Source organism: Sorex araneus, chromosome 11 (genome assembly GCF_027595985.1).
Source record: "Sorex araneus isolate mSorAra2 chromosome 11, mSorAra2.pri, whole genome shotgun sequence".
Taxonomy (NCBI): domain Eukaryota; kingdom Metazoa; phylum Chordata; class Mammalia; order Eulipotyphla; family Soricidae; genus Sorex; species Sorex araneus.
In genome coordinates, this window is record NC_073312.1 from 5,565,944 (window position 1) to 5,692,306 (window position 126,363).

The 126,363-nt window shown below is 57.4% G+C and overlaps 6 protein-coding genes across 9 annotated transcripts; 3 read left to right on the forward strand and 3 right to left on the reverse strand.

Annotated features, from left to right (window-relative positions):
- Nucleotides 1-8,259: 8,259 nt before the first annotated feature.
- On the reverse strand, nt 8,260-50,694 carry ACADSB (acyl-CoA dehydrogenase short/branched chain). Its single transcript, XM_055119109.1, has 11 exons — nt 50,566-50,694; nt 25,916-26,078; nt 23,677-23,777; nt 22,031-22,237; nt 21,279-21,449; nt 19,292-19,417; nt 17,576-17,668; nt 14,200-14,289; nt 11,372-11,509; nt 9,681-9,780; nt 8,260-9,482 (listed from the first exon to the last, which is right to left on the reverse strand). The coding sequence occupies exons 1-11, from the start codon at nt 50,605-50,607 to the stop codon at nt 9,412-9,414; spliced, it is 1,302 nt and encodes a 433-aa protein (XP_054975084.1). The 5' UTR covers nt 50,608-50,694; the 3' UTR covers nt 8,260-9,411.
- A 151-nt stretch (nt 50,695-50,845) lies between these two features.
- Nucleotides 50,846-69,177, forward strand: IKZF5 (IKAROS family zinc finger 5). Its single transcript, XM_055118815.1, has 4 exons — nt 50,846-50,963; nt 58,220-58,414; nt 61,105-61,287; nt 65,088-69,177. The coding sequence occupies exons 2-4, from the start codon at nt 58,282-58,284 to the stop codon at nt 66,029-66,031; spliced, it is 1,260 nt and encodes a 419-aa protein (XP_054974790.1). The 5' UTR covers nt 50,846-50,963; nt 58,220-58,281; the 3' UTR covers nt 66,032-69,177.
- Nucleotides 61,294-82,396, reverse strand: PSTK (phosphoseryl-tRNA kinase). 4 transcript variants are annotated; one of them, XM_055118818.1, is made up of 6 exons: nt 82,116-82,396; nt 78,874-79,165; nt 77,329-77,527; nt 75,445-75,520; nt 74,509-74,602; nt 61,294-62,618 (listed from the first exon to the last, which is right to left on the reverse strand). In XM_055118818.1, exons 1-6 carry the CDS (start codon nt 82,329-82,331, stop codon nt 62,590-62,592), a joined length of 906 nt encoding a protein of 301 aa, XP_054974793.1. In that variant the 5' UTR covers nt 82,332-82,396; the 3' UTR covers nt 61,294-62,589. The 4 variants fall into 4 exon arrangements, with proteins under 4 accessions (XP_054974793.1, XP_054974792.1, XP_054974791.1 ...); XM_055118817.1 differs by lacking the exon at nt 61,294-62,618 and adding an exon at nt 69,439-69,703 and having other exon boundaries at nt 78,910-79,165; XM_055118816.1 differs by lacking the exon at nt 61,294-62,618 and adding an exon at nt 69,439-69,700.
- A 3,680-nt stretch (nt 82,397-86,076) lies between these two features.
- LOC129399427 (ATPase PAAT-like) lies at nt 86,077-95,293 on the forward strand. Its single transcript, XM_055119498.1, has 6 exons — nt 86,077-86,369; nt 86,494-86,688; nt 89,133-89,202; nt 91,500-91,706; nt 92,603-92,997; nt 93,878-95,293. Exons 1-6 carry the CDS (start codon nt 86,206-86,208, stop codon nt 94,113-94,115), a joined length of 1,269 nt encoding a protein of 422 aa, XP_054975473.1. The 5' UTR covers nt 86,077-86,205; the 3' UTR covers nt 94,116-95,293.
- Nucleotides 95,294-98,378: 3,085 nt separating this feature from the next.
- On the forward strand, nt 98,379-99,426 carry LOC129399441 (protein FAM24A-like). Its single transcript, XM_055119649.1, has 2 exons — nt 98,379-98,560; nt 98,974-99,426. Exons 1-2 carry the CDS (start codon nt 98,451-98,453, stop codon nt 99,119-99,121), a joined length of 258 nt encoding a protein of 85 aa, XP_054975624.1. The 5' UTR covers nt 98,379-98,450; the 3' UTR covers nt 99,122-99,426.
- Nucleotides 99,427-102,188: 2,762 nt separating this feature from the next.
- On the reverse strand, nt 102,189-112,795 carry LOC101554876 (ATPase PAAT). The gene is made up of 6 exons (XM_055119600.1): nt 112,516-112,795; nt 112,205-112,399; nt 109,045-109,117; nt 105,279-105,485; nt 104,331-104,740; nt 102,189-103,456 (listed from the first exon to the last, which is right to left on the reverse strand). Exons 1-6 carry the CDS (start codon nt 112,677-112,679, stop codon nt 103,219-103,221), a joined length of 1,287 nt encoding a protein of 428 aa, XP_054975575.1. The 5' UTR covers nt 112,680-112,795; the 3' UTR covers nt 102,189-103,218.
- Between the last annotated feature and the right edge of the window lie 13,568 nt (nt 112,796-126,363).

Genomic DNA, 126,363 nt, shown 5'->3' on the forward strand with positions numbered 1-126,363 from the left:
ACTGTTTGACCGCGTAAGGCCCAGAAGTCTGACTTGTTTCTCCAGGCCACAGAGAGGGTGCGCCTAGAACTGAAATTTGAACCCGGGCTGTGGGGTTCTCGCCCTCCGGCCCGTCACCCCGCTGTGTAGCTGGCTTCTCCCCTCTGCCCTTGAACAGCCCCCCAGTGGGCTGCGACGGTGTCGGGCAGAGCTGAGGCTTTATGAGGTTTCTTTTTCCTTTTTTCTTTTTAGCTCTTGCCTCATAGTTTGAGAAACAAAGATAGTTTGCCGGGTGCAAGAGCAAATTTGAATAAAAACTCGGGGTCTCCTAGACCCTCTCCGAGTTTGCCTTTCGAATCAGCTGTGGATTCCGCGTGGAAAGTCGAGAAAGTGCCCGTCTCTTACGGAGCCGGGCGGGAAGTATTTTCCCCACGATGCCTCGAATCACGAAACTAATAAAATAATGGGGTCGGACAGGCTGGGCGAAGGCTTCCCCACCAGCGAGCTCTTTGATAGCCGCTGAAAAGTGACTTTTTGGGGGGCTCATTATCCCGCAAGATCTCGTGCGGCTGATTTGCATTTGAAAGAGGAAGTTCATAAAAGCCTTTTCTGATTTTCTAACGCTGAGTTCAAATCAGGGACCATTATCACCCTATAGAAAGACCCGAATGGCATATGGATCGTTCCGGAGAAGGGGGTGAGCGCCTTTTAAGAGAATTGTTTTAGTTTTCGCAGGAAATTAATCAGAGGGACGGGCTTTGTGAAGCGGGGAGCACATCTAATCTGTCCTTTGTGTGAATTTGCCTTGCTCCAATTCTTAGCAATTGCAGACAACATGCTCTTTTGTTCGGGAGACACTTGTTACATGCATAATTAGAGACTGCAGTAGCTGTGTTTAAAGAAAAACTGTTTTCCAATGTAACGTGTGATCTTGATAATAGTATTTTCATCAAAGGTAGCAATTACATTCATTAAGCTGGGCCCGGCGTGGCTGCAAGGAAATTAAGTGGAAAGTGAATAAAAAGCTCCCCTCCCCCACCCCGCGTTATCTCCTCCGCTTTAGAAGTTGAAATGCACCGTGGTGGGCCCTCACTGGGAAATACACAGTGAATGTGAAAAAAATAAAGTCCTTCTTAACCTTTCTGGATAATGACCCTGCAGACAGCCCAGGGAGGCAGCCGCAGACGCACTTTTCAAATTAAAGGGTTTTATTCTACCTTAATTTCCTATGCAAGTTTTAAATGAGCTCCACATATGATACGGCTCCTTAAAGGCTGCGGGGCTCTGAGGATTAACTCACTGTTCTTTTCACCCATAAATTAATAGTTTTGTATTTAAAAAAAAAAAAACCCACAACAAGGCATAAATCAAGGAGTTTGGGAGAGAAGGCCATGTGCCTAGTTTTCATTCCCCCCTTAACTCTGCAGCCCGTGGTCCTGGCGTGAATTCTGAGGCTGCTCTCACGGGCCCTGCTCGGGGAGGGGGATACTCACAGAGAAGGGTCTCGAATCTCACTGGGTTTCCGTGAGAAGTTCATCGAGCAGAAAGACCGTCAGTGCGCGTGCCTGTGTGCGTGTGCGCGCGGGAGTGACTGTGTGTGTGTGTCTGCGGACGCTCACGGTCCTTGCCATCATGGGGTGTGTGTCCATGTGACTGTGTGTGGAATTGTGTGTGTTTGTGTTCACTCACAGATAGGACGTGGTGGGCATATGTGACCGTGGCTGGAAGTGGATATGTGTGATTGTGAGTATACGAGTATGTGTGGCTGTGAACATGTGATCACGTGTACATGAATGTGTGATGTGTGTATGTATGCGAACATGTATGATTCTGTGGGTGTACGTGATGGTCAGTGTGTACGATCGTCAGGGGTTATGTGTACGTGAATGTGCGTGAGTAATGTGCATACGCATGACTCCGTGGTGTTTGTGATTTCGGATGTGTATGCTTGTGTGAGTGTGTGCTTGTGTATATGTGCGTGAGTGCATGTGACGACAGCCATGTGTGCAGTGATACTGAATGTGTGTATGTGGTCGTATGTGGTATGTGTGGTTGTGTGCAATTCTGTGCGGCTGTGTGATTCTGTACACGAATGTGTGTACGTGTGCGTGTATGAGTGCGCGTTGCCTCTGGGCCGATGCTCTCTGCCTCCCCTTCAGCCTCCCACCAACCCTCCAACGAGAAACTCTGCTCGGAAAACGGCCTTGCCCTGCGTCCCGGCTTTGAGGATTTCCGTGTGTTCGGCAGGAGGGTTCGACATTCCTGGGCAAGAGTGGACGGAGGCACCCGGCCCGGCCTGACCTGAGAAGCCAGAGAGAAAATGAACCCTGTCTGCGAAATCAATGGGCCTGTTTCTTGTGACTGGACACGCCAGGCGCGGGCTGGACTCATTATCTCTCATTGATCGACCTAAATGTCATGCAGAGCGTCTTGGACTGGGCGCCAGGGCTGGGTGGGGGCTGGGTGGGCTGCCCGGCCAGATGGGACCGGTGGGGGGGAGCACGTCTCGCCATGCGGGCGGCATTCCCCTTGCTGGGGGCATCACGCCATCAGGGAGAGGAGGAGGCAATGAGGGGGACTCGGCGTTTGACTCACTTGCTCCCCGCAGGCCGGCTGCGCCAGACCAGACGAGAGCACTGGTTCGGGAGCCCAGACGAGAGCACTGGCTCGGGAGCCCAGACGAGAGCACTGTCTTGGGGGCCCAGATGAGAGCACTGTCTTGGGAGCCCAGATGAGAGCACTGGCTCAGGAGCTGCAGCCCCCGTGTCCCAGTTGGCAGTGGACGCTCATGGTCCTTGCGACCAGCTGGTTCTGTGCCGGCCACGTGCGGGGGTCACTCTCGGAGCCCGGCGGCTCCCGGCGAGCCTCAGAGGTGGCACGGGCTCGGCCCCGGATGCAGTGGGCCGGGCCGGGGCTCGGGCAGTGGCGCACAGCCTGGGACGGTCGAGCCCCCGCCCAGCGCCCCAGCCTGGTGGCCCCTAGCAGCAAACCATCAGGTCGGCCCCGACCAACGGTCGGCACGAGTGGCCCCCGGCTCCCCCTCTAGCCCTGCTGTGTGCAGCCCCTGAAACCAAATAGAAAATGGGATCTTAGACCGGTCAAGTGGGTCACCAGTGAGGAAGTGGGGTGCAGACCCCAGCCCATATCCCCGGCCATCGCCTGCGTGAACACGGAGCGTGTCCTTGGCTGTGCGGTCAGACCCCCGCGACACTTGGGGTGCAGCGAATTCCCCAGAGCCACAAGCAGAGTCACAGCCATGACGAGTTTTGGGGGTTTCTCTCACTCCCGTGCTGAAGCAGCTTGTTTGCAGGGGGGCCTCCTTTAAAGAGACCCCCGGGACGGAGCACAGCAGAGAGAGGACAGAGCCAGGCCCCAGATCCCAGAGAGAGAGAGAGAGAGGGAGGGAGGGAGGGGACAGAGCCAGCCCCCAGATCCCAGCCCGCGGAGGTCCCAGGGGGCCCAACGCCAAGCCACAAAGGGCACCTCTTCATCCCCTGGCCAGGAACCCAGCGGGTCTCGGGTGGACAGCACCTGGAACCGTCCCTGGTGACCCCAGAGCCTGCAGGGGCTGGGCCGGGCGTGACGGTGCTTCTGGGGCTCGCTCAGTTCCGAAGGCGAGCCTCGAAGTCCGTCATGGCATAGCTGCCCCTGTGACTCTGCAGCCTGCAGTGATGTGTGCCCTGTCCTCTGTGTGTGTGTGTGTGTGTGTGTGTGTGTGTGTGTGTGTTCACAGGAGTGTTTATATCTTTATGTATGTATCTGTGTTTATGTATATGTCTGTGTAAATGCGCCTCTGTGGAGTGATAGCACAGCGGGTAGGGCGTTTCCCTTGCACGTGGCTAACCCGGGTTCGGTTCCTCCGCCCCTCTCGGAGAGCCCGGCAAGCTACCGAGAGGATCCCGCCCGTATGGCAGAGCCTGGCAAGCTACCCGTGGCGTATTCAATATGCCAAAAACTAGTAACAAGTCTCACAATGGAGACGTTACTGGTGCCCGCTCGAGGAAATGAACGAACAACAGGACGACAGTGCTACAGCGTATGTGTCTTTATGTGTGTATTCATGCATGTATCTTTACATATCTTTATGTATATGTGTCTTTGATCTATATGCATGTCTTCATGTATATCGGTGTCACTGTGTCTATGTATCTTTGTGTGTCTATCTTTTTTTTTTTTTTTTGCTTTTTGGGTCACACCCAGCGATGCTCAGGGGTTACTCCTGGCTCTGCACTCAGGAATTACTCCTGGCGATGCTCAGGGGACCATATGGGATGCCGGGGATCGAACCCGGGTCAGCCGTGTGCAAGGCAAACACCCCACCCGCTGTGCTATCACTCCGGCCCCTGTGTGTCTATCTTTAAGTGTGTGTGTCTGTGTGTTTCTGTGTGTTTGTGTGTGTGTGTGTGTGTGTGTGTGTGTGGTGGAGGGTGTGATCCATGTGATCCATGTGATCCATGGTCTCCTGTGACCTCTGGCTTTCTGTCTCTGGGATGGGGAGGTGGGACCCCGGAGTTCCTGCCTGGGGTGATGTGAGGGCTATCCGCCCATCCGTCCGGGGACCGGGCTGCCTCTTCTCCCCCTCCTGGCCGTGCTGAGTCCTCGGCTTCAGCCCTCTGGGACGTCAGCCCTCTGGGAGCCGAGTGTGAACGCGCCTTCTCTCCCTCCCGGAGCGGCCTCCTTCCCCGGGCGCCCTCCCCGCCGTGGGGTCTGCAGCCTGGGGTGGTCCCAGTTGCAGTAGCTGCTGTTTTCCTCGCCAGCTGCAGGAAGTCCCTGGGCACCCTCAAGTCATATCGTGAGATATTTGTCAATATTTTCTTCAGAGTATTTACTGGATTCGGGTCTTTGGTCCTTGGGCCACACGCAGCGCTGGGTGGGCGTGACGGCAGGTGAGACTCCTGGTGCCAATGGGGGTGGGGCCGTATTTGGCACCGGGGGCTGAACTCGACCACAGGCAAGAGAAGAGCCTTCGCCCCTCAGTCACCTCTCTGGCCTCTCCTTTTTTTTTTTCTTTTTGGGTCACACCCAGCAATGCTCAGGGGTCACTCCTGGCACTGCACTCAGGAATCACTCCTGGCGGTGCTAGGGGGACCATATGGGATGCCGGGGATCGAACCCGGGTCGGCCGTGTGCAAGGCAAACACCCTCCCCGCTGTGCTATGGCTCTGGGCCCCTGGCCTCTCCTTTTTGAATTAATTTTTGTGTATGGTGGGGGGAAGCGGTCTGGCCCTAGCGGGGCCAAACACGCCTCTGAGGTTGATTTGCCAGGAAAGGGTGAGGTGGTGGCAGCACTTTTCCTGGAAGGCTCCAGAGATGAACAAATCTTGAGGACTTGAAGGACCGTGCCCGGGGACCTCGGCAGAACCTGCCCGAGACACGCTCATTCTTGCCGAACTCCCTGCCTCAGTCTTCGTGCCTGTAAAGTGGGCTCACACAAGAGTCGATGGCACAGGAATGTCGGAAGCTAAGCCCGTAGTGTGGCTCCACTGTACAGTTAAGATGTGAGGTCCAGCAACACACATAAAACATAAAGAACAGTCTAGAACAGTGGCTGACGGGGTCAGAGGGGAGACAGCGGCGCTCGCCGGCAGTGCTCACGGGAGGTACTGGGTAGTGACCTACTCTCAAGTGTTGTGAAGGGGTCCACGGCCAGGAGCAGGAAAGGGGCAGCTGAGACACGCACACACTGCACCGAGGATCAGACCACTGTGGGCTCTTGCTGGCACACTCTCTTACACGCATGCACGCATGTTCACACATGTACGTGCACACACATGCACACATATGTGCACATGCACACGGATGCACATGCGTGCACACACATTGCTGCACGACAGGAGAGAAAGACCGCGATCTAGATTCTGAAGCCACGTAGAGGAAGGCGAGGCCTAGGCTGGAATCTCTCTGGCGGCGTCAGGCTTTCACGGGGTCAAAAGCGTGACACGGGCTCGGGACGCAGGCTTGGGTGGTCTAGCGGTGAGCACGCGTGTAACAGCCAGCAGGGAGCCAGCGTGGGGGACGGAGCCTCTCCCAGGAGGGATTGTTCATTTGCCTCTGGGGTTTCCTGCGGGGGTGGGGTGTGATACTGGTTTGGGGGCCACACCCAAGGGTGTGCTCCAGGCTGACTCCTGGCTCTGTACTCGGGGATCACTCCTGGAGGGGCTTGGGGACCCTGTGCGGCGCTGAGGGTGGCCGGGGTCCGCTGCGGGCATTTGTTCCTGCATTCAATAGTCCTATACGGCTAAAAAGTATCCGCTGTACTATTTCCTGGGCCCTGGTGTGCTTCTGTTTTTATTTTTATTATTTTTATTTTATTGCTTTTTGGGTCACACCAGACGATGCACAGGGGTTACTCCTGGTTCTACACTCAGGAATTACTCCTGGCGGTGCTCAGGGGACCCTATGGGATGCTGGGAATCGAACCCGGGTCAACTGCGTGCAAGGCAAACGCCCTCCCCGCTGTGCTATCGCTCCAGCCCCTGTGCTTCTGTTTCTAAAGGGGCCGCTCAGTGAGACTTTCATTCGTGCTTGGATGTTAAACAGGGTCTCCATGCCAGGGCTGACCCCCTGTCAACAAATCAAATGGGCTGAGAGGGCAACGGGCGGCCCGGGAAACGAGAGAGCTGGGTGTCGCGCCAGCCGGAGGGTCCCGGGTCGCCCTCAGCTCCTCGCCGTGTCCCGCCAACACTCTCGCTCTATCTGGGCGGCAAAGGTCTCAGGCAACTCGATGCTTTATTTACTCGTTCTCCAGAGGACACGGACTCTGTAGCGCAGAGCACAGGGTCTGAAGCATCCATTCAAACCAGACTCGCGCTTCTCAACGGAGCCAGAAACACAACCAGCGAGTTTACTAGAATCTGCCGGGATCATAAAAGCGAATCGGCACGCACGGCAGTCTTGGGACCCCACACGCCGGCGGAGAGCCCAGACGGCAGGCCATGGGTGCGGGCAGGGAACACGGATCAACCCCAGGACGCGTCTGGAATAACTCTCGATCCGTTAAGCCTAAACTAAATCAGCAGGAAAGTTGACAAATAACAGGAGCTGAACGGGAACGTGATCAGATGATCAGAGCAAAGACCCTCGGCCCCGTCTCCTAGGCCGTAATTCCTTCACGTCCAGAACGAGGAGGTGGGGCGAGGTGGTCCTCGGAGCGTTAACTTTCCTCGATCCCGAACTCTCGGGCACATCTGCGGCCCTCATGGCAAGTGGGGCTTCACCACCACAGACAGTGATCACGGCGTCGGCCGGCACTGGCCCGGCCCCATCCTCCGGGGAACAACTATGGACAATCAAGAGGAGACTTTGGGAGGTGACCAGCTCATCAGCCCTGAGGAACAGAGGAGGGGGAGGAGGAGAGGGAGGGGGAAGGAGAAGGGGAGAAAAATTACAGTGGAAAAACTGCAGGGCAGACCTACAACATCTTTGGCACGTGGGGCGAGAACCGTCGTGACTCCGCATGACAGTAATGTGCTGAGGTACTTATTAACCACACACGGTTACACGCCAACTGCCCTTTGGGGATTGGCACTAACAATGGACCAAAGTAGAACTCGGTCCGGACCAAACACCATCCAAGGGCGCTGCAATGTCACCGGGTGTGAGGGCGGTGTGGTTCTCAGTTTTTGGGGGACTCCACTGGCGAGGGCCTTTCTCTTGACCCCCCTTCTCCATTCCAGTGAAATCCAAGATAACTGCTTCTACGGAAACCGAGAGAAGCTGGCCGGGCCCCTTTCGGGAAGCCCCAGCCCCTCGGTTTTTCTGATTCAGAAAGGTGGGAAATGTTTGGGCTTCCAGCATCTCCCTGTGTGAAGTCAGACAGACGTCCTGGTCCACGTGATCCAAGCCTGTTCCTTCCCGAAAATTCTATGGAATTCCTGTCTCAGTGATATTTATTCCATCCCAGATGTTTAACTATGCTTCGGATCCCAGAAACAAATCCAATGATGGTACAGAGCAAAAATCATTTTTTTAAAAAATCCGCTTTCGAGGGGTTGGAGCAATAGCACAGCGGGGAGGGCGTTTGCCTTGCATGCGGCCAACCCGGGTTCGATTCCCAGCATCCCATATGGTCCCCTGAGCACCGCCAGGAGTAATTCCTGAGTGCATGAGCCAGGAGTGACCCCTGTGCGATACTTTCTCTTCCACATGAGCGATGGCTGTGAGCGAGTGTGTGAGCCTTGAAACAGCTTCCACGTCTCGAACCCAGGCTGGCTGCTGAGAAAAATAAACACTGGGAGAATCCAAGAGTGATTCCTGATTTAGATTGTAGGACAACAGGCATGGATTTGCTTCTTGAACTGCAAAGTTGTTTTTATTTACTTCTTTAATGCATTTTGGGGCACCAGAGATGGAAGCAGGAACGTGTCTTGCCCAGGGAGCCTCACCCCTACCCTTGGCTGACACGCGTGAAGTGTGGCCAGGGTCACCCTGGGCGCTGCCCTCCACGCCCCACGGCCCCCTCACACAAATCTCAGTTTCTGTGTGCCCGAGGGTCACTCCCTAGGGTGCCGCCGGCAAGGCCTGCGCTCCGGGCCCACAGCGCCACCTGGGGCCGTTTCTAAGCTCCGGAGTCACGACGAAGCTCCCCGCCGAAGGGTGAGGACCAGGACTCGGCTCCAACAGAGAGTTCGGGCCGCTGGGAGGCAGAGCGTGGCTGCACAGAAAATACTGGAAAACACTTTGCTTACTACAGCGAATCCTTCCACCCTGCTACGCGGAAACTAAGGCAGAGTCTCGTCCGTAAGTGGCCGCTGAGGGAGTCCCGGGGTCCACCTTTAAGGCCGATTACGCGACACTCTCCGTCCGTCTCCTGGCGGACACTCTCGTACAGCCGCGTGGCTCCTTTCCTGCCCGTCCTCAGGTACCTAGCACTTGCGTCTCTCTACATATTTTCTTATCCTCTCCTACTTCGTTTAGGAACTTCGGAGCAATCTGTTCTCTGGAATGGCCGCTCCAATAAGGAAAAGGAAAGAAAAAAAACCCCAAATATCTCAGTGAGTGACCCTTCAGTGTCTCCACTTGCCCAAATGCTGATCATTTATTGATTTTTTTTTTTAAATGTTTTTGGTTTGGGGGCCACATCCAGCAGTGCTCAGGGATTACTCCTGGCGGTGCTCGGGGGACCATATGGATCCTGGGAATCGAACCCGGGTCGGCTGCGTGCAAGGCAAGTGCCCCACGCGCTGACCGATGGCTCCAGCCCTGCCTCTCGGGCCCGAGGCTGGCCGGGACGCCGGCCTGAGGAGCCTCCGCAGAAGCAAAGCGGCTTCCTCCCCACTCCCCAAACACGACTGAAGCGAAACGGGCAGGAAAGGAGAAACGCAGAGATCTCGAGCCCAGAAACCACCGTGGGCGGCTTCACTAAAATACTGAGTGTGGGGGGGTCTTCCCCCCCCCACGGTAAGGCACAGGGGTTGGCGGCGTCCGAGGGGGTCAGTATTCTGCGTCGATGCGCCTGGCGATCGTGTTGAGCTGAATGTTCGAAGCCCCCTCGTAGATTGTCCCTGAAAGGAAAGCAACAGTCAGGAGTGGGCTGGGGGGAGGGAGAGACAGAGACAGAGACAGAGACAGAGACAGAGAGACAGAGACGGAGAGAGAGATCCTCCCCACCCTGCCGAGACCGAAGCTGCCTGTGCCCCGGCACAGAGACGCCCACGAGCCGGGCCCGAGGACACCCGCAGACAGAGCCAGGCGCCACCTACCGATCTTGGCGTCGCGGAAGAACTTCTCCACGGGGAAGTCCTTGGTGTAGCCCACGCCGCCCATCCACTCGATGCACTTGCTCGTGGTGAGCCCGGCGATCTGCAAGGCAGGCGCCACGCTGAGGGGCAGCGGCCACCGAGGCGCCCCCGCCGCCGGCTCCCGGACGGACCAACACATGGACGGACAGCCAGACAGACAGATGGACGGATGGTGGATGATGGATGGATGGACGAGCGGATGAACCAGTGGGTGGATGGACGGAAGGATGGATGGACGGACAGATGGGCAGGTGTATGGATGGGTGGACGGATGGATAACGGAATGGATGGACAGACATATGGGTGGATGGACAGATGGATGGATGGACGGAGAGATGGACAGAGGAAAGGATAAACGAGTGGATGGATGGACAAATGGAGGACGGCCATAGTGGCTCTCGGAGCCAGTGCTGCGTGTCCCCTTGCCCTGGAAGGCCCCGGGGGGCGCGCGGGCGCCTGGATCTGGAGGCGCATGAGGCTCTGGAGCACGTGACCGGGGTGGGCATCATCCCTGGCACGTGGCCGGCCCAGCAGCTCCCTCACCCCGCCCTCCCAGGCAGCAGGCGCGGGACGGGGCAGGGTGGGGGGACTGTCCACGGCGCTGCTCCCTCTCTCGGGGCTGCCCGGCGGACGGATGCCGAGCCCTCACTGGCCGGGTGACAGGCTGAGGGTGCACGTGAGGAAATTAGGGCTCATCGGAGACACGGGGTCGAGTGCCCCCAGCAACGTCCACGGCTTGAGAGGCCGGGCCAGGCCAGCTGGGAGATCTCGGCAGGTGGCACGGAGGGGTGGCAGAACCGACCCCACCCCTGCACCAGGCCCCAGAAGCTGTCAAGTGGCTCCCGCCAGCCAGGGCGGGGGTGGAGCTGAGACGGGGCTTATCTGAGCCCGGGGGTGGGGGGGCACCCAGGCATCCCTGCAGGCATCTGGGGGGGCCCTGGGAAGCTGCCGCCGGCAAGGCCCGGCTCCTCCAGGCACCCCGGGGCCCCGCCACGGCCTTGACACTCGGGGGACCGGTGCCTGCTGCTCTAGGCCGCTGCGTTGCTGCGGATTTGTTAGCAGCCGTCAGGAAAGAACGAATACCGGTCTCTGCAGCGTGAGGACCCAGGCCCGCAGGGCCTCGCTGCCCAGGCAGGGGCGCGTCCGTGGGGAAGGCTGCAGGGGAGGGTCGGGAGAGCAGCACGGGCTGAGGAACAACGCGGCTCCAAGCAGAGGGTGCAGCCGACGGGAGCGACAGGAGGCACCAGGGACAGAGCAGGCAGGACCCTGCAGAAGGGATCCCAGGGCCCACCCAGAGGACGGGGGGGGGGGGCGACCAGGTCTGGGGGGGGGACCGGGGAAGGGCTCAGCCCTGCGATCTGCTCAAGCTCCCGCCTGGGAAGCCTGTGTCTGCAGGGGCTTTTTGCCTCCTACGACGTTCACTCTGCCCCAGCCGGAACCGTGACTTGGACCCTCAGAGGCACCTAGGGGCGCTAGGGGCTCTCCGCCCAACCGGAAGTGGAGACGCGTCTCCGCCCAGACACCCCCACCCCCCCCCACCCCGATTTTTCTCGGGCCGGAACTGGACCGCGCATGTGATTCGCCCGGCAGCAGACAGACGCCCCGCCGCCTCCCTCCGGTGCGCGGACACCCGCCCGGACACGGCCGCTCACCTCCGAGGCGTAGTACTTGGCCATGGACGCCTCCTTCACGAAGGGCCTCCCGGCCTCCAGCAGCCGCGCCGCGTTGTACGTGAGCAGGCGGGTGGCCTCCAGCTGGGTGGCCACGTGGGCCACTTGGTGTTGGAGCCCCTGAAACATTCAGTCCCGCTCAGAGAACGATTTTTGCTTTTTGGGTCACACCCGGCGATGCTCAGGGGTTACTCCTGGCTCTGCACTCAGGAATTACTCCAGGCGGTGCTCAGGGGACCCTATGGGATGCTGGGAATCTAACCCGGGTTGGCCGTATGCAAGGCAAACGCCCTCCCCGCTGTGCTGTCGCTCCAGCCCCGAGAACGACAATGTTTGAAACATGGAATCACCGTGAGAGACGCAGCTATAGAGTGGCTTGAGGTCGGGTTCCAGCCACACAGTGCTCCAACACTGTCCCGCCACCAATGTCCCCAGTGTCTCTCCCGCCACCCCCGCCCAGCCTGCCTCTATGGCAGGCATTTTCCGTCTCTCTGTTCCATCCCTCCCTGCCTCCCTCCCTCCGTCCCTTTAGGCACTGTGGGTGCGAGGAGGGTCCTGCGAGGTCACCATGTTTGTCCTGTCTCCTGCCAACACTCAGTGCTTGCGCACGGTGATCATTTCCAACCACCAGTGTCGCACTGGTCCCTTCTGTCACGCTCCCCGCCAGGAGCCTGTCTCCTGTCCTCCATTTTTACCATCCCTGGGCGTTAGTCTCCTACTACGTATCTTTATGGCCCACCAGTGGGCGCGGTCATTCTGTGTCTGTCCCTCGCCCTCGCCTCGCTCAGCGTGACACGCTCCGTGGAGAAGGGTCAGTCCTTCCTGCCACGCTTACTCTTCAGGTCCTGCCTGGTGCGGGAGCCTTGAGGGACACAGGAGGCACCCCTGGGGCTGGAGCCATAGCACAGCGGGGAGGGCGTTGGCCTTGCACGCCAAGGCTGACCCGGGTTCGATTCCCAGCATCCCATAGGGTCCTCAGAGCAGGGCCAGGGGTAATTCCTGAGTGCAGAGCCAGGAGTGACCCCTGAGCATTGCTGGGTGTGACCCAAAAAAGCAAAAAAAAAAAAAAAAAAAAAAAAAGAAGGCACCCCCATGGAAATTCAGTCATTTTGTAAAGTTACTTACACATTTGCCCTCTAAAATGAAATGGCAGCACTCGTGTTCTTAGAAAAACTTCAAGATTTATGCAATTTAGTTTAGGTTTTTGGTTTTGGTTTTTTTTTTTGTTTTTGGGTCACACCCGGCGATGCACAGGGGTTACTCCTGGCTCATGCACTCAGGACTCAGGAATCACTCCTGGCGGTACTCGGGGGACCATAGGGGATGCTGGGATTCGAACCCAGGTCGGCCACGTGCAAGGCAAACGCCCTACCCGCTGTGCTATTGCTCCAGCCCGTTTTTTTTTTTTTGCTTTTTAGGTCACACCCAGCAATGCTCAGGGGTTACTCCTGGCTCTTCACTGAGATATTATTCCTGGCATTGCTTGGGGGATCATATGGGATGCCGGGAATCGAACCCTTGTTGGCCGAGTGCAAGGCAAATGCCCTACCCGCTGTGTCATCACTCCAGCCCACAATTTAGTTTTTTAATTATGCTTTGGCCACACCAGGCTGTGCTCCTGGCTCTGCTCAGGTGGGCCATATGCAGGGCCAAGGATCGAACCATGGTGTACAAGGTAAGCACCTCGATCCCTTTGAATCTCACCATAATGATTCTAATCATGATCAAGATCCAGGAAATGAGCGGTCACCAACTTTTTTGTTTTTGGGTCACACCCAGTGATGCTCAGGTCAGGGGTTACTCCTGGCTCATGCACTCAGGAATCACTCCTGGCGGTGCTCGGGGGACCATATGGGAATCGAACCTGGGTTGGCCGTGTGCAAGGCAAACACCCCACCCGCTGTGCTATCACTCCAGCCCCAGCGATCACCAATTTTTTAAAACCCAACTCTCCCTGTGAGCACCGGGTCAGTGGGTGGACGAGGCTGTGGCCTCAGGTGGTCATCTGCGCCACAGACTGAGGCTGGCCCACAGGAGGGAAGGGCTGAAACCCCGGGGCTTCCCCCCGGGCTGACGGCTGGCCCTCGGATCGTGCACAGCCAGATGCTGGCCCAGAGTCTGCAAGTCCACCTCTCTGGTCTAGGGAGAGACGCACTGACCGCAGGGAACGGCGGAAGCCAGGGCGTGAGGAAAGGACTCCCAGCCCTCGGCAAGGCTTCATGTCACCACACTCCTGCCGCAAATAACATTAACTAGAAGCCAACGATCAGGTAACAGAGTGACAATGTCGCTTCAAAGGCGGAGCTGGGCGGGCCGGAGCAAGTGACGGGTGCAGAGAGTAGGGCGCTTGCCTTCCATGTGGCCGACCCACGTCTGGGCCCCGGGCACCCACAAGGGACACCTGAGCACCGGGAGAAGTGATCCCTGAATACAGAACCAGGACTGAGCCCTGAGCACCACCAGGTGTGGCCCCCAAAGGAAACAAAACAACAACAATGTAAACTCTTTGAGGGGGGGTCCCCGGAAATGGGGAGCTTGAATGGCACCAACCCAGTGCCATGTCCATCGGATAGCCCTGGAAGCCCCCAGCACCACCGGGGTGGCCCTGGTGACCCCGGCCCAGCAGGGGCCCAGAAGAACCACATCCCAGCGCCCGCACTGCACCGCCAGCTGTCAATCACCAGAGGGCTCCTGCCCGCCCCCTGAGCACCCTGGATGGTCCCCGGATAAACCCAGTCCCGGGGGCTGTGGACTCCCTCGAACAGGCCACGAGGGCCTGGGACGGTAGCAAGATGCCAATCATCACGTACCTGAAAATCAAACAGCCTTTTGCCGAACTGTATCCTCTCCTTGATATACGGGATTGTGTAGTCGAAACAGCCTTGTGCCAGTCCCAGCATCTGTTTTTAAGAAAACGGAAAGACCAGAAATTCTTATTTTTGTTTCGGGAGGATGCTTTGGATCAGCCCTGTTACTAAGGTCCTTTCACAGGCCAACGGATTGGTCTGGGTGGGGACAGCAGCCGAGAGTCAAGGACCCCCCCTCCCTCTCCTCAGCTTCTGGAAACGGGAGGCTGTGAGGAAGTGAGTGTCAGCATGCAGGGACATCCCTGAGGACTGGGCACAGCCGGCGGCTTCTCCAGAAAGTTCCCCTTGAGTCTCCGATTCTCTGGGTATAAAGCGAGTCGCAGAAATTTCCCTGGAGGGGCCGGAGCAATGGCACAACAGGGAGTGTGCTTGCCTTGCACGTGGCCGGCCCGGGTTTGACCCCCAGCATCCCATACGGCTCCCCGAGCACTGCCAGGAGTGATTCCTGAGTGCAGAGCCGGGAGTCAGCCCTGGGCATTGCCAGGTGAGGTTCCCCATCCCACACAGAAGGGAAATTTCACTGGAACTGGCTCCAAGACCACGGGGCGCTCACCCGCATCCTCCCAGAAGCCAGGGGCGGAGGGCAATGCTTCTCTTTCTGGGGGCCACACCTGGCGGTGCTCAGAGGTTGTTCCTGGCTCTGCACTCAGGAGTCACTCCAGGCAGTGACCGGGTGGTCCGATGCCGGGGCTCGAACCCAGATTGGGCGTGTGCAAGGCGAGGCCCCTCCCTGCGGTACTATCACCGGGGCCCAGAAGTCAATTCTGAACCTTCCTCCCCCCTGTGCAGCTGCTTCTGATCTGGGTCAATAAGCATTTGGCTGGACAGGGCACCGGGACACCAAGAGTGGCACTTAGCAGCCCAGAGCATCAGCTCACCTGTGGGGAAACTGAGGCACCAGCCTTTGAGGGGTGAGGGGAGCGGTCTGGAACACACCTGGTGGTGCTCAGGGCTCACTCCTGGCAGTGCTTGGGGGATACCTTGGGATGCCAGGGATCGAACTCTGGGCCAGCTGCGTGCCAGGCAACTGCCTTCTACACTGTACCATTGCTCCTGCCCCAAGCATCAGCTTTCTGACATTTTGTCTTTCTGGGTCCTGGCGATGCTCAGGGGTCACTCCTGGCTCTGCCCTCAGGAATGACTCCTGGTGGTGTGTAGGGGACCATATGGGGTGCCGGGGATCGAACCTGGGTCGGCGGTGTGCAAGGCAAACGCCCTCCCCGCTGTACTCCCCGCTGGACGATTGCTCCGGCCCCACATCAGCCTTTATAAAAGTCCTGAGGTGACTTCACACACGGCTGAAGCCGAGAGCACTGGAAAGAGCCACTTCATCTTTGGCCCAAAGAACAAACAGCCACGAAGACCAGCCTCACGTCCATCGAGAACTTTCCGCTCAGAAACAGTCTCTAAAGTCCAACCTGGGGCTGGAGAGACAGCACAGCGGATAGGGCGTTTGCCTTGCACGCGGCCGACCTGGGTTCAAATCCCAGCATCCCATATGGTCCCCTGAGCACCGCCAGGGGTGGTTCCTGAGTGCAGAGCCAGGAGTGACCCCTGTGCATCGCCAGGTGTGACCCAAAAAGCAAAAAAAAAATAAAAAATAAAAAAAAATAAAGTCCAACCTGACGTAGCCATTAAATCACTATCTCATTATGCCCAACTGTGTAGGTTTTAGGGAAAGGGGAAAGAAATCAATAGTCAAACATTTGGCGGGCGGGGGGGGGAGGTCCTGCTAACATCGATATTTCATTAGCGTTCATTCACATCTTCCTAGGGCCTTCATTTTTGGGCTTTCGTGAGAACAGAACATCCAGCTAGAGAGTCCAAGGGCAAGAGCCTCCCCCGGCCCAAACATCAGGTCCCGCAGGTGGCAGCCGGCTGTCGGGGGCTCCGAGCTGACACAGCCTCACTGTCCTCGAAAGCTCAGGTCTTTGCTCTTTGTGGCTCTGGGAAGTGCTCAGGGCTGATTCCTGGGTCTGTGCTCAGGGACTGCTCCTGGCGGGGCTCGGGGGACCCTATGCGATGCTGGGAACTGAACCCAGGATGTCTGCGTGCAGGGCAGGAGTCCTCCCCGCTGCACTGCCACGCCTTAGGCTGACAATATTCTACCCAGACTGCCTTGAAGGTCTTCCCGGGAAACACGGAGCCGGAAGCTCGCGAGGGCAGGAGTTTGGCTGGTGGATGCTTCCAGAAGCAGCTGGAGATGCTTTTTTTCCTAAAACGGGTCTAATCCAGAATGAAGAACTCCCTTACCTTAACTTTTAACTAGCTTACAAGATTGCCCGGGCAGCTGGGACCAAAGATCAGACTGTTTTAATGCAGAAATCAGCAGAATTTGAGTCTGGAACGAGCGTTTCCAGCCCGAGTGGAAGATGCTGAATCCCAGGAAAGCTCCAGAAAGACCAGAGGAGGGCAGGGTCTCCAGAGCCACGCAGGCTAGCTGTGTGGGAAACAGACTCTGACAACTGCACTTCTGCAAACTAACTGCACCGTGGGAGAGCGAAACCAGAGCTGGCTCTGTGCCTCTGTCCGGTCTAGCTGCGATACCAGGTAACGTCTTCGAAACCCACAGGCGATGCGTTTTTTTGGCTTTTGGTTACACACTAATAAAAATAAATAAATATGATCTACGGAGATGGGTTTGTAACGAAACCAACAGCTTCGTTCATTTTGCTCCTCGAGAAAACAAGTTCCAGCACTTGACAGAAAAATCTAAGGGGCATTAGAAAGGTCACGCCTGACAGGAAGCGGGAGAGCTTTCCCCTGTGCCCAGTGCACTGTGGTCAGTGCGTCCAAGAGCCCGCCAGGAGTCATCCCTGAGCACAGAGCCAGAAACAAGCCCTGGGCACCACGGGGTGTGGCCCCCAAACCCAACCACACCCCCAATAAAAGCATGGCCAGGGACCAAGGAGGCAGTGCAGGGGTTGGGGTGCACGCGTGCTGACGCTGGCTCTAACCCCCCAAGCCCACTGCTGGGCTCCCAAGGACCCCTCCCAAGCACCAGGTGTGATTCCTGAGCACAGAGCTGGGAGTAACCTCTGAGCACTGCAGAGAGCGACTCTCCCCCGAGGATGAGTTTTTGAAATCCTAAACGCCATATTTCACTTGCAGTGGCAGTGAAGGTCCCGGAGAGAACCGTGATTCTCTCAACGCCCACGACTGTGACCGTTCGGCCTTGTGGGGGTTCCAGAAAAGGACGGACCCCCTCGCCCTTCCCCCGTCCCTGCACAGGAGCGAAGGGCGCCCCCGCGTGGGCACGGCCGGCAGGACAGGCGGGTTCCTCCTGCTCGGGCCCGGGCACACGGACTCGCTCACTGACCTGGGCGGCGATTCCGATCCGGCCCTCGTTGAGACTGCCGATGGCGTACTTGTAGCCGTGTCCCACCTGCCCCACCACGTTCGCCTGGGGGACCTGGGGGGAAAGATGTGTGGTCATCCCTCTGCTGCCGGAACCGTGCTCACGATGCGTTTGTAACGGACACCCCCCCACACACATACAAACACACGCGTGTGCTACAGAGCGGAGGAGATTGCAAACGACACGCTGTGTGCACGCGCCCGTGTGTGCGTGCGTGCGTGTGGGAACATGTGTGTGCTTGAGCAAGTGTGTGTGTGTAAGTATGGGTGTACATAAGTAAGGGTGTGCAAGTGAGTATGCGTGCATGTGTGTGCAAGTGATTGCATGTGCAAGTGTGCACATGTGTGTGAGCGTGCACGAGTGTGAGTGCCTACGCGAGAGTCTGGGTGAGTGTGTACGCATGGAAGCACACGCTACACGTGTTTAGTGTGTTAACCACGTGGAGTGTGCATGCGTGTGTATGAGAATCTGTAAGCGGGCAAGCATGCAAGTGAGTGTTCAAGCGTCTGTGAGTGTGCACGCAGACGCGTCTGCGTGCACACCTGGTGTGCGAGTGCAGGCCTGTGCCTGTGTCTCTCCAGGGTGTCTCCTCGAAGTTCTCCGAGACGCAGGGGTGGAGGCCCCACCGCTCACCGCCGAGCCCCGAGGGGCCCAGCAGGACAAGCCTCTCGTCCACGCTCAGCGGCCTCACACACTCCCCTCGCACCTGCCTGGCCCGCGTGGGGCACATCAGGACGCACAGATGCCCCGGGGCTCTAGGGGGAAGCAAGGGTACGAAACGTTTCCTCTCTCCGGTGGCACTCTTAGCCGACAGAAATCAACAGGGGTATGTGTGTGTGTGTGTGTGTGTGTGTGTGTGTGTGCGCATGTGTGTATATGCAAGTGTGTGCGCGCATGCATATATATGTGTGTGTGCACGTGCTTGTGTGTGTGCATGCACATATATGTGTGTGTGCACTTGTTTGTGTGTATGCATGCATATGTGTGCACGTGTGCTTGTGGGCACAATACACCAGGGTGGAGGGGGGAGCTGAAACAAATTAAAATGTTTATTCGTAGGGCTGGAGTGATAGCCCAGCGGGGAGGGCGTTTGCCTTGCATGTCGATTCCCAGCACCCCATATGGTCCCCTGAGCACCTCCAGGGGTGATTCCTGAGTGCAGAGCCAGGAGTAACCCCTGAGCATCGCCGGGTGTGACCCAAAAAGAAAAAAAAAAAGTTTGTCAGGACGTGGCCGCTGGCCGGGAACAATGAGTGCCGCAAACTGAGCTTCTGACCAGCCGTTGGTTGAGGCAGTGAGCAGGGGCTGCACCACGCCCCCCCCCCCTGCACACACTGTCACCTGGGCTGGGGGCTGGGGGTGGGGGAAGCACAAGCCCCCACTGGCCCAGCAGCGCGGCCCTGCGTTTCTCCTCTCACTGGGCAGCAGCGCCCCCTTGTGGCCCTCGGGTGCCAGAAGGGTTAATGCACAGAAAGGTGACGAGACACACCCTGGCCGTACTTCCTGCCTTCGACCGGAGGCAGCTGCTGGGCAGGACGTGTTCTTGGCCGCGCCGTGTGGCAGGGGCACGTCAGTGTGCCCACGGAAGTACCCGGGACACTGCCCAGAGCTGGGCACTCTCGACTCCTCTGCCTGCCAAGCTCCCCCGCGCTCTTGCCGGGACAGCCGGGCACCCACCTTGACGTTCTCGAATGTCAGCGGGCAGGTGGAAGACGCCCGGATGCCCATCTTGTTCTCCGGCTTCCCAATGTGGAGGCCCTCCGAGTCCCGGTCCACCAGGAAGCAGGTGATGCCCTTGTAGCCCTGGAAGGGAGAGGGGAGACGGCGTCACTCCCCGCACGCCGAGGAGGGAAGACAACAGCAGCGATGGCTTGGAGTCTGCAGTGATCAATGCCGAGGGCCTGGGACTGGGACACGCGCTGGGACAAAAATAACTAGGGGGTGATGGGGGGGTGGAGCGATACAGCACAGCGGGAAGGGCATCTGCTTTGCACGAGGCTGACCTGGGTTCGATTCCCAGCATCCCATAGGGTCCCCCGAGCACTGCCAGGAGGGATTCCTGAGTACAGAGCCAGGAGTGACCCCTGAGCATCGCCAGGTGTGACCCAAAAAGAAACAACAACAACAACAACTGTGAGCTGGGTTTAAAAAATTAAACAGGGGCTGGAGCGATAGGACAGCAGGGAGGGCGTCTGCCTTGCACCCGGACTCGAGCCCCAGCATCTCGCAGGGTCCCCCGAGCACTGCCAGCAGTCATCCCTGAGAGCAGAGCCAGGAGTGACCCCTGAGCATCGCTGGGTGTGGCACCCCCCCCATAAAAAACCCAAACTAAAGTTTAATTCAATGAAAGTACGCTTTAGATGAAAGACAAAACATAGGCTGTGTTTATAGTTTGCTGTTTTCCAGCTGGATCAAATATTCTGAAAGAGGCAGAATGTCCTGAGCCCGCGCCAGGCTGTCTTCACCGGGGCCCCTCGGGGGGGGGGGGGGCGGGTTGAGTCTCCCTCCCTGCCCCAAGCAGAGCCCGGGCAGCCAAAAACCTCCAGAACCCAACCGCCACCACGCTCAAGGCCACCCTCCACACGCTCCGATGAGCCTCACCCAAGTGGAAAAGAGCAGAAAGACCCAGGTATGAGGAAACCCACGACTGAGATCTCCAAGCCTGCTTGGATCGGGACTGGGCCCCTCCCCCCAGCTCCCCAGTTTTCCAGCAACTTGGCAGTCACGCCACTAGCTGCCCCTGGCACCATGTAATCTTATCAAGAGAGACTCAGAGATTATAAACTAAAGAGAACAGAATGCCCTGGACCTCTTGCACTTCCTCTCATTTACTCAACAAAAGCAGCATATTTCCCTTTTACTGTGGTGGGAAGGTGCTCCGTGGTGGGACTGGTGTTTGGATATTATCTGTAATGAAGTACTGTGAACTACTTTTTTTTTTTTTTTTTTTGCTTTTTGGGTCACACCCAGCGATGCTCAGGGGTTACTCCTGGCTTTGCACTCAGGAACTACTCCTGGCGGTGCTTGGGGGACCATATGGGATGCCGGGGATCGAACCCGGGTCGGCCGCATGCAAGGCAAACGCCCTACCCGCTGTGCTATCGCTCCGGCCCCCTGTGAACTACTTTTATGAAAATGAAATATATATATAAATATTCTGAAATAAAATAAATGTAGTAGGGGGTGGGCCAGAGACAGTACTGGGGTGAGGAGCTCGCCTTGAAGGCAGTCAGATCCAGCTACTGCACAGGGACCCACTCACGCCTGAGAACAGAACCAGCCAGGCACAGCCCCTGAGAGTTCTTGGGTATAATCAGCTCCACCCCCAACCCCCTGAAAAAGAGGAAAAAAAACTAAACGCATTAGAGAGGTATACTTCAATTCCTCCTGATGAAACAGAAACTTGAAACTCTCTAAAATAAGAGAGCAGCTTTTTACATCTATTAAAAAGTAATAAATGCCCTCCCTGTAATTAATAACTATGTCAACAATATTTTATTTCAGGAGATTAGGAAAGGATGGAATGATGTCCGTGGTCGAGTGCGGAGGGGCATTAAGAATTTAAGGCTGTGTCCTAAAAAAAGGGAACCGGAAGATGAGAGGAGAGAAGGAGAGACGGTGTAGGCGTGGGGCAGCCCCCCATCTCCCGGCCAGGCCGACTTACGGAGCTGGGGTCCACGTTGGCCATGACCAGGAAGAGCCCCGCGTACTCCGCGTTGGAGATCCACATTTTGGACCCGTTGATCACGTAGTGATCCCCTTTCTTCTCAGCGCGGGTCTTCAGGGCAAACGAGTCACTTCCTGCTCCAGCCTCGGAAAGGCAGAAACTGCCCACCTGCGGAGCAAAGCGTCCAGGCCCGGCTCAGACACGCGCCACGGCAGAGAAAACGTTTCCCCACCGGGTGGCAGGGGTTTGCATTTATTTACTCACTAATTTCGCCTTGATTTTGGGGTGGGGAGGGGAGGGCACACCCAGCAGTGCTCGGGGCTTGCTTCTGACTGTGCTCAGCGATCAGCCCTGGTGGTCTTGGGGTCCATCGGTGGTGCCCGGGCTGGACCCCAGGGCAGCCGTGTGCCGGGCTAGTGCCCGAGCTGCTGCACTGCCCCCTGGCTCGCAGGGGTGTTTAAAAGCCTGTCCCCGAGCAAAGGCGCCAAGGTCTCCTGACAGGATTCACGGTCCAACATGGACACAAGTCTTTGTCCGGAACTAATGTAGCATGGAAGCCCCTGGGCCGGGCTGCGCTGGCCAAACTGGCCCTAAGGGCAGCAGGAAGAGGCCCAAACCCGCCCCAGAGCCACGGGGACGCAGAACTGGGAGAGACAGATGACCTGGTGGTCTGCGTGGTCCCCAGGGGAACACAGGGGAGCGAGGAACCCCCCCCAGGGTCGCCCCACCCGTGCCGGCAGCCCTCTCACCATCTCCGTGGCCAGCTTGGGCAGGTAGGTGGCCTTCTGCTGCTCGGTGCCCAGCTTCCGGAGCATCGTGTTGATGATGGTGTTCTGGATGTCGCAGAGCACGGCCACGGAGGCGTCCACTTTGGCCAGCTCCTCGATCACCAGGATGGAGGAGAAGAAGGAGGCGCCCGTCCCCCCGTACTTCGTGTCGATCTCGATGCCCATCAGCTGGGGGCGAAACACGGGAACACTCAGGAAGGTTCCCCCCCCACCTCGAGGGGAAAGCATCCTTCCCCAAGACACCGGGATGGGGGACCGCACCCAGGGTGCTCAGGAGCGACCCCTGGTGGTGCTCCGGGGCTACACTCGGTGTTGGGTCAGCTCCAGAGAAGGGAAGCGCCTTATTCTCCTATACTCCAACCCTCTGGGGATTTGTTTCTGTTTCTTAAAAACAAATATGAGTTACAAAGGGGCATCCGTTCACGTCTACTTAAGCTCCCATGGGGCCATGATCCAGAGACACACAAACAAGTCTCGAACCCAGATGGAGAAGCCAGCGAGAAGCTCCAGGTACGAGTGGCGGTGACGGCAGATCCCAAGCCCCACGGGACAGGGGAGGAGTGGGCCCTTCTCCTTCCCCCAACCCAAATGGGACTCCAAGATGACGCCACATCTGGCCACCGTCTACTTAAGCTCCTGCACGGCCACGATCCAGAGACACACAAACGAATCTCGGACCCGAGCAGCTTGCTGCAGCGATTTCTCCAGACCCTAATTATTAAAATTTTAGAATTCCTAGAGCATGTGGCCGCTCTTGCGGCCGCACGACATTATACTGTATCCATAACAAGCAATCCCAAACACACTGTCTAGCGTTCCCTTTTCAGCAGGTGTGAGTGGTGGTGGGACTGGGCTCGAAATATCGAAGGTAATTAGAGTAGAGAAAGAGAGATTTGTGAGAATTGTCTGCCGCACAGGCAGGGGAGGTGCGGAATGCGGGGGGAGACACTGGAGATTTTGGTGGTGGAAACCGTGCACTGGTGAAGGGATGGATGTTGGACGACTGTATGATCAAAGCTCAAACATGAAAGTTTTGTTACTGTACCTCACGGTGAATCAAAAAAAAAAAAATTATGGCACAGGCTGAGACCCAGTGACCAGGGCGGAGTTCTCCATCCGGGGACTTGGGCACGGGGCAGTCCTGGAGGCAGGGGGCGGGGCTGCCCCGAGCCCGGCAGGACGCAGAGCAGTGCTCCAGCCCCAACCCCAGGAGCAAGTGAGGACCAGAATGTCGCCAAAGGCCACCTCGGGGACCAAACAGTCCTAGCTGAGAGTGGCCGGTCTGCGGGAACCAGCCCCGGGCCAGGGGGATGCCTGGCAAAGCCCATAGGAGCCTTGGGTTTAAGCCTGGCCACCACATGGCCCCCCGGCCCTGTGAGAACTGAGCCCCGAGCACCTCCCTGCAAGGGGAAAAGCCAATCACTTCCTCTGGCTTCTAATCTTTCAGGATTTCTAATTTAGAATGTTAATTTGTTTGAATAAAATCTTTAGTGAGCAGGTCAATCTGAAATGCAGAGTTCGTTACACAATCGGACCCAGAGCAAAAATCAATGAGTGACGCGCATTTCAACGCAGGAGTATATTCATGCGAGTGAACAATCACATACCCCTTGTTGAAATAATCCTTCGATGACCGATTTGTCCATTTTTGAGTTTTCATCCATTGTCGAAACCAAAGGAGCGATTTGTTCCTGGGCAAACTTTTTCACTGTAGGAGAAAGAAATGGGGATTAAATCTGGATTTTTATTTAAGTTTCTGGGTCACCTATACCAGGCGGGGCTCAGGAGTTACTCTCCTGGCTCTGCCCTCGGCACTCAGTCCTGGACCACATGGGATGCCAGGGACTGACCCAGGTGGACGGCACGCCAGGCAAGCACCCTGCCTTCAGGACTGTCGCTCCGGCCCAACGCCTGGATTCTTTCAACGTGATATGAGTTACTTGTTTTTCTTTTCTTTTTTAAATCTATTTGGGTGGGGGCTCCCAAGCAGGGCTCAGGAGGTCTGGGGACCCCATTAGAGATTGTCAGCTGGACTGGCGGTTCAGCCATGCAGGGCCCTCTGGGGTCATACCCGACAATGTTCAGGAGATGGCATGGTGCCAGGAACTAAAGCTGCATCGGGCACAGCGTGCACACTAACCACTGCACGCATACTACCTGGTGCATGCACGTACACTAACCACTGAACTACCTGGTGAATGTATGTACACTAACCACTGTACTACCTGGTGCATGCATGTACACTAACCACTGTACTACCTGGTGAATGCACGTACACTAACCACTGTACTACCTGGTGAATGCACGTACACTAACCACTGTACTACCTGGTGCATGCACGTACACTAACCACTGTACTACCTGGTGAATGCACGCACACTAACCACTGTACTACCTGGTGAATGCACATACACTAACCACTGTACTACCTGGTGAATGCACGTACACTAACCACTGAACTACCTGGTGAATGCACATACACTAACCACTGAACTACCTGGTGAATGCATGTACACTAACCACTGAACTACCTGGTGAATGCATGTACACTAACCACTGTACTACCTGGTGCATGCACATACACTAACTACTGTGCTATCTGGTCCATGCATGTATACTAACCACTGTACTATCTGGTGCATGCATGCGCCCTAACCACTATACTACCTTGCACATGCATATGCCCTAACCATCGTACTGTCTCCCAGCCCTGATTATTTATAATTCAAAAAAAAAAAATCTAATGAGGGTGAAGCGACAGTCAAGGGTTAAGGTGCTTGTGCTGCACGTTGCTGCCAACCCCAGCTCAATCCCCGGCACCCAGGTGTCCTCCAAGCTCTGACCCCCGAGCACAGAGCCAGGAGTAAGCGCTGAGCAGGGACAGCTGTGACCCCCGCCCCTCCAAGACAATGTTTTTAAACAGAAGTAAAACGATCCTGGGGCTGGAGCGATATAGAGCACAGTGGGGAGGGCATTTGCCTTGCACGCAGCCGACCCGGGTTCGATTCCCAGCATCCCATATGGTCCCCCGAACACCGCCAGGGGTGATTCCTGAGTGCAGAGCCAGGAGTGACCCCTGAGCATCGCTGGGTGTGACCCATAAAGCAAAAAAAATAATAATAATTGGGGCCGGAGTGATAGCACAGCGGGTAGGGCGTTTGCCTTGCACACAGCCGACCCGGGTTCGATCCCCGGCATCCCATATGGTCCCCTGAGCACCGCCAGGAGTAATTCCTGAGTGCAAAGCCAGGAGTAACCCCTGAACATTGCTGGGTGTGACCCAAAAAGCAAAAAATAATAATAATAATAAAATAATAATAATAATAAATAAATAATTCCTGAGTGCAGAGCCAGGAGTGACCCCTGAGCATCGCTGGGTGTGACCCAAAAAGCAAATAAATAAATAAATAGATCCTGCAGCCACAAACCTGGGTGGACCCCCACCCCCCAACCCCCGCCCACCGGCCGTCCTCGGGCCCCGCCTATAGGCCATCCTCAGCCCCGCCCACCGGCCATCCTCGGGCCCCACCCACTGGCCATCCTTGGGCCCCGCCCACAGGCCGTCCCCCGGGCCCCGCCCACCGGCCATCCTCAGGCCCCGCCCACCGACAATCCTCGGGCCCCGCCCACAGGCCGTCCCCGGGCCCCGCCCACAGGCCATCCTCGGGCCCCGCCCACCGGCCATCCACAGGCCCCGCCCACAGGCCGTCCCCCGGGCCCCACCCACCGGCCATCCTCAGGCCCCGCCCACCGACAATCCTCGGGCCCCGCCCACAGGCCATCCTCGGGCCCCGCCCACCGGCCATCCACAGGCCCCGCCCACAGGCCGTCCCCGGCCCCGCCCACCTGTGCTCTTCATCAGCAGCTCCTCGTCCGTGAAGGTCTGCAGGGGTCCCGTGAGGAGGCCATTGCTGGCGGGGACGTTGAGCAGCGCCTCGGACTGGGAAGACTTGGGGGCTCGCGGAGGAGCCCCCCAGGACGACGGGCACGTCAGGAAGTTCCTGCAGAGCTGCGGGGCAGACGCCAGGGAGCGCTCAGGGGGGGGGGCCCAGACGCGCCCCTCCCGCCTCGCCGCCCTGCGCCCCCCGGGCTCACGGTCCCCCCGGCCGCGGCGCCAAGCCCCCTCGCTCCCGTCCCCACCTGCCCTCGCAGTGAGGGGTTCTACATACAGTCCCAGGTAATTAACTGCAGGGAACGGAACCCCCGAGAACGGAACCAGCCCCACGTCGTCCTGCACATCCCCCTTTCTCCGCGCAGGCGCGGCTGGGCAGGGCACACGGACCGCTGGGGGCCTGGGGTGTGTGGGGGGGCAGTCTCAGGATGCTTGGGGCACAGTCGGCTGCCCCCAGGTGTGTCCCTTGCCGGGGGAGTGTCCAGGGCCAGCTCCGCTTTTTCAGCTTCCCCAGTGAAGGACTGGCGGTGCGACACGTGCACTTACAGGCTGGAGTCCTAGCAGGATGCTCCCCTGGGGGGTCCTGGCGATGTGACTCAGCCAGGAGCTGCCGGGGCCCTCAGGGCCTCGGCTTCCTTCCCCGGGAACCGGGGACAAGATCTGGGAGCCCCGGGAAGGTGAGTGGGACCCGCAGACGGAGGGCTCAGAGCAGCATCGGCGACCTCTGGGTGTCTGTGTTGCAAGCTGTGATGCCCAAAAGGAGAGAGAGAGTAGGGGGGATATTGTCTGCCATGGAGGCAGGGGGAGGGCGGGAAAGGGAGGTATACCCAGGATATTGGTGGTGGGGAATGTGCACTGGTGGAGGGATGGGTGTTCGATCACTGTGAGATTGTAACCCAAACATGAAAGCTTGTAACTATCTCACGGCGATTCAATAAAATTTAAAAAATTTTATTTTTTAAAAAATTTTTTAAAATTCATTTTATTGAATCACTACGTGGAAAGTTACAAAGTTCTCAGGCTTATGTCTCAGTTAGACAATGCTCAAACACCCGTCCCTTCACCAGTGCCCATATTCCACCACCAATTAAAAAGAAAAAACAAAAAAAACCCAGAATACATCTCACCTCTCACCCCCCAACCCCCCCCCCCGCCGCGTAACTGATAAATTTCACTTCCTTTTCTCTTTACCTTGATTACATTCCATATTTCAACACAAAACTCACTATTGTTGTTGGAGTTTCAACACAGACTCACTATTTTTGTTGGAATTTATCCCCCAAGAATACAGCCCTATTGACAAGGAAATATTTGATAATTAGTTTTCCACTGATGAGAATGAAGAGATAAAAAGTCGCGTGGCCGACAATTTCTGTATTTTAGTAATTAAGTCCAGGGAGATTTAAGTTGGAAACTGAATCATTTCCCTTCCTGGAGCAGCATGGAGCAAAAGCTTAGTTCACAGTCTGGATACATGGTTGCAAGCACTCGCTGGAACCCCAAGTTATATAGCTGCCTCTGGCTCCTGCTCATTCCGCAGCCATGCGGCTGTGCAAAGGCATGGCCACCCGGGTTGAATCTCGGCCAGAGCCCGAGCTCCGGCCCCAGCCCGAGACTGCCCAGGCGTCCCGCTGAAAATTTAAAATTTTTTTAAAAAAAAGAACAGCATCGGCCAAATGTGACCCCCACAGATACTTGGTCACCCCAAAGACCGCGCACGTGACCTCCCAGTGCAAGGCGGGCTGCAGGGAGCCGCGGGGCCCGCGGGGCTGGTGACTGACACGCTCCGCTGCAGGTCCCACAGCTGAGTGCCCTGGCGGTTGCCTGCAGTAGGCGACCCCACCGGGACACGACACGGACGGCAGGGCAGACTCGGGGCGTGGTGCTCAGTGTCCGCTCTCCGAGCCTCTCCGGCTGCTGCCGCCTCCCCACGGGATGCGCTCGGGTGTTGCTGAGGAAAGCGGCTGTGCGTGAGACGGACCCCGTGGCTTTTCCTGGACACTCAGAACAGGGGACTGGGACAGTCCTGCTACACGAGGAGCCTGGGGAGTGCTGCGGCGTCTTACGGGGCCCAGGATGTCGGGGCTGAGACCCCGGGGCCCCGCCGTGCTGGGTCCCAGCTCCAGCAGCACATAGAACGGACAAAGCCGGCCACGGAGCCCACGGCACAGCGTCGGAGCCACGCACGGGCGCAAACACAAGCAAGGGCTTCCCTGGAGTAGAGTCTCTGCAAAACAACTGGGCGGCGGGACAGGAATGTCCTAAAACTGGGCTGGAGCAATATATTGTACAGCGGGGAGGGCGTTTGTCTTGCACACGGCCGACCCGGGTTCGATTCCCAGCATCCCCTGTGCTCTCCTGAGCACCGCCAGGGAGGGGGCTAGCCTTGCAGGCGGTCACCTGTACGATAACATGGGGTTTGTCCTTTCAGACTTGCGCAGGGAAATTAGTTTACCTTAAAGCAATGTCCTTCTGTACGGACACAGGAAGAGTTAACATTACACTTTGTAACTTGGGAATTGATTGACTCCGGATAATATTTATTCCTGGGCATCTGCTTTCTCATCTCAGTTGCCCTTAGTTCCTAGCACCCCAAAATCAGGGTACCTATGAGAGACGGAATGGACCCAGGGCAAGCTGTGAGCTACCCTGGCATCGAAATGGGCCAAGCCACAGCGCCACAATACTCAACTATAAGTTGAGAGCACGGTCAGACAAATGCTGTCATGATCCAGAAATAACGATGAGACTAGGACCCTGCTGGGGTTAGGAAGACTAACCTGGCCTGAGGACTGTGGTCTGGAATATATAGTGAATGTCCTCAGGAAGAACCAAACTTTAAGTCTGATATATCTCTTACTGTGCTCATACAGAATGACACTGCTAGAAATATTAGAAGTAAATTTACTATAACTATTTAAGTAGATTCTCTCGGTAGCTTGCCAGGTTCTCTGAAACCAGTAACAATGCTGGGTCTCATCCCCCTGACCCTGAGAGCCTCCAATGTGGCACCGCTGGGAAGGACGAGTAAAGAGAGGCTTCTAAAATCTCAGGGCTAGGACGAATGGAGACGTTACTGAGACCGCTCAAGAAATTCGACGACCAATGGGATGATGATGATGATGATGATTTAAGTGGATTACTAGCTGAGGAAGGGGAGGGGATTGTGTTTCCATCCCCCCCTCCAGCAGTGCCTCGACAGTTGAAGACAGCCAGAACCCAGCCACGGCCATGCTCAGGGCCACTTTCCACACGTTAGAACGAGCCTCACGCATGGGGGAACCAGCGGAGGAACCCAGGTGTGCAAGAGCTGGGGCCGAGATCTCCAAGGCTACTTGGATCAAGACTGGGCCTCTTCCAACTAGATCCCTCATTTTCCAGTAGCTAGGCAGTCACACCCAGAGACTGCCCCCAGTGCCATGTAATCCCATCAACAGACAACATCCAGAGACTATAAAACCAAGTTCCCAGAAGTCTGCGGCCGCATTGTGACTGTGCGACATCTAATAGCCTAGTTCTCTGTCTTGGAGAACCTGACAAGCTACCCAGAGTCTATTGCCCACTCAGGAGAGACTGGCAAGCTCCCCGTGGAGTATTCATATCCCAAATGCTGTAACAGATATATACACACCTCTCGGAGAGCCCGGCAAGCTACCAAGAGTATCCCGCCTGCATGGCAGAGCCTGGCAAGCTACCCGTGGTATATTCACTATGCCAAAAACAGTAACGATAGGTCTCATTCCCCTGACCCTGAAAGAGCCTCCAATCGTTGGGAAAGACGGTTAAGAAGAGGTTGCCAAGGGGCCGGAGTGATAGCACAGCGGGTAGGGCATTTGCCTTGCATGCGGCTGACCCAGGTTCGATCCCCGGCATCCCATATGGTCCCCCAAGCACCGCCAGGAGTAATTCCTGAGTGCAAAGCCAGGAGTAACCCCTGAGCATCGCTGGGTGTGACCCAAAAAGCAAAAAAAAAAAAAAAAAAGAGGTTGCTAAAACCTCAGGGCTGAGTGTAATAGAGACTTACTGGTGCCCGCTCCAGTAAATCGAGGAACAACGGGATGACAGTGATACAGTGATACTAGCTGAGGAAAGAAGAAAGTGACACACCCTGGATGGGATTCCGCCCTTAAGCGGATCTCCTAGTAATCTGGAGTGATCTCCTTAGATGAGATTGTTAATCTCCTGGAGGGTGGTCTTACCCCTCTTTGTTAATTTGTTAATGTCCAACCCACCTTTGTGCCAATCACCTCTGTGACTGCTGTATACACGAAGACTGTAAGAGAAGTAGGGGAGAAGACACAGAAGCAGAGCACAGAGCAGAAGAGAACCAGGGAGTCATCGGGGCCAGAAGCAGGGGAAAGAAAGAGCACAAAGCAAGTGAGAGTCAGTCAGGGTCAGAGTCAGAAGTGAGAGCGAGTGGGGATCCGGAGAGAGAAGCAGAAGGGCTCCGGAGAGAGGTCAGTAGAGGAGAGGTTGGAAGAGACCAGAGGAGAGACTCCAGAGACAGAGACAGAGATCGAGAGACAGACAGAAGAGGGCACAGCAGCACACAGAAGCAGCCATCCTGATCCAGTCCATACACAGCGGCTCAAGAGCACTGAACACGAGAGAGAGAGAGAGAGAGAGAGAGAGAGAGAGAGAGAGAGAGAGAGAGAGAGAGAGAGAGGGAGGAGAGAGAAGGGGGAGAGAGTGAGAGGGGGGAGAGTGAGAGGGGGGAGGGAGAGAGAGAGGGGAGAGATGGGGGGAGAGAGAGGGGGAGAGAGAGAGGGGAGAGGAAGGGAGGGAGGGAGGGAGGGAGGGAGGGAGAGAGAGAGAGAGCACTGCCCCGAGAGCCCATGAGCACATCACATCACCCTTCTGCATGCATGCACGCTTGTATTTTTTACAGTCACCCTGGCGTCGATCCCCGGCATCCCAGAGGGTCCCCTGAGCCCGCCAGGAGTGATCCCGAGTGCTGAACCGGGAGTCGGCCGCGAGCGGGGCCTCGACTTCCCACACACTGACCGGCAGCCAGCGGGGGAAGTTTGGAAGTTTCACCTGGGCCTCGGCTCCCACATGGGTGGGGAGGGGGAGAGCCGTCCCCAGGGGGCCGTGCCAGGGCAGGGCCCCCACCCCGAGGGGCTGGAGGGCCTGCAGGCCCGTTTCCCACTGGGATTCGGGTGCCCGCCATCTGGCTGCCCTCCGGGCCGTGCCAAGAGCCTGGCGCGGTTCCATCCCGAGGCCCGAGCACAGGCCTTGTCTGACGTCCCCCCTGGCAGACTCTCCCAGCCTCGGCCCTACGCCATAGACGAGGCGCCGCTCTGCTGGAGCTGTCGCCTGCAGAAATACACCCTGAGAAAACAGCGGGCTGAGTCCGTGAGCACTTCAAGCACGGGGGAGCTGGGGAGACAGCCACGGGACGGCGCTTGCCTAGCATGCAGTGAACCCGGGTTCTATCCCTAGGGTTCCCTAGGGTTCCCCAGGCACTGCCAGGTGTGGCCCAACCACTCCCGCCCTCATCTTCCCCCAACCCCCCAAAAGAGTACAGGGCGTGTGTGGTTCTATCACCAAAGGTCTTCCTAACAGGACTGTGAAGGGTGTTTACTCGACTGCCACTTTGGACTCGGGCCTCCTGCGGTTCCTATTCGTTCAGCCAGCTGTTCTGCTTCACTGCTCGGGTTTGCAGACCACATCTGGTGGGGCTGTGCGTTCTTCACAATCTGGAATTCACCTCTGCCATGAACTGCCGAGGAGAGGGCTTCGTGGTCTCGGTGTTTTCAAGGGCTCGAGGACCCCCGCTCGGTATGTTGCGGTTCTTTCCTTCTCCTCTGTAGTCCGGAGAGGCTCTGCACCCGTCGTGGCGCTTACTGAGCCTGGCCCAACAGCGGTGGCTCGGGGTGCAGTGCTCCATTTCACAGGCCCGGCCTCCCGGCTCTGTCATCTCTGCTCGTACTTTCGCTGGCGTGTTCCTTGACCCTGTGCTCACGCCTCCTGTGTTTTGCTGGCGGTGCTTTCCCTGGTTTCTTGAGCTCCGTGTGCAACCTTAACGGTTCCGCTCTAAATTCCTTAGCAGGGAGAGGTTGTACAGCTCATGATTATCCGCTGGGTCCCCTGGGCCGGCCCCGTCACTCGCTCAGCCTGGTGGGTTTCTGCCTTGATTTACCCTCGTGACCGCTCCCATGTAGGGTTGTTCCCCGCGTGTTTCTGTGTGGCTGGGCGCCTACGTTAGCGTGTGCTGTGAGATGAACTGGGGAGTACCCGGGAGACTGACACACAGAGTGACCTCCGAGGCCCACCCGTGTCGGCCCTGAGGTCCTGGAGCCTCGGTCCTGTCACCCCTGCACTCACTAAGTGGTGGTGCTCAGGGGACCATATGGGATGCTGGGAATTGAACCCGGGTAGGCTGCATGCCAGGCAAACGCCTTACTCGCTGGACTATCGCTCCAGCCCCCTTTTGCCATTTTTTTTAAATAAAAAATTTTAGAATTTTAAACAAAGAATTTTGGGGGGGAGGGGGGCTGGAGCAATAGCACAGCGGGTAGGGTGTTTGCCTTGCACACGGCCGACCCGGGTTCGATTCCCAGCATCCCATAGGGTCCCCTGAGCACCGCCAGGAGTAATTCCTGAGTGCAGAGCCAGGAGTAACCCCTGAGCATCGCTGGGTGAGACCCAAAAAGAAAAAAAAAAAGAATTTTTTAATTGAATCACCGTGAGACAGGGCCTCACAAGGTTGTTCATGATTGGGTTTCAGTCGTACGACGGTCCAACACCGTCCCCCACCAATGTCATTTCCCGGCACCAGTGTCCCCAGTTTCCCTTCCGCCCACACCCAACTCTCTCTCCCCCCAGCCTGTCTCTAAGGCAGGCACCTCTCCCTCCCTCCCCCACCCCCTGGGATTACCATATAGATGTATATATTATATAGTATACAAATACATAAACATATACATACACACACATATATATGTATGTGTGTATATATATATATATATCTCCCTTTACCTACTTTCAACACTCAGTTCTTGTCCAGAGTGATCATTTCCAACAGTTGCTGCATACGGGGACCTCCGCTATCCTGTTGCCTGCCCCCCACCCCGCACACACTGTGGTAGCTTCCAGCCTTTCACCTGTCCTCCTGGCCTGTCTTCTCTGGCCTTGGATATTAGTCTCATAGCATTATTTTTTAATATTCCACAAATGAACGCAGTCCTTCTCTATCTGCCCTCTCCTTCTGACTCAGCATGATACCGAGCATGTCCATCCATGTATAGGCAAGTTTCAGGACTTTATTTTTCCCATCCGTTGTGTAATGTTCCACTGTGTAGATGAAAGCTCAATGTCTAGTTTGAGGAATGTCCATATTGTTTCCGACTAGCCGGCAATGAATGAGAGTCCCTTTCTCTCCACATTCGATCCACACCAGCATGGATTGTTCTTGTTCTTTTGGATGAGGGCCAGTCATGTGGCATGAGATGGTATCTCAGGATCATTTTGATTTGCGTCTCCCAGATGACTCATGATGCAGCGCATTTTTTCATGTGCCTTTGGGCCATTCAAACTTCTTCTTTGAGGACGTTCCTGTTCATTTCTTTTACCTATTTTTTGATGGGGTTGGATGGATTTTTTTCTTTTTTGGGGGGGTCATATAAAAGTTTTATTTTAATTTTTCTTAGAAGTTCCCATACTATTTTTGTATATAAGCTGAAGCATATGATATTTTACTAACAGAGATAGTATCTTCACTCCTATTCAGATAAGAACATGGTTATTTATGATGTCAATTATTTCTATTCTTTACATTAAAATATTATTTTAATATTTATGTTTTCACGTTTTTCAGAAATTTAAAAAAATATATTTTTTTATTGAATCACCATGTGAAAAGTTACAAAGCTTTCAGGCTTAAGTCTCAGTCATACAATGACCAAATGTGTAAAAACACAAAAAAGAAGAGGGCCCAGCGGGGCTCTTCTCTCTCCCGCTGCCGGTGTTCAGTAGTCTCCAGCCGCTTCCCCCACCCCGGGGAGGTTGATGGCAATGATGAGGCATGCGAAGGAAGGAACGGAGCCAAGCTGGTTGGTCTCAATCGCAGTTTATTCCAATCTCCTCTCTATACACTCCCGTCTCTCTTGTTGCTTCCTCCCCATTCTCGATCTCTCTCTGGATCTTCTAATATTCCCCTTTCTGTCCTGCTCGCTCTCACTTCTTTCACCTTGTGCTCTGCTTATGTGTGTGCCACTGTGCTCTCTGTGTCTGTCCCTCTGTCTCTCTGCGCCTGTCTCTCTGCCTCTGCTTCTGTGTCTTCTTCCTCTGTCTTCTTCCTCTGCTTCTCTGTCTCTTCTATCTCTCTGTCTTCTTCATCTATCTCCCTCTTTTCTGTCTCCTTCTTCCTGTCTCCCTTGTCTTCTTTCTCCACCCCCCACCCGTCTCTTCTATCTCCCCTCAGTGCCCCACAGTCTTAGTTTATATAGCAAATTACATAGGGTGGTGACACAAAGGTGGGTTTAACATCAACAAATCAACAAAGAAGGGTAAGACCATTTCTTGAGGAGATTAACAAAATCTCATCTAAGGAAATCTCATCTAAGGAGATCCGCTCAAGGGTGGGGGTCCAAACAAGGGTGTGTCAGGGTGTGAGGTAGTAACCTACTTAAATAGTTATAGTAAATCTACTTCTAATATTTCTAGCAGTGTCATTCTGTATGAGCACAGTAAGGGATATAAAGTTTGGTTTTTCCTGAGGGCATCTCCAGACCACAGTCCTCAGGCCAGGTTAATCTTCCTAACCCCAGCAGGATCCTAATCTCATCGTTACTTTTGGGTCATGACAGCACTGTCCATGATCATGCTCTCAACTTGTAGTTGAGTATTGTGGCACTTTGGCCTGGCCTATTTCGATGCCAGGGTAGCACATAACTCACTGCTTGCCCTGGATCCGTCCTGTCCCTGCTTTTGGGGTGTTAGGAACTTGAAAGCAGATACCCAGGAGTAAATATTATTGGAGTCAATCAACTCCCAAGTTACAAGCACAATATTGTCTTCCTGTGTCCATACAAAAAGGACATTGCTCTAAGGTAAACTATGTTCCCTAAGGCAAGGCTAAAAGGACAAACCCCATGTTCTCCTACAACCAAATTTACCCATCCCTTCACCAGTGCACATGTTCCACCACCAAGAACCCCAGTATACCTCCCATCCCACCGCTGCCCCCCCCCCGCCACCGCCTGTGTGGCTGATGATTTTCACTTTACTTTGATTACATTCAATATTTCAACAGAAATCTCACTATTATTATTTGGAATTTCCCCCCAACAATCAGACCTGCTGAAAGGCATCATTTGACAATTTGTTGTTCCATTGCTGAGAATGGAGAGCATATGGGGTTTTGGATTTCTGATATTTTAGTAATTAAGTCCAGAGAAATTTCTGCCAGAAGTTGCATCATTGCAAGCTCGTACCTCTGTTTAGTGGGCCTTATAAGATGGCGGTCACCAAGCTGCCGGGAAAGGAAAGGCCGAGAGAGAAAAACCTTCCCCGTCCCGGGGTGGCATGGGGCTGTAGCATAGTTCACAGTCTAGGGGCATTTCTGCAAGAAGCCGCTGGGTGCTGAAAGTTGTTAGCTGGCCTCCGGGATCATGGGCGTTCAGGAACGGAGGGGCCGGAGGGGCCGTTCGTGTGCGGCCACTCGGGGTCACATCTCTGGATGGATGTTTTCTTGTGAAGTTCTCCACTGTCTTTCACATCTTTGATATTACCCCCTTATATGATGGGTATTGGGTGAATAATTTTTCCCATGCCATGCCTTTGTATCTTGGTCACTGTTTCTTTTGAGGTGTAGAAACTTCGTAGTTTCATGTGGTCCCGTTTGTTAATTTTTGCTTCCACTTGCTTGGTCAGTGGTGTTTCATCTTTGAAGATGCCTTGAGCTTCAATGTCATGGAGGGCTGGTTTTGCCTAACTTTTCTTCCACGTACGTTTTGGATTCAGGTCTGCTACTGAGGTCTTTAATCCACTTCGATCTGACTTTTGTGCATGGTGTTAGACAGAGGCCAGAGTTCATTTCTTTACATGTAGCCGCCCAGTTTCCCCAGCAACAAATGTTAAAGAGGTTTTCCTTGCTCCACTTCATATTTTTGCTCCCTTGTCACTTGTCATCCCGTTGATCTTCGATTTGCTCGAGCGGGAGCCAGTAACGTCTCCATCCGTCCCTGTCGCGTGCCAGCGCAGCCCAATGATATCTGCTTGCTCCAGGAACAGGAAGAGCCTCAAATCGTTCATTCAGGGATTTGACGAAGAAATCTGACCATCTCTTTGGTGGATGGCCACGAGGTCTTCTGACATCCCGTGGAATCCAGTCGGTAACAGCTCTAGTCCAGCGGTCGTCTCTGAATCGCATTACATGACCGGCCCATCTGATTTTTGACGCCTTGGCAAACAAGACAGCGTCCCTGATTCTTGACCGTCGACGGAGGTCAGAACTCCGGATTCCTTCTCTCACTTGAGTGAGACGTGACGCTCCTAGCATCACTCTTTCGATTCCTCTTTTTGTTTCCTTACCAAAGACTAAGTGATCACATATTTGAGGTTCTGTGCCAGGATATTCAACTCTATTCCACTTGTCTGTGAGTCTGCCATGCTGTTTTAACTACTACTGCTTTGTAGTACAGTTTGAAGTTGGGGAAGGTGACGCCTCCCATCTTCTTTTTTCCCAAGGATTGCTTTAGCTATTCGTGGGGGGGGGGGGGGGTTGTTGTTTCATATAAATTTCCCGAGTGCTTGATCAATTTCTTTGAGAAACTGTCACGGGTAGGTATCCTTACAGGGACCACATTGAATGGGTATAAAGCTTTGGGAAGTATTGCCATTTTGAATGTGGTTCTCCCAAGCCCTGAGCAGGGGAGGTGTTCCCATTTCTTTCCAACTCTCACTCAGATCTCTTTCTAACATCATGCACAAAAAATCAAATCAAAGTCAATCAAAGACCTCGATATGCAAGCTGGGTCCCTAGGTTACACAGAGGAAAATCTAGGCAGAATTCTCCACGGCATGAATCCCACAGGCGACTCTAAGGATGAAGTGCCACTGACCCAGCAAGTAGAAGCCGAGACCAACAGACCGGCCTGCATGAAACTACTACATTCCCTTCACCTCAAGGGAAACGGTGGTCAGGATACAAAGACAGCCCACAGACAGGGGGAAATGATTTGCCACTCCCCCGCCCCCCGTCTGACTTGGATATTGGTTAATACCCAAGATAGTAATGAACAGACTGTTAAAAAAAAACACAAACCCTAGGCTAGAGCCATAGCACAGCGGGTAGGGCGTTTGCCTTACACGCAGCTGCCGACCCGGGTTCGAATCCCAGCATCGCATAGGGTCCCCCAAGCACCGCCTGGAGTAATTCCTGAGTACATGAGCCAGGAGTAAACCCCTAGTGCATCACTGGGTGTGACCCAAAAGCAAAAAATAAATTTTTTTTAAAACTTTAAAAATAAAATTAAAAAGCAACCCGGAGGTTTCAGGATCTTTCCCGACCTTCCTGCCGCTCCCCCCCTGGCCCGCCCTCCTGCGGCCCGTGTTTGTCTTCCCTGCCTGGCACCACTCACCTTTTCCCTCCACTGGTTTTACTTCTTCTTGGTGTTTGCTTTCCGTTTACTGGGGGTGGGGGGAAGGAGTGTTGTTTTGGGCCACACACTCAGGGCGGCTGGTTTGGAATAAAATCCACATTCCAGGTGGGTCTCAAGTTAGCCTCTAGCCGGGCCCCTCTCCTCCGTCTGGAGAGACACCCCCAGACATCTGCCTGGGGCTGGGAGGCAGGTGGGCAACACCCGGCTTGAGCACAGAGTCGTGAGCAGGCCCTGAGCACTGCCAGGGGTGATGAGAAAACAAATAAATGGGGGCTGGAGCGATAGCACAGCAGGGAGGGGGTTTGCCCTGCACGAGGTTAACATGGGTTTGATCCCCAGCATCCCATACGATCCCCTGAGCACTGCCAGGGGTAATTGCTGAGTGCAGAGCCAGGAGTAGCCCCTGTGCATCACTGGGTGTGACCCAAAAAATAAAATAAATAAATATTGTTTTGATCTGCACCTCCCTGATGATTAGTGATGTAGAGTATTTTCTCATGTGCCTCTCAGCCATTCGGATTTCTTCTTTGGGAAAGTTTCTGTTCATTTCATCACCCCATTTTTTGATCGGGTTGGCAGTTTTCTTGTGGAGCTCAACCAGTGCATTGTATATCCTTGATATCAACCCTTTATCGGATGGGTACTGCGTAAATCTCCTTTCCCATTCTTTGTACTTTGGTCACTGTTTCTTTTGAGGTGCAGAAGCTTCTCAGTTTAAGATAGCCCCATTTATTTATCTCTGTTTTCACTTGCTTGGCCAGTGGCGTGTCAGCTTTGAAGATACCATTGGCTTCAATGTTGTGGAGGGTTTTGCCCACCTTGTCTTCAGTGTACCTTATTGAGGTTTTTAATCCATTTTGTCTCCTTTTTTTTTTTTTCTTTTTGGGTCACACCTGCGATGCACAGGGATTAGTCCTGGCTCTGCACTCAGGAATTACTCCTGGCTCAGGGGACCATATGGGATGCTGGGATTTGAACCTGGGTTGGCCGCGTGCAAGGCTGTGCTATCGCTCCAGCCCCTTTTAATCCATTTTGATGTGATTTTTGTACATGGTGACAGGTGGAGATCTAAGCCCATTTTTTTGCATGTAGCTGTCCAGTTTTGCCAGCAGAGTTTGTTAAAAATGCTATCCTTGTTTCACTTCATATTTCTTGCTCCCTTATCAAAGATCAGATGATCATATATTTGGGGGGGGGGTGTCAGAATATTCAACCCTGTTCCATTGGTCTGTGGCTCTGCCTCTGTTCCAGTAAACAACAATGAGATAGCATCTCACACCACATAGACTGGCCCACATCCAAAAAAAACAAAAGCAACCGGTGTTTGCGCAGATGTGGGGAGAAAGGGACTCTCCTTCACTGCTGGTGGGAATGCCGACTGGTTCGGCCCTTCTGGAAAACAATATGGACGATTCTCAAAAAATTAGAAATTGAGCTCCCATTTGACCCAGCAATACTACTTCTGGGAATATATCCTGGAGAGGCAAAAAAGTATAGTAATGACATCTGCATTTGTATGTTCATTGCAGCACTGTTTACAATAGCCAAAATCTGGGAAAAAAAACAGAGTGCCCAAAAACAGATGACTGGTTAAGAAACTTTGGTACATTTACACAATGGAATACTATGCAGCTGTTAGAAAAGATGAAGTCATGAAATTTGCATGTAAGTGGATCAACATGGAAAGTATCATGTTGAGTGAAATGAGTCAGAAAGAAAGAGACAGACATAGAAATATTGCACTCATCTGTGGAATATAAAGTAGCAGAATGGGACACTAACACCCAGGAGTAGAGGAGATAAGGACCAGGAGGTCTGCCCCACAGCTTGGAAACTGGCCTCACATACTAGGGGAAAAGAGACAGAGAAGGGAACACCTAGTAGAGGATGTTGGGAGGACCCACTCGGGTTGAAAGCTGCGTGCCGAAAGTAGACTATAGACCGAACATGATGGCCACTCAATACCTCTATTGCAAACTACAACATCCAGCAGGAAAGAGAACAGAAGGGAATGCCCTGCCGCAGAGGCAGGGCGGGGTGGTGGGGGATGGGGTGGTGGTGGTGGGAGGGATACTGGGAGCATTGGTGGAGGAGAATGGGCACTGGCGGAGGGATGTAAACCAAATACAAACATGAAAGTTCATAAGTTTGCAATGGTCCCTCAAGGTGATTCACTAACAAATATTTTAAATAAATAAATGGCTCTCTTCTTTTAAAAATGTTTTATTAGTGAATCACTGTGATGTATAGTTACAAACGTATGAACTTTTTTTTTTATTAGTTTATTTTTAGAGAGTCATCGTGAGGGTACAGTTACAGATCCATACATCTTTGTGCTCATGCTTCCCCCATACAAAGTTCGATAACCCATCCCTTCACCAGTGCCCATTCTCCACCACCCGTAAACCCAACATCCCTCCCCCCCTCCCCAGTCCCGTCTCCCCCCACCCCACCCTGCCACTATGGCAGGGAATTCCCTTTTGTTCTCTCTCTCTGATTAGGTGTTGTGGTTTACAATAAAGGTGTTGAGTGGCCATTGTGTTCAGTCTCTAGTCTGTATTCGGCCCGCATCACCCTTCCCCCACATGACCTCCAACCACATTTTACTTGGTGGTCCCTTCCCTGAGTTACCCAGAATGAGAGACCAGCCTCCAAGCCATGGAAACAATCTCCTGGTACTTATTTCTACGGTTCTTGGGAAACATATGAACTTTTGTGTTTGCATTTCAGTCACACAGTGGCCGTTTCCCCGTCCCTCCACCAGTGCCCATTCTCCTACCGGTGACCCCAGTGTCCCTCCCCCCACCCCTACCCATCCCCCACCACCCCACTCGGGCTCTCTTGACCTCGAGCTCGCTGGGAGGGCCCTGGAGGCCTGCCCCCCACCCTTCCCCCCGCGCCAAGCGAGCCCACACGTCAGGGAGAGGCTCCGACTCACGTCAAGGACAGCCGCGTGTCCTGACAGGCCACCTGCGGGGAGAGTGTCCCAGGACACCTGTAGCATCGGAGCATCTGCCCCCACCCCCAGACCCGCCGCCCGGCCAGACCTCCGGCTCCCCGGCGGGACCTGCCAGCCCGTGGGGAGCTGGGCAGAGCCGCTACCAGCGGGGTTGGGCTGCGAAGACTGAGGGGGGGCGCAGCTCCCCACGGGCGAGGGAGCGGGAGCTAGCCACGGTGCCCACAGCCAAGGGGGTCCCGGGGTCACCGCCTCTCCCATCACACACACAACTCGCCGGTTCGACCTAGTTCAGGCCATTCTGGCGCGGAGGGTGTCACGCCAAGTCCCCGAGGGTGACCGACTCCCTTGGGTGCCATTCCACTTAGGCAACAGTGTTCTCAACACGGGGCCGACACGGCCAGGGCGGTGGGAGGCGGGGCCCTGGCAGTGCCCGCGGCCGGGGGAGGGAGCGCAGGCGCCGTCCTGGGCATACGGCTGAGTTCACACAGGCGTCTCCGTGTCGCGACCGTGGGGTGCCAGGCCTTGGGCTGGGCCCAGCCGCGTGCCAGGCCGGGCCTCACCCCCCCCCCCCCGGCTCTCTCTCTCTCTGGACCCTGAAGGGCTTGGTTTCCGGTTGGTTCGTCTGGGGCCCAGCACCCAGGCTCGCATGCAGCCAACTGGGCGCCCCCCCCCGCCCTTCCCTCCGTGGTCTCCGGCAGCGCGGGCCAGCTCCAGGAGAAAGACTGAAAGCCAGGGGTCTCGGTGCCCCCAAAGGGACTCCTTCAGCTTTTCCCACGAGCACGCCAGACCCTTCCCAGCCGGGCACGCAGCCCTGCGAAGGGCCGCTAGCAGCACCTCGGAGGCATCGCACAGTTGACTTCAAGTTCATTTTTGGTCACTGTGTGTCCAAAGGTTGCTTCTGTTCCCACATGGTTCGCATTCAGTTATACAACGCGGAGACTTGCGAAGCAAGGGTCAGCGGCCAGAGAGGTAGCACCGTGGGGAGGGCACTTGCCTTGCACAAAGTCAAATCACTTTCAACACCCGGCGAGGCATGAACCCCACTAGGAGTGATCCCTAAGCACGGCCGGGTGTGCGCCCCCTGCCGCCCCCCCCAAAAAAAAAGTGAGGGTGTAGAACATGGAACCAACCAGCGCTATTGCCACATCAAGTAGTGGGAGGAGGGGACGGTCCGCCATGCCAAGGTGTTAAAATAAACACTGGCTTAAATGCTAACGTGCTTAACAATGTTGGATGCTGTATGTGGCTTCTGGTTAATTGACCCAATCCAAAAATGAGAGGCTGGAGCGATAGGACAGCATGGGGGAAGTTTACCTTGCATGGGTTCAAAGACCGATGACTGGTCTCCCATAAGACCCCTGAGCACGGCCAGGAGGTGGGGGAGAGAGCGAGAGAGAGAGCGAGAGAGAGAGCAAGAGAGAGAGAGAGAGAGAGAGAGGGAGAGAGAGAGGGGGAGAGAGGGAGGAGAGAGAGAGGAAAGAGAGGGGAGAGGAGAGAGAAGAGAGGGAAGAGAGGGGAGAGAGAGGAGAGGGGAGAGAGAGGAGAGGGGAGAGAGAGAGGAGAGGGGAGAGAGAGAGGAGAGGAGAGAGAGAGGGGAGAGAGAGAGGGGGGAGAGGAGAGAGAGGGGAGAGAGGAGAGGGAGAGAGGAGAGAGGGGGAGAGAGGTGAGAGGGGGGAGAGAGAGAGGAGAGAGAGAGGGAGAGGGAGAGAGAGGGGGAGAGAGAGAGGAGAGAGAGAGAGGGAGAGAGCGGAATGCCAAGCTTTCCTTGGCCGCTGAGGAGCACTGTGCCCGGCCATCAGCTGAGGGTCTGGGCAGTATCATACTGGAGTTCGCAGCCCGGCTGTGGCCCGAGCGAGTTGGCTGCCGGCTCCATCCCGGCCACATTCCCCCCTGTTGTCTTTGGCTCTGCGGCAGGGGAAGGCGGGGTGCGGGCCAAGGCAGCAGATGTTCCCGAGAGCAGGAACAGCCCCGAGGAGGTGTCTGTGGCCGTCCTGCCCGGCGGAGCGGTGCCTAGTCTCCAACACGACCCACTGTGCAGTGCTCACTTCTCAGACTCCCCGCAGGCCGAGGGTGCAGCTGCTTCCACGCCAAGCTCTGTGTCCTGGCGCCAGGCCGGCCCCCAGCTGCAGATTCTCACTTTGGTACTGTCCATCCCACTTGAAACTGGAAGTGGACCCTGATCTGCTCTCAGACCCCCGGGCCGAGGCTGCCAGAACCCTGCCCCGAGGATTTGCCCAGAAGGAAAACATAAACTTTGAAAAACGTTTTTGGATTTTGGGGTCACACTCGGCAGTGCTCAGGGCTCACTCCGGGCTCCTGCTCAGGAGTTGCTCCTGGGGGAGCAGCCCGGGGGCCGGGGAGCCAGGCCGGGCAGCCACGTACCAGGCAGCAGGTTTGACCTGCACTTCGCTCTCCAGCTCGAGACACGCCCGTCTCTGTGAACGCTCTTAGCGACGCTCCAACAGATCCCGACGGAGCTCCTAGAAAAACTAAACACGCTCCGGCTGAGGCCTAAGCAAACCCGGAGAGGGTGCCAGGGCTCTGGCATAAAGGGGACATGTCCCCTTCCAGGTGACCTTGGCCATGTCAGCAAGTGCTGGGAAGGACCAGCGTGCAAAAACGAAACCAGACACCTCGCCCTCTGCTCAAAGGCATCTGGAAGGACGGGACTGTGGGTAAAGTCACTCTCCAAGAAATGCAGCGGTGGGGGCAGAGCGTGGGCGAGAGCAGCGGTGCGGCCCCCTGGACGCCCCCCCTGTGCTTCAGCAGGGCCGATCGCTCAGCACAGAGCCAGGAGCGAGCCCCGAGCCCGGCCAGGTGTGGCTCAAAAGCAAACCAGAGGGAACCCAAACAGCAATTCAATCAACTAACGCGTGCCCTGAGATTCAGCGTCTTCCCAGGCGGGGGATAAGGTTCTCTCGAACTCGCTCCCTCCAGGGAAAGCGAGGCGGCTGCAGAAGGGGCCCGGGAAAGGGGCCGTATCCAGACGGCCCCGTCCCCGCGGGTCGGCCAAGCCGCAGCCTGTCCTCTGGAACCGCCACAGCGGGCCCGGCTGCATTCCGGCGCCTGCCTAAGCCGCCCGTTACTTCCCCCGACCCAGCTCCTGGCGAGCCCTGAGGTTCGCTTCCTTCTTCCGCTCCAGTTCTGAGTCAAGGTGATCGGCTCCCCCTCACCCTGACCCTCTGCAGAGCGACAGACGCCCAGCAGGGGCCGCGAGGGGCCTGCAGGCTCAGAACTCCCCCGGGGGCCCATGGCCACCCGAGCCTTGACTCTGAGCACGGGGTCTCCGGCTCTGCTCTTCCTGCGCGTTTCCAGGGGCGGCCCAAGCTCCTCACCCGACACCCGGTGTCCCGACAGTTCCTGGCACCCTTTCCCTCCAGTTCCTCCGCACCTACCTTTCCCCTCCATCACCCATCTCTGCTCATGACTCAACCACGCCATTTAGAAACCGGCACCGTGGGGCTGGGGAGACGGCACAGCGGGTGGCACGGCGGGTGGCACGGCAGGTGGCGGCGGGTCAGGCGCTGGCCTCGTACACGCCCAGCCCAGATTTGAAGCTCAGCCTCCTGCAGGGTCCCTGAGCACCGCCAGGAGTAATTCCTGAGTGCAAAGCCGGGAGTGGCCTCTGAGCATCCCTGGGTGTGACCCAAAAGCCAAAATGAAAACAAAACAAACAAAATTGAAAGAAACTGGCAGCGCTTTAATCCCCCATTTCCAGATGGCCAGGCCTGCTCGAGTCCTCCTTTCTCAATCTCCCTTCCAGAGGAGCTGCCAGCTTAGGGGCTTCTGGTTTTGTTTGCTTGTTTGTTTTGTTTTTTTTTTTTTTGAGCAGCTACCGAGAGTATCCTGCCCGCTCGGCAGAGCCTGGCAAGTACCCTTGGAGTATTCGATATGCCAAAAACAGTAACAAGGGGCTGGAGAGATAGCACAGTGGGTAGGGCATTTGCCTTGCATGTGACCAACCAGGGTTCGATCTCCAGCATCCCATATGGTCCCCCAAGCACCACCAGGAGTGATTCCTGAGTGCAGAGCCAGGAGTAATCGCCAGGTGTGACCCAAAAAGGAAAAAAACAACAACAACAAAACAAAACCAAAAACCAGTAACAAGTCTCACAATGGAGACGTTACTGGTGCCCGCTCGAGCAAATCGATGAGCAACGGGATGACAGTGACAGTGTTTTTTGGGTCACACCTGGCAATGCCCAGGGGTTACTCCTGGCTCTGCACTCAGGAATTACTCCTGGCAGTGCTCGGGAGGCCATATGGGATGCTGGGAATTGAACCAGGGTCAGCTGTGTGCAAGGCAAACGCCCTCCCCGCTGTGCTATCGCTCCAGCCCCGCTTAGGGGTTTCTTACAGCCCAGTGGACCTGAAGCAGCCGGAGTCAGGGGTCTTCAGCCACTGACCCATGAGCCAGTGCCCGTGCATGGGTACAGAACGGCTGACAGCCAGGGGTCTACCGCCTGGCCCGCGCTGCTGGCCTGGGAGGCAGGCCACGTGCTGGGTGCAGGCTGTGAAAAGGTGGAAGGCTCCTGACCTCAGTGCTCAGGAGCCCCTCTGCCAGCCTCCTGCCACTGGATCCTGCCAAGGCCTCTGCCAGTTAGCGCCTCGGGGTCCCTAGCCCGGAGTGTGGCAATGCAGGCTGAGAGAAATTTCCAAGAACAGCCGCCCTGCCTTCCCCGGCACACACCTGCGGGACGGAGCTGGCAGGGCACGGGGTGCAACTCAGCCCTCGGAGGCCTGTGGCAATCTCGGAGACACTCGGGGCTGACCCACAGGCCTGGGGACAGTGGGCGGCGGCGCCCAAGTTGGGAAATGCTGGCCGGCACTCGGGGGAAGGGGCCCGAGTGCAACACGGCCCGTCCGGCCCGGGCGCCTGGGAGGACTCGGGGTCCGGTGGCCGCAGAGCTGATCTCCGTGGGAGAGGAGCAACGTTGCCAGCGTGGCACCGATGAGCAGGCGGCACGGAGCCATCCCGAGTGCTGGCAAACCCCGGGCACGTGTGCGGGACGCGGACGGCCCTGTCGGGGCGCGCTCTGTGCGGGAACGGGTTTAGGAAGTCTCCGCAAGTCGGCGTAGGGAGCTGCGGCCTGAACCCCACCCAGCTGCCCGCAAGCCTCTCCCCTGGGCCCCTCTGGCGCGTGCCAACGCCAAACAGCCAGTACTCACACCTCCACAGCCCTGCAACACGCCCCCTCCCACGCCGCGTCACCTGAACGGTCTGTTCTCAAGCTGCTCGGCTGAAGCCCGCCTCCGACAGGCGGAGCACTGTCACACTGAGAACCACTATTTTCTTTTTCATCATGAACAACTTTATAAAAGTTTTACAATAATAAAAATGAAGAATATAAAGTGGACATGTTCAGTGAGATGACAGCCAATTTTCAAATCTGTTAGCGATACACACAGTGCTGAAATATGGAGACCCACTATTTTCTTTTTTTTTTGGGGGGGGGCGTTCTAAGGCGTTCTTATTCCGCCACAAATAAAATGTGGCGGAAAAAGTCCTCGTGATAAAAGAAAGTCTATCTATTTGTTATTGCATCACAACCTGGTGGTTCTGCTTACTTCGAGCTCAGGATCATTTTTTTTTTTTGGTTTTTGGGTCACACCCGGCGATGCACAGGAGTTACTCCTGGCTCTTCACTCAGGAATTACCCCTGGCGGTGCTCAGGGGACCATATGGGATGCTGGGATTAGAACCCGGGTCGGCCGCGTGCAAGGCAAACGCCCTACCCGCTGTGCTATCGCTCCAGCCCCTCAGGATCATTTTTGATGGGGGTCGGGGAGCCATCACGTGGTGCTGGGAACCGAACCCAGGTTGGCTGCGCCCTACCCACTAGACTACCGCTCCAGTTCCCAAGGTAAGTACATCGGAACCAGAAAGAAAGTTCTGTTGATACTTTGCGGGAGTTCTAAGGGGTTCCTCCTGGCCCCGCACGCAGGAATTACTCTTGGCAGTGCGTGGGGGACCCCATGGGATGCTGGGGATTAAACCGGGTTGCCGATGTGCAAGGCAAATGCCCTCCCCACTGTCCCATTGCATTCCCCCCACCCCCAGGCAGATCCACTAATTTCTTTTTTTTTTTTTAATGTAGGAGTACTGCTATTTATTCAGCCACTGATTTCACTGGCTTGGTACGCAGTGCCTCTTTGGCTCTGCTCTGGGGACGGAATCCAGGACCTTGTACACAGACTCCAGGTGTGTGTACACTTAACCCTCCCCACACCTTTCTTTCGGGGGGGGGGGTACACCGGCAGTGGTCAGGAGCCTGCTCCTGCGGTCGCTCCTGGAGGAACTCGGGGGACCCTACGGCCGCGCTGGCAACGGGCCGGCTGCAAGCAAAGCAAGCACCTGGCCGGCCCTCTGCCTCGCTCTCACCCTCCGATGCCTTTCTGAGCCCATACGGAACAGCCCCCCACTTCCAACAGCGTGATTCCCCCGAAGGGCCCCTTCTCGGTCCCTACAGCTGGCTGCCATTCTCCGAGGAGGGCACAGACAGCCCCTGTGCCCCCCGAGAGCTGCCCGTGGCGTGCTCTGCCTGGGCTCGGAGCCACTCTGTGCCGAGAAGCCATGGCCGTTCACACCTCCCCTCTCACTTCACGCCGTCCTGCTGGGGGGCGGGGGGAGCGGAAGGGAAGCAGCTGGCCCACGGGCCCAGCGGGGCTGCTCGGGGGTCAGATGTGGGGGTCAGATGCAGATGACCCGACTCCGAGTTTCATCACGTGCGAAAGATCTTCCTGGCGACTCTCCCCACACCAGGCGCTGGCTCTGCGCCCCAGCAGTGCCAGGGGCTTTGCCAACGGCAAAACACGTTTCACACCTGCTCCGCCAGAGGCAGGATTTCGAGAATACGGAAGCCTGGCAGGAACGGCTGTCTCAGGAGCTTGCCCGGTGGTGCTCAGGGCTTCCTCCTGGCTCTGCCCTCGGGGATCACTCCCGGGGGGCTCAGGAGGACTCTCGGGGGTGCCGGGATCCAACCCGGTCAGCTCAAGTACCTGACCCGCCGTATAAACTCTCTGCCCCCCCCCACCCAGTCAGGAATACTTTACGGGGCCGGCACGGAGGACTGGGGTGTATGACTGGCAGGCCAGAGCCCAGGGTTCGAGCCCCAGCAGTGCAGGGTTCCCCAAACGCACTTCCCACCCCCAGGACAGCCAACTGCAGTCACTCCCTCTGTCACCTACAAAAGGGACTTAAAAAAAAACCCTCAGCTGCCTGATAGGATCTGAGCTGGCAAAACAGGCAACTCTCGGGCCAGGCAGGGCACATGCCGCGATAGGCCCTGGTCTGCCCAGGCACCGCCTGGGCCCCGCTGTCAGGGGGCGGGGGAGCAGCCCTCCGGTGCGGCCCCTAAATCAACGCAGACGAACTCCCCAGGAACCCGAGGGAGTGTCCGCTTCTAAGCCGCAAAGAGAGCACGAGCACCCACCCACGCCCAGGGTACAGAGGAGCCCTCCAGCGGCCGCCCCGACCCTCCCGGCGAGCGCCAATGGGAGAGGGGTCCTGGGGCGGGTGGGAGACGCTGCAGGAGGGTCCCCGGGTGCTGTGCACGGTACCTCCTGGCTCCCCATTCGTCTTCCACCAGGGCTCAGGTGCCCAGCAGGCCACTTAGGTCATAGCGCCGGACGGTCCAAAGGGCCAACCCCAGCGTTCCTTCCAAAACAGCCCCGGGGGCCTGAGCCACGGGACAGCAAGGACAGGGCTGGCCTTGCACACAGCTGACCTGGGTTCGATCCCCGGCATCCCAGGCGGTCCCTGAGCACCACAGTATCGCTGGAGGTGGCTACAGAGAAAAAACCAAAACAAACCCCAGTCCCTTGCTGGTCCCCTTACTATACCTGGAGAACCCGAACCTGGTTCCAACTGCCCACCGGGTCCTCCCTCCCCTCTGACCACAAGCACAGACTGCCCAGCTCCCTGACAGCACGAGGCCCGCTGGCTCCGATTCTAGGCCCTTCTCTAAAATGCAGTCTTTATTTTTTTTTGCTTTTTGGGTCACACCTGGCGATGCACAGGGGTTACTCCTGGCTCTGCACTCAGGAATTATCCCTGGCGGTGCTCAGGGGACCATATGGGATGCTGGGAATCGAACCCGGGTTGGCCGCGTGCAAGGCAAACGCCCTCCCCGCTGTGCTATCGCTCCAGCCCCCTTTATTTTTTTCTTAAGGTCTTTTTTTTTTTTGGAGGTGGGGGGGTGCAGGTCACCCCTGGTTCTGCCCTCAGGGATTACTTCTGGTAGTGCTCGGAACATAGGGTGTGCTGGGGAACGAACCCAGGTCTGGCACGTGTGAGGCAAGCGCCTTAGCCACTGAACCGTGTCTCCTGCCTGCCAGAGACTAGCAGTGCCCCGGGGATAGGACAGCGGATAGGGTGTTTGCCTTGCACACGGCAAATTTAGTCAAACCTCAAAATACACATATCCTAAATTACAACGTGGAAACCAGAATAACAAAGAAAATAAAACTCGGCAAGGAACATAACAACGAAGCAAGAAGCAATCGTTCCTGCGTAGACTGAGGCAGCGGCCGGGAAGAAACGACAAGGAGCAGGTGCCAACGTGCAGCGCACACCTTCCTGCCCGGGATCGACGCTTTCTCTTCCAGGAGCGCGTGGGGGGCTTGGCCTGGGGAGAGGGGCAGTGCAGCCCAGTCTATAAGCTGGTCAGTGTACAATGGTCAAGTCACCCTCTCCAGGGTTAGCAAAATATCCGTTTAAAAATGTTCAGAATCTGGGCTGGAGCGACAGTACAGTGGGGAGGGCGTTTGCCTCGCAGGTGGCTGACCCAGGTTCGATCCCCGGCACCCCATACGGTCTTCCAAGCACCACCAGGAATAATTCTTGAGTGCAAAACCAGGAGTAACCCCTGAGCATCGCTGGGTGTGACCCAAAAAGGAAAATATTATTAATAAAAATAAACAAAACTAGCAGTGCCTGGCGGCTGACTGCGCTTCCCCCAGGGAGCTGTGTGAATTCACTGAACTGTCCCCACCGCCTGTTCCTCCCACCTTACAGCTCGGGGAACCATGGCCCAAAGATGACCCAAAGCCTTTCGGTGACTTTCCCAAGGTCAAACCGTGGGAAAGGGCCACCGGGGCTGTGTTCAAATCCAAATTCTTCAACAACTCCCCATTAACTACTGATACAAAAGTGCCTGAAAAATCGAGGAGTGACGGTAATCAAACCATCAAATCTATCCCATAAGCCAAATCCAAACCAAGCCGGTCTCCGCCACCCCCAGGGAGCGGAGCGTGGGAAGCAGCGGCCAGGCCAGCCACTCTCCAGCTGAGAAACTCTGAACAACTTTTCTGTAATTTTTCTTTGACTCACCCTGGGGACAGGAAACTTAAAACAGGAGATCCTCCCGGGCAGGGGTGCTGGGGAGATCCCGGCCCCGGAAACTTTAAAGCGAGGTTTCTAGCGAGGTTCCGAGAAGCTCCTGATTTGATCCTGCCCTGCCACTCGGGTGGTCAGTGAAGGGCGGCACATTGAGGGGACAGTGGCCTGGGCAGCCCGGGGAGGCGTCCGTCCGCGCTGCAGTCTTCAGCCAAGGCCCAGTAAGCACGATTAAACAATTAGCCGGAGTGTGCACCTGCGACCGCAAGAATGCATGCCCTGCACCGGACAAAAGGCGCAGAGGCTCCCCGCTAATTGCCTTAATGGCCCAAACCCGTCAAAGTCCTCCCTGCGGGCATCCCTGGGAGGGCGCCGGGCCCGCGCGCGCGGGGCGCGGGCGGGAGGCGGCGCGCGGCTCCCGGGGCGCCCGTCGGGGGGCTGTCGGCAGCCGCGGTCAGGCGGGGCAGCGGCCGCCTGCACGGCCGGGCCAGCTGGGCCCGAGGTCGAGGACGCGGGGGTGTGGGGGGGAGGAACGGCCGCCCGACGCCGGCGCACGTCCCGGGGGCTGCAGCGGGGCCGGGACGCGCCGCCGGCCGTGACAGCTCTGCAGAACGCTCCCAAGCCCCCCGCCGCGCCGGCGGCCACCCCCCCACCGGGGCAGCCCCCCGCCCCGCAGAGCCGGGCCCCCGCGCAGTCACTCACCGGCGCGCCGCCGCGCAACAGCCGGACCGCCGCCCCCACCATCCCGCCGCTTCCAGGCCCGCGGCCGCGATGCTCCGGGAACGCGCCGCGCGCGCGCCCTTAGGCAGCCGGCCAGTGCCGCGGGGCGGGGCCAGCCTGTGACCCCGCCCCACCCGCCCCGCCCCGCCCCGCCCCCGCGCGGCCTCCCCGTCCCGACGGAAGCCCCGGAGAGACAAAAGGGCCTCCCTTTCGCCGCCTCCGCCCGCTCTCGCGAGACTTGAGCGAGGCAGTGGGGCGGGAAGGGAGCCCGAGACACAACAAACATGGCGGCGGCGGTGACGGAGACGGCGGCGGCGGCGGCGGCGGCGGCCGGGGAGGTGCAGCAGGCGCTGGGGGCTCGTCCGTGCGGCGGTCAGGCGGTGAGTCGGGGCCGCGGGCGCGGGGGCGCGGCGGGCAGGCGGCCGGGCCCGCCCGGGACTCGGCGCCGCGGACGGTCGGGCGTGGCCGGCGGGCGCGGGGTGGCGGCGCCGGCGGGGCCCGCGGGGCCGGGGAGACGCCGCCGCGGCCCGGCCCGGAGCCGGCGGGAGCGGGCGCGGCGCCCGGTGTCTGCGCGGCGCCGTTTCCCCGCGCGCCCGCGGGCCGGACGCCGGTGGGGGCGCTTGGGCGGGGGCGGGTGCCAGGCTGGGGGGCGCTTGGGCGGGGGCGGAGGTCAGGTTGGGGGGCGCTTGGGCGGGCGCAGTGACCAAGTTGGGGGACACTTGGGCGGCGGCAGTGACCAAGTTGGGGGCGCTTGGGCGGGGGCGGAGGTCAGGTTGGGCAGGCTCAGTGACCAAGTTGGGGGACACTTGGGCGGGGGCAGTGACCAAGTTGGGGGACACGGGCGGGGGCAGTGACCAGGTTGCGGGGGCGCTTGGGCGGGGGCGGAGGTCAGGTTGAGCGCTTGGGCGGGAGCAGCGACCAGGTTGGGGGACACTTGGGCGGGGGCAGTGACCAGGTTGGGGGGCGCTTGGGCGGGGGCGGGGGCGGAGGTCAGGTTGGGGGGCGTTGGGGCGGGGTGGACGCTATGCTTGGGGCGCTTGGGCGGGGCAGTGACCTGGTTGGGGGGCGCTTGGCCGGGGACCCTCCAGGCCGCACCTTGTCCGCGCCCACTCGGAGTTGGACCCGCCCCACCGCCGCGCGTGGCCCTTTTCGTGGCCCCTTCAAGCTCCTTCCTGATCCCGAAGGGCAGCGGCCAGGGGGGAAGCCGGGCGCGAACTGTCGGGTGCGGGCGGTTCAGTCCCGGACGCGGGTCATTAAAACAGCGTGTTTGAAACTTTGTTTCTCTGTGTGGTTTCCGCGGCCCCTTGGCCTGCTCGGGTTTGGGCGTCCGCCGTGCGGAGCACAGCCAAGGACCAGCGTGTTCTTGGGGGTTCCGTACGGCCCAGTGAGATGTTTGCTACCTTTTTGGCCCCCTTGAAAATCCAAAATGTTTCCCCGAGAACCCGAAGTACTTTGTGCTTGGGGTTGTCTGTGGCCAGGGTAAAGAGAATTGCACGCAAGGAAGTGTTTCGGTTGGTTTTTGTCTCGGGCTGGGTTTGTTTTAGTTGACGCCCCTCCTCAATCCTGTCGCTCGCTACGTTGGTACAGTGGTGTGTGCCGTCTGGCCCGAGAGAAGCGTTCTGGGAGCAGGTGAAACTAATTAAGTTGAAGTGGGTACAACCGTGTTGCCAAAAATGAATTCATAAGGAATCCACTGTGACCAAAACGGTGGGCCCGCTCGCTCCGTTGTCATTTTGGAGCAGCGTTTGTTCAGTCCGACCTGTGCCTGCCAGCCTGGGTGCCCTTTCTGGGGGCTCGGCACATCCTGCCATTCTGGGTGCCCTCTCTGGGGACCCAGCACATCCTGCCAGCCCGGGTGCCCTCTCTGGGGGCTTGGCACGTCCTGCCAGCCTGGGTGCCCTTTTTGGGGACTCAGCACATCCTGCCAGCCTGGTGCCCTCTCTGGGGACTCAGCACATCCTGCCAGCCTGGGTGCCCTCTCTGGGGGCTCAGCACATCCTGCCAGCCTGGGTGCCCTCTCTGGGGGCTTGGCACGTCCTGCCAGCCTGGGTGCCCTCCCTGGTGCGGGCACTGGTATCTGATCAGCTCCCCCACCTGCAGATGCTAATGAAATTTCCTGTCCGGGCAGTTCTGATTTGTGGTGTGCTTTCCTTTGCAGACCTCTGTATGGCTTTTCAGTTTTAGTTGAAATTTCCTCCATGGCCTTTTGGAGCCCCTGGGTGTGTCTGCAGAGTCCATTCCGAGTACTCTCCGTTTCATCCATGCTGGAGCGGCGAGGATCGGGAGGAAGTAATCTGGGGTGAACAGGTCAGCCGTGGTGACGCCTGGCAGGGTGCTTGCTGCTGGGATTTGGGTTTTGTCACTCACCAAAGCCTTGTTGTGCCCGTTTGCCTTAAAATTTTGTTGCCGTTGGTGGTTGTGTGGTCAGAAGAAAGATGCAGTAACACGCGTGGAAGGCCTGTGCTCCCTGCATACCGGGCTGCGTTCCTCACACAGTGTGTTCTGTGGTGCAGGAAACACCAACTGCCCGTGGTTATTGGGCTGTAGAGGCAAACCTGTCTGTTAGATGCAGCCCCCTCTATGTAGGGCCCTACCCCCAAATGTGAGTGAGTTGCTAGGTGTGTCACCTTCTCACGAGTGACCCTTCTCAGTGAAGGCACGTGAGGGGCCAGAGCAGGCGTACAGCGGGGAGGGTGCTTGCTCTGCACGCGGCTGACCCCCGTTTCGTCTCTTATGAGCCCCCAGTCCCCACCAGGAGTGATTCGTGAGCACAGAGCCAGAAGGAAGCCCTGAGTGCTGTTGGGTGTGACCCAATAAATAAATAAAATAATTGAGGTGACTTGCCAGTTCCTCGCGTGGACCTATGCCTGCCCCCCCCCCCCCCCCCCCCGCAAATGCCATGCTAGACCCACCCTAACCTGAATCAGGGCCGTCGCTGGGCTCAAAAAATGGGAACAAGTGTTTTCTGTTGGTTAATATTCAGGCTGGGAATACACCAAGCCCAGTATACCACCAGTACCCATCACTGTCACTGTCATCCTGTTGCTCATCGATTTGCGCGGGCGGGCACCAGTAACGTCTCCATTGTGAGACTTGTTACTGTTTTCGGCATATCAATATGCCACGGGTAGCTTACCAGGCTCTGCCCTGTGGGCGAGATAATCTTGGTAGCTTGCCAGGCTCTCCCGAGAGGGACGGAGGAATCGAACCCGGGTTGACAGCATAGCATGCAAGGCAAACGCCCTACCTGCTGTGCTATTGCTCCGATTCTTACATCCCAAAACTGAGAAGCTGAAAAGTTTATGAGTTTGGTAGTCCGTAGCTAAAAAAATATTAGAAAACAAATATGTTTCTGACGCCACATTGAAATCACACATAGGTACTATATTGGCTATATGTGCCAATGTATTGAACCCCTGACTACTAGTAGGAAAAAATGCTTTGAATGAAAATATAAAGTTTGATAATTTTCTGAAGTTAATTTTTATAAACCATCTCCAGATATCAGTTGTAGCACTGTCACTGTAGGACTGTCGTCCCGTTGTTCATCGATTTGCTCGAGCGGGCACCAGTAACGTCTCCATTGTGAGACTTGTTGTTACTATTTTTGGCCTATTCAATACACCACGGGGAGCTTGCCAGGCTCTGCCGTGCAGGTGGGATACTCTCAGTAGCTTGCCGGACTCTCCGAGAGGGATGGAGGAACCAAACCCGGGTCGGCTGCATGCAAGGCAAACGCCCTACCCGCTGTGCTATTGCTCCAGTCCAGATATCAGTTAATATTTGGAATTTGTAGGATAAACCTTTAACCCTGAGACTGATGATGATGATGATGATGATTTAAAAAAAGAAAGGTGGGGCTGGAGTGATAGCACAGCGGGTAGGGTGTTTGCCTTGCATGTGGCTGACCCAGGTTCAATCCCCAGCAGCCTACATGGTCCCCCCTGAGCACTGCCAGGAATAACCCCTGTGCCTCGCCGGGTGTGACCCAAAAAGCAAAAAGCAAAAAAAAAAAAAAGGTAACGGTTTGGATATAAAGCTTTAAAAAATATGAGGAAGTCTTCCATACTCTTGAAATCTTATTCTCTGTTTATTTTGCCTAGAAATACTGACTGAGAGAGCTGGGTTTGAATCCTGCAGAGCACTGGGCTTTCACCCTTACACTCTTCCTTCTTTGACCCAAGAAGCAGGTCCCGCTCAGAAGGGCCCGTCATACCCAGACGCGTGTGCTGGGGGTAAAGAGCCTTAGCGCACGGCCGTGACGCAGGGCTGGAATGACATCTCATGTTATTCAGTGATTTGTTTGTTGGCTTTTTGAGTTACACCTGGCGATACTCTGCACTCAGGAATTCCTCCTGGCAGTGCTTGGGGAAACGTGGGATGCCGGGGATCGAACCTGGGTAGGCCACATGCAAGGCAAATGCCCTCCCCGTTGTACTCCAGCCCGGACACCTCATTTTAAAATCATCTCCAGACTCTTGAGCGTGTAAATCATATCAGTGTATTTCATGTTCTAAGAATACTTTCCCTTGTGTTTACAGTATTCCTCTTTTTTCACTGACACCTTTTGTTTTTGGTGTTTGTGTGTGGTTTTTTTTTTCCAGTCCATCATGCATTAAAATTGAAAGTCACACAATTTATGGCAGGAACACAGTGAAATTTATAATGTGACAAACCAAGACTGTCAAAATATGCCAGCCAGCCTCTGTAATTAGGTTCATCTGTGTTCTTAAAATTTGAGATGTGTGTATTAAAAATACCGTGTTTTTTTTTTTTTTTTACTTGCTAGCAAGCTCGGACTTTTTTCTTCTGCTTTGTCACATGTACTGAAGCCGTGTTATGCTTTCTAATCAAGGTTTGTAAGATTTTTCTTGCTCATCGAAGCCTGCCAAAGTAGATTTGAGATATTTTTCATTGTAAATGTCAGTTTTTATATAAACTAGTTGGCAAGAAGTGATGCTGCGTTACAGTGTAAATACCCTCCCTCTCTCCCTTCCTGTGCTCAGGGGTTGCTCCTGGCTCTGCACTCGGGAGTCACTCCTGGCGGTGCTTGAGGACCGTGGGCTGGATCCGGGTCGGCCTTGTGCGAGGCGGGCTCCTCTCCACCCCGAGTGTTGATTTCCTGCAGCTCTTTAGACTACAGCCTGCAGAGTCTTAGCTTTCTCGCGGCTTAAAGAAATCCCCCACATCTCTGTCCTTTGTCCCTCTGCTGGCGGCCTCCACCGGTGCCGAGACGCCTTGATGAGCCCGAAGCCGGCGCCGCCAGCCTCCCGGCAGTGTGCAGTTTCTCTCCCGTGCTGTAGGTTTCTGCGGATGCGCTGCCCTGGCTCAGATCGCCGATTTCTGCACTTCCTGTTGCAGTTGGTAGTTGCGTACCTATTGCTTTTCTTTCTCTTTCCCTCTGGTGTAGTCTGCCCTTTCACTCTGGGCTGGGGGATTTCTTGATTACCAGGGGACTCCCCAGCAGTGCTCGGCTGACGGGAGAGGGGCCCAGAGTTCCCTGCTGAGGCCGGAAGCCCGCAGAGTCGCCTGTCTCTGGCTTCTGCACACGCAGGCCACGGCCCCTTAGCGCTCCCTGCGGCCCCTTCATTGGTTTGTCTTGTTTGCTTTGGGACTGCACCCTGCCCTGCCTGGTGCTCCCCCGTGGTGCTCCCCTCCAGCGTGCAGAGCATGTGCTCAGCCCGGTGGGCGCTCTGGCCCCTCGACTGTTTATGAACGGGGCATTTTTCTGTATTTTCTCATTCTGCAGCTTACTCCTTGCCTCTGTTTGTTCTTTTCTTTCTTTCTTTTTCTTTTTCTTTTTTTGGCTCTATATTTGGGTTGTGTGCTCCCTGTTTGAGGGTTCTGTGCCATTTGACTTGGGGGCCATAACAGGCAGTGTCCCAGGCTGCTCCCAGATCAGTGCTCGGGGCCCTGTGCAATCCCGTGATTGACCCTGGATCTCTATATGGAACACGTGTGTCCCGGCCCTCCGAGCCGCCTCCCTGGCCACCCCTGTGTTATGGATGGTGCTTTTTCTTCTCTGTGGAGTGGGGCAGACTCCTGTTGGCCGTGACAGGCCTCAGGGCCGGGCCCTACAGCTCACGCGTTCTCTTGCAGAGCATGTCCCTGGCAAGACCTAATCTTTTTTTGGGAGAGGGGGGCGGCACACCCAGCAGTGCTCAGGTTACTCCCGGCGGGGCTTGGGGGACCATATGGGATGCCAGGGTCGGTCGTGTGCAAGGCAAGAGTGCGTCCACCTCTCTGCTCCACCCACCTTGGCCGCCCTGGGGAAGGCCAGGTGGGGTCAAGAGGGTACAGCCTGCTCCCGGCATCTGTGCCGCGTGGCCCACCAGCCCCTGAGGTCCGCTTGTTCTGCTCGGCACAGAAGCTGGTCCCCTCCACGTGAGTCCCGGTGGCAGTGGGGCCAGGTCGAGTGGGACGTTGCTCTTTGCAGGGAAGAAAAGTCGGTCAGTCTTGACCTTGGCACGGGCCTCCCAGGAGTGACTCCTTCCTCTGCAGAAAAGAATTGCAGGAGGCGGACCGGAGCGGGGAGGGCATTTGCCTTGCACGTGGCCAGCCTGGGTTTGATCCCTGACATCTCATCTGGTCCCCGAGCACCACCAGGAGTAATTCCAGTGTGCATCGCTGGGTGTGACCCAGAAGCCAAGGGGGGGAAAAAAGTAAAAGGAAAAAGAAAAATTTCAGGAGGTGGCAAAGAGCGAAGTGAAATGACTGGTTTATTCAGAGAGATTCACGTAGGGCCGGAGCAGGAGTAGAGCAGATAGGGTTTTGCCTAGTACGCAGCCAACCCTGGTTGGAATGGCACCAAATAACCAAGAGCGATCCTCAGTGCAGAGCCAGGAATAGGCCTGAGCGTGGCCCAGAAACGGAACAAAAACTTAGAGGGGAGCGAAAGGGGAAGGTAACGTGTCTGGGAGAGAACAGGGCTTCCCCAGAGGGAGCAAGCCGCTCTCCGTGCGGAGTTCCCCGTCCTTAGGGTTGGCCTGGGTTGCAGGAAAGGCCTTAGAGTCGTCCTCTCTCCGTTCTCCCGCCCTTCTCCTGTGGTGTTCCTCACACCTTAGGGGCCTCGGACCCCTGTGCTTTCTGCTGGGCCGTCCTGGCCACTCGAAGCCAGAGCCCAAAGCACAGGCCGCGTGTGCTGGCCAGACTTCGGGCGCTTGCTGTGTGCGGATGTAGCGGCCGGGTGAGAGGCAGCGCGGGAGTGTGTCGCCTGGGAGATCTCTGAGGTCTCCGTCCTCCGTGACGACGCCTGCCGACGGGCCTGTGCTCATGTGCGGGCGTTCCCGCTCCTCCTTGTGATCGCCCCCCAGTGACTGCGGCGGACTGCGGCTGCCTGGTGGCGGATGCAGAGGGCCCGGGCGCGCGTGCAAAGGCCAAGGCCCTTGCTAGCCTCTGGCGGGGGCCGCTGCGGCCCTGGTTGAACCCCCCGGCCCCGCTGTCCCAACAACAGAAAGGGAAAGATGTAAGGAATCGTCACGCCAGGTAGTAGCCGGATTCGTTTCCCGCCGTCTTGCGTGCCTGCAGCCCCGCCGTCGGGGGGCCTGGGGGCGCCAGGCGCTTTTTTCTTTTTCTTCTTTTTTTTTTTTTTTATAACGCATCCTTGTTCTCTCTAAACTCTGGGCAATTATTTCAGGCTTTGCCCCCCTAGGTGTCAGGACTGTGCGCTTTCGAGAAGAGAGGGGGAAAGACGCAAAGATGGGTGAGAAGAAGCCGGAGCCGCTGGACTTCGTGAAGGACTTCCAGGAGTACCTGACGCAGCAGACCCACCACGTGAACATGATTTCCGGGTCGGTCAGCGGGGACAAGGACGCCGAGGCCCTTCAGGGAGGTACGTGCACCTGCTGGCCGCTCGGGCGCCGGGCACCGGGAGCGTCCCCCGGCCCCTCTGCTGGGAAGATGTAGGATAATTCGTTTTCTCGTCTTTAACAAAGGGGCGAAAGAGGGGGCTGGAGCGATAGCACAGCGGGGAGGGCGTTTGCCTTGCACGCGGCCAACCCGGGTTCAAATCCCAGCATCCCATATGGTCCCCTGAACACCGCCAGGGGTAATTCCTGAGTGCAGAGCCAGGAGTAACCCCTGTGCATCACCAGGTGTGACCCAAAAAAAAAAGGGGGGGGTGGCGAAAGAGAAGCTCGTCCAAGCCTTCCCGTGGCCAGCGCTGCCCGGTGTCTCGGGGCCGGCTGCGGCTGTGTCCGGGGCGCGTCTCGGCAGCGCAGGGGCTCGGTCCCCTCGGTGCCTTTCCTGCGCCCCAGGCCCACTCGCCGGAACAGGCACCGGACCCCGGAGGAGGGAGGAGCCGGGTTCCTGACAATTCCCGAGCTCCTTCCGCCGCTAGGAAATCGGGATTGGCCCTGAAGCAAAGCTAGGGATTTGTTTCCTCTCCTGAAGGCACCCACTGCCGTCCCCCGTCTGAGCGGAGCCCCTGGAACCGAGGAAACAGCACCCCACTTGCAGCTCCCGCGTGGTGTTGGTGCCCGTTCCTTCCCCGACCCTATGGGCAGCCCCCCACTCTGCGGTCTGCATTCGAGGGTGGTTTGGGAAGTCGAAAAATGACAGAGGGAGCCGGAGTGCTAGCTCAGCGGGGAGGGCGTTGGCCGTACATGCGGCTGACCAGGGTTCGATCCTAGGCGCCACCAAGTCCTTCCGGAGTGATCCCTGAGCACTGTAAGCCTGAGAAACCACTGGGTGTGTCCCCCACACACTAAGAAAAAAAAAATGATGTAGAGAATCACATAAACTTGAAGCTTTAGTTTCTGTGGAAGGGTTTATAGGCTGGATGTTGGCCTATTTTCTGCAGCTCTTTTTTTTGTAAATTTTTTTATTTTATAAAGTAGTTCACAATATTTGATTACATTTAATATTCAGACACCAATCCCACCACCGTGACACCTTCCCACCACCATATTTCGGGCGTTTCCGTCCCCAACCCCAACCCCTGCCCCAAAGCAGAACTGAAGTAATACGGTATTTCCCTCCAGGGTGGCTTGCCTCCCACCTTGAGCCCCGTCAGATGTGGTGCGGTGCTCTTGGACTGTGGGCGGGGTGTGTCCTGCGAAGTGTCCAGGGAAAGGGTCACTCGTGGGTGAGGCTCGGCCCGAGCATGTATGTGGACAGCGGCCGTGAGCAGGGCGGCGGTTGGGTCTGGGGGTTTTCGGCTGCCGGGGCTGGTCCACAGCTTTTTTCATGCTGCAGCAGAGTTGGGTGGTTGTGGTAGAGACCGTGTGTCCTCACAGCAGTGGACACTCTTGCTGACCCCTGGCCTAAGGCCTTGGATCCCAGGGCCCAGAGCTCTGAGTCTTTCTGAACTCCAGGCCGCACCCCAGAGTGATGGCTCAAGGCCTGTGTTCTAGGCAGCGCCACAGCGGCTCATTGGCTCCCTGAATTTTGAGTCATTTTGGTCTTGGGGCACAGTGAGGCTGGGAGGGACCCTGAGCCGTGTCTCCTGTGGGGTGGTGAGCTTGCCCCAGCCAGAAAAGTTGCTCCTCCTGGAGGAAGCCGTGACCAGAGGTTTGGGTGGTTCCTGCCTACAGTGCTCACGCCCGGGGACTTCGGAGGAGTAAAAACCTCCCCTGGTCTCTCTTTTTTTTTTTTTTTTGCTTTTTGGGTCACACCCAGCGATGCACAGAGGTTACTCCTGGCTCTGCACTCAGGAATTACCCCTGGCAGTGCTCGGGGACCATATGGGATGCTGGGATTCGAACCCGGGTTGGCCGCGTGCAAGGCAAACGCCCTCCCCACTGTGCTATCGCTCCAGCCCCTCCCCTGGTCTCTTCTGTGCAGTTTCTGGGATGAGAATCTCGAGACCAGGGGGTGGAGCCCACCTTAACTCCTCGTGTGCTGGCCTCAGTAGTCTCTCCGTGCAGAACAGGGATGGGCGTGAAATAGCTGATTGACTTCACTGGCAAGCCTGCTGTAACTCGGACATCCCCAGGTGTCAGAAACAGAAGGATTTCCCTTTGGGGTGACACAGCAGGGAGGGCGCTTGCCTTGCACAAGGCTGACCAGGGTTCAACCCCTGGCATCCCAGAGGGTTCCCCGAGCCCCATCAGGAATGATCCCTGAGTGCAGAGCCAGGAGTAAGCCCTGAGCACTGCCAGGTGTGGCCCAAAAGCCAAAAACAAGAAAAAAATGTTCCCTTTGTGTGTTGAGCTAGAGTCTTCGGCCCCTAAGCAGAGTGCAGCATTGAGCGGATACGCAGGCTGGTGGGAGTGTTGGCAGAGCTGAGACTGAAGGCACACGGGGGGCTTGGGGAGGTCAGCCACACTGCCAGGTGAGTGCCTGCAGAAGTCACATCGCCGTCCCCTCCCCTGTCACATACGGGTGCCTACTGACTCCCTTCTCCGCCAGCATGCTGAGGACGAAGATCTATATGTGGGGGCTGGAGATTTTGAGAAAATTAGCAGCGGTCCAGAAAGTCTGTTCCTTTGTGAATTTCGCTTGGGTGTGAAGTGAGACGTATTGGGTCACTCCTGCATGTCCTTTTTAATTTTTTAAATTGTTGTTCTGCTTTGTTCGTAGCTGGAGCAGATGGTGACCAAAACGGCCTTGATCACCCATCTGTTGAAGTGTCCCTGGACGAAAACTCAGGAATGTTAGTAGACGGGTTTGAAAGGACTTTCGATGGGAAGCTCAAGTGTCGCTACTGCAACTATGCCAGCAAGGGGACGGCCCGGCTCATCGAACACATCCGGATCCACACAGGTGGGGGAGGGCAGGGCGGGGGGTGGGGGTGGGGGCGCGGGCTGCTCAGGAGAACCGCCCAGCGCTGAGCCAAGGCGCCGAGGCGTTTGCACGGGGCCCGTGCCTCCGGGAAGCCGGGCTGTGTGGGAGACCGGGGAGGGAGGCGGGTGATTCATCTCGCTTCTCGCTCAGCCCGGGAAGGGGGCTGGAGACCGACCCTCAGCCCGCCCTTCTAAGCGGCACCTGGCCGGCCGGGCTTCCTGGCAAGGCCTCCCTGTGCCCGCAGGCGCTGGTAGACCATCTGACACACCCCGGTACCCAGTGCCCATTTGGTCACGGCTGTCAATCTCTTACTCCGCGTTTTTCTCACATTATTTGGGTTATTTTCTTTTTTGTTTGTTTGGGGCACATCCAACAGTGCTCAGGGGTTATTCCTGGCTACGTGTTCAGGAATCACTCCTGGCAGGGCCCAGGGGACCATATGGGACACCGGGGACTGGCTGCATGCAAGCCAAACGCTCTGTCACTCCGGCTCGAATTTGTCGGCTGTCTTCAACAAGCAATTGGCCCAAATCGTGCCTCTCAGCGACTAAAAAGTCACTGACAAGAGGCAGGTGTCTCCTTATCTACCTCTCCCTGCTTGTTTGCCCTCAAGCGTCTGCAGCTGATAAACTAGCCAAAACTTGTGAGCGTGACAAGACATCCTGATTCCCCATCAGGTGTTGTTCACAAAGCACGGTGCAACCAACAAGAAACGGTCCCATGGAGGCTCTCCACAGTTCCCCCGTTTTGTTTTAGAACAACAAGTCTGTGTAGCGACCTCGGCCCCCTTGGCCTTACCTGTCATTGGGAGCCCTCTCGCTTGTAGGTCCCTGTCTTAGGTTGGTCCAAGGGTCAGGTGGGGTATAGTGCACCCTTTCAAACTCCTCAACTACAGGAGGTCCCCTGCAGTTAAGGGCTCTCAGCTGCATAATACCTTTTGCTACGTCCAGCTAGACCTGATTGTTCTGAGCGAGATTATTGTTTCCAAGTTGCTAGTTGTTCTTGCTGCATTTTATATAGACACCAGGCAAAAACCAAAGCAGCGAGAAGCAATAAGGATAGTACTACTCCCACCCCCACCCACTCTTTGATAAAATAGAGGGGACTTCTACTCTGGTCTTATTATTAAGGTGGGTACGGAAGGGATTAAAGCAGGCCATGGTGTAGCAATGGCCCAAAAAGCTGCTTCTTCAGCTCGTATCATCACAGGAACCAGGCTGAACAGGAGCACCAGTTTCCACCTCTTGGTCTACTGGAGGCGCGGTCTTCCGTGTCAGGCGTTCAGGAATCCACACTGGTTCTGCCCTGCCCTGTGGAAAAACACAAACAGAACCCCTGGCCCAGGTTAACACGGGGTCTGGGCCGCGCCATTCACCAGAAAGGATATCCTTCCATTTAACATATCCTTGGCACACAGGGATCTTTGAAGAATGCCTGTCTGCAGAGGAGGTGCCCTTATCAATGATCAAAAAATTTAGAGTAAAAAGTGCAATAGAGATTCTTTCTCAAGGGGGCCGTCCCAGGCCAACTCCCCCTTTTTGTTTTATTAAGCATGCTTTAAGGGTGGGATTATAGGGGGCTATAAGAGTATCTGGAAGTTTCCCAAAGTATTCCAAGCAGTCCTGAATACCAATCATAGCCAAACGGGCTACGGCTGCAGGGTATAACTCCACGGCTTTTGCCCGAGAGACCCTAGGATGAATCCACAGAAGGGGTCCCTCCTGCCATAGGACTGCAGTAGGCTGCCCATATGTTGGAAGCACACAAAGTAAAATGGGAAACTCAGGCTGCACGCGTGTATTGCCAGCAGCAGTAAGAGCTTGCTCAATTTTGTAAATTCCATTAGGAAAGTGCGCCAGTCCAAGTATTGTCCAGGCGTCAACACCGCTCTAGCCACCTGTTGCCAATCATTTGGGGTCATACAATATCTGAATAAGCCTTCTACTTGGGTTATAGTAAATGCCGCGTTGGCTCCATACATCTTTACAGATTCTGCCAAGGACTTAATTATTTTAAAATCTAGGGGCTCGTGATATCACTGTTGATTATTACCTTCAAAAACTGGGTAAGTTAACTGCAGCTCTCGCCTAACCTCTGCCCAGAGCCCGGGTTTTGCGAAGGAAAGCCCGCCTCCCGCTTTGTTAAGATAAGGGGGCGGATCATCCTCAGAGCCCTTTAGCGGCAAGTATCGGTCACTATCACGTGTCGCAGCTTCCTCCTCAATAGGGGGGTCAGAATCCCCATTAGCCCGTTCCTGCTGAAATTGACGTAGCGAGGGATAAAGAGACGGACGGGTCATGGATGGTTCTCGGGGCCTTCCTCTCTTTTTGGGGGCGCGTCCCTCCATCAGCGGGGTTCCCCTAGAGGCCTCGCTTTCCACGTCCGAACCCTCCTCTGGCTCAGAGGCTACAATGCCATGACGGCTGCCTCTGTCCGACAGTTCCTTCTTTGTCTCTTCTAACGCTACTTGTCCTGGTTGTACGGCCTTATCGCACTTCTGATCCTTAAAGTAAGCATAGAAAGCAAAAGCAAAAAAAAAAAAAAAAAAGGAAAGACAGATAAAAATCCAACCCACAAACAAAACATACACATCCATGGATATTATGGTCCTGACTCACCACAGGAACTTCATCGTCACGACTTCTCGTGAACCTTAGTCCTGAATAAATCGCAGCAAGTTCTGAATCCACCGGGGCGGGGGGGGGGGGATACTGGAGGTCGGGTTCCCCGTACGGGCCACCAGCTGTCGCTCGCCGCTTCAACCAGCGAAGAAACACGCAACTCGGAGATCCTTCTGGCTGCGATTTATTCAGGAACTTTCTCATGCATTAGAGAAGAAACGGGAACGAGGATGAGGAAAGGGGGACGCATGAGGGGGAACCGACTAGCTAGGTGACTTCCCTCCTTATCTACCTCTCCCTGCTTGTTTGCCCTCAAGCGTCTGCAGCTGATAAACTAGCCAAAACTTGTGAGCGTGACAAGACATCCTGATTCCCCATCAGGTGTTGTTCACAAAGCACGGTGCAACCAACAAGAAGCAGGTGTTCACGAAGCAGGTTCCATGGAGGCTCTCCCCAGGCAGGCACATACCTTTAAATCTGCAGGCACTTGTGCCCGTGCCACTGAAAGGTTTTGCTTAAGATCTTCAGACCTGTGGATTGTGGTCCGGGGACCAACCCAGAGCATCACTCCTGCAGGCAGGCCTGCCCTCAGCCCCGGCCCGGCCCAAGGGCTGCTGAGGACTGGTGTTTGCTGCTCTCCTCGGGAAGGGCATGTGTGTGCGAGACTGCACAGGAATATGCGTAAACATGGGACTCGGGCATATGTGTGTGTGTGTATATATATATATATATATATATATATATATATATATATATATATTTAATTCTTTATTAGAGAATCACTGTGCTGAACAGTTACAAACTTAGGAACTTTTATGTTTGCATTTCACTCATACAGTGATCGTTTACCCATCCCTCATCGGGGGCATATTTTTGACAGTCGTTATTAGTTAGGCGGTATTATTGTCACTCGTGCTATTCTTTCCCCTAGTGCCCGTTGAAGCCAGGACAGTTTTTCTATTTAAGAGACTGTGTCTCTAGCTGTTGCTGCTAAGCCCTTTGGCTCTGTGCCTTTGCGAGCTTCTGTACAGATGTTACTACTTCGGCACAAAGGCAAATCCCTGAAAAGTTTTATTTTATCGACCTCAGTGTCTAATGAACGTGCAGTTTTTTAAATGAGCTACTCTTATACTGTACTTTGATTTTCTTTCGACATAGGAGAGAAGCCTCATAGATGCCACTTGTGTCCGTTTGCATCTGCTTACGAGCGTCACCTGGAAGCCCACATGCGTTCCCATACCGGAGAAAAGCCGTACAAATGTGAATTATGTTCCTTCCGCTGCAGTGACCGGAGCAACCTGTCCCATCACCGGAGGCGCAAGCATAAAATGGTACCAGTCAAAGGTGCTCGGTCTTCTCTCAGCAGTAAGAAAATGTGGGGGGTCTTGCAGAAGAAGACAGGCAACCTGGGCTATAGTCGGCGCGCGCTGATCAACCTGAGCCCGCCGTCCATGGTGGTGCAGAAGCCCGACTACCTTAGCGATTTCACCCACGAGATCCCCAGCATCCAGACTGAGTCCTATGAGAGTCTGGCCAAACCTTCAGCCGCCGGCGGTCTCCCCAGAGACCCCCAGGAGCTCCTGGTTGACAACCCCTTAAATCAGCTCTCCACGCTAGCGGGACAGCTGTCCAGCTTGCCTCCTGAGAACCCCGACCCCGCGTCCCCCGGTGTGGTGCCGTGCCCTGATGAGAAGCCTTTCTTGATGCAGCAGCCGTCCGCCCAGGCCGTGGTCTCGGCCGTGTCCGCCGGCATCCCGCAGAGCGCCTCGCCCACCAGCCCCGACCCGCGGCCGGCGCACGGCCAGAGGAACTACAGCCCCGTGGCGGGCCCCAGCAGCGAGCCCAGTGCCCACACGAGCACGCCGAGCCTGGGGAACAGCCAGCCCAGCACCCCCGCGCCCCCGCTGGCCCTGCAGGACCCGCAGCTGCTCCACCACTGCCAGCACTGTGACATGTACTTCGCAGACAATATCCTTTACACGATTCACATGGGCTGTCACGGGTATGAGAACCCTTTCCAGTGCAACATATGTGGCTGCAAGTGCAAGAACAAGTACGATTTTGCCTGTCATTTTGCAAGAGGGCAGCATAACCAACACTGACGGAATACAATCACCCTTCTGTTTTATTTGGTTTTGCTGTTTTGTGTTCTGTGGGGTGTTTTGTTTTGTTTTGTTTTTTCTCTTGGGGAAGGGGGACGGGTGGGGGCCTATTATCCCTAATAAGGTGTCTGCTAATTTAAAGTATATTTATAGAATATAAATTTGACCTTGCAGGCAAGATTTTTTTTTCCTGGTTTTTGCTTTCTTTTATTTTATTTTATTTTATTTTATTCATTTTTAATCACCAGATTAAAAATCTGGTCAGGGTCATTTAAATATTTGGATAGTTGGACACATTGGTGCCTGCTTTTTCATTCGGATGTTGGAGATTTGGAGTACGATCGGCATCTCGGCAGGTGTTTACCTGAACTTGCCATACTTGTGGTCCACAAACTCAAGACTTAACTGTATTGTGATGTGTGTATTGCAGCTAAATGTTATTCTTATTTAAAATGGTAGAATAAATTATTTTCTCCTACAAAATCTGTTACAGCTTATTTCAGTGTTTAGAGGAGGAATTGCCTTTAAAATAGCTCTTAATTAAAATACTATTTAACTCACATAGCTCAATCATTGTTGAATCAGTAACTTCATTTCAATTGGTAATAGAAAAGCTATTTCCATGTAAGAATTCTTTTTAAAATAAAGTTGTAAAAATAAGAGAAAGTTCTAAAATATGAAATTAAGACTTCAAATTAATAGGTATTTCAAATTACCTGTCATCCAGTTTCTCTGTTAAACAACATGCCAAGTTGCCGTTGAATTCTTGTCATTACACTCCCAGTTTATTTCACAAAGACACAGGTAACACATCAGAGTGAAAGAAATGCCAGCGGGTTAGTTAAGAAGATGCCTTTTCCCCCTTTAATTTGAACATTGCCTTTCAGCCCTTCGTTCTGTCATTCGTGTCAGTCGGGGTTACTTGTTATTCCTATTACTTTGTTGACCAAAGAGTTCGAGTGGAATCTTCCATCTCACTCCTAGGAGACAGAGTCCTCGGAACAAATTGCTGAGATTTCCTTCCCCGCCTTCTCTCCAGTCACTGACCATGATTTTCAAGAAAAGGTGGGTATAGCAGCACGTGGGGAAATGTGACTGTCACGTAGTCCTGAAGCAAGGACACGTGGCCCAGCAGATTCTGTTCTCTGTGGGCGGCTGAGGTCTTTTCTGCAAATACAAGTTGTGATCCTGAATTGCCGTTTCCCGAGTCTTTCCTGCACAGCGACAGGCTCTGCGGAGACAGTGATTGACTTGTCGCCTTAGTAGGGAAGGATGCAGAAGTGGGATGGCAGCTGTAGAGTACATTTAAACAGACTTAATTTGTTTACCAAAATAAGACTTGCTGAATAAATCTAGAGTCATTAATTTTGAATAGGAGCCTATTGTTTTTCTACTGTGTAATAACTAGCTTACTCTGAAGACAGCTCGGTCAAATAATAAAACATATTGTTACTAACTTGTTTTCTGTGTACTTTGAAAATTTTTATTTTTAACTTGGTGCAGATCTTCAAAGTATTACTAATTGGCTTCTTTGAAGAGGGACTCCTGGGCCAGAGAAGTAGTCGAGGGGTTAAGGCACTTGACTTGCATGCGCTGAGCCTGGTCCAAGCGTGGGCACGGTCAGGGATGGGCCCTAGGCACCCCAGGTGTGGCCCGAACCACCCACCCCCCTAAAAGAGGATATACTCCCGTGAAGTGCTTACTAACCAAAAGGAATCCCTTCTCATAAGTCAAGCAAACTAGAGATTGTGTGTCTCCACAAAACCCCCGTGCCGGGTCAGGCATCTCTGCCCCTTCTGGGTACCAGAAAGCATTCCCCGCAGTGCTCGAGCAGAGCTGTCCATCCCGGGGCTGTGGATTCCAGACTCCACGGTCCTGTGGCTTACACCCTCTCAGCTCAACAAGTCTCAGCACAGCCGTTTCAAAATGTCTAATGCGGCCCGAGTATTGATTTAGTGCCGTGCCAGAAAGGAACAGGTTAACATTGTCTGGAAGCTTTATGGTTGTTTTTTTCTTCACTTGTATTTTATTTTTCAAATAAAAGCAATACTCTAAAATAGAAAGTGAACTTGAATAATGAGAATGAGCTTTCTTGTTAAACCCAGTTTATTAACTGTATACTTTGGGCCAAATAGTGACAAATATATTTTTTCTGACAACTAAGTATAGATTTTCTGAAGATGTGTTTTTATTTAAACATAGAAAAGATTTCTTTTTCATAATTACAAGAATGTGTGATTCTAGTGTTCCTACTTTGAAGAGCACAGTGGGTATTCCAAAGGTGTCAATGTTTGAAAGCTACAATTAATTCTAAATGCACTAAAATTGTTGAAGCAAATCTACTTTAGGAACGTTTTTAGTATTGTAATTTAAAAAATTACATTCAGAATTTTATTTAAGTATCTGTGAGTTCTATATTTGGAAAGATGTTAATATCTTCCATTAAGTATTGAAAATGTTTCATTTTATTTTTAATCAAGTATTTTGTAGAAATGAGTTGTTGGGGAAAGTTTAACATGCACTATTTATAGTACTTTGCTGTTAACAGGCAATGTTCTAAAACTAAATTATTTTTGTTCAGTGAACATAAGTTTAGATTTTTAAAGTTGGTAGATAATTTATCTCCACTAATATTTTTTTAAGAAACTGTGAAGAGATTAATAGGAAATAATTTTATTTCAGATTTTACTAATGTACTATGTGTAGCTAAAGCTTCTTGAAACTCAAGTAAAAGCTAGACTTGGAGAAAATTCCACTGGAGATTTTCCAGTGCTATTTCATTTTAGAAATAAGTGTTTGCCATTTGTATGTGGAATTAACAAAAGGAACATTACTAAAATATGTTGAGATAAATCTCACTTTGAATGATACAAAAATATTTATCAAATGGATATACTGTAACTAAAATCCTCCCTTTTCAGTAGTCTTAGAAGGTATGTGATTTCTAGAGCTTGTTTTTGTTAACTACTTTGATGTTAAAGAAAATTTTGTATGCAAAACATAAAACTTAAGTATGTTTGCATAAACACAACATACGTTTAGGGATTCCAGAAAGCAGTTGGATCCTGAAACTAGTATGTAGCTTATATTGTAAATGAAGCTTTGCTTTTGTAATACGTGAATAAAGAAGTAACACTTTCTAATGATCTCAATTACTCTTTTTTTGAAAACTAAGATCAGTTAGTTTTTTCCTAGGTAATTTTCTAGTGTAGCGTGTGAAATGCCAAGCTGATGACCACGTTTGAATGGTTGCACTGGGCTGAATCTCCCCGCCTCCCGGACTTCCTCTCTCCCATTCACGGAGGGACTCACGCACACCTCGGTGCTGTGACCAGTGGCTCTTTTAGAATCGACTGGTTTACTTTAAAAAGTCCTTGGTGAAATCATTATCAATGGTCTAGAAAACGTCCTGTCGTACAGATTTGTTTTAATTTTGCAAAATACTGAAAATCAAGACATTTGGAAATGGAGTTTAATGATTCTTTGGGAGATAGCGCTGTACAATGTTCCTTTTCTCACAGTGAAAAAGGGAAATGATCTCTGAGACGTGAGTGGCTCGTCCACCGCGCAGGCCTTCCTGGTGTCCCTGTCGAAGATCTTCCAGAAACTCTGCTTTGAGCTTGTTAAGGTCTTGGGCTAGAAGCTTCAGGCTGCAAGGAGGGACCCGTCCTTCTGGAAGGAAAGGACAGTCGAGTGTGTGTGTAGGTCCCGCTGGGCTGTGTAATGGCCCAGAAGCGACTTCATGGGAACCAGCCACGCTCTAACAGGCCGGGCTGACGTGTTCTGTCTGGGGGGAGGCTCCCGTAGGAGACAAGCAGATGATTCCAAACAGTGCTACGTGCCTAACATAGGAAGACTGAGCAGAAGACTGCCCGAGAGGGACTTACACACCCCTTACCTTGCCATCGCTCGCTTCAGCAGTGAGCAGGGGAGGAAAAAGCTTTCATTCTCATTTTTGAAAATGGTACTTTGGGGGCTGGAGTGATAGCACAGTGGGGAGGGCATTTGCCTTGCACGCGGCCGACCCGGGTTCAAATCCCAGGATCCCATATGGTCCCCTGAGCACTGCCAGGAGTAATTCCTGTGCATCGCCGGGTGTGACCCAAAAAGCAAAAAAAAAAAAAAAAATGGTACTTTGGCTTTGGAGTAATAATGCTAGAACTAACCCCTCGCACCCTGGGCTGAGGAGTGGGGCCCTGTATCCCTGGCTCCCGCCCCCGGCAGCACGCCCCAGGGTTTGGATTCAGAAAGCCTTCCTGCGGAGAGGCAACTCGCCTTCCGCCAACTGTTCCAGTTAAACTAGAGCCCAGTGGCTTCAGTCTATTGTGCAACATGCAGCTGTGGCCACAGTCGGATTTTAGGACACTTGTCAACCGAGCCTGTACCTAGGCCACCCCCAAAACTAGCCCCTTTCCATGGACTGAGATCATAACCCTCGATGTGGAAATCCCAAAACTCAAATTATCCCCAAAGTCTTAAAATTCCCAAACCCACAAGCTTAAAAGAGCAAAATTCTGGCGAAAAATTATTTTTTTTTTTTTCCTTTTTGGGTCACACCCGGCGATGCTCAGGGGCTACTCCTGGCTCTGCACTCAGGAATTACTCCTGACAGCACTCGGGGGACCATATGGGATGCTGGGATTCGAACCTGGGTCGGCCGCGTACAAGGCCAACGCCCTACCCGCTGTGCTATCACTCCAGCCCCCGAAAAATTATTCTTTAAGAACATTTTCTTTGGGCGCTGGAGCGATAGCACAGCGGGTAGGGCGTTGGCCTTGCACGCCGCCAAACTGGGTTCGATTCCCAGCATCCCAAGTGGTCCCCCCAGCACCGCCAGGAGTGATTCCTGAGTGCATGAGCTAGGAGTAACCCCTGAGCATCGCTGGGTGTGACCCCAAAAGAAAAAAAAAACATTTTCTTTGTTGTTTTGGGGCCAAAACCATTCTGACATCCTAGCTGAGGGAGCCGGAGAGGTGGTACGGCAGGTAGGGCACGTGCCGTGTGCGTGGCCGACCCATATTCCTCGGCTGGCACCACGTAGGCCTGCCAAGCCCCCCTGAGCACCGTGGGATGTGAAACAAGCCACACCCCCCGCCACAGCTGTGAGTCAGCTTTAAAGGTTCACAGATGGTTTTTCTAATGTTCCCGGGCTCTGCAGAGGTGTTAATTAGTAGCGGGGGAGTGGAAAGCAAGCAGAGACTAAAACTGGAATCAAGGGCCGGAGCCCTAGTACAGTGGGGAGGGGAGGGCATCTGCCTCGCATGCGGCTGCCCAGGGCCAGGGTTCAATCTCCAGCATCCCATCTGGTCCCCGAGCACCGCCAGGAGTAAGCCCTGAGCGTTGTCACGCATGACCCAAAAACCAGAAAATAAGATTGGAATCAAGAAACCAAGAAACTGAGTCCCAGGGGCTAGAGAGTCGGGCAGGTAAGGCGTTTTCCTTGCATGCAGCCCACCTGGGTTTGATCCCTGGGTCCCCGAAGGGCCCCCATGCCTGGGGTGTGTCTTCTTCAAAAAGAATAAACAACCCCAGGCTGCCCACGGAGGGGCTGTTCAATCTGGGCAAGACACCCTCCCGGATCCTGTTTTTCCCCTTTTTAAAAAATCATACCTACTGGGTCAGAGAGACGGTTCAAGGTCAAGGTGCTTACCCTGCATTCGCCTGACCCCAGTTCCAGTCCAGACACCGAATATGGCCCCTGAGCACCGCCAGGTGTGAACCCCGAGTACAGAGCCAGGTGTAAGCCTTGAGCACAGTAAGGTGTGGCCCCAAAACCAAATAAAAAGGGGGAACAAAATCACACCCTTAGGATCGTGATTATTAGACACCCTTAAGCAAAGTTTAAGGAATATTAGTTGTACTATAATTTTAAACTCTTAATCACCGTGAATTAAGCTTTATTTTCATTTTTGTTCCGGGGCCGTACCTAACTGGCGTTCAGAGGCTGCCCCTACTTGGGGCTCGGGGGCCACTCCTCGTGTCCTCCAGGGACGAGGTGGGTCGGGAGCAAACCCGGGCCTCCTCATGCGCAGCGCGGGCTCAGCCCCTTCAGCTCTTACCCCGGACGCAGCTGCTGTTATTTATTCACGTTTGTCTTTTTTTTTTTTTTTTTTTTTGCTTTTTGGGTCACACCCAGCAATGCACAGGGGTCACTCCTGGCTCATGCACTCAGGAATCACCCCTGGTGGTGCTCAGAGGACCATATGGGATGCTGGGATTTGAACCCGGGTCAGCCGCGTGCAAGGCAAACGCCCTACCTGTTGTGCTATCACTCCAGCCCCCCTGCTCTTATTTTTAAACCGAAATTCAAATATAGGTAAGGTTTCAAACTTAAAAACCTAAATGACTCACGAATAAATCTCAGAAGAGAGCAAGAAGTTGCAGAGACGTCTCTGGACCCTGCGCCAGGCTAAGCCAGGGGAACCCAGAGGCCGGGGGTGGGGAAGACTCTTCCCCAGCAGAGTCCTGGCAGCCGAAAGCCTCGAGTCCAGCCCCGCCATGCTTGGGGCCAGTCTCCACAGGCTCAGATGAGCCTCATCCATGAGTGAATCTGTTGAAAAACTCATGTATGGTGACAGGAATCCTCAGGCTGTCACGGAGTCAGATGGGTGATGCCCCCCCACCCCCCGCCAAATCTCCCTGTGCTTCGGTTGCTTGGCGGTCACACCCACAGACGCCTCTGGCGCCATCTGAGCTCATAAATGGAAATCTCGGGAGAGAATAACAAGCTGCAGAGATGCCTCTGGACCCCAAAGTCACCGTCCAGTTAAAATATGAACTCCAGCTGTAGCACCCTATTTAAAATTTTAGAATTCCTGGAATGCGCGGCCACATTCTCGTACTCTATGCCCGTGATGTACCAAGCATAGCACACCACATCTGATGGGGTGTAAAGTGCAAAGCAACCAATCTCATATGTATATACACACATACATATCTATCTATATGTATTAGCACACAAGGCTCAACCTGTAATGTCAGTAATTTCTTACACAGAGGCTTAATGGCTCTACGGTGAGATATAACAATCTTCACACTTCTCTGAGGAAACTTTCTTGGATTATTTTTAGCAGATTATTCATAACAAGCAATACAAAATGAATTATTTAGGTCCTGCTTTGTGGGCAGGCTTTGCAGGGGGGTGGAAACATTCAGAATATGGTGGTGGGAAGGTGTAATGGTGGTGGGATTGGTGTTGGAATATTGAATGTAATCATATTGAATTATTGTGAACAACTTAGAAAAAAAAAAACCTGAAAGATACTGTATCGGGGCCGGAGTGATAGTACAGTGGGGAAAGCACTTGCCTTACACGTGGCTGACCCAAGTTTGATGCCCAGCACCCATACGGTCTCTGAGCCCTGCCAGGAGGAAGCCCTGAGCATCGCCAGGTGTCACCCCCCACCCCTGCCAAAAGAAAACTGTATAAAGCTGCTACATATTTGGGAAAATGACCAGCCTTCAGTGTGGGGGATACAAGGACCCAGTGAGATGAAATCTAACCCTGTTATACTGCTGGCACAGCAGGAAATATTTGGGTTTTGTTTTTGTTTTTGTTTCTGGGCCACACCTGGCGATGCTCAGGGGTTACTCCTGACTCCGCACTCAGGAATTACTCCTGGCAGTGCTCAGGGGACCAGATGGGATGTCAGGGATAGAATCCGGGTCGGCCGCTAAGACAGATGCCCTCCCTGCTGTGCCGTCCCTTCAGCCCCAACACATTAAGGAGTGCTGAATCCCGGAGAAGACCCTCCTAATCCGCAGGCCAAAGGGACAGTCTGACCAACAATGTGCCCAACTGACTCACATCCCCACACTGATCTGACTGCCCTGCCTGCTTTCCCGGCTCACCCCACATTCAGTGGGTTCTAGCATGTTCCAGAACGTTCCCTCAGCGCCTGAGCACTGCCAGTGATCCTCCCCCAGACACCTGCCGGGCCTTTAACTGTATTGCTCTTCCTGTTTGGCCTCTGCAGGCGACACTTCTCCACTGAGCGGCAGCCCAGGAGCCTGGGGGTCTCGAGGGCCACACTTGGTGGTGCTGGGGCGGGAAGGGGGGCATCCTGTGCCAGGCATGTGTCCGTGAGTGCTGAGCTCTCTCCCCGCCTGTCCCCAGGTCCCCACAACCCTTTTCTGTCTCGTGATCTGGGGTGCTCAGGACTCACTCCTGGTGGTGCTCAGGGGACCCCAGGCGGGGCTGTGGCCACCAGGCTGCGCTCTGGCCTCCGGGTTCCGCTCCACGGGGCAGGGTTTCTCGGCTTCCCGGCTTGCCTTCTCGGGGGCCTGGGTGGACGCCCGGTGCCCCTTCTCGCCCGCCCGCACATGGTCCTCCGTCTCCTCCCGCGAGAGAGCACGGCCTCGCACAGACAGTCACGCCAAGGGAGGGCCGGAACTTTCCACGGGAGCCACGGGAGCCGCAGTGCAATCGAAGCAACCACCCCCCCTGCCCCCCACACCCCCCCCGGCCCCCGACGTACCTTTGGCTTCCTTCATGGTCTGGGAGACGACTCTCCGCAGGCCCTGGTCGGCCTGGTGGAGGGCGTTCTCTGCACAGATGGCCCTGTCCGCTTCCTGGGCAAGAAAGGCGTGGTCACTGCGCAGGCGCAGGCCGCGGGTCGGACCCCAATTACCCTCTACTAATGAGAGACTCGGGTATGGAAGCGGCGGGAGGCGGGGAGGGGGCGATGGGGGCTTCCCCCTGTGCTGCTCAGGGGTCCCTCCCCGTGGGGCCTGGAGGATCATGAGGTGCTGGGGGTCCCAGCGCTCAGCCCTCTGCCCGGGCCCCTAAGGAGAGCCCCAGGGCAGCACTCCCCGCTGGGAGTCGGGGTGCTGGCAGGGCCGGGCCCCCGCAGACCGGAGCCAAGCTCCTGCCGTGTCAGTGCCGTGGCCGCTGCAGGCTCTCACGTAACAGCAAGAGCGGGTGACCCAGACACCCGCACTCGCCATCAACAGCGCCTGGCCCTGCTGGGGGTGCCCCTCCCCAGGCCCTGCACCCCACCGCACCCCGCTCCCGGAGGCAGGAGGCAGAGACAGAGTTTCTCTTGTTAAGACAAAGGCCAGAGGCTGGAGTGATAGCACAGCGGGGAGGGTGTTTGCCTTGCACACGGCCGACCCGGGTTCAATTCTCAGCATCCCATATGGTCTCCCGAGCACCGCCAGGAGTGACCTCCTCTGCCAGCTAGACCTCCTCCTCCAAGTGGGCCCCGAGAGCGTGTGTGGGGAACACGGGGCGGCCCCCCCTTCTGTTCGGGGGGAAGGAAGGGGATACCGCCTGGCCAGCCAGTTCAGCCGGAGCTGCCCTGGCCACGAGTGGGGTGACAGATGTCACAGTCAGAGGGCCTCACACCCGAGACGCTCTTTGCCCTCCTGACTCCCGTTCACGCCACACCCCCGCAGCTGCCCCGCGCAGCCACCTTCTGCTCCAGGTTGTCCTCCGCGGCCTTTACGGGGTCGTCCAAGGCGGCCCGCAGCAGGTCAGTGAGTTTCTGGCTGCAAGAGAAGGTGGCGGTGAGCAGGAACGCTGGCCACAGCGCTGCTTCGGGAGGGCGGGTGAGTCTGGAATGAACGTGACTAGAGGAGGGATGAAAGCATCAGGGCCCCGGCCCAAACCCTCCCGCCTCGCCAAATCCCAATGTCGAGGTTAAATCATAAACAGAACCACCACCCCCGCCCACTCCCCGGCGTTCCCTAGGGTCCCCTGAGCACCTCCAGGAGTAATTCCTGAGTGCAGAGCCAGGAGGAACCCCTGAGCACCAGCAGCTGTGGCCCCCAAACAAAAATAAACCAAAAAAGGTTTGGCCAAGGGGCCGCGAGGGCCCAGGGAACCTGCCGCAGTTTCTGGACACCTTCTTACGTGAAAAGTCCTCAAATCAAAGTGAACCTCGGCCAGGCTGGGGTGCGGGGCAGGCAGGTCCCCAACTTCCCTGAAAACGATGGAGCCCCTAAATGTTCTTGTTTCACCTTCTGCCACTGTGGATAGGCCTGTGATCTCTCTCAGACGCGCCCCTCTCTTTGCCTCTGTCTCCCTCACACCCCTCACGGTTTTTTTTTTTTTTTCTTTTTGGGTCACACCCAGTGATGCACAGGCGTTACTCCTGGCTCTGCACTCAGGAATCACTCCTGGCGGTGCTCAGGGGACCCTATGGGATGCTGGGATTCGAACCCAGGTCGGTTGCGTGCAAGGCAAGCGCCCTACCCACTGTGCTATCACTCCAGCCCCCCTCACATTTCTATGAGTGAATTTCTCTACATAAACTCATTTTACTTCAACAGCATCAAAAACGCTGAATTCAGACAGTGGGAGGCCCGGGGAAGGACTGTGGAGCATGTGGGCAGCGTAGCGCCCCCCGGGCCAGCTCTAGGCAGCCCAAGGGGTGCCCTGCACCTTAGCAGGGTGGTGGTGAGATGGGCAGGGCTGACTGGGGGGGATGAGGGGGACTGAACTTCAAGGGCCCAGGACAGACTGGTGCAAAGTCCCACGGGACGGGAGGACGGGACGGGGGCCAGAGCACAGCGGGAAGGGCACTGCCTCACATGCAGCCAACCCAGATTCAATCCCTGGTTTCACATACGCTTCCCCAGGTGCCAGGAGTGATCCTGAGCACTGAGCCAGGAGCAGCCCCTGAGCACTGCTGGGATTGGCCCAGATACTCCTCCTGGCATCCCCCAAATAGAAAAATGCCTTTCAGAAACAGCTGCTTCGGGTAGGGCGTTTGCCTTGCACACGGCCGACCCGGGTTCGAATCCCAGCATCCCATATGGTCCCCCGAGCACCGCCAGGAGTAATTCCTGAGTGCATGAGCCAGGAGTAACCCCTGTGCATTGCCGAGTGTGACCCAAAAACCAAAAAAAAACAAAAAACAGAAACAGCTGCTTCCCCGCAGCCAAGAACGCGGCGTGAAGGGCAGCCTCGTGGGTGTTCTACCTCGGGCGCAGCCACCGGCCTCGGGCCTTTCCGGGACGTGACATTCAGGTCGCTCTGCGCCGCTGGCCGCGTGTGACCACGGAGCATCCAGCCCGAGGGGAGACTGCCATCAGCACAGTGGGGCATGCGGCCCGTCAGCCTGCCACGCCTGGCTGGCACGGACTTTGCACAGGGCAGGAAGTGGGTTTGTCCAGTACCCCCTGGTGACGCTGAGCACTGCCGGGGAGTTGGGCTACTCCAGAGGGTCAAGCCCGATCCTCCTGGGAGCTGCCCGTGGGACGCGGGAGGTGGGAGACTCCTGCCTCTGGCACGCTCCCCCCGGCTCCCCCCTGCCCTCTCCGGCTCTGCGGGGCCGGGCGCGGCGGGCGGGCACCTGTCTCGGGAGGTGCCCTCTGTGCTCGGGACGCTGAGGCTGAGGCGCTCCCACGCGTTCCTCTCGGGGTCCGGCCTCTCCAGCTTCCCGGCCATCTGGCGCAGGGTCTCGGCGGGCACGGGCCGGGCCCTCTGCGCGTTCCTCGCCAGGCAGGTCTCCAGCGGGCAGTCGAGGAAGAGCTGGCAGAAGCCCGAGGAATCTGAAAGGGACGCGGACGCACATTTCCCAGACTGAGCCAAGCACCCGGGACAGACGACGCCAGCGGCAAACCCCGACCGAGCCGACTGACTGTGCGCTTGAAGATGAAGCCGATCCCAGGGCCGGAGGGCAGGACAGCGGGGAGGGCAGTGGCCTTGCATGGAGCCAGCCAGGCTTGGTCTCGGCACCCCACGACCCCCAGCCCGGCCAGGAGTGACCCTGAGCACAGCCAGGAGTGATCCCTGAGCACAGCCAGGAGTGAGCCCTGAGCACAGAGCCAGGAGTGAGCCCTGAGCACAGCCAGGAGTGACCCTGAGCACAGCCAGAAGTGATCCCTGAGCACAGAGCCAGGAGTGAGCCCTGAGCACAGAGCCAGGAGTGATCCCTGAGCACAGAGCCAGGAGTGATCCCTGAGCACAGAGCCAGGAGTGATCCCTGAGCACAGAGCCAGGAGTGATCCCTGAGCACAGAGCCAGGAGTGATCCCTGAGCACAGAGCCAGGAGTGATCCCTGAGCACAGCCAGGAGTGATCCCTGAGCACAGCCAGGAGTGATCCCTGAGCACAGCCAGGTGTGATCCCTGAGCACAGCCAGGAGTGATCCCTGAGCACAGCCAGGTGTGATCCCTGAGCACAGAGCCAGGAGTGATCCCTGAGCACAGAGCCAGGAGTGATCCCTGAGCACAGCCAGGAGTGATCCCTGAGCACAGCCAGGTGTGATCCCTGAGCACAGCCAGGAGTGATCCCTGAGCACAGCCAGGTGTGATGCCTGAGCACAGCCAGGTGTGATCCCTGAGCACAGCCAGGAGTGATCCCTGAGCACAGCCAGGTGTGTCCTCCCCTCCCCACCCTCACCCCCCCCCCCCCCGCCAAACATAAATAAAGCAAATCCCTCTTGTGTTTTTGGCTTTTTGGGTCACGCTGACGATGCTCAGGGGTTACACTTGGCTCTGCACTCCAGAACCACTCTTGGTGGTGCTCAGGGGACCCTATGGGACGCTGGGAATTGAACCCGGGTCGGCCGTGTACAAGACAGACACCCCTGCCCGCTGCTCTATCACTCCAGCCCCAGTAAATCCCTTACTGACTTCATCCAATCCGGTTCTCACCAGGGGACAAAGTGATTTTGATAAGCAAATAAATATATCTGTAGGTAAAGGGAAGAAAATAAAGGGTTTTCCTGATTTTTGAGTTTGTTTTGGGGTCCACACCTGGTGGTACTCGGGCGGGGGCGGGGGGTGGGGGAATGAGGCGGTGCCGGGGCCTGAACCCGTGGCCTGGGCGTGCTGAGCCAGTGCTCACCCCTGGGAGCCCTCTCCCCAGCCCTGGGCGCAGAAACGGTTCATTACATTTCCGAGCCAGCTGGTAGACTTCGTATCTCATACTTTGGTAGTAGAAGTTGTCGTCTAAAATCAGCAGCAGGGGCCTGGAGCCCGCGGCCTGCGACAAGGGGCAGCGAGACGGGGCGTCCGGCGCCTGGGCGGGCAGCAGGTCCTGGTTCTTTAAGCAAGCGACAAAATCTGCCCACATGGCCTCGGTCGTCTGGGGCGGGGCAGCCAGAGGGGCCCCGCTGGTGACTGCGCCCAGGAGGGACTCCAGGTACGCCAGCAGCTCCTGCCGGAGACGCTTCCACCGGGCCGGCTACAAAAGACACAGCAGCGGGCTGAGAGTGGGCACCCGCAGAAGGGGGCCAACGCCTTGTCACGGCGTCCCCAACCCCCCCCCCCCCACACACACACACACACGGTAGACACGCTGCCTGGAACACGGATCCACTGGGTTTGGCTTTACTGTACGGAGCCACCCGACCCCACCGCGGTCACAGCTGGCGCCTCCCTCTGCACTCAGGCGTCACTCGTGGCGGGCTCGGGGGCCGTGTGGGGGGCCAGGGAGCAAAGCCGGCCTGCTGCGTGCCGGGCAAACGCCCGACCTGCTCTGTACCTGAAGTAGGCAGGTAGATAGGGAAGGGCCCCTGGCAATGAAACTTAGATTATCAAAGTCTCCAGGGAGGAGAATCCTGAGACTGACCCACCCTGTGGATACAGGAAACGGACCTGATAAGACCTTCAGCAGACCCTGAGGATAATGGACCCCTCCCCAAGAAGTTCCTCGATTCTGTCAACCTCTCCCTTAATCTGATTAAAATGTGATCCAGCCTAAAGAAGACTCAGCCTCCCTGGTAACCTCCTTAGCAACGGACTTTTACCTGGGAAGAAGCCCCCCCCACCCCTGGGGGCAGGTTGAAGAAACCCTATAAAGGCCACCTTGAACAAAGGAAGGGCGCGCATATGCTGCCTGAGCCCATGTGCTGCTTGTGCCCACGTGGCCGAGCACATGTGTCGCCAGCATCTCCCCCCTTGAGATGTGGACTTTCATGCTTTCGTGTCCAGTGCTAGGATGTGTATAGAGCTTCCTCCACCTTTGGAGAAGCCCGCGTTCTCTCTTGAGCGCGCGTTACTCCTACTGTTTTTTCCTTTCCACTTATCCCTCCCTCCTTCCCTCAGAACCTCTAAATAAAATCTGTTACTTCACTGCTTGTCTACTCCTGAAATTCTTTATCGCGAGCGAAGACAAGAACCCAGTAACTCTGGGTCCCGGGTGGTAGAGGCGGCTGGGGAGAAAGTGACCGTCTTTCTCCTCCCTGCTTCACGGAAGTCACCCGTGGGGCCCACCGACATCATACCCACGACTCGCTTCTGCCACCAGGGCAGTTCCCGCCCCTTCCTCCGTGATGCTCGCCCTGCGTGACACCGCAAACTTGGCCACCAGAAGGCGCCTCAGCCCCTCCCCCACTCCCCCCCCACAGGCGGCGTCTCAGGAGCCCCTGCTCTGTCCAGCGGCTCCATCTTGCTTGATTAGAGACAGTCAGGGACAGCCAGGCACGCGTCACGGACACGGTACACTCGCCAGCCTGGCTCTGCCAGAGCGGCCCCAGAAACGGCCCTTCCACGGATGAACGAATGACTAAATGGAGTGAGGAGAACTATTCCCAAACAAAAGGCAGGGGAAGCAAAAATCAATATCCCATTAAAGCACAACAGGCTGAGATATACGGACACTGGCTGCCCCCGCAATGGAGCAAAGGGCTGGATCAGACCAAGGGACCAGGGGAAGGGGACAGGGCCCGAGGCGGGGAGGGCAGAGAGATGGGGACAGAGGGAGGAGGGCAGAGACGCTTTCGAGGGGTGAATGTGAGGGCTGGAGCTTCCCCAGGCCTCGGACGTTTCTCCAAGGTGGGAGTCGGGCGGGGGGGGGGTGCGGCTCAGTGAGTGCGGGTTGGGGGCTTAGATAGTATATTCTGGGAGCAGGCAACCTGGTTTCTAAGGATATGAGCAGCTCGAGAAGCCAAGCCTTCCCGTACTGCTCGGGGCCGGAAATCCAGTTCCTGTCCTTCCTGTTCACGTGTCATCAAGACACTGAGGTTAGCATATACAGCAAACACACCTGCTAACGGAAAAAGGGAACAGTGATCAAATTCCGTATCTAAGCCATCGGGACAGATGGCCTTTGTCTGCAGGCTGAGTGGGAAAACTACAGCTCTAAAAGTGAGGGGAGGGGCTGGAGCTATACACAGCGGGGAGGGCGTTTCCCTTGCATGCGGACGACCCGGGTTTGAGTCCCAGCATCCCATATGGTTCCCAGAGCACCGCCAGAAGTGATTCCTGAGTGCAGAGCCAGGAGTCAGCCCTGAGCATTGCCGAGTGTGACCTCCCCCCCAAAAAAAGAAAATGTGAGGTGGAGGGTGGGAGAGATGCAGTGGGGAAGACACTTGGATCACACCGCCCTAGGTTCCTCTCTGGACACCACGTAGGGTCCCCGGGGCTCCTCCAGGACTGAGCTTCCCAGACAGCCCTTCCTGGGAGCGCCTCTTCTATGGCCAGCGAGAGGAACCCTGCAATCTGGCTGTGGTTGTGTAACTGGGGCAACGCTCAGCTGGGCCTGCTCCTGACTCCTCAGGGACCAGGTCACCCGTAGCGGGGCCAGCACTCTGCCTGCTGGGCCTCTCGGGCCACTTCTCCTTCCTTTTTGCCCAAGGCCAACAGGGCTCAATGCTTGGGCAAGGGGCCACACCCGGAGATACCGAGGAGGGGGCAGGCAGCAGTGCCCGGGACCTCGAGTCAGCCCTTTACGCCATCTCCCCAGGCCTGCGTGAATTTTCCAGTGTTTTCCAGGGCTGGATGGATAATGCAGCGGGTAGGGCGCTTGCCCTGCACGCGGCGGACCAGGGTTCCATCCCTGGCGGCCCATACAGTCCCCTGGGTCTGCCAGAGTGAGCACTAAGCGCAGAGCCAGCTTAGGCCTGAGCACTGCCGGGTGTGGCCCCCAAACACCAACCAAGTGTTTCCCAAATTCCCACCGAACCGGGATTGGTTTGTGGCTTAAAGTTAGACCAGCTGCGTTGAAATTCTGGACCTGTCCTCGCCCACCCTGCACAGGACGGACAAAACGCGAGGACCCCATCACAGCCACCCCAAGCTCCAGCTCTCGGTTCCAGGGGCTGCCCGGGACCGGCCCCGCCTCCCCGCCCAGGGCCCCCCTGCTCGGGGCGGGGCTCGTCCGGCTCCTCGCGGCCCCGCCCCTCCGCACTGACCAATGGGCGCGCGCCCGCCTCCTCCGGGACCGCCTCCGGCATGACGTCATCATACGCGACGACGCCCACGTCCCAGCCCAGTTCCAGTCGGAGCCGGTGGGCGAGCGCCCGCGCGAGCGTGGACTTCCCTGCCGCGGGGAGGCCGCAGAGGACGCAGAGCCCCAGCTTCCGCGCCCCCTCGGCGCGCTCCCCCCGGGGCTCCTCGCTCGTCCTCATGCTGCGCGGAGGGAAGCCCCGCGGCCCGTCGGCCGCCGCCCGCCCGACGCGCACGCGCAAGCGCACTCGCTGTCTTCCGCCCGCCCGCCCGGCGGCGCCCCCTGCTGTCGCGGCGGGGAACGGCGCGCCGGCCGCCCGGGTCCCCGGCGCGCAGGGTGTCGGCCGGGGGAGCGCGAGGTCCGAGCTGTGTTCCGTCTGCAGCGCGCACCGCCCCCCCCCCCCCTCCGGGCACGCCGTTGCGGGTTTGCAACCCTGAAGTCCCTTCCCCGGGACAAAACCCAGAACAGATTCGGAGTCTCCGCCCCGGCGGCCCGGCAGGGCCAGGAGGGCAAAGGCGAGGGCGGTGCGGCCACCCGGCGTTTGCGCGCGCCGCCTCTAGGGGGCAGCAGGGCTCGGAAACACGGCCGGGAAGGAAACTTCCAGCACTGCTGCTGAGGACAGCAGGTGCTTAAGAAAGCCGGAGTGATGGTCCCAGGCCCCTCTGCACCACTGTGTGTGCCCCCAAAAGTTAAAAATAGCCAACTGACGGCCAGAGCGATAGCACAGCGGGCACGGGTAGGGCGTCTGCCTTGCACGCGGCCGACCCGGGTTCGATTCCCAGCATCCCAGAGGGTCTCCCGAGCACCGCCGGGAGTAATTCCTGAGTGCAGAGCCAGGAGGAACCCCTGAGCATCGCTGGGTGGGACCCAAAAAGAAAAAAGCGGACTGCTCAGGTCCTAGACTCAGAGTTCAGGTGTCTGCACGCTTTCTCAGGGACGGGGCTGGAGGGGCCGTTGCTATCCTTCTGCAGACATCTGCTCTTGAGTCAGGGACGTTCACGGGCCAGTCCTGAAACCCAGAAGCAGACGCTAGCCGGAGGGGCAAGTTACTGAATGTGGCTCATTAGTCCGCCGGGGGCCAGCGTGGAACAGCGCCCGGGCGCCAGGGCTGGGATACTGGGCGCAGGGTCTTTTGGTCCAATACCAGAACCCAGAGCGCTTGGCGTGAGCTCGTATTTTGCACCCCGGACAGGTTCGCCCCTGTGCCAGGGCTCCGCAGGCTACTCTTGGCTGTGTTCACAGCTTCCCTCACCCCCACTGGCACCCCTGACGTTACTCCCACGGTAACGTCCGGGTCCCCTCTGCTGCCACCTATTTCTGCATACAGACGAGGAAAGCAAGCGGGGAGAGGCTGCTGCTCCGTCGCTGGCCTCATGGCCCTTCATCGAACACCAGCACCCGCTGTGGTTCTCAGTGCTCTGAGTAACGCAAGTCTTAATTTTATTTTTAATTTGCTTAAAACATCGTGGTTTAGGGGCTGGAGTGATAGCACAGCGGGTAGGGCGTTTGCCTTGCATGCGCCGACCCGGGTTCGATTCCCAGCATCCCATATGGTCCCCTGAGCACTGCCAGGAGTAATTCCAGAGTGCATGAGCCAGGAGTAACCCCTGTGCATTGCCGGGTGTGACCCAAAAAGAAAAAAAACAAAAACCATCGTGGTTTACAAAGTTATTTATAATACAGTTGTTAGGGCATTCACTCACTGTTCCAACACCAAAACCACCACCGAGGTGACCTTTGCTCCATCATTGCCCCAATTTCCCAGCCACCCCAGTCTGCCCCTTAGGCACGGAATAATTTGATATTGCTTGTTACAACTAAATGGCTAGTGGAATGACTAAAAAAAAAAAATTCAGTAAAAGAAAATGTGAGGGCTGGAGAGATAGCACAGCGGGGAGGGTGTTTGCCTTGCACGCGGCTGACCCGGAATCTAATCCCAGCATCCCATATGGTCCCCTGAGCACCGCCAGAGGTAATTCCTGAGTGCAGAGCCAGGAGTAACCCCTGTGCATCGCCAGGTGTGACCCAAAAAAAAGCAAAAAAAAAAAAAAGAAAATGTGAACAGTGTTACACCTCACCAGGGGGTCATTAAGTCCTTGCCCCAGGGTTTACAGGCCCTGTAGAACTGGGCCCGTGGATGAGTTTACGCAGCTGCGGGGATGTGGCGGTGGCTGCCCAGCTTGGGGAAGTACGGGAGACGGGGCAGGTGCCTGCCCTGACTCTCAGAGCCCCGAGTTTTCAGCCTGAAAACGGTGAACCTGGAGTTTGGCGGCTCTGCAGAGACGAGCCGTAAAAGCAGTGGAGTTGTGGCGTCGGCACGGCGGCATCTTCGGGGCGAGGGTGCAGCTGCCGAGCTTTGCCGGGGCAGGGACTCGGCAGGCCCCCTCCTACAGTGCCCCCGAGGTCTTGAGGAGAGACCCGGGTACTGGTGATTTCGCATCCCATCGGAGATTAGTCCTGACTCAGGGCTGGGCGGTGGCTGTGAGTGTGACCCCATCACAAAGCACTTGCTGTCAACAAGATGGGGGGTGGCAAACCCTGATGGGCAGGGGGAGCGGCTGCAGGGCCCCAGCACAGGACTGGACCTGTGGGGAGACACACCAGGGTCAGAAGTGGGGGAGGACCCCAAGGGAGTGGCAGCTGGAACCACATCCAGGGGCTGAGCTGCAGCTGTCTGGGTGGTGCCGGGGGTGATGCCGAGTCCTTTGCCCTCTCCATACCTGGCCTCTCCTTTACCTCACATCCTGTCCTCCAACTCCCCATTTTCACTCCTTCACTCCATTCCCGACTCTGCAAAGTGACAACCTTTAGGTGTTTGGGAAAAAAAAAAAAAAAAAAAAACGGCACCTAGCTGTTTTGAAATTCAGTTTTAATTTCGTATTTCACACCCTCAGCAGGAGCCTAGATACCAAGCACCCAAAAACACTGGGGGGGGGGGTGTGTGTGGAGTGCTCAACTATTACCTGTTTCTTCTCTGGAGGGGGCAGGGGACTGCATGGGGTGCTGAGGATCAAACTGTCCTATTGCTCCTGCTCCAAATATATTTAGTATTGAGGCACTAAAACAGAGGGGTAGGTTATCATCTCCATACGAGCTACCCCTCAGAGTCCTGTGTTCATTCGTCCCCGCTACAGCGAAGTCCTGAGGTTTTCATGTCATAAAAAGGGCACGTTAGTTGCAATCACTGAGGAACTGTGTACGTGCCCACTCACATGGCTGAGTCATCGCTGCATTACTGTGATTTTCATCTCGGGGGCCACACCCCGCTATGCTCAGGGGCCACCAAGCCCGGACGGGCTGCCTGTAAAGCAGGTGCCGCCGGCCTGTCGCTCGGGTCCCCGGTCACTCGCTTCCACTGCTGAGTCAGCGGTGATGGAGCTTAGTCATCCAGCTGGTGCTACAGCTTTTGCAAACTGCATTGTTGCTTTTGCATTGCAACAATGAAGGCGACAGTTAACCCCCGTGAGCGACCCTAACCTAAGACATGCAGGGTCTGTGTGGTTTTCTGTCCCCGTGTCACACGGCCTGAGGACACCGGTCATCCCCGTTCAGGGTTTTAACTGTTAAACTCAATTTCCAAGTAAGTGAGCGGCGTCTCGTGCACATGACGGCGCGCAAACCCCAGCCCACCGCCCCGCCGGGCGCCCTCACGCACCGACCAGACCCGGCCCCCACCCTCCTCCCGCCGGCCCCGCAACCGCCGTCCCACTCGCCGCCTCCGCCGCCCCGCAACGTCCCAAACCGCCGTTTCCCACGCGACCCTCCCCGCATGGCGCCTGCGCGCAGCTGCGCCCTCCCGTAGGCGGGTGCTACCAGTGCGCACGCGCGACCCCGCCTCCTCGCAGCTCTCCTCCAACCGGCTCCCTGGAGGGCGGGGACGCGCATGCGCACTTCCCGAAGTCGCCCCGCCGCTACCGCCGGAGCCCCAGGCCGCAGGTGCGGGGTGCGGGCCGGCGGGCCGGAAGTGGCGCGGCTCCGTCCGCGTCCGCTGCCCCGGCGGAAACGCGAGCGCCGGGAGACGCGTTCCGGGGCGCACCGGGGGCGCAGGCGGCGGAATGGAGGCCGGGTCCGAGGACGCGGCCCCGAGCCGCCGCCCGACGCTGGCGTCCTCCTGGGACGTCACCCGCGGGTCCCTGGCCCGGAGCCTCCGCCTCAGGCGGGCCGGCGTGGACGACGGGGACCCGGGCTGCGACGAGCTGCTGGCGCCGCCGGCCCCGGGGTGCGCCCGGCGGGACGGGCTCGGGCTCGGGCTCGGGGCGGGGCCGGGGGCGCGGGGGCGCGGGGGCCCGGGGCGCGGGGCAGGGGGGCTGCGCGGCCCCGGCCCGACCGTGCTGTCCCCGCAGCCAGGACGTGGTGGTGCTGCAGCGGGGCGCGCGCGGCGCCGAGGAGCAGCCCTGCTTCCTGTACGTGCGCTGCCCGCGCGAGGCCGGCGAGGAGCTGCTGGCCGTGGGCGTGCTGAGCTCGGCCCGCAACATGGAGGTGTACCAGGGCCAGGAGTACTGCGGCACCGGCCGGGGCCGGCCCGCCGCCGTGCACAGGTGCGTGGTCGGGGCGCGCGGGGCCCCCGCCCGCGCCGCCTCAAGTGACACCCTCCCCGCCCCCGCCCGCCCGTCCCAGGCTGGAGAGGGGGACCTGAGTGCGGCCCGCTGGGGCTCCGAGTTTGCAGGGGCCTCCGAGCACCCCCAGGAGTAACTCCCAGCACGATGGGTGTGGCTCGAACTGGAGCAAGTAGATCATTTGCGGAGGGTAATAGAGCAGCAGAAATAAAATCTAGGGTTTCTCCCACGCGAGGGAGGTTCTGAGCCACATTCCAGGCGCAGGGCACAGAACTTGAGAGTCTGGGCAAGTGTTTTTTTTTGTGTGTGTGTGTGTGAGGGCCACACCCTGTGATGCTCAGGGGTTACTCCTGGCTCTGCACTCAGGAATTCCTCCTGGTGGCATATGGGAGGTACAGGGTGGAACCCTGCCGGTCAGTGTGCAGGCCAGCGCCCTCCCCGCTGTACTCCGTCCCAGGCAGCTGGGCAGATGGCCTGGCTCAGCCGTTTCTCCATCTGGTGCTCCGTGGGGAATCTGTCGGCCATAGATTTCCAGGGGTTGTAGATGAAAGTCGGGTAAATGGACGGGGACAGGGCAAGAGATGAGGGGGCCAGCCAGTAGATCAAGGGTCACAGGAAGGAGCAAGGTCAGGAGGCGGCCCTGGTGGCTAAGATGCTGAGAAACACCATTTGTTCATATCACAGTTTAGTGCTGTTGGAGGGAGCACGGTACCAGCTGTCAGACCTCGTGCGCTGGACCAGATGTGGTTCTTACTGGTGCCTCTTGGCTCCATGAACTCACAGTGGCTTCTTTTCCAGTAGTCTGTGGGGCTGGAGAGGGAGGCGCTTGCCTTACGCATAGCACACCTGGGCCACACTCCGGCAGCCCAGGTGGTCCCCAGAGCATCTCCAGGAGTGACCCTTGCGTGCAGAGCGGGAGGAAGGACTGAGCACCACCAGGCTTCCCCCACTCAGAAACAGAAATGAAACGTCTTTTTTTCAAAAGGCCAGTGTGGAAACGTACGCTTTTCATCCTTTTCCCAGCGCTGCTGCTCTAACCCAGGCCACCTGCAGGCTGGGCATGTGCTTGACCACCAGGCTTGACCACGTCCCAAACTCTGTCGTGTTTTTTTGAAAGGAAACTGCATACCAGGACGCGGTCCCAAAGCCAGGCCTCCCCGGCCCATTCGGCCTGGAAATCGGCCCGTGTGGGTGTGATGCTTCGCCAGCTCCTATGTACAGATTTGACCCTGAGGCCTTCCTAGAGCTCTGGGGTGGACTGTTCGGGGCATAGCGGGTGGGTACTTGCACTGCAGGCCGTACCCCCAGATTTAATCCCAGGCAACCCATATGTTTCCCTGAACCCCACCAGGAGTAAGCCCTGAGCACCACCAAGTGTGGCCCAAAGTTTTTTTTAAAAAAAGGCATTTTACATAGGAATGCTTATTGTAGTTGGTAGCCATGGTTACTGAGCTTGATCATCTGTCCCATTGTTGTCGTCGTTGTGTGATTCTCTCACTGTAGAGCAGGCCCAGGGCTGCTGGGGCACCAAGGACAGGTCCAGCCTCTTGGCCTTTAGCAGATGAGGTGGCTCAGGATTGAGGCCCTGGTCTCGGAACGGAGCTTTCTCTCCCTTTCGTGTGTGTGTGTGGGGGGGGGGGAATTGAACCCAGGGCCTCACTTGAGGCTTTGCCCCCACCTGGAGCCACGTCCCAGCCCCCAGCAATTCACTCTCTTCCCCTTCCCTTCCTTGCAGTGGTCATGATGACGACCCCAGGGCCCCCATTTGAATTCCTGGGAGCTGGACATCCCACAGGGATCCCACGGGGGCCTGGGAGTAATGCCAGGGGTCCGACTCGAGGCCTCAGCCGCACAGAAGCAGCTCTGCCTGGCCCAGCAGTGTTTTTTTTTTTTGTGGGAGGCTGCGGAGTTGGGCTGCATGCACTGGTGCTCAGGACTGAGTCCTGGCTCTGCACTCGGGGATTACGCCCGGCCGTGCTCGAGGAACCCTCGGGGATGCCAGGGACGAGGCAGGCGCCCTACCTGCTGTGCTGTCACTCCGGCCCCAGATTTTTTCTTTGCTTTTGTGGCACCGGGACTTTTTTTTTTTTTAATTCTTTTATTAATTCACCATGTGGAAAGTTACAAAGCGTTCAGGTTAAAGTCTCAGTTATACAATGCTCAAACACCCATCCCTTCACCAGTGCACATATTCCACCACCAAGAATCACGATATACCTCCCCCCTTCCCCCCACCTCCCCAATCCCCCACCCCGCATGTGTAACTGGTAAATTTCACTTTAGGCACCAGGACTTGAATGTAGGACCCAGCATGTGCAGGGCAAGTGCTCTCCCTCTGGGCTGCCTCTCCAGTCCTGGCAATTCATTTTTAATGTAAAACATTCATAATCTAGAAAAGTAAACGTTTACATTCTGTTCCTTTTTAGTGAAGATGAAATTGTCTTCTACAAAAAATATTTAAAATTGGAGCCCTCCACTGATGCTTGTAAAATAAAGGTAAGTCTTGAAATTTTACCTAATTTGGCAGCATCTTTTTTTTTTTTTTTTTACTTCATTCAAACACAGTGGTTTACTGCGTTGTCTGTGCCACAGTTGTTACTGTATGTTCCAGTACAAATCTCCCCACCACTGCCCCCCTCTCCCGGGCCTCCTCCCCAGCGTGCCTACTTAGCAGGTAGGCTGTTACAAATGTTGCTTTTTACAAATGATGGAATTATCAAAAACACTTCAGTAAAAGAAAGTGTGTGAAGATTACTGTATCTCCCCCTGGGGTCCTTAAGTCCTTTTCCCCGAGGGTTCGCTAAGCTTCTATGTTGCTAGTTGTGGCTTCTGTGTTACTGTGTCAGTGGCTTGTTCAGTTCAGCGTCTCTGCAGAGAGTAACGGTGCAGTGGAGTGGGGCCATTGGCGTGGCAGGGGGGGCGGGGTACAGCTGCTGGGGCCCCTCTCAAGGGCGCCCAGAGTTTCCAGCTGGGAGACAGATGTGCTGTGAGTTCTAGGGCCGTGTTCTGCCTTTTCTTCCGAGACTGGGTCTGAATCTGAGCAGGGCTGGGGGTGAGTGGGCGCACTGTACTGTGGGCCATTCAGCAGCTTATTATACAAATGCTTCTGCGTAAACAAAAATGCCAAGGGTATATTTTGTTGCTTTCAGGCATCCCGTGTTCCAGCAATAGTCCCTCCACCCATGTCCCCAGTCCCCCTTCCCGTCCCCAAGCCACCTCCAGGCCTAACACCTTTCCCCCATAGACACTGGCACTGGTTTACAATCCTGCTGCTGGTCAGGCGTTGTACATTTCACTTTCCTCCTTCTGGCTCCAGTCTCCTCCAGAGTGACCGCTCCCCTTCACCCTTGTCCTTGTGGCCCGTCCCCACCTCCCGCTGCCGCAGCCCACACCCCAGTGGCCAGTTTCCCCCAAGGCCAGTTGTCCTGCTCCTCATTTCTGTTGCCTTTGGGCATCCGTGCTCCCTTGTTTCTTTGTGTCCCCGTGAGGGATACTCTGTGCCTGCCCAGCCCTTTTGCAGCTGATCCCAGCCCGGCAGTGCCCCTGTCTATGGCCCCGAGTTTATTGGCATCTCTTCGTGGCCACGTGGGTTGTTTCCAGTTTGCTTCGTTTTGGTTTTGGGGCCACCCCTGGCGGTGCTCAGGGTCGCTCCTGACTCTGCACTCGGGCCTCACTCCCGGCTGGCTCAGGGTACTGTTTGGGATGCCAGGGTTGAACCCAGGTCAGCCTCGTGCAAGGCAAACACCCTCCCTGCTGTACCCAGCTTTCCAGATTTTCCCTGTCGTGAAGAGCCCGGCCTTGGCTTTTATATATGAACCTGTGGATATTTTAGAGTGCTCTGACCTTCTTTTATTACTTTTAAATTCTAAAAAGACCAGCTTCAAGTGCTCATAATACTCTTGAATGGTGCTGTGGTGAGCTTTCTACTGGAGGGTCTCAGATGGCTACATGTATTCTTATTCCTAAGTTAATGTTTCACTAACTACATTCTGAATATTTTAGTTTGAAGATGGTCATTTACCTTTGTGGGGCCAAGTTGTTTCAGAAGGTTAGGCACCTGCCTCGCACGCTGCTAGCCTGGGTTCAGTCTAGCAGCGTCCTGGCACCCTGTGAAAGTGAGAGCTAGGGAGAAGTCCCGAGCACAGCCAAGGGCGACCCAGAAACCAGATCAAACAAAAAAGTTTTTAATTGCTTTCCTGGCTATTTTACTGTTAATATATTTTTTAAATGACCTTATGGTCGAGACGGTGGAGATGTTAAGACATTCTGTGTGGCCGGCTTCTGTTCAGGGCCTGGCACCAGACAGGTACCGCCCCTACGCACTGGTAGAAGTGATCCTGGGATAGAGTCGCAGTAGGGCTGAGCACGGCGAGGCGGGGCCCTCACCCTCCGGCGCCAATTGGAAACTGGAAACTGTTTGGGCCCACGTTGTTTCTCCCCTGAACACGTCCTTCCCCTGCTTGTCCGTTGCTTTGCTCATTTCCACTCTGGGGAAGCCCGTGCTCTCTCTCGGAAGGCGTTTCACTTCTCTGCTTTCACGTCTTTCTAGAAAATACTCAGGTGGGCCAGAGCGATCGCACAGTGGGTGAGGCATTTGCCTTGCATGTGACCGACTAGTGTTTAATCTCACGTGGCCGCCAGGAGCAATTCCTGAGTGCGGAGCCAGGAGTAACCCTGAGCATCACAGGGCGTGACCCGAAAAGCAAAGAAAACAAAAAGTTTCAATTAATTGCTCTTAAAAGTGATTGTTAACATTTAGTAATCCGGTTTGGAATTTTGGTGTGTCTTCACAGCTGCTCTCATTCGGGGACAGGCCCTGCGTGTGCATCAGCACTGTTGGGGTCCACCTGAGGCGGGTGGTCCCCGCGGCCTCCCCGGGCGCCCCAACGCTGGGCTCCAGGATCGACCTGGCGCGCGTGCAGACCCTCATGGCCACCATGGGCTCCAAGCTGTCGCCCGGCGCGCAGCAGCTGATGAACATGGTGAAGCTCCAGCAGCAGGTGGGTGCGGGGCCTCCTTCCCGGGTGAGGGTCCAGGGCCAGCCCGACTCGGGGGCCGGCCTCCGTGGGGCGGAGGGTCAGCGGGAATGGAGCAGGGGTCGGGGTCCCGCGGGCATGGAGGGAGCCACATGGCGCGTGTGGCCGGTAGAGACGCGGGAGCTGAGCGGCTCTGTCTGTCTGCGGGTGTCCCTGCGGGCGGGGCGGGGGGCGGTGCCCGTCCCAGGCACAGGGAAAGCTGCGACACCTCAGCAGGGCCTCACCTCACAGAGACGGACGGGATGAGGCCGGGAAACGGGAAGTGTTTCCTGAGAAAACCGAGTCCCCTCCCTGCAGCTTGGAAAGGAGTCGCATGGGGTGGGGGATGGGGGAGCAGGGTAGGGGGCACCGTAGCCCAGCGGGGAGGGCGCTCGGCTTGCGTGCAGCCAACCCCGGGTCCGTCCCGGCATCCCAGGTGGTCCCGGGCACTGCCTGGAGAGATCCCTGCGTGCAGAGCCAGGAGTCTCCCTGAGCTTGGACGGGGGAGGCCCAAGCAGGGCTCGTTGCTCTGGGGCGAGGCAGGGCACTGCAGGGGGGGGGGCTGACCCGCGGCTGTGGGTGCTGCCCAGAGCTGGGGGGTGGTCAGGGGCCCCGTGTGAGCTGGGGGGGAGCCGCCCGGCCCTGCAGAGAGCTGAGGGGCCCCTGCGCAGGCCCTTGGCGGGGCTGATGGGGGATGCGGGGACGGGGGCCGGGGGTGCGCGCTGCCCATTGGCGTCCATGTCCGATGGCGGAGGGAGGGGGAGGGCGGGGCCGGGAGTGGCCCTGGGTCAGAGTGCCCGGCCCGAGGTCCCCTGCAGCCTCTGTGGCCCGGACACGCGTCCACCCTGCCGGGCCGTAACGCGCCCCCTCTGCCTCCCCAGAACTGTGTGCCCCTCGGAGAGCAGCTGCGGGCCGTCCTGGGGAACGCGGCCCCCGACCAGCGCGCCCCCGACCCGCAGCCCGGCCCGGCCCCGGGCGCGCCCGAGAAGGCGTCGTGCACGCCGTTCCCCTTCAGAGCCGGGCTGGCCTCCGCGCACGCCGCCGAGGAGCCGCCCGCGCCCCCCGGCTCGGAGCCGGCCCTGCTGGAGGCCACCCTGAGAAGGGCCGTGTCCTCCCTCGCACCCAAGACCGCCGGCGTCCACTGCAACGGGCCCGGCCCCGACCTGCTGCCCTTCCTGCAGGACCTGTGCAGCCAAGTCAGCCGCCTGCGCGCGGGGCCCGAGCCCGAGTGGCCGGAGCCGCTGCCCAGGGCACGGGACGGCCTCGCCGGGCTGATGTGAGTCTCGGCCCTCGGAGGGGGGGGCCACGCTCGGTCCCACGGCCGCTGCCAGGAACTGCGCGGGGGCGGGGGCAGCTCGGTGCTCGGGGCACTTGCCTTGCCCGAGGCTGACCCGGGTTCGATCCCAGGGTCCCGTTTGGTCCCCCGGTCACTGCCAGGAGAGGGTCCCGAGCGTCACCAGCTTGGTCCCCACCAGACACACACACAAAAGCTTCTTGACCTTCTCCCCTGTTGTAGCCCATGAGGTCAGTGGCCGGTGACGCGGCCGAGTCACTGCTGAGGAGACGCCTGAGGTGGGGGCGGGGGCGGGGGTTGGCGCAGCGGGCGAGAGCCTGACGGTGATGCGGGAGCCCCGGGTTCGCCCCCGGCCCCCTATGGTGTACCCCCAAGCACTGAGCGTGGAGTCGCCCCTCAGCGTGTCCCAGAGAGCCCTGAGGCCACCTTCTCTTGGCTCTCGTCTGGTCCGGGAGGCGCGTCCTCGTGCCCTGTCCTTTGGAGACTCCCTGTGACCTCCGAGAGTTCCGGGGTGGTCCGGAGTGTGGCCTGCTGGTCATTGCCCACAGGCCGAGGCTTGGCCCTCGGTCCTTGTCCCTGTGCCCTGGCCCGTGGCCGTCTCGGGTGGTGGGATGTCTGGGCGTTGCCCGTGCCTCGGCCAAGCCCCGGGGGTCCGCGTCGTGTTCTCCACTGAGAGCAGAACCGCTTCTCCGCCGGGCTCGGCCCTGGCCCTGCTGTCCGGCCTGCAGGGGCCTCAGCGTCTGTGTCTTGAGGGTCGTGCGGGACGGTTCGGTGCGGGAGGGTCTCTGCCCCCTCGGTCCCTCGGGGCCTGGTGGGGGCCAGAGCGCGGCCTGCGCTGACGCTGTGCCCCGCGTGCTTGCAGGCCCGAGGAGCCGCCCGTGTGCGCGCAGCTGGAGAGGATCCTGGGCCGGAGCCTGGGGCTGCTGGAGCAGCAGCTGCGCGCCTACATCGACGAGCGGGTCCTGCGGCTGCAGCAGCACCTGGACGACAAGCTGGCCACGCTGCTGGCCGCGCTGCGCTGCCCCGCCTGCCCGCCCGCGCCCGCCGCGCCGCTCCCGCGCTGGGACTCGGGGGAGAAACTGTCCAACGGGGAGAGATGAGTGCCCGCCGCGGCCCACCATGGCTGCCCGGCCGTGTTCCTGCCGCCGCCCTCGGTGGACGCCGGTGTCCCGTGGCCCCGGGGCCCCCCTCTCCCGGAGCCGCCTCGGGGTTGAGCTGTGCTCGTTACTGCAGCCCAGCGCGGTACGTGAGGGCCACACGTCGCACCACGGACGATTTGTTAGTGAGGTTTTTCACTTTTATAAAGAATTTACATACACGTCTATGTTTACAGTTTTCGAGGGTTTCTGATGAAATTTATTTGTATTGCATGTGTGTTTGAAGTACTGTTCTAATTTATACAAAGCCTTTATAGTTTGAGAGGTATAAATATACTGAGAGTATTTGCTATTTTTGTAAGTGATCTTTGAAAACTAGTACTTAAGACTTGGTAGCTTTAACTTCAGGTCACTAACTTAGATTTTATTTTCGATTGAACAGCCGTAGATCTGGGGCTTGAGAGACCACCCACAGGGTGGGCGCGCGCGTGCTGGCCTGCTGGAGCCGGGGCCTCCCCAGCTACTTTCGCCCCAGTCTCTTCGGGAACGACCCCAGACACCAAGCCCGATGCGGCCCCTGAGCACTGCCGGGTGTGGCCCCCAAACAGAAACAGAGGGAAGTTAGATCTGACGTTTGGCATGTGCAGACGCTTTTGACCTTGCAGGTTGGAGCTGTTGTGCGTTCTGATGGGGACGTGAGCAGCAGGCCTGGCCTGGTCTCTGTTCGGTTGATCGTCTTATATTTAGTGTTCGATGTGAAAGACGGTGAGTGATGTCACTGTGTGTGACTCCGCCCAGGAAGACCGTGGCCTGGCCGCTGCAGGCCCACCCAGGCTCTTGGCAGAACCTTCTCCAGGGTGCGGGGAAGGTGAGGTGCTGAGGCTCCCGGACGCTGAGTCGTGGGGAGTCCGGAGCTTGTGGGGCCGAGTCTTCCAGAAGCCCTTGTGTTTGTGGTGAAGGGCAGGATGTTTGCATTCAGAGAGTCAAAGCTCAGGAGCCGCAGTCTGGAGATGTCTGCCTTGCATGTGGCTGACCCAGTTTGACCCCTGACCCCCCGTGTGGTCCCCTGAGCCCCGCTGGAGGTGATCCCTGAGTGCAGAGCCAGGAGTAAGCCCGGAGCACTGCCGGGTATGGCCCCAAACCAAATAAACAAAAACAAATAAAAGTCTTGGTTCTCGAAACTGTGACAGCTGAAAGAACTTCTTCCGTCAGGATTCCAGGGGTTCTGCGCCGAGGTGGGTCCGGCTGGAGACAGGACCCGAGTTGGGCCGTGTGTTCACTGGCGAGGCCCAGCCCTCGTGCGGGGCCCACGGGGGCCACTGCTGGGCCCTCTGTGTCTCGGGCACGTGTCCCTGGGAGCGTCGCCTTGTGTAGCTCCTCCCTGCCATCACAGTGTCCTGGCAGCACGCACACTGCCTTCTACGAGATGATTCGGGTCAAGGCCGTGTTCTGGGGCCGGAGCCATAGGACAGCGGGTGGGGCCGGCCGAGTTTGATCCCTGGCATCCCATATGGTCCCCAGAACACCAGGAGTACCACCCCTGAGCGTCGCTGGGTGACCCAAAAACCCAAAAGAAAAAGTAAAGGGACAAGAGCGATAGCACAGTGGGGAGGGTGTTTGCCTTGCACACGGCCAACCGGGTTCAATTCCCAGCATCCCATATGGTTCCCCGAGCACCGCCAGGGGTAATTCCTGAGTGCAGAGCCAGAGTAATCCCTGAGCATCGCTGGGTGTGACCCAAAAACCGGGGGGTCAGGGGGAAGAAGGTAAATGAAGGCCTCATTCTCGGCTCTGGGGTGGAAATTGTTCTGGTGAGCTCCTCCCTCTCTCTGACCTCTTCTATCCTGATACTCTCGGGCAATGAAGACCTAAATGACGCCCCTCCGCCCCGTGCCTCCCCCACGCACGGCAGCTGCCCTGCCTCTCAGCCGCAGCCCCGGCCCCTAGACTTAACTGCGGACGGGCCACACTCAGCAGTGCTCAGGGGTTACTCCTGGCTCTGCACTCAAGAATCACTCCTGGTAGTGCTCGGAGACCCGTGGGGTGTTGGGGATCGAACCCGGGTCAGCCGCGTACGAGGCAAACGCCCTGCCCTGCCCGCTGGACCGTCTCCCGGCCCCTGCACTAACTCCCTTGTACTGGGCGCATGTGGCGTTGGTTTCCTGGGGACGAGCCCCCTCCCGCCCTTAGCCTCGGGCCTCGGTGAGAACACGCTGGTGTGCATGCCACGGTCCTGGGCGCCCCCTCCCCACCCCTGCCGGCCTCGCCGCCACGGGCCCCTCGGTTCCTGCTCCCCTCTGCGTCCGCTGGCCCGGCGGGGCCGTGGGCAGCCAAGCCCTGTGTGAGCCCGGAGAGCTGCAGTCCGGGCGCGTGTCAGGAGGGGCCTGAGGGATGCAGGAAAGCTGGAGATGGTCAGCACCGGGCGGGGGACGGGCTGGCCAGGAGGCGGCATGGCCGCGGCCTCAGGAGAGACCAGCAGGACGCAGAGCTGGCCTCCCGCTGCCCCCTGCCCGGCCCCCCATGGGCTCACGGCCCTCTGCAGTTGGTGCCCCGGTGCCCTGAGCCCAGATGGGATTCCCGGTACTGCACGGGGCCCCTGAGTGCCGCTGGGGGTCATTCCCGAGCACAGCTTCAGGAGTAGCCCTCCGGCAGGCGTGACGCAGAACCAGGGCGGGGGACAGGGCCCGCGGTGGCCCCCAGCCCGAGGGGATGACAGCAGAAACACTGCAAACGTGTAAGTAACACCAGGGGGAGCGGCTGCCAGCTGCTGTCCGAGGGGGCCGTGGGGGCGCTGACCGTCCGCCCGTGGCCAGGCGCCCGTGCCGCCCGCGCCCTCCACTCACTCTCCACGCGTCGCGGAGCCTCTGCCAGCCGCTTCGCCAGGGGCGCGGGGTCCGGAGCCGCTGGTGGGCCGGGTCCTGCCTCCCGGACAGGGTCAGGGCGGAAGGGCCCCTGGGTCCGTGTTGCGGGCAGTGAGGGGGTCCCCGGTCAGTGGGCCGAGGCTGGACCCCCAGCCACCTGCACCGGAGCCCGGGCGGGTGGAAGGAGCGTCGGGGCGCATCGGGCCCCCTGGAGTCGCTGCCCAGGAGAGGGGCTGATGTCACAATGCGGCCTGGAACTTGGAACTGGACGCGGCTGGTGCTGGCCGGCGCCTGGACCCGCTCCCTCTGCCCGCACGCCCGCTCCTGCCAGCGCGAGCTTGTCCCCCAAAGCCCGTCTCTCTCACGTCGCCCTTCTGCATGGTCGAGCCGTGGTGAGTAGGCGCCTGGCCTGGCCACGGACCCCACTGAAGTGTCAGATGGGGCGACTGACGACCAGGACCAGGTGGGTCTCCTGGGTGGGCCAGGAGGGGAGAGGGGGCAGGTGGCGAGTGGCAGGGCCCCCGGGAGCCGCCCCCCATCAGGGCTGGTGGGTCCCTGATTCTCGCCCCCCCCCCGCGCTGCTCAGGGCTCTCGCCCTGCCCTGTGCTCAGGGGTCCCCCGGGTGGTGCTGGGGAGATGGTACGAGGTGCTGGGGGGGGGGAGAGGCTGGGCCAGCCCCCCTGCAAGGCCAGCGCCTGCCCACGCCCCTGACCCCCGGAGGCTCTACGGACTGTGAGCGGTGAGGGCCGTGGTTGGTGGGAGAGTGAAACGCCCCCAGGGGCTGGGATACGGGCCCCGCCTTGCACGGGTCCAGCCTGACGCCTCCCAGCACCCGGCGCGCCTGAGTCCCGTCAGGAGTGCTCCCTGAGCACTGCAGGGCTGCTGCCCCCCCAAAAAAGGGTGGGGGTGAAAGGAACGCTGCCCTGGAGTGTCACAGAAGGGGTGCGCACAGGCTTGGCTTTCCCTTTGGGGGTCCTCTAAAACCCCCCGCCAACAGCTGGGGGCAGTTCTGCCGCCGTCCGGGACCCGATTCCAGGCGGGGCCACGGGGTGGAGATTCTCCCCTCCCCCTTCTCTCCCTCTCCCACTTGTCCCCTTCCCCCTCACCCCTTCTCTCCCTCTCCCCCTCCCTCTCCTCTTCCCCCCATGACTCACCCCTTCTCTCTCCTCTCCCCTTCCTCCTCCTCCTCCCCTTCTCTCCCTCTCTCCCTTCCCTCTCCCCCTTATCTCCCTTCCCCCCTCCCCCTCTCCCCCTCTCCCTCTCCCTTTCCCTTCCCCCTCACCCCTCACTTCTCCCTCCTCCTCTCCCTCTTTTCTCCCTCTCCCCTTCCCCTCTTCTCCCCATTGGCTCCACCCTCTCCGTCCACAGAGGTGGCTCCCTGCCGCTGGTGGGGGGGCGGGGGGCTCAGGGGAGGACCAGGTCCTTGACACGGGGCCTCTTCACTGTGGAGCGTCCCCCTCCGCAGGTGTGTCTGACAATGCTGGACTTCAAGATCATGATCGCCATCGGGGGCGGCCTCCTGGTCGCCTTGTTTGTGCTGCTGATCGTGGTCATCTGTCTTTACTGCAAAGTGGCCAGAGCGCTCAGGTCAGTGGGCAGGGTGGTCACCGCCCTTCCCCGAGCCGGAGGGGCTGCGGCCTGCTGGTTGCCCAGAGCTGAGTGGCCGTGGGGACCCAGGGCACTAGGGCCACTGAGCTGTGTGCAGGGCCAGGGGCACCCGCACGGGCCGAGGGTCAGACCCGAGCCCATGAGATTCGGGGCAGAGACAGTTGTCAGGAGGGGGGGGGGGGCGGGTCCCAGGTCCCGGAAGTGAAGCCGTGAGCGGGAAGGTGGACCCCAGAAGCTGGGCGCGGTCCCCTGGGCCCTGCCCGCCCGCCCTGCCCAGCCCCGCCTGGCGGCCTGGCTCTCCGGGCTCTGAGGGGAGGTCCGGGGGTGCCCGGGGCGGGAGAGAGCACGGCCCCGGGCCCAGGGCTGACAGGCGGCATCTGTCCTTTGTGCAGTTCGCCAAAGGTCTCCAAGGACATGATCCTGACCACTGGCTGCTACCCGGCGGCGGCAGCCACCATCCCGGCCTGTGACGAGTGCAACATCTACGCGGACATGGACCCGCTGCTGCCGTGCGTGTGCGACACCAACGAAGGCCTCTGAGGGCGCCGCTGCCCCGAGCTGCACCTCCAGCCGCAGGGCGCCCCGCTCTCGCGCGCTCCCCACTTTGACTATTTTTATGTGCCCTGTGACATGTATATGTGCTTTTGAATGAATGCGTGATGGCCAAAAGAACCCAGCGCACCCACGGTTGCTGCCGCTGGCGTGGACGGGCGCACGGGGACGGGGAGCAGCCTGGGCCTGGGCGACAAGCCTCACCGCCAGCGCAGGACCGGAGCGAGCGGGCGAGGACGGCGTCCGGCTGGCAGCAGGCGGGCCGCGCGGGGCTGGGGACAGATAAATAAACGTATTTGAGAACTCACGTGGCAGCCGCCTAGGTCAGGGACCACTGGGGTCTCCGGCGGGAACACGTTCTTCCCTGGAGCCTGATTCCGGCTGGATCTGGAGGGGCGGGGTGGGGTTTGGAAGACTCCCAGTGGGGTGCTCCGGGCCCGTGTGCCGTGCCCGGTCTGCAGCCGGGGTTGGCTGCATGCACGACCCGGCCTTCACCCCTTGCATGTCTCTTGGGGGCCGCATGGCTGAATCCAGTGCCCGAGCGCAGTCTTGAGGGGGGGACGCAGAAGCCTCAGGTTTGGGATTCACGGGCTCAGGCCACACCTCGGTGGGCGCGCGCTCTGTGATCTGGACACTCAGCATAGGTCGGGGGCAGCGACTTAATGCTGGCCTGTCCACCTCGAGGCCCTCGGGGCAGAAATGGACCCTGGATCCTCCACCCCCAGTGCCCACTCAGGTCACTGGCCCGGGGAGAGGCTGGAACGCGTTTCCGTGAGCGGCAGGGCTGGATGGTGGACAGGCGAACATTCCCCCGGGCGCCCCGAGGCCAAGGCTGGGAGGGACGGGACATGGTGGAGGGCACAGGGGACAGCGGGTGTCCAGGGCGGCCAGCCTGTGTCAGATTCATTGCAGGCCCACGTCTAGGGTCCGGAGAGGAGCGTTCCCCCCGGCATCAGCAGTCTAGTCCTCACACTCCGCGGGCTTGGCTGGCTCTCGGACCGGAAGTGAGGCCTGGTGCCTGCTCTCGGGGGCCCTTCGAGGACTTGACCAACAGCAGTCAAGCAGGGGGGTGGGGGCTGGGGGCCGGGAGGACGTGCCCTTGGCAAGCCTTGTGTCACCACCACCTTCAGAAGACACTCGGGGCCATCGAGGTGGCGACCCCTTGCAGGCTGGGGGCCAGTTCTCCGGGACAGCTCTGAGCCAGCACCCATCTGAACCGATGCTCGGAGGGGCAGGAGGAGGGTCACCCCTCAGATGACCCCTCGTGACTCAGGACCAAATGTCTGCGCGTTGCCTGAAGAGCCGCGTGGTTCTTACGTTATCTTTGCTCCGGGCTCTGCACTCAGGAAAGTCCCGGCAGGCTCGGGGCCTCCTACGGCATGGGACCCGGGTCAGCCTCGCGCAAGGCAAGCGCCCTCCCGCTGTGCTGTGTGCAGTGGGAGCTCTGAATCTGGGAGGAAGAATTCCAGGGAAGCCGCCACCCGGCCAGGCCGGCAGTGACGGTGACCGGGTGATGGACACGTGTGCACCGGAACACAGGACACGTGTGGAGGGAGGAACAGCCCCCCGCCAGCAGCAGAGCCGCTGACCATCCTGCTACCCGTGGTGGCTTGACAGTGGCCTTGGGGACAGCTGCACTGTCCCTGCTGGGGACCTAGGGACGCGGGGACCGGACAGAAGCTCCGTGGCCTTTACGCGTGTCCCTCTTCCTGGGTCACAGACGAGTCTGCCAGGTCCAGGCTGGGGACTGTTTCTGTCAGTGCTCCTGCAGCTGCGCACCCGTGGGCCCTAGGGGCTGCGGCCAGGCCTGGCCACGTGTGGCTGGACTCGTGGGTGCCTATGACTCAGGCTGAGCGTATCTGGCACGAATCCAAAGGTCTCACAGACGTGCAGGACGGGGGCTTGGGGACAAGGTCGGACAGCCTGTGGGGTGGGCAGGTGGCCCGGGGACGGGAGGCTCTGGCTGGCACCTCAGGTGGCAGCGCCCCCTGCTGGGCAAGTGCCAAAGCTGAAGTTCTGCGGCCCCTCAGCCGTGAGTGGGCTTCGGCCGTGTCCAGTTCCTGCGTCCGCCCGCCCGCCCGCGAAGGCGGCTTCAGGTCTGCGCTCAGTCTCCGCACACGAGGCCGCAAAGGCTGTGCTCTCCAGTGAATGCTCACGGAGGCTCCCGAAGGGGAACCTGCTCCGTTCATTTATTTGAATTGTTATTAAAACAACAAAAAACAAAAAAAACCCAAACTCCCCCTGTGCCCTCTCTGTGTTAAGCACTTTGCGACATCACAGACCTGTTCTTTCAGCCATCGTGCCCCCTCCCCCACATGTAAGGTCTTCATTTATCAACAAATACGGTTTCTTTCGAAAGGACGGTGAGTAGCCTCGGGTTGCAATGATTTGCAGAGCTACCCTCAAACTTCCTTGAGGAGTATATTCTTGAAAATAAGAATTCTCTTAGCAGTCTAGAGAAGGGCTAAACTTTTCCCACTCGAAACTGTTCTTAACTGTTTTAAATTTGTTGGAGTCCCCCAGTGTATAGGTAGGTAAGAATTCCCATGGAAATAAAACGCTCCAGGAGCCAGGGGAGTCCCGAGGCTTTGCAGGGGGCTGGCCTGGGACCACTCCCCACATCCCCCAGAGGGCCCCCCGAGCGCCACCAGGAGTGATTCCCGAGTACAGATTCAGGAGGAAGCCCTGAGCACCTGGGGTGTGGCCCCGAAACAAAAACAAAACAAGATTTTCTTTTTAATAATCTGAACGAGTGTCCTGACTGTGGCTGGAACCGCAGGGAAGCATTTGTTTGATCACAGCCTACATGGAGCAGAAGCTGTAGTGGCTACAGGTCCCGACTGAGGGTGACGGACGCTTCTCCTAAGTCCCCTCCCTCTGCCCGGCCTGTGTCACTTTAGTAGGACGATAAGGAGGAAGAGATGACCCGTGACCTTCGCTCTGAAGCATGCATTCTCCAAAAAGTTACATGGGCGTGAAACACTTCAGAAAAACAAAAGGTGAGGCCAAGACGAGAAAACACGTTTCTGTAAACACCAACCAACAGAGCCGAGGGTTTCGCTTCTTGTTTTTATTATTTCCCTGGTGCCAGGGACGGAGCTGGGGAACCCAGAGAGGCGAGGCGAGCGCTCTGCCGCTACACACAGCCCTGCCCGATGCTTTTCTTGCTCAAATGCAAACACCTTGCCCTTAGGGACAGGGCGACAGTACAGCGGGCAGCACATCTGCCTTGCACGCAGCCGACCCCCGAGTCCCGTACGGTCCCCTGCGCACTGCCAGTAAGTGCAGAGCCAGGGTAACCCCTGGGCATCTCCGGGTGTGACCCCAGACAAAACCGTCTCATCCTTCAGCACAAACACAAGAGCTACGGTTTCTGGAAATCCGGCCTCACCAGCTCCCGGACCCCCACGCCTCAGAACGTCACCTTCCCACAGCCCAGGGCTGGCCAGATGGCCGGTGTGCTCAGAGAGGCGAGAGGCCTCAACCTTCCCGGGCAGAGGCAGGTCCAGATGCGTCACTCGCTGTAAACACGGACCCGGCAGGTCTGGCGTCTAGAATTTTATCTATTTTTTACCCTGTACAGAAACAACCAGCTTTACACAGGCCAAACACAGCTGCCTATTATTGAGACAAATAATACAAAATGTCAATTAGTGATCTGAATAAAAGTTTCAAATCTTAAGAATCCAGTTTTCTAAACACAAGCAGCTAGAAAAAAAAAATACCTAAACATTATTTTGATACTCTGAAAAATAGAGTAAGACTTGGCATAAATTAAAAAAAAGTACTTCTATCAAATACATAATAAAAACTCATGAAATACATTAGAAATCCTTAAAAAAATGTTTAACACTTGAAACAACCTAGAAATCTATGTAAACTTCTCCTAAAAGTGAAAAATACGGCAAACAAAAATAATTTCTGGCCTTACCATGTCAACCTTGAGTATACAGTAATGGATAACGGAAATACAGTAACTCTGACCCCCGAGGCGGCCCCGGGAGAGGGGGCCACGGCACACCGGCGCCCACCGAGGGCGGCGGCAGGAACACGGCCGGGCAGCTGTGGCGGGCCGGGGCGGGCACTCATCTCTCCCCGTTGGACAGTTTCTCCCCCGAGTCCCAGCGCGGGAGCGGCGCGGCGGGCGCGGGCGGGCAGGCGGGGCAGCGCAGCGCGGCCAGCAGCGTGGCCAGCTTGTCGTCCAGGTGCTGCTGCAGCCGCAGGACCCGCTCGTCGATGTAGGCGCGCAGCTGCTGCTCCAGCAGCCCCAGGCTCCGGCCCAGGATCCTCTCCAGCTGCGCGCACACGGGCGGCTCCTCGGGCCTGCAAGCACGCGGGGCACAGCGTCAGCGCAGGCCGCGCTCTGGCCCCACACCAGGCGCCGCGGGCCCGAGGGCAGAGACCCTCCCGCACCGACCCGTCCCACACGACCCTGGAGACACAGACGCTGAGGCCCCCGCAGGCCGGACAGCAGGGCCGGGGCCGAGGCCAGCGGAGAAGTGGTTCTGCTCTCAGTGGAGAACACGACGCGGACCCCCGGGGCTTGGCCGAGGCACGTGCAACGCCCCGACATCCCACCACCCGAGACGGCCGAGGGCCAGGGCACAGGGACAAGGACCGAGGGCCAAGCCTCGGCCTGTGGGCAATGACCAGCAGGCCACACTCCGGACTCCCCGGGAACTCTCGGAGGTCACAGGGAGTCTCCAAAGGACAGGGCACGAGGACGCGCCTCCCGGACCAGACGAGAGCCAAGAGAAGGTGGCCTCAGGGCTCTCTGGGCCAGGCTGAGGGGCGACTCCACGCTCAGTGCTCGGGGGTACACCGTAGGGGGCCGGGGGCGAACCCGGGGCTCCCGCATCACCGTCAGGCTCTTGCCAAGCCATGCCCCCGCCCCCACCTCAGGCGTCTCCTCAGCAGTGACTCGGCCGCGTCACCGGTCACTGACCTCATGGGCTACAACAGGGGAGAAGCTCTTTGGTCAGAAGCTTTTGTGTGTGTGTCTGGTGGGGACCAAGCTGGTGACGCTCGGGACCCTCTCCTGGCAGTGACCGGGGGACCAAACAGGACCCCGGGATCGAACCTGGGTCAGCCTCGGGCAAGGCAAGTGCCCCAGGCGCCGAGCTGCCCCCGCCCCCGCACAGACCCGGCAGCGGCCGTGGGACCGAGCGTGGCCCCCCCTCCGAGGGCCGAGACTCACGTCAGCCCGGCGAGGCCGTCCCGCGCCCTGGGCAGCGGCTCCGGCCACTCGGGCTCGGGCCCCGCGCGCAGGCGGCTGACTTGGCTGCACAGGTCCTGCAGGAAGGGCAGCAGGTCGGGGCCGGGCCCGTTGCAGTGGACGCCGGCGGTCTTGGGTGCGAGGGAGGACACGGCCCTTCTCAGGGTGGCCTCCAGCAGGGCCGGCTCCGAGCCGGGGGGCGCGGGCGGCTCCTCGGCGGCGTGCGCGGAGGCCAGCCCGGCTCTGAAGGGGAACGGCGTGCACGACGCCTTCTCGGGCGCGCCCGGGGCCGGGCCGGGCTGCGGGTCGGGGGCGCGCTGGTCGGGGGCGCGCTGGTCGGCGGCCGCGTTCCCCAGGACGGCCCGCAGCTGCTCTCCGAGGGGCACACAGTTCTGGGGAGGCAGAGGGGGCGCGTTACGGCCCGGCAGGGTGGACGCGTGTCCGGGCCACAGAGGCTGCAGGGGACCTCGGGCCGGGCACTCTGACCCAGGGCCACTCCCGGCCCCGCCCTCTCCCGAGGGGCCTCCCATCTGCCTCCGCCTTCGGACACAGACGCCAATGGGCAGCGCGCGCCCCCGGCCCCCGACCCCGCGTTCCCCATCAGCCCCGCCAGGGGCCTGCGCAGGGGCCCCTCAGCTCTCTGCAGGGCCGGGCGGCTCGCCCCCAGCTCACACCTCTGTGAGGCGAGGCCCTGCTGAGGTGTCGCAGCTTTCCCTGTGCCTGGGACGGGGGGCACCACCCCAACACCCGCAGACAGACAGAGCCGCCCAGCTCCCGCGTCTCTCCCGGCCACACGCGCCATGTGGCTCCCTCCATGCCCGCGGGACCCCGACCCCTGCTCCATTCCCGCTGACCCTTCGCCCCGCGGAGGCTGGCCCCCGAGTCGGGCTGGCCCTGGACCCTCACCCGGGAAGGAGGCCCCGCACCCACCTGCTGCTGGAGCTTCACCATGTTCATCAGCTGCTGCGCGCCGGGCGACAGCTTGGAGCCCATGGTGGCCATGAGGGTCTGCACGCGCGCCAGGTCGATCCTGGAGCCCAGCGTTGGGGCGCCCGGGGAGGCCGCGGGGACCACCCGCCTCAGGTGGACCCCAACAGTGCTGATGCACACGCAGGGCCTGTCCCCGAACGAGAGCAGCTGTGAAGACACAAGTGGAAAGCGGAATGTTTCCATGGCAACCCTCGTAAGGGTACCCTTAGCCCCTACTCCAGGATGAAGCTCTGGAATCTAGACGTTTACTGCAGGTCAACTTTTATACTCTCCCTTAAACACTCAGTCAGACACGAAGGTTTGCAGGGAGTTTTTTTTTTTTTTAAGTTCATTCAAATAAAAAGATTAGATGTAAAATGACATTTTAATTACTTCACTTCATGAATTCAGTATAAACACCCACCTGAGACCGTCTCATACTGGAATGTGCTAGAATTTTAGTGGCTGCATTACTGTATCACTGTCATCCCATTGTTCTTCGATTTACTCGAATGGGTACCAGTAATGTCTCTATCCTCTCAGCCCTGAGACTTTAGCAGCCTCTCCTTACTTGTCTTTCCCAAACGACTGGAGGCTCATTCAGGTCAGGGGAATGAGACCTATCGTTTCTGTTCTTGGCATATCGAACATGTCACAGGTAGCTTGCCAGGCTTTGCCCGTGTGGGCGGGATAATCTCGGTAGCTTGCCGGGCTCTCCAAGAGGTATGTCTATACTGAGTGGGCCCAATAACATCTCCATTTATCCTATCTGAGATTTTAGCAGCCTCTCTTTACTCGTCCTTCCCAACAGTGCCGCATTAGAGGCTCTTTAGGGTCAGGGGAATGAGACCCATCATTGTTACTGTATTTGGCTTATGAATAGGCCATAGGGAGCTTGCCAGGCTCTCCCGTGAGGACAGAAAACTCTTAGTAGCTCCCAGGTTCTCCAAGAGGGAGAACTAGGCTATCAGATGTCTTCATCTATCAGCTATATCAGCTTCCAAGAGCTTGGTTTTATAGTCTCTGGATGCTGGCCATTGATGGGATTACACGGCGCCGAGGGCAGTTTGTGGGTGTGACTGCCTAGCTACTGGAAAATGGGGGATCTGGGTGGAAGAGGCCCAGTCCTGATCTAAGCAGCCTTGGAGATCTCGGCCCCAGGTCCCGCACACCTGGGTTTCTCTGCCGGTTCCTTCACGCGTGAGGCTTGTCCGAGCCCCTAATACTGGAATGTGCTAGAATTTTAGTGACTACAAAATCAGATCCTTGGAACCTAGACACAGCAGTTACTGTGATACTAAGTATCAGTATTTTAGAACTGAGACTGACAGGGACGTCTCCAGACCGCCCATGGGTTACCCACAGAAGAGATGAGTTGAGGGACTGTCTCTTTTCGCTTCTGGGGCACACCCACGCGGGTGCCGGGGCCCCGACTGAGCTGGCCATGTCCCAGGCATGCGCCTTGTCCCCTGTTCTGTATCCCCGGCCCAGTGTCATTTTCTAACCGTTCAGGACTCCCACCCTCCTGCTTCTCCAGCCCAGGAGTTTTCCCAGTACTTTCTACTGCCTCCTCTTGTGCCTGTTCTACAGGAAACACGGGGACTGGGCAGCTGGGCAGCAGCAGGGGAAGACCCGGGGTTCGGGCGGAGAGACCAGCGCAGAGGGGCGGGGAGGCGGAGGGCAGGCCCCGGCCACCTCTACTGGCCTCGCCCAGCTGCACCTCCTCATCCCAGGGCAGACAGGCTGTGCAGGGGCGGAGCGGGGCGCAGTGTGAGGGTCACTGCAGGGCTGATGGCAACAGTGTCTCCGGGCTCTGACAGGCTCAGAAACATTCACTTACCCCCCCAACCCCCCCGCACAGCTGCCCCGAGGCCTCCATACAGGCTCCGACATTGCCCCAAATGAACGACAGTTTCAGTGAAGTCACCCCAAAAGCACCCCTTCAAGTGCTCCCACCCTGGGATCCGGAAACCCCCCTCCCTCCCGTGTGCATAGAGTGCATAGAGACCCCCCTCTCTCCCGTGCGCCCAGAGACCCCCCTTCCTCCCATGAGCCCGGAGACACCCTCCCCTGCAGCCTCTTGGGCTCTGCCCAACACCCAGGGCCAACTGCACTAAAGCTCCAGTTCTAAGCGTGACCACCCGTGACTGAACCGCCACGCAGCTCGGGGCCGGGTCCTCAGGGGCTCCCCCGTGCTGACGGAGCAGCCGTCTGGGGGCTGTCCTGGGCTGTGGCCCCGCCACCATTTGTCACCACTCATCCCGTTCCTTCTCCGACTACACTCCTGGTATTTCTCGTTCTCCTCTGGCTGTGGGGCCCCACCCAGCAGTGCTCAGGGACCACCCAGGGTTCGGGGCACTGAACCCAGGGCCACCGTGCCCGTGAGCGCCCTCCCCGATGTTGGTATTTCTTGGTGAACAGAGTCAAGCTCAGCGAGGCACGGGTCGTGACGGTCATCAAGAGAGCAGGTGCCTCAGTGGACGCACACACTAGTGCTCCCCCTTTCCCGTTGCCCCTCCCGCACTGTCACCCCACGGCCTTCCTCGGCACCGAGGGCAGCAATCTTCATGTTGAATTCACTTATTAACTGGCCTGCCCGTGAGAATACTAGCACCATGAGAGCAGCTGTTTCTATTTTGTACCCGACTAATTCCAAGAAGCCTGGCACGGCATCTGACATCGAGAACATTTACTGAGTGCATTAAAATGACCCCAGAAGCCGAGAGCACAGGCTGCCTGAAAATCGACACCTTGAAATGATTACTCTGTGCTTTGTTTTATTAGGCAGAATTTGAGAGATACGATATCCGTGTATTTATTTTTGAAGCTCTTTGATCTGATCCACAAGGCAGGTCCCACAGGTGGACACTCTCCCCTGGCCTTCCCTCAGCCTTTTGGGGTCGGGCCCATCTGCTCAGCGCCCCCCCACCCCCTCCGGACTCCCAGGACGTCACCAAGGGGGCTCCCGAGTGCAGTTTCCATGGGAAACAAAAGCACCCAATCCCCTAATTTTCTGGTGCCCTTGTCAGAAACTTCTGATTCTCAGTATTTGGGGGCCAAACTGCTTACGTACAGGGCACAAAAGTTTTATGGAAAGTGTTTCCAGGGGCCGGTGCTATAGTACAGCGGGGAGGGTGTTTGCCTTGTACACAGGCGACCTGGGTTCAATCCCTGGCCTCCCCTATGATCCCCGGAACACTGCCAGGAATAGTTTCCGAGTGCAGTGCCAGGTGCGACCTCACCCAAAGTCCCCAACACCAAGCTGGCACGTCATCTTCATGTGGCGCACACCCGTATTTTCTACCTTTGCGGTGAGGAGCGTGGGGGCCACACCGAGCTGTGCTCGCTGGTTCTCAGAGGACCGTGTGTCACAGGCATTCGGGACGGGAAGGGCCACAGGCCAGGCCTTAACAACGGTGCTCTCTCCAGCCCCAAATGTCCAAATTTTGAAAGAAAAATTCTCATGACTTTTGGAAAATTTTTGTTTGGCATGTTTATTTACCTAAAACCAGGGACCAAATTAGACTAAGAGCAATACCAAACCAACAGAAAATACATATTGCATAAAAACAACCGCTCCAATCTGGAGCTGGGGAAGTAGTGGAAGGGCTAGCGTGCACGGCTGGCATGTTTAAGAGCCAGGGTACTACCTGACCACCTAAATACTGGTCCCCAACACTGCCGGGGTGCCCTTCCCCCCGAATCTAATTAAAACAGACTGACTTACCTTTATTTTACAAGCGTGTGTGGAGGACTCCAATTTTAGATGTTTCTGGTACAAAATAATCTTTTCCTGTTCACTAAAAATAAAGAGTATTTTTACTGTCATACATTATCACTTTTTTTTTTCTTTTAGTAGTTACATCTGAAGTGAAAAATTTCCCAGACTCAAATCCCCAGACTGGGCGTTCCTGGTGTGGAGAGAAACCTCTGGGAGCTTCCTCAGAGCAGCGTGGGAAAGGCAGCAGAGGGAGAGCGGAGTCGGGGACCGGTGAGCTCTGCTCTATTTCCCGAGTCACGCCACTCCTGCACCCTGGTCCTGGGGCCTGGCCCGAGGGCCTCAACATGAGAAGCACACGCTCTGCCGCTGGGTGTTGTTCTTGGTCCCAGGGCAGGTACTTTGGAGGTTGTTTACGTAGAAGATGGGCCAAAGAGATAGTACCGCGGGGAGGGCGCTTGCCTTGCACGCTACTAACCTGGGTTCAAGCCCTGGCATCCCATATGGTTCCCTGGGCCCATCAGGGGTGATTCCTGAGCACAGAGCACTGAGAGCCACTGAGTGTGGTCCAATAACCAGAAAAAAAAAAAAAGCTATTTGGTGCTGCATTCCACGGCCTACTATGTAGCTACTTAAACATACAGAAATTAGCAGTTTTAAGTAAGGCCCTTAAAAGCAACTTGCAGGGGCTGGAGTGATAGCACAGCGGGTAGGGAGTTTGCCTTGCATGCGGCCGACCCAGGTTCGATTCCCAGCATCCCATATGGTCCCCTGAGCACCACCAGGAGTGATTCCTGAGTGCAGAGCCAGGAATAACCCCTGTGCATCGCCAGGTGTGACCCAAAAAGCCAAAAAACAAAAACAAAAAAACAAAAGCAACTTGTAATTCCGGCGACTTCCAACATAAATAACATGCAAACTAAGAATCCAGCATCCCAGTAGAAACGGAAGAATTCTTTGAAATAATCAGACCCAACTACCCCAGCCCACTTAGTGCTAAAAATCACCTGACCGACCCAAGGCTAGCTAAGGAGCAGGAAAAACTATAAACTCCAGGAAAAAATTTCTGTGAAGGACTCTTTTTGAATTGTGGATAAAACATAAAATCACAGCTTCGTGAGCTAGAGAGAGCCCGGTGGGCTTACAAGCAGATCTGGCCTCAGTCCCTGGCAGAGCATTGTCCATGGAGCAATGCAGGGTGCACCTGCCCCCTCGCCCCCCCACAAAACAAATACAGATCATTTTTAGTAACTGGTGTAATGAAGTGCACTGCTCAGGGGGAGAAAACGACACTATTGAACACAAGGGAAGTGTGTTCAGATGCAACTGAGAGATGCTCAAGGCTCTTTCGGGTCTTCCTCTGTCTGCTCATCTCTGCCTCTAACGTGGCATGTGGGGACAGGGACTGCCTCGACCAAGGGGCCACTTTCTCACAGACTGACTTAGAAACCTGGAAGGAGAGTAGAGTAGGGCAGGGGCCTTGTACACGGCCAAGCCAGGTTCAACCGGGCACCACACACAATCTCCCACGCCCAGCCAGGGGTGAGCCCTGAGCACAGAGCCCCGAGGAAGCCCAGAGCTTTACTTTCGTGGCCCAAAAGTTAAAAAAAAAAAAACCAAAAACCCAAACCAACCACACCCACCAACAAAAAGCAAGTCGCAGAGCCCGGAGGGAAGGGTTCTCCCTGTGCCTCTCTCCTTCCGACTGCAAAGACTCTGGCTGCTCCCAGGCCCTCCTGCTCCCGGGTGACGGGCCGGCCCACAGGTCTGTTTCTCTTCCTCTTGCCTGACCACAGGCCACGGTAACTCCCCACTGCTGCCAGGGCGGCACACACCAGCCGGCACTTGCCCAACGTTTTCCCCTTCCCCAAGTAACTAGCCGGTAAGTGGGAAAAACAAGAATCGACCCCCAAGTCCCGTGGCCCTGGTTTTTATTAATTTGCAACGGTATCTCTTACTTTCTTCCTCATACCCACCTTCTCCTGAGGTAATCTCAGTTCTTTATCACTGACTTGTCCATTTTGGGGGGGGCCTCCCCAGCGATGCTCAGGAGGCTTGGGGGGCAGCCACTCTAGGCGCTTCTCCGCAACAGGCCAGGTGGTTCACTGCTGGACCTGGGGACACAGAGCTGCTTTGGCTCTGGTGCTGGGGCGCCCACGGGCCACCCCTGGGGGGGGGGTCTTCAGAGCTAGACCCCACAGTGGCAGGGGGCAGGAGGATAACCCCTGTACTTTCTTCCCCGTCCCACTGATTTGTCTATTCATTTTGTTAGTCGATTTTCTCTCTCTATATTGCACACAGGTGACATCATACAACACCCATCTTCTTCCTTTTGGCCTGTGTGTCTCTGCATAGTTCTGGGGGGGGGGCGGGTGTGGGGTGTGTGTGTGTGTGTGTGTGTATGTGGCTCTGCATGTGTGTGTTTGTGTGTGTCTCTATGTGGCTCTGCATAATTCTCCAGGTGTGTGTGTGTGTGTGTGCGCGTGTGTGTATTTTTCTTTTGGGGCCACACCTGGCGATGTTCAGGAGTTACTACTGGCTCTGCACTCAAGAATTACTCGTGGTGGTGCTCGGGGGGCCATATGGGATGCCAGGGATTGAACCGGGTTGGCTGCATGCAAGGCAAACACCCTCCCCGCTGTGCTATCGCCCCAGCCCCAGCCCAGAGCACATTTAAAACTCAACGGACACGGCTACTATTTCCAAGAAGCACTGGCAAATCAAACGTCCTGTTCTGAACCACACAGGGGCCATGTCTGTAAGAAATCTGGAAGGTGAAAAAGTTCAACCACAGTCGGGTGAGGGCAAACTCTTGGACGCCAGCACTTGCAACGGTTTCCCATCAGGAACCACCTAACACAAGTCAGACAGGCCAGTTAAGTTTGGGGAGTCACAGCCCGCGGTTCCGGGTACATCCCACTGCACGGGTGAGATCCCCCAGCTGTGAGCTTCCCTTCCAGGATCTCTCCTTTTCCGCGGCGGTAAAAACAATCCACCCGGACGCCCTGCAGGACCCTGCAAAGTCTAAACCTCTCGGCCCTGCGCAGGGATGCTGCAAACTTAGTCCCCCGGGGCGGGACCGGAAACGACGCCGGGCGGGGGGGGGGGGGGACCGGCGCGGGCGCGGGCGCGGGCGGGGGCGGGGGCCCCGCGCGCCCCGACCACGCACCTGTGCACGGCGGCGGGCCGGCCCCGGCCGGTGCCGCAGTACTCCTGGCCCTGGTACACCTCCATGTTGCGGGCCGAGCTCAGCACGCCCACGGCCAGCAGCTCCTCGCCGGCCTCGCGCGGGCAGCGCACGTACAGGAAGCAGGGCTGCTCCTCGGCGCCGCGCGCGCCCCGCTGCAGCACCACCACGTCCTGGCTGCGGGGACAGCACGGTCGGGCCGGGGCCGCGCAGCCCCCCTGCCCCGCGCCCCGGGCCCCCGCGCCCCCCGCCCCGCCCCGAGCCCGAGCCCGAGCCCGTCCCGCCGGGCGCACCCCGGGGCCGGCGGCGCCAGCAGCTCGTCGCAGCCCGGGTCCCCGTCGTCCACGCCGGCCCGGCTGAGGCGGAGGCTCCGGGCCAGGGTCCCGCGGGTGACGTCCCAGGAGGACGCCAGCGTCGGGCGGCGGCTCGGGGCCGCGTCCTCGGACCCGGCCTCCATTCCGCCGCCTGCGCCCCCGGTGCGCCCCGGAACGCGTCTCCCGGCGCTCGCGTTTCCGCCGGGGCAGCGGACGCGGACGGAGCCGCGCCACTTCCGGCCCGCCGGCCTGCTCCCCGCACCTGCGGCTTGGGACTCCGGCGGTAGCGACGGGGCGATTTCCGGACGCGCGCATGCGCGGCCCCGCCCTCTCGGGAGCCGGTTGGAGGAGAGCTGCGAGGAGGCGGGGCTGCGCGTGCGCACTGGAAGTCCCCCCTGCGGGAGGAGGCGCAGCTAACGCGCACGCCCCATGCGAGGCGGGTCGCGTGGGAAACGGCGGTTTGGGACGTTGCGGGGCGGCAGAGGCGGCGAGCGGGTGGGCGGTTGCGGGGCTGGCGGGAGGAGGGTGGGGGCCGGGTCTGGTCGGTGCGTGAGGGCGCCCGGCGGGGCGGTGGGCTGGGGTTTTCCCACTCACGCCCGCTCTCGGCTCTAGCAGGTGTAGACGCGGGGGCGGGGCAGCGCCCTCTGGACTGCGGGTTACGGGGGTCCCCGCGAGCGGCGGCTCGCCGAGGGCTCGGGCCTCGGCTGGGGCCGGGGTCCGCCCGTTGCAGCCTCGCGCTCCGACCACGCCGCGGGCCGTTGTGTTGGGAGGAGACGCGGAGGCGCGCGCGACCCTGAAGCTGGTCCCCCGCGCGCGCCTTGCTCGGGGTGTCCTCGCTGCTCCCGGCCCCCGCGTGTCTTTGCATCATCTTTGCATTCACTATTCTGGATTTTGCACCTGGCCGAAATAGTTTTCTACTTTCCTGACTTTGTTTGGGGGCTGGGGGCACCCCCGGCACTGGGCTCAAGGGTCAGGGCGGGTGGAGACTAGGGGTACCATATACGATCGCAGGGACGGAACCGGGGTTGGCCACGCCCGACCCACTGCACTGTAGCCTCGTCCCTCCTTTGAGCTGCTTTGGCAGGGTGTCAGCCCCCGAAATAGGCTGTCTCTGGACTTTGACCCAGGGAGCCAGAGGAGGAAAACTCTGTGTCTGTTCCAGGGCGAAATCCCTTATCCAGACCGCAATTGGAAGGAACCCGGTGAAGCCCCTTCCTTGTAAAGGGCCTGGTTGTGGCCACGGGGCTGGGCCGGGCTTTTCTGCTTTAAACATAGGGGTCAGTTTTGTTTTTATTTTTTCTTTTTGGGTCACACCTGGCGATGCACAGAGGTTACTCCTGGCTCTGCACTCAGGAATCACTCCTGGCAGTGCTCAGGGGACCCTATGGGATGCTGGGAATCGAACCCAGGTTGGCCACGTGCAAGCAAATGCCCTCCCCGCTGTGCTGTCGCTCCAGCCCGAGGGGTCAGTTTTTGTTCCCTGATGGCTCTGCTTGTGGCCAGGCTGCAGTGTCCCTCGTGTCCGCTGGGGGGAGACCCACTGTCTGCAGCTCTGTGGAACAAGCCGTGTTGCGGAGGATCGTGTTTGGGGTGGGCCCGGGGTGGAGTTGGTTTCCTGCCCCGTCTCCTCTGGGGCTCTGTGGTAACTGTCTGGTCGAGAGGCGCTGAGCCGGGAGTCACACCTCATCAGATGGGCCGTTTTCCCTCCGTGTCCGAAGGGCAGAGGGGGCAGAGCTGGAGCTTGTAGGATCTGAGTTTGCCGTCCAGTGTTTAATCCAGCACCTCGGTCCCTTTGCAGGCCCCACGGTGGAGAGGCGGGTGCTGGAAACGACCCCTCTGTTCCCGTCTTCCCAGGAGACTGTTCAGCCGTTAGCTCCCCTTGCGCCTTCCCAGGAGCCTGACACCCAGGAAGCCGTGGGCACCTCGCAAGGGGACCCACCAGCCAGCCCATGATGAACCGGGAACCCTTTTTAAGATCTGGGGCCTGGGGCGGAAGGACAGGGGGCAGGACGTTTGCCTGGCATGCGGCCAACCAGGGTTCAGTCCCCAACAGTCCACATGATTCCCCCGTATGTGCTCAGGAGTCGTCCCTGAGGACCACCAGGTGTGGTCCTCCCCCCTAAAAAAGACAGAACATTCCCCCCCCCCTCCCCGGTTCTGTAGCTGTGTAAGGGGGTCTCAGTGACTTGCCCCGTGTGAGTTTGGAAGGAAACATCCCGAGGTGTCGGGCTAACCTGAAAGATTCAGTCATTCAAAATCGCATTTCTCGGGAGTTAATCCGGCAGGTTAAACCCAGCCCAGGGCATAGCCAGCGGTGGCACCCCACCGCCCTCTCCCCTGAGGGCCCTCCTGGGCCTGTCGCCACTGTGGGGCAGGGACGCTAGTGACAGCCACGGGTGGCGATTCATGGTCAAGTCGGGAACTTCTGCTCCTTGGTTCCTGACTCCATCTGTCGTGATGGAGTCAGGTGAGGGGCCTGGGTGGGCTGGCTGGGAGTCTAGGGGCAGGGGGCAGGGATGGCCCAGTTCTGATAGCCCTGGTCTCATCTGCCCCAGCTGATGGCTCCAAGGAGCACCAAGGACAGTTGTAACCAAGAAAGTAAATAGAAGTGGAAGGTCTGACGGAGCAGATGGGCCAGATGGGCTAAGGGGGAATCAATGCAAGTCTTTGATACAAACAAACAAAAAACCCATAAATTGGGGATTTTTTTTTTTAAGATTTTTATTTATTTATTTATGTATTTATTTATTGTTTTGCTTTTTGGGTCACACCCGGCAATGCACAGGGGTCATTCCTGGCTCATGCACTCAGGAATTACCCCTGGCGGTGCTCAGGGGACCATATGGGATGCTGGGATTCGAACCCGGGTCGGCCGCGTGCAAGGCAAACGCCCTACCCGCTGTGCTATCACTCCAGCCCCTGGGGATTTTTTTTTTTATTTTTTTGTGTCACACCCGGCAATGCACAGGGGTCACTCCTGGCTCTGCACTCAGGAATTACCCCGGTGGTGCTCAGGGAACCATGTGGGATGCTGGGAATCGATCCCGGGTCGGCCGCATGCAAGGCAAACGCCCTCCCTGCTGTGCTGTCGCTCCAGCCCCTAAATTGGGGGTTCTTGAGCAGAAGAGAGGTTGAGAGCCACTTGGTAGTGAGACCGGCTCCCTGATCCAGAGGCGCAGGGCCTGGGGGTCTGGTTCTGTTACCACCAAGCCCGCTTCCATCTCCTGTGTCTCCCCCCCCCCCCCACCTGTCCCTCCATCCCCCAAAGCTGCCTCAAAGGCCGCAGCAGCTGCACTGCTCGGAGGGCGCGCTCCCGGCCAGCCCCGGGCGGACGGTACCTGTGCTCGCCAATAAAAGTGCGATGGGAAAACCTTCCCTGGCCTCCCGTCTTTTACTTACGTTTCCTTTCTCTTTTTCTTCCCTCTTTTTGGGGGGTGGTGGCGGGCTTGGGCCATACCTAGGGGTGCTCGGGGCTTGTTCCTGACTCTGCTCAGGAGCCCTGGCGGGGCTGGGGGGACCATTGTGCTGGGAATGGAACCCAGGTCAGCTCGGAGACTTGAGGCAGCCAGCTGGCAGTTTTCTGTTGCGATGGAAGGAAGGAACGGAGTAACGAGGGGCCGTGTGGGGCAGAGGGTCATACTCGGAACCCGGTTCCCAGACTCACAGTTCCCAGCACCACCAGGGGTCGCCTGGAGCATCACTGGGTGTGTCTACTGGGGGGCAGGCAGGGGGGAGATGGGCCACCCTTTAGCATCTCCTCACCTGCGTGCTGAGCAGGGCATCTGGGGAAATGCCAAGGAAGTAGGTGTCTGTGGTTGGGGACAGTGGCTGCTAGCGAGCTCTGGGTCCCTGGCCAGGGCTGTCACCCAGAGGGGGCTTCTGACTCGCCTCTCCCCTCTGCTTCAGCCTCTCTGCCCACCAGTGACTTTTTTTTTTTTAATTTCTGTTTGTTTGTTTTGACTTTTTAGGTCACACCCGGCGATGCTCAGGGGTTACTCCTGGCTCTGCACTCAGGAATCACTCCTGAGTTACTCGGAGGACCATAAAGGATGCTGGGGATCGAACCCGGGTCTGCTGCGTGCAAGGCAAACACTCTACCCGCTGTGCTATCGCTCCAGGCCTCAGAAATAAGGGCAGGGGACCCCGAATTCTTTGTCAGGCAAACCTGTGCTCTGCAGTCCACGGCCAGTCGCTCTTTACCACTTGGGGGCCACTTTCCGGAATGCAGGCCCAGTGCCTGCCCGAGCAGAGTGGTCAGTGGCCCCGGTCACTGGTGCTCTGTGGACTTAAGTATCCTCACCTGTTCCCGGCTGTAACGGCTTCCTCCTGAGAACCCCCTGTAGCTTCAACAAGAATGCAAGCATTGACATCCATGGGCTGGAGCGATAGCACAGCGGGGAGGGCATTTTTCCTGCGTGCGGCCTACCGGGTCTGATTCCCAGCATCCCATAGGCCCCCTGAGCACCGCCAGGAGGAATTCCTGAGCATGGCTGGGTGTGACCCAAGAAACAAACAAAAAAAAGATGTCGGTGGGACCCGAGCCATAGTACAGCAGGAAGGTTGCTTGCCTGGCACGTGGGTGACCCAGGTTCGATCCCTGTCACCCCAGATAGTCTCCTGAGCCTATGAGGAGTTGATTCTTGAGTGCAGAGCCAGGAGTAAGCCCTGAGCACTGCTGGGCGTGGCCCCCAAACAAAACTAAAGCATGGACACGTGACACAAAAGTGATATGTATGCTACTGCCATTAGTAAACGAGAGAGAGAGAGAGTGTTGGTCCAGGCTGGCCGCTGCGTCTGAGCTTACTGCCCTGACCGAATGAAGAGGCCCGTGTGGGAAGTTCGCAGAGGGACAGCCCACGAGGGCAGATGGCCTGTGCTGACGAGAGCCCCCCTGGGCCCTGGCTGATACCAGAGACCCCAGCACCTTCTCATTCATGTTCTGCGTGAGTGAATGTTTCCTGGGTTGCTGCCCGTGTTCAATTCGAGGCCCCCAAAAGCTAATGGGGCACATTCAGTCTGGTTTTTGCATTGCTCTTCTGGAGTTGGCAATTTTTAGGGGTCTTGCGCCATCATTTTTATGTCTATTGCCCCTAATGTTTGCGCCACCAACATCCAGGGTTTGAGCAGAGCACAAGGGTACAATCATCCTTATTGAAATGGTTCCCCCATGGGGCCACGCTGGCTTCACAGGGGTGAGCCCGAGGCCTCAGGAACCAGATTCAGAGCAGATGTCTTGTGCCAATTCCCTTTTTAGGGGGTGGGGGCCTTTTTGGGGTGACATCTAGCAATGCACGGGAGTTCCTCCTGGTGCTGCACTCAGGAATTACTCCTGATGGTGCTTGGGGGACCACATGGGATGCCGGAGATTGAACCCCGGTCGGATCCGTGCAAGGCAAATGTCCTGCCCACTGTGCTACCCACCCTGGCCCTTATTGACAGCTCATCCTGGCCACAAAGTCTGAAGTTGGGGACTCTGGATCTGAGTCCTGTCCAGGGCTACGACTGCATGTAATTTAACCGGGTGGCAAAACTAAGTCCCTGTAAGCTGTAAGGCTCCAGCCCCTCATGTGGTGGTGCTTCTGGGTCCTCACTGCCCCGCTCACTGGCCCGTTTCACGGCAAGCAGCAGGTGCACCGGGGCTGGGTTTCCCGAGTTTTCGGGGGGAAGCCCGGTCTGAGGAACTGAGTCACAGCAGGCTTTGGGGGTCTGTTCCCCGGGGCCCGGAGCAGAAGCAGAATGTGGAACCCGGTGTGTGGGCCTGGGTGTCGGCCTGTGATGTCACACAGCCCTTGGGATGGAGCGGTCTGGCCACTCAGCAGGCGCGGACCGGGACTGTCGTCCACGCAGACCCTTCCAAGCCCTGGTCACCTCCAGCCGTGCGGGCTCGACTCTCCCTTCTCACAGGATCCCAGCCGCCCCGGAGACCATGAAGCTTTCCATCCCGTTCTTGCTCGTCGTCCTTTCCTGTTGCGTTCAGCATCTGTCAGGCCAGGACGATCTGGACATTGGTAAGTGCCTGGTTCCTGCCATCCCCGCTCACCCTTCCGCGTCAGCGGGAAGCGACGGCCCCCCTGGCCTGCCGGATTCTGGGGCGGAAAGGGCGCAGTGTGGGGGGGAGAAGAGCACAGCTGGATGTGAGCCGTGGGGCAGGGCGGGGCCGTGGGCAGCGAGTGACCCCGAGCGGGGCAGGGGTTGGCTGTGATGCAGCCCGCGAGGGTGCCCTCGGCGGGTCCTGACGCCAGGACGCGGGCACAGCCCCCACCCCCTGCGGTCTGTCTGTCTGCTCCCTGCGTGTTAGACCCTCCTCAGCCGTCCAGGAGCCAGCCCTGTCCCCCAGGTGTGTGTCCCGCAGAGAAGCTGGGGCCTAGGGGGCGCCGCGGCGAGAGGCCGGGGAGACCCGCCCACCGCACCCTACCCTGCTGTGCCCAGCTTCGCAGGGTGCGCCCGCGGAGACCAAGTCCATAGTCATGCTGGCCATCGGCAGTGCCATCCTGATGGTTGTGCTGGTGCTGATGATCATTGTCATCTGTCTGTACTGCAAGCTGTCCTGCGCGCTGAAGTGAGTCTCGGGTGGGCTGGGGGCGGGCCACTGTCCTCAGGTGGCCCTGGGCGAGGTCGGGCAGACAGGTAGAAGGGGCAAGTGAGGGGGAGACTTTGTCCAGGGGTGTCGGCTTGGGAGCGCGGGTGTCTACGAAGAATGTTCTGGGCGGGCGGCCCTGAGTCGGCACCACGTGGGGTCCCCGCGTCTCCCCGAGCTGGCCCTCAGCGGTGGGCGGGTACCAGGCAGGACCCCTCGGTCCTGGCCCTGCAGACCAGAGGCCCCGGGGAGGCTGCGGCAAGGGGGGGGGGCGGCTTCCTGATCACCCAGAGCTGAGTGGCCACCTCCTGCCCTTTGCCCTGGCCATGGGGGGACCCAGAGGGACCCCGGCACTAGGGGCTGCCGAGCTGTGTGCAGGGCCGGGGGGCCCCCGCGCGGGCTGAGGGTCAGACCCGAGTCTGTGAGATTTAGGGGAGAGACAGTTGTCAGGAGAGGGGGGTCCCGGGTCCCAGGGGTGAAGCCGTGGGCAGGAAGGTGGACCCCAGAAGCTGGGCGCAGGCCCCTGGGCCCTGCCCGGCCACCCTGCCCAGCCCCGCCTCGCGGCCTGGCTCTCCGGGCTCTGAGGGGAGGCCCGGGGGGCCCGGGGCGGGAGTGAGCCCCAGGCCCAGCCGCCCGGGCACGGGGGGAGAGGCTGATGCACGCGGCCATGGGGCCGGAGTTCGTTTCACCTTCGAGGTGGCTCAGGAGAGACCTGCCGGGCCGCCCTGGCAGTGCGATGCTGTTTTGATCTCACAGGACCTGCAGCGCGCTGCCTCCCTGCTTCTGCCCGTCCGACTGCAAGGACGGCCTGTGAGACGCCTCCGGATGTCCCGTTAGCCACAGTGTATAGAGTTTGCCCCGTAGCGTGTGTGTGTCCCGTGTTACATATTTTTGCAGCTTGGAATAAAATTGGAATGGTCCCCACCGCAGTGTCCGGCTCCCTCCCAGCGGTACAGACCCCCTGGCACCCAGGCGGCCGGTCCTCGGCGACCTGTGACTGCATGTGGGTGTCCCCTCCCCCACACGGCCCAGGCCAGCCCAGCGGAGGAGCTTGGCGCCGCCCCTCCGGGCCTCAATGGCCCCCAGGTCTGCAGAATGGGCCCGGCCGGCAGTGCCTGCCACCCCCCTCACGGGGTGTCACTCACCTGAGCCGGGAACAGTGCTGCCGAGTTCAGGGGCCTGAGACACAGCTGAGAAGGCCCCACCCCTGCTCACGGGACACTGGTGTCTGCACGCGGGACGGTCTCGGACCTCACCACAGGCCCTTCCCACTCGTCACATTGGCTGCAGGGATCTCGAGCACTTGCCCCTCGCGAGCCCTGGATGACCCGCAAACCCCTGGGATTCCCTGGCCCTCGTGAAGCCTTGTGCCATGCCAGGGAGAGGAGGGCGGGAATAGCCCGGGAGGGGTCCTGGGGAAGGCTGAAGAGAAGAGGGCGGGGCTGCACCTGGGCCCCCAGCGGGAAGGAGGGATGGTGGAAGCGAAGGGCACTTGTGGAGGGGGAGGGCGGGAGGGAGATGGTAAGGGATGGCGGAGGAGTCTGAAGGACGGTGTGGGTGGGTGTGGAGGAGGACGTGAAGAATGAGTGTGAAAGGGCCGGAGCGACAGGTCAGTGGAAAGGCACTTGCCTTGCACATGGCCGACCCAGGCTCGGCCCAGAATGCCATGTGGTCCCCGAGCCTAGCCAGGGCTGAGTCCTGAGTGCGAACCAGACATAAGCCTTGCTTACTGCCAGGTGTGGCACAATGAAACAGATAAAGTGGATGTCATTAATTATGGGGCAAAGTGGACCATTCTGGCAAGAGCACTGTAACTGTAGCACTGTCATCCCGTTGTTCATCGATTTGCTCAAGCGGGCACCAGTAACAGCTCCATTGTGGGACTTATTACTGTTTTTGGCATATCGAATATACCGTGGGGAGCTTGCCAGGCTCTGCCGTGCGGGCAGGATACTCTCGGTAGCTTGCCGGGCTCTCCGAGAGGGATGGAGGAATCGAACCCAGGTCGAGCGTGTGCAAGGCAAACTCCCTACCCGCTGTGCTATTGCTCCAGCAGAGTAAGAAATAAATATTTGCTCCTCATCCCCATTTCTGGCCCAAGGCGCCCGATCCCTGGGGATGTTTAGAATGTAAGAGCAATAGGGGTGTCCCTTGCCAAAATAGCTGGCCTCCCGTCCTCAGTCTTTGAAGTGCCTTCTGAATCCCAGCGGCGAAATAGTACCTCATGGGGCTGGAACAATAGCACAGCGGGTAGGGCATTTGCCTTGCACACCGACCTGGGTTCGATTCCCAGCATCCCATATGGTCCCCTGAGCACTGCCAGGAGAAACTCCTGAGTGCAGAGCCAGGAGGTAACCCTTGTGCATTGCCAGGTGTGACCCAAAAAGAAAAAAAAAATAGTACCTCATTCATCACCAGCCCCGTCCACCACCACTGGCTTCTGACAAATGAAGGTGACTTCAGGGGAGGTGGGACGGGCGGTGGGGGTGGTTCCAGCCCTGTGAGGAGCACTGGGAACTTTCAGTCTCACCCTTGGACTTCCAGGCAGGGGACCTGGGCTGGCCAGGGAAGCAGTCGGTCCCGGGCAGAGATTGACTCAGTCGTGCTGTGTAATGAGGCCTCAGAATGGCGAGAGGTGAAAGCTTAGAGAGCGTCCAGCTGGTGGAAGGTAAAGCTGCTTTGCCAGGTGGCCCTGGAGAGGGCCCCAAAGCTTCTAGACCTTTCCTAGCATCTCTCCCAGCTGGGTGGCATCTGTTTATTTTGTTTATTAATTTAGGCTTCTGGGGCCACACGCAGCAATGCTCAGGGGTTACTCCTGGCTCTGCCCTCAGATTACTCCCGGTGCTGCTCAGAGGACCATGTGGGATGCTGGGATTGAGCCTGGGTCTGCCACATGCAAGGCAAACACCCTTCTTACTCTACTGTTGCTCCAGTCCCGGGTGACATCTGTTCAGAGTAACCCAGACATTCTGGAAACAACTGGGCCTGGGCATTTTTTTGAACTGTCCAGAAATAATGAACTGAACCCAAGGAGGAGTCCAGGGGACGTCAGGTCACTAGGCAGCAGTTGTCAGAAGTGCAAGTGACAATCGAGGTCTGTGCCAGGGCTCTGCCTTGACCCTCAGCTCACAGCTCCAAGGTGAAGCCCATCAGCACCAGCTGGTTTCTGAGCTCTCAGGGTGGGGGAGCACACAGGGGTTTCAGAACCCACTAGGACCTTGCTCACACCGTCTCAGTGGCCCGTGGCAACCCAAACCCAGCAAGGCTGGATGCCCACTGGGGATCTTTCTGGTTGGTTCGGTGTGGGTTTGGGGCCATACCAGGTGGTGCTCAGGGGTTAGTCCTGGCTCTGCTCAGGAATGTACTCCTGGCGGTGCTCAGGCAACCATATGAGGTGCTGGGAATTGAAGCTGGGTTGGTGTGTGCAAGGCAAGAGTTCCGCCTGCCATACTATCGCTCCAGCCTCTGGTCTGTTTTGTATTTAGGTCATTTCTGGCAATGCTCAAGGGCTAGTCCTGGCTTTGTGCTCAGAAGTGCTCCGGGTGAGGCCTGGGGGCCATGCAGTGCCCAAGATTTGAACCCGGGTGGGCCCTATGCCAGGCAAATACCTTTCCCCCAATATCATCCCTCAGGAAATCCCATATGCACCCTGTGAAACAAATACAACTCGGTGTATGGGTAAAGAAAGAACTATTTTGAGTTAGTGGATCAGCCACTATGTGAAAACAACAATACCAACAAGACTAGTTTTCTTGGCAGACACTTTATTTTTCATAGACTCGGCAAGATTTAAAAACAAACTTACACAACACCAAAAGGTCAGCAACGAAGAGATCTACTGACTAGCATGGAACACTGAGGGGGGCAATGGAAAAAAAAAAAAAGCAACACAAACTCAAATTGTCATTATGCCAGAGAGGTGACTGCTCTAAGAGGTAACTACACTTTAAGACAATGATCAAGGTTTTTTTACATTCAGATAAAGACTGTTTTTATATATTTTTTAGTTTTTTGAGTTTCAGGTGTTTTTTTTTTTAATTTCTATTTTTATTTTTGAGTCACCATGGGATACACAGTTACAAAGCTGATCATGGTCACGTTTCAGTCATACAATGATCCAACACCCATCCCTCCACCAGTGTACATTTCCCACCACCAATGTCCCAATTTTCCTCCCTCCACCCTCTTCCCAGCCTATCTCTATGACAGTCACTTTCCTCTCTGTCTCTGTCTCTGTCTCTGTCTCTCTCTTGCCTCTGGGGCATTCTGGTTTGCAATACAGCTACTAAGAGGTTATCCTGTTTGTTCCTTTACCTGTCTTCAGCACGCAATTCTTATCCAGAGTGATCAAGTTCTTGAGTAAAAGAGTAAGAAGATGCAAGCTTTCTATGCAGTAAAGAGAGCCATCGCCTTTTTAAAGTTCAGTAACCCGGTTCACTTGGAAACAGGCCCTAAGAAACTCCGTCTGTTTCTTGAACCTGTCTGTGGATAACTCGGGTTTCCTCAAACTTTCTACTTGACTGGACTTTGCTTCTAGCTCCTCACGCCCTCTAGTGAAAGCCAGAGAAGTCGCGCGGCAGCCTAGCTCTGCTCAGCCCCTTTCTGGATCTCTAGGGGTCCTACCATTTGGAAGTGCCCAGCCCGCTCTTCTGTGGCCACCCCAGGTCCTGCCCCCCTCTTCCTCCGCCCCGCACAGCCCTGGGAGCAGCGGGAGGAAGCATCCCCCGCTTTGCACACGGCGATCTTACACTGCACGTAGACGACGTCATAGCTGTCGAGGAAGCTGAAGGCATTGAACTTGAACTGGGCCGTGTTCTTCTGGCTCGAGTGCAGGTTGACAAAGCTGCTGTCTCTGATGCAGCTGCCAGGAAGGGAAAGACCAGGACACAAGGGTGAATGAAGAGCCTGATGTGGATTCACCAATTCAGACTAGCAGGCTAGGACCAGACCCGTGGACTCCAAACCCAGTTTTCCCTTCTGCTCACTCCTTGTATAATAGAGGCAGGGGACATGTGGCGCATGGACCACGAAAGGCCTGTGAAAGTGATCAGGTCTGACCTCGGTACATGACAGGACAGGCACATATGCTGTTTTCTGGCTGCCTGCGACCTGTCGACCTGTCCCAGGAAAGATGCTACAAATACCCAACAGCCTGGGAAGAAACCGGTTTCTCTGCCATTTTATTAAGAAACTACATCACACTGTGATCAGCAGAAAAGCTCTGGTCCCCGGCTAGAACTATAAATCATCATCATCATCATCATCATCGTCATCATCATCTCATCCTGTTGATTGTCAATTTTCTCAAGTGGTTTCAGTAACGTCTCCATTCGTCCTAGCCCTGAGATTTTATTTTGCTTTTTTTTGGGGGGGGGTCACACCCGGCGATGCTCAGGGGTTACTCCTGGCTCATGCACTCAGGAATTACTCCTGGCAGTGCTCGGAGGACCATATGGGATGCTGGGAATCGAACCTGGGTCGACTGTGTGCAAGGCAAATGCCCTACCCGCTGAGGTAGGGCTACCAGCCCCATAGCCCTGAGATTTTAGCACCCTCTCTTTACTCGTCCTTCCCAATGGTGCCACAATGGAGGCTCTTTCAGGGCCAGGGGAGTGAGACCCATCATTATTACTGGTTTTGGCATATAAACTATAAATAGACAATGAAAACAAATAAAACGTGCTTGTTTCTACCTAGAGCTGTTCTTGCAGAAGAGCAGAAGGGGAGGTTGGAGGTGGCGGTTGTGTTATTTGAAGTTAAACTAATTTTGGGCTGGAGTGATAGCCCAGTGGGTAGGGTGTTTGCCTTGCACACAGCCGCCCGAGTTCGATTCCCCCGACCCTCTCGGAAAGCCTGGCAAGCTACTGAGAGTATCTTGCCTACACGGCAGAGCCTGGCAAGCTCCCCGTGGTGTATTCGATATGCCAAAAACAGTAACAACAAGTCTCACAATGGAGACATTACTGGTGCCCGCTTGAGCAAATTGATGAACAACAGGATGACAGTGACAGTGACAGTGAAACTAATTTCAAAATGTGTTCTACAAGTCAACCACCAAAGATGTCAATTAGAGGGGAAAGAAAAGGAATAATGTGAATTTTTCAGTTAAAGGTAGTAAATAAAATGCTCAGTTAAAACCAGAGAAAGCAGCATTAAAAAAAGGGGTTATGAGGGTAGGGGGGGGCGGAGACATCACAAACAAGGGCCACACACAGAAAACAGTCGCCAGGATGACGGAGACACCCGGCCAGTAAACCATCACTGTAACTGTGAATGGCGGAAACACATCGATTTAAAGACGGAATGTTTCAGGACTTTTTGTCACTGATTCCTGCCGAGAAGAGATAGATGGGTTTTGTTTCGCACCAGATGCAGTTGCCCAGCGGCAAGCATTTCATGCCTGGCAGGGGACAGAGGTGGTACATGAGCCAATCACTAGCTCAGGTTCTAGCTTTGCAGCCCGTGTGACCGGCAGGATCAGAGTCAACCTCACAGCAGCCGGCAGCTCCCAGCACTGGCCCAGCCTGAACCATGAACCAAGTGTGATGGAGCCACGATACCTCGGCGAGGCGGGGGACATGCAAGGACGGACAGACCAGCAGGGCACAAGCCCCCCGGATTCTTCCCACAAGGCTGTGGCTAAGGGTTGGTTGACTGTGGCTGGCCCCAAACTATTCCCCTGCAACTGGAACAGGAGGGATGAATATGCCCTGGACACTCCCTCTGGGCACCCGCGTCCAGTGCTCTGGTTTAAGGCGACCGAAGGGGAAGCCAGGGTTCTTCCAAAGCAACAGTCCCCAGGACAGAGCCTTCCCTTCTTCTGTTTTTTTTTTTTTCTTTTTGGGTCACACCCGGCAATGCACAGGGGTTACTCCTGGCTCTGCACTCAGGAATCACTCCTGGCGGTGCTCAGGGGACGCTATGGGATGCTGGGAATCAAACTCGGGTCGGCCGCGTGCAAGGCAAACGCCCTCCCCGCTGTGCTATCACTCCAGCCCCGCCCTCCCTTCTCCTTACCCTTGTTGGATCAAGTCATACTTGACCGTGGTAAAGTCTTTCGGGTCTGGAGAGGCCACACAGGTGTCCACAAAGACCCTCAGGCTGGGGTCGGAGCTGTGCAGGGTGGCCTGGAGGAAGACCTCCTTGGCCTGGCTGGCCGAGTACATGCTGGCCGGGCTCCCAGGCTGCTGGGCCACAGGCAGCTCGAGGAAGGAGAAGGACACGTCGTAGCCGGCGCCCTCCCTGGTGCT

Excerpts from the sequence above, each read along its gene's own strand:
- ACADSB (XM_055119109.1), bottom strand. The coding sequence starts at position 50,607 with ATGGTGGGGGCGGCGGTCCGGCTGTTGCGCGGCGGCGCGCCG. Across the intron at positions 23,778-25,915 it reads GCTGCTGATGAAGAGCACAG|TGAAAAAGTTTGCCCAGGAA; the intron begins GTGGGCGGGGCC and ends TTTCTCCTACAG. Across the intron at positions 17,669-19,291 it reads TGACATTCGAGAACGTCAAG|GTCCCCCAGGCGAACGTGGT; the intron begins GTGGGTGCCCGG and ends CTTTCCCCCCAG.
- PSTK (XM_004617853.2), bottom strand. The coding sequence starts at position 82,331 with ATGAGGACGAGCGAGGAGCCCCGGGGGGAGCGCGCCGAGGGGGCGCGG. Across the intron at positions 75,521-77,328 it reads GAGGGCACCTCCCGAGACAG|CCAGAAACTCACTGACCTGC; the intron begins GTGCCCGCCCGC and ends CTTCTCTTGCAG. Across the intron at positions 74,603-75,444 it reads AGGACAACCTGGAGCAGAAG|GAAGCGGACAGGGCCATCTG; the intron begins GTGGCTGCGCGG and ends TTTCTTGCCCAG.
- IKZF5 (XM_055118815.1), top strand. The coding sequence starts at position 58,282 with ATGGGTGAGAAGAAGCCGGAGCCGCTGGACTTCGTGAAGGACTTCCAG. Across the intron at positions 58,415-61,104 it reads CGCCGAGGCCCTTCAGGGAG|CTGGAGCAGATGGTGACCAA; the intron begins GTACGTGCACCT and ends CTTTGTTCGTAG. Across the intron at positions 61,288-65,087 it reads ACACATCCGGATCCACACAG|GAGAGAAGCCTCATAGATGC; the intron begins GTGGGGGAGGGC and ends CTTTCGACATAG.
- LOC101554876 (XM_055119600.1), bottom strand. The coding sequence starts at position 112,679 with ATGGAGGCCGGGTCCGAGGACGCGGCCCCGAGCCGCCGCCCGACGCTG. Across the intron at positions 109,118-112,204 it reads CGGCCCGCCGCCGTGCACAG|TGAACAGGAAAAGATTATTT; the intron begins GTGCGTGGTCGG and ends CTTTATTTTTAG. Across the intron at positions 103,457-104,330 it reads GACGGCCTCGCCGGGCTGAC|GCCCGAGGAGCCGCCCGTGT; the intron begins GTGAGTCTCGGC and ends GCGTGCTTGCAG.
- LOC129399441 (XM_055119649.1), top strand. The coding sequence starts at position 98,451 with ATGCTGGACTTCAAGATCATGATCGCCATCGGGGGCGGCCTCCTGGTC. Across the intron at positions 98,561-98,973 it reads AAAGTGGCCAGAGCGCTCAG|TTCGCCAAAGGTCTCCAAGG; the intron begins GTCAGTGGGCAG and ends TCCTTTGTGCAG.
- LOC129399427 (XM_055119498.1), top strand. The coding sequence starts at position 86,206 with ATGGAGGCCGGGTCCGAGGACGCGGCCCCGAGCCGCCGCCCGACGCTG. Across the intron at positions 89,203-91,499 it reads CTGATGCTTGTAAAATAAAG|CTGCTCTCATTCGGGGACAG; the intron begins GTAAGTCTTGAA and ends GTGTCTTCACAG. Across the intron at positions 92,998-93,877 it reads GACGGCCTCGCCGGGCTGAT|GCCCGAGGAGCCGCCCGTGT; the intron begins GTGAGTCTCGGC and ends GCGTGCTTGCAG.